General features: G+C 45.8%; 3 protein-coding genes and 1 long non-coding RNA gene across 11 annotated transcripts; 3 read left to right on the top strand and 1 right to left on the bottom strand.

Moving 5' to 3' along the window:
* Positions 1 to 46,955: 46,955 nt before the first annotated feature.
* LOC119252440 (uncharacterized) lies at positions 46,956 to 91,144 on the bottom strand. Of its 4 annotated transcripts, none has more exons than XR_005126814.2 (8): positions 91,046 to 91,144; positions 77,839 to 77,987; positions 73,529 to 73,602; positions 65,703 to 65,789; positions 64,571 to 64,730; positions 62,921 to 63,089; positions 62,237 to 62,341; positions 46,956 to 47,210 (listed from the first exon to the last, which is right to left on the bottom strand). It is a non-coding gene; the product is annotated as an uncharacterized LOC119252440 (long non-coding RNA). The 4 variants fall into 4 exon arrangements; XR_005126812.2 differs by lacking the exon at positions 46,956 to 47,210 and adding an exon at positions 61,826 to 62,125; XR_008553214.1 differs by lacking the exon at positions 62,921 to 63,089.
* TREM1 (triggering receptor expressed on myeloid cells 1) lies at positions 62,098 to 78,453 on the top strand. Of its 3 annotated transcripts, XM_054698772.1 has the most exons (6): positions 62,098 to 62,187; positions 63,289 to 63,639; positions 72,112 to 72,291; positions 73,075 to 73,452; positions 77,434 to 77,577; positions 77,895 to 78,453. In XM_054698772.1, exons 1-5 carry the CDS (start codon positions 62,133 to 62,135, stop codon positions 77,568 to 77,570), a joined length of 1,101 nt encoding a protein of 366 aa, XP_054554747.1. In that variant the 5' UTR covers positions 62,098 to 62,132; the 3' UTR covers positions 77,571 to 77,577; positions 77,895 to 78,453. The 3 variants fall into 3 exon arrangements, with proteins under 3 accessions (XP_054554747.1, XP_054554748.1, XP_037375574.1); XM_054698773.1 differs by lacking the exons at positions 77,434 to 77,577; positions 77,895 to 78,453 and adding an exon at positions 73,742 to 74,028; XM_037519677.2 differs by lacking the exons at positions 73,075 to 73,452; positions 77,434 to 77,577; positions 77,895 to 78,453 and adding exons at positions 65,304 to 65,490; positions 67,940 to 68,029 and having other exon boundaries at positions 72,112 to 72,192.
* Positions 91,145 to 106,271: 15,127 nt separating the features above from the next.
* LOC119253314 (trem-like transcript 4 protein) lies at positions 106,272 to 117,063 on the top strand. Of its 3 annotated transcripts, none has more exons than XM_054698206.1 (6): positions 106,272 to 106,431; positions 106,616 to 106,957; positions 107,388 to 107,438; positions 107,880 to 107,940; positions 115,895 to 115,978; positions 116,579 to 117,063. In XM_054698206.1, the coding sequence occupies exons 1-6, from the start codon at positions 106,371 to 106,373 to the stop codon at positions 116,643 to 116,645; spliced, it is 666 nt and encodes a 221-aa protein (XP_054554181.1). In that variant the 5' UTR covers positions 106,272 to 106,370; the 3' UTR covers positions 116,646 to 117,063. The 3 variants fall into 3 exon arrangements, with proteins under 3 accessions (XP_054554181.1, XP_037376789.1, XP_054554182.1); XM_037520892.2 differs by having other exon boundaries at positions 115,863 to 115,978; positions 116,579 to 116,635; XM_054698207.1 differs by lacking the exon at positions 106,616 to 106,957.
* Positions 117,064 to 130,211: 13,148 nt separating this feature from the next.
* On the top strand, positions 130,212 to 139,871 carry TREML2 (triggering receptor expressed on myeloid cells like 2). Its single transcript, XM_037518712.1, has 5 exons — positions 130,212 to 130,393; positions 132,668 to 132,988; positions 137,057 to 137,426; positions 138,407 to 138,513; positions 138,819 to 139,871. The coding sequence occupies exons 1-5, from the start codon at positions 130,339 to 130,341 to the stop codon at positions 138,911 to 138,913; spliced, it is 948 nt and encodes a 315-aa protein (XP_037374609.1). The 5' UTR covers positions 130,212 to 130,338; the 3' UTR covers positions 138,914 to 139,871.
* Positions 139,872 to 142,425: the final 2,554 nt, after the last annotated feature.

Below are 142,425 nucleotides of genomic sequence, written 5' to 3'. Positions count from 1 at the left end.
GAAGGTGATGGCTAGAACTAGACGCAAGATGAGGCCAGCCAGAATTATAAGTGAAGCATGAGAGTGTGTGTGTGTGTGTGTGTGTGTGTGTGTTGGGGAGGTGGGACTGGTGAGCTGTCTTGCTCCCTCTATTTTCCTTGAGTCTGGGCTGAAGCCAAGGAAAACACAAGCTTGGCTGCTCCTCCCACCAGGGGAAGTCAAAGTGAGGGGCTTTACAATTAGAGTCTGGAAAATCTTCCACCTCACATCCTCCCTCCAGTCAGGGGGCTGGGGGGTGGAGGCGGTGCTCTGCTGGCAGTAGGGACAGGGGTTCCAGGGTCTGGATGCAAGATGGGCTTCCCCCTCATGGGGCTCACAATCTTCAGTAAAACCAGACAGACCTTGGGCGTAGAGCAAACCCCCATTTATTACGTACTGAAATTCCATCCACCAGGAACCTGGCGGGAGCCTTGAGCAAACCTTCAGCGGAAACAGCTAAGTCCAAGCCACTGCCAGCTCCAGCCTCAATTCTTACCTGGTGCCCGAGACCCACCCCTATTCCTGCAGCCCTGAAACTTCCGCGGAAGGGCGGCTGGGGGCGAGGGATGGGGGGTAGGGGGAACATCGTCCACATCCGCCCAGTCTGACATTCTCCTTCCCTTTTGAGTAGTGGTTTAAGCCAAGGTCAGGAAGGCGGTGGAAGGCGCCCTCACCCTCCCAGCTCGCTCCGACGTCCCTTATCTCACACCCCTTTCTAGGCCTCCAGTTCTCCGCCCGGGTGCACGAGAACCAAAGGGCAGGATGAAAGAGGGTTTGCTCGCCTTTGCAAACTCTTCGGCACTCCATCTTCCCTCGCCAACCTTCTGCCTTCCCACCCCGGTTCCCGCGCCGGGCTGGGGCGCCAACTAAATCTGATCAAAATGCAATTGCCAAGTCGTTAAGGTATTTGAATTTAAAAAAAAAAAAAAAACTCCCGAGAAAGAAAGTATTTGATGGCTAATAATCTCATTTCAATATAATGGGACCTTCTTCTGCAGAGAGCAAGACAGGTTAAGAGATATAATTATGACTTTGCAAACTCTCTCCCAAGCGCGGGAGACGCGCTGACAGGTCTGCGCGCGGCTGCGCCCGACTCCGCTCGCTCCGAGGGGAGACGCTTTGTCTGCAGGGCGCGTTAAAGAGACACGGTCCCTTTTCCCCCCTCGGCCTACATTGCAATTTAACTGTCAGCCATGTCTTCGCCCCAGGCTCGGTGTCTGAGTCCCACGCGAGGGTCGGGGGTGGGGTGGAAGAGGGGACCGGCCTGGGGGAGGAGGCAAGGTGGGGAGCGCGGGCTAAGCTCTCCGGCGCTGCCCCGGGGGCCCCGAGCTGCCCCTGCAGCCTCTCTCCCTCGGAGGCTTTTTAAGGTCACATCCACCAGGCAGGGTCCGGGAGGGGCGATGGTGGGGGGACTCGAGGGGCAGATTCCGGCACATTTGTCGCCCCTCTCCAAAGTGGCCCTTTTTGGAGGACCAAAAAGGAATGGATTATTCTCTGGCAGAACTGTTCCGTCTTAGCTGGCAGAAAGGAACCCAATTAGGAAGTTGGGGACAGATGGCTGCGGGGCTGTTTGTCTACCTCCCCCGCCCCCACATACTCTAAGCACACCCCCATTTTACTACAATGGGAGAAACATGCCCATTTGAAGCCCAGAGAGGAAATCCTCGACGAAAGAGCAATTCTCTTCGTTTCTTCCCTTGAGGAAAGTGCGAGAAAGGGGCTCTCCTGTGCTGAGTGTATCTGTGCGCGGGCCGGAGTGGCGGCCCACCGCGCGTAATGAGTATTGATTGCTGTGGGGGGTCAACGCACCAGGGGAAAGTCAAGGCCGAACTTGGAGCCCCGGCAGCTGAAGAGCTGCGCGACGCAGCGCCGATGGACTTGGGGCGCCGACTTGGAAGTGTGGCGAGTGTCTTTGCGCGCGAGCGTGCACGAGTGTAGCGCTCCCGGGAAGAGCGCTCGGCACCCAGCCGTGCCAATAGTTGGAGCTGAAAGCAAGCGAAGGCAGGGACTCAGGGAGACAGAACTAAAAGCAGACCGACAGACAGACACAACTGCCGCTCGCAAAGAGCGCGGGCTGAAAACCCCGGGGGAAGGAGGAGGAAGACCCCTGTCTTCGCTTGCCGGCGAATGTCACGAAACCCACCATAGCTTTCACTCTCGGCATCTCCCACCGATTTCCGCGGCGTCGCCCAGCTTTGCAAGGAAGGGATTCGGAGGAAGCTGCCTCTCCCCAACACTCCAGGCCACGAAGCTCGAGGGCCCCTCGAAAGGAGACACCAAGGACGCCGGCCACGTGACCCGCAAGGGGCGACGCTCCAGCGAATACTTGAGCCGCTCCGACTGGCAGCACCTCCAGGCCGCCAGGCGCAGCGACACCTCCTCGTGTTGGAGAGGCCGCAGTGCCGGAGTTCCCGTGATCCCCGCGCCAGGCACCGGCCACCGGCCGCTGGGGACCGTTGCAGAACCTACCTGCATCTCCTACTCGCACGCAGTCACCCCCGACCCCTAGAATCATTCACGCAGTAGTAAAAAACGAGGCTGGCGCTGCAGTGTCCTGCGTGGAACGCACGCCAGGTTGTGAGTATTTTGCAAGTGGGGGTTGACAAGAGCGAGGTCATCTTGCGCGCGGGGCTGCTCCCTCTCGTGGCCTGGGGCGCAGGTTCCCGTCCAGGAGGGCCTGGGGCAAACGAGGACCCGGCGCCGCGAGGGATGCCCGCCTGGTTAGTTCCCGCAGAGCCCTCCGCCCCAGTTTACACTACCCTAGGCCGTCCAGCCCTCGGCGGCCTTACCGCGGCGCGGCGCCCCGGGCTTCCACGACCACGGACCTCAGGATGGGGTGGACACAAAGTGGAAGCGACTGCTCGCCTGTGATGCACTCCCTAGACAACGTTTGTCAGGCGGGTTTCTCACACCCTTTGCTCCTTTTTCTTGGAATTTAACGATCCCAGGACGGAGGCCAGGCGCACGGCCGCTGCAGGGATGCGTGGCTGACAGGAGCCATGTGGCCGTGCGCGCTCCGGACTCGGTGGGGGCTCCCCAGGTGTCGGGTGGGGATGGCTCCCACTCCTACCCCGAGTGCACTCTCGGGGAGGGAGCAGCTCCGGCGCGGGGGACCACGAATCCAGGTCTTGGCCCGGCGGGGGGCGCCGGGGAAGGCGGGCGCGGGCCTGGCGCGCCGCCGGCGGGGTCAGGGGCGAAGGGGCAGGCGGAGGGCAGCGCGCGGGGAGCCGGCGCGGCGGCTCGGGTTACCACGGCCCGGCCCTCCCACCCGCAGCTCGGGCGCGGGGGCCCGGGCGGGCTCGGGCCGCCCCCCGCTGTTTGCATTTCTCTGGCAGGCGGCAGGGCTTGGGTTGAAAGGAATCGCCTCCATTTGGAACGTTGTTTATTTTTCTTAACTAGCCAGAGCCGACAGACGGCCGCGAGAGCACGCCGGCCGGACCCGGCCGAGCCCTCGCCGGGAAGGGGTCAGGATGGGGGGCGGCCGGAGGTGCGCGGCGTGCGAGCCGCGGCCGGGGGGATGCGCCGCGGACGCTCCCGCGACGGGGTGGGGGAAGGTCGCGATGGGGCCGAGGACAACTTTCCTCCTCCTGGGAAAACAAGCTTTCTCTCGTCGCGGTCACTTCAGCTTTGACCTTGCGGGGTTTGGGGGTGGGGGGCTGCGGGGGGCCAAGAAGTGGTTCATCTTTCCGGCCTTGCTGTCAGACCACCTTGGACTCCAGTTTCGCGCCTCCATGTTCAGCCCCTTGCCCTTGAGCAAGCCGTGTTTGTGACTCAGTCGCCTCGATTCTCAAATGGGTAGAAGGCAGCGCTGGGCTCTCAGGGTGGGAAGCACGAAGCGCGAGCACATGAAGCCCTCGCGGGGGTCTGGACCTCGCCCAGCGCCCCGGAGACCTCCGCCCTCCGGCGCGGCCTGTGGGTGGCTACGGGGGCTTCGGCCGCGCGAGGGTGTGTGGGGCGCGGGCGGCCAGCAGGGTGGGTTCACGGGGTCTGCAGCCACGACTGGAGTCCCACGATTCTCAAGCTCAGGGGAGTGCGCGGGCTTGGGAGAGTTCTGAGCGTTTTGACTGGAAATGAATAAAATGCAAATGATATTCAAAGCCAGATGCTAATGAGGATCTATTCTTTGAGCGTCCGTAGCCTCGGCGGTGCCCAGAAATGTGGCGGAGCTGGAGTGAACGCGGGGATGGGCAGGGTCCGGCAGCCCAGGGCGCGCGCGCGCGCGTGTGTGTGTGTGTGTGTGAGTGTGTGTGTGAGTGTGTGGGTGAGTGTGTGCGTGTCCGCGCGCGCCTGCTCCGGAATGTGCGTAGCCGGCTCCGGGTGTGCTCGCGCCGTCATGAAAATGAGGTCAGGGAAGGTCGTTCCACTCTGCAGCATAAATCAAGGAGGAAAGGAGAATGGATGTGAGAGACAGTCCCCGGAGACCGCCCCGGGAGAGGCAGCGCGAGGGCGGAGGGAGGCGGAAAAAGTTCTGCGGAGAATAAGCGAGGAGCCGGTCCCTCAGCGGAGCTGCGGCGCCCCAGACCCAGAAGATCACGAGTCCTGAGCACCCCAATCTCCTCCCCCGGCCCCCCACACCTCTTCCTCTCCCGTTCTCCCCACCCCTGCTCTAAATGCTCCCCGTCTCAGCGCTCTTTGTGTGAATCGTGAAGCTGCTTGCATCCGGCCTCCTCCGGAGCATGCCAGTGCTCCCGCGCACACGCCAGTTGCACACGTAATTGCACACTTGTTACTCACCCGCGCGACTCCTGGGCTTACCGGCGGGAATCGGAATTCAGCGCTCGCTGGCTGGCGGTCGGGGCGATGCTGTCGCCCGGCGGCGTCCTTTCTCCACGCCGTAAGCGGCCCCGGTCCAGCCAGAGCCGAAGCCCGCCATCCTCCCGCCGCCCTAGCTCCTCGGCGTGCCCGGGCCGCGGCGGGAGCGCGGTGGCTCTGGCCGGGGCTGCCCTGCGCGTCGTGTGACACCAGCGTGGACTCTCTGGAGTCTTGGTCTCCCTTGGTCTGGAGCCGAGGCACAAGTCCCGGGCGGGCCCGGCTCTCAGGGGTCGAGGGAGGCGTCCGGACCCCTCCCCCCAATAGGGCAGAAAAGAGGCTCAGGAAGGAGCACAGCTCCCTCATCCCCTTGCACCTTCACCTTTTCCTGCACGCCTCAGGGCTTTGCTCACCGCAGGCGGGTGGCTGCCCACAGCTCCAAGAATGGGAAGAGAGCAGGGAATAGGAGGGTTAGAAGGGGAAGCAGAACGGTGACATCTGAGTGTTGGGCCCAGATCAGGTTTATTTCCCCATACGCTCTTTATGATAATGAATAACAATGATGAAGCCCAGAGTCTGCATAGCACGCACCAAATAAGCACACAATGATGTATTTACAAAGCGCCATCGTCACCACCACCCTTCCTGAGCCTCAACATTTTGATTAATTCATTAAGTCATGCATTCATTCAAGAGATATTTATTGAGATCCTATTAAGTGACAGAGAAATAGGACACCGAGAACCTGGCTGTCAGGGCATTTACATTCTCCTGGGACACTGAAAGACAGTTAACAGATAAAGCCAGAAGCACATAATCTGGAGTTAGGCGGGTAGCCTTTTGTGCTGCTGCAGAAAGATTAAGATTGGGAGGGCCTCCTGGGGGAGGAGGCTGAGCCTGGAGGAAGAAAGGGGCCAAGCCCACTTCTGGAGGGACAGGGTCCCAGATAGAGGGGGCTGCATATGCCGTGGTGGCCATATGCAGCCTGACAGGGAGGGCATGGGAGAGGAAAGAGGTGAAATGGAATATCCGTGGAAGGTCAGGCCTGACTTTGTAGGCCATGGTGGGGAGTATGGTCTTCCACACCAGGTATAACTGGAAGCCAATGGAGGATAAATCTCATTTTTAAAAAACGATAAAGACAGAAAATTTAACTAACTTGTCCATCGTTTCCAGATTTGGAAGTTTCTAAATCTAGATCTCCAAATGTGTCCTAGTCCAAATATGTCAAATACGAATGCTTAGGCAAGAATGACCCGCAAGGGGTCCAGGGGATGTCTTGAATGATACCGCATTCCACCCACCCATGCTTTTAGGAAGGTGTACAGAATGGGACAGTGGATGGGGTCTCTAAAGCTTCCAGTTGGGGAATCTGGGCGGTGGGAGGACCTCTGAATCCCCCAGACTGAGAATCTGGGGCGTTTCTACTCCCCACCCTACCTGTTGCCTATGCTCTGCCTGCCCTGTACCTTTTTTGGGCTGCGGAGACAATGATGGCCAGAAGATAGGATCTCTCCCGACGACGCTGCTCCAATTCCTGGCGTCTCCAGCTGCCGAATTCTTTCCTCCAGAGTCGGGGTGTGCGCACGTCCCGCATCGTGGTCCCGCACCGCCCCCCGGTGGCCAAGGGGGATCCTGCAACCGGAGTCGGTACAGGACAAATTGGACCAGGGACTGCTGGGAGCTTGTTAACAGCCGGGCCCGCGCCAGGTGCGGTGCAAGGCACTTCACTTGCTTCATTTCACCGATAGAGTAACTCCTGGAGAAAGAACTGTCATTTCCTTCACTATGCAGATGAGGAAATCGGGGCCCAGAGAAGCAATGTGCTTTGAGAACACAGATAGAGCTCGTAAATGGTAGATTTGCTCAGATTTGCTCACCCTCACCCTCTCTTGGTGCACGTAAAGCATGAGAAGAGGGAAATAATGGCCTTCATCCTAGGGCGCTTTCTTCCCCCCTTGGCCCTGAAGAATCATCTAGAAAATGTTTTTAACAGGTGCGTTGAACTTCCAAGACTGTCTCTGGGAATGTTTCAAGTCCTCGCCTCTCTCCTTTTCAGCCATTTCAAATGGGTCCTGGTCTGCACACCGAGAACAGTTCAGGAGCAGCTGTACATTTCTCTGAGAGGGGAGAACTCCTGAATCTCAGATGGCTGGAAAGAAGGGAAGTCTGGGAGGGAATGACTACTCAGTGCTCCTTCCCCATCGGGTACGGGCCAGAGGTGCTGGGTGGTGGTGAGAGGACTCACCGGAGACAGAGTGGGTAACAGAACAGCAGGATCTGGGAGAAGTCTGCTGTGCCATGTGGGTAGCTCCCTGGCACGCCAGGGATCGAACTCGTGTTGCAGAGGCTGCGGATTGCTTCATGTTGCGGTGCTTACCCCCTTGCCCCACCAGGGAGGCCCCTAGCTCCTTCATTATGCGGCATCGGGGAATGCTCAAGCTGGTTTGGCACCTACTGAGTCAGGGCGGGGAAAGGACTCCTGAGCTCCTCGGTGTGGAAGGTGCTGTCAGCGCCAGCGCAGAACTGGGACCCGTTCGCCATCCTCTGCTGCCCTCTAGTGGTCAAGGATGAGGCTGCCGCTACAGCACCTTACCGTCCTCACCTTGGCTTGTCCAAGGCTCCTGCCCAGAGGCCAAAACAGGTTTCCTGGGAGAAAAAGTTGAAACTTTTGGAGAGGCAGAGCATCCCAGACCTGTGTCCACAATACGTCAGGATCATCACCCTCAAGAAGCATTTAATAAGAACCTACCACGCTCCTTGGCCTTGTGAGGAGTCGGAGGAGGCCCCTCTCCCACTTTGCCCCTCCCAGCGGGAAGGGGCTAGGAGGGGGCTTGGCAAAGGGGGGGTCACAATTTAACATAAAAGACAGAAACAGGGCCTCCTTGGTGGCGCAAGGGTTAAGACGCAACCTAGGGGGCTATCCGCAGCCTCTGCAGCACTGGTTCGATTCCTGGCCAGCCAGGGAGCTACCCACATGATGCAGCAGACCTCTCCTGTCTCTCTGGTTTCTCCCCTCAGCAGTGTATTTCAGTCAGTCTGCCTGTTCTGCTTCCCACTCTGTCTCTGGTAAATTCTTTCACACACACACACACACACACACACACACACACCCCTCTGGCCTTTACCTCAGCTCTTGTATGCATAAATAAATAAATTAAAAAAAAAAAGACAGAAACCAAAATCTCCTAAGTCTTTATTTTTAAAGAAGCTTTTAAATTTTAATAACTACAGATTCAGAGAGGTCCTAGGTACTCCTCCTCCAGACATGTAGATTCTTGTAACCGTCACTGCAATCAAGATTCTGAACTATTTCAGTAACAGAGATCTCCCTCACAGTAGTTACCTCCTTACAGTCACACCCATCCCTCCCTCTCCCAGCATTCTTAACCGCTGACAACTTTAATGTGTTTTCCATCTATTGAATATGAATGCCATTTTGAGAATGTTATATAAATGTTATATAAATGGAATCATAGAGACCTTTTGAAGCAATCTTTTTTTCCACTCAGAAAAAATAACTGAGTTCCTCCGTTTATGATGAAAGCCCTTGAAAAATTGGGGATAAATGGAACATATTTTAACATAATAAAAGCCATATATATAAATCCACATTAAGTTTCATTCTCAGTGGCGAAAAACTGAAAGCCTTTCCACAAAGATCTGGTACAAGAAAAAAGTGACCACTCTCACCACTACTATTCAATATAGTATTAGAAATCAAATTAGGTAAGAGAAAGCAATGAAAGGAATCCATAGTGTCAAAGAGGATACAATAATACACATAGAGAACCCCAACAACTCCATCAAAAAACTAATGAAAAGGATAAACTAGCTCAGCAAAGTGGCAGGGTACAAAATCAACACACAAAAATCAGTTGCCTTCCTATATACAAGTAATAAGCCAAAAGAAGAAATTAAGAAATCTGTCCCATTTACAATCTCATAAAAAAATTAATACTGGGAAAAACCTAACAAAGGAGGCAAAATACCTATTCAAGGAAAACTATAAGACATTGTTAAAAGAAATAGAAGAAGACACAAAGAAATGGAAATGTATTTCCTCCTCATGGATAGAAAGAATCAACATGTTAAAATGGTCATTCTCTCCAAAACAATTTATAGATTCAATGCAATCCCAATAAAAATTCCAATGTCATTCTTCAAAGATATAGAATAAAGATAATTGAAATTCGTATAGAAGCACAAAAAACACCAAATAGCCAAAGTTCTTCTGATTAAAAAGGGAAAAAAAATGGAGGTATCACACTTTCAGACTTCAAACTATCCTAAAATGCCATAATAATTAAAACAGCACAGTACAGGAACAAAAACAGACACACAGACCAATGGAATAGAATTGAGAATCAGATATAAAACCATACATACATTACATACATACATTATGGACAACTATGCTACAATAAAGGAGCAGAGTATATATACTGCAAAAAGGAAAGTCTCTTTAATGAATGGTGTGGGAAAATTGGACTGCTATCAATACATGCAAAAGAATGAAACTAGACCACTATCTCACATCATACATGAAAATCAATCAAAATGGATAAAAGACTTGGATGTAAGACCAGAAACGATAAACTACATAGAAGAAAATATAGACCAAACACCCCATGGCATAAAGTTCAGAAACATCTTCCCTACTGCTGGTGCTTCCCAGCAGTAGGGAAAACAAAAAAGAAAATAAACAACTGAGACAACATCAAACTAAAAAGCTTCTGTACAATGATAGGGACAGTAACCAAAACAAAGAGTCACTCTCCTGAATGGGAGAAAATATTTGCACACCATACATCTGCTAAGGGACTGATATCAAAGATCTATAAAGAGCTCATATAATTGAATAAAAAGAAAACAAATAACCCAATCCAAAAACAGGCAGAAGAGCTTCTCCAAAGAAGACAGGTAAATGTCTTCACACATACAATGGAATACTACTCAGCAATCAAAAAAGATAAATCATGTCACTTGCAGCAACATGGCTGGAATTGGAAGGGATTATCCTAAGTGAAGTGAGCCAGAAAAGAAAGAGAAACACTGGATGGTTTCATTTATATGTGGAATATAGAGAAATCAAACAAAAGATCAGACAAAGACAAACTTTAAAACTGACCCTTGAAAACTGACCATAGATCTGAGGTATCCAGGAGGGGAGAGGGAGAGGAAGGTACGAACATGGGGGAGGGGAAGGGAGGAGACCACAGTGGACTACGGTAAAGCACTTCTGTGGTGGGAAAACTATGGTGAGGGGAGAAATCCCATGCTGTGAAAAAACAAACAAGGATGTAAAATAATGGCACATAATTAAAAAAAATCCTGAGTTCCATCCAAGCTGTTGCATGTATCAATCATTCATTCCTTTTTCATTGCAGAGTAGTACTCCATGGGTATACTGCAGTTTGTTCCTCTGTTGAGGGACATCTGAGCTGTTTTCAGTTGTTTTTTTGTTTGTTTTGTTTTTAACAATTTATGTATTTATACAAGAATCAGGGTACAGACCAGATGCACAGGAGGGTGAGAGGATTCACCAGAGACAGAGCAGGGAACAGAACAGGCAGAGCGACTGGAATACACTGCTGAGGGGAGCAGTGGGCATGACAAGAGAGGTCTGCTGTGCCATGTGGGCCCCTCGCCGGCCTGCTGAGATGGAACCTGCGCTGCAGAGGCTGTGGACAGCTTCACAGTGTTGCGCTCAACTGCCTGCACCACCAGGGGAGGCCCTGTTTTTAGTTTTTGACTATTATAAACAAGGCTGCTATGAACAATACATACTGATTTTTAAGTAAATGTAAATATTTGTTTCTCTGAGATAGATACCTAAGAATAAAACTGCTCATGGTTTCTTATGTTAATTAATTAATTTTTATAAGTGTGTGTGTGTATACATGTGTATATATTTAAAAAATTGCCATATTATTTTCCAGAGTAGCTTACCATTTACATTCTTTTTAAAGCTGACATCTGTGAAGGTTTCTTTTCTCTTTCTTTCTTTCTTTCTTTTTTTTTTTTTTAAGGCATAGTGAATGTATAGCCTTGGCTTTCTTTCCCTGGTGCTTCTTCTTTGGTGCATGAAGGTAATTTTCCTTCCAGACTTCTCTGGCCCCTTTACTATGGTTCTCGCCAGAAGGTTTCCTATGGTTCCCTTAGACTTGTGGCAGGCTTTTGGGCCTCAGTCACCCTGCTTTGGGCCAACTCTGTTTAGCTGTGCATTTACCCATGATGGGATGGGTAACTTTAGGTGCTTGATTTCTCTTGCTCTTCTCTCTGGTGCACACTAATTTTTATTAAAGTTCCTTTCCACTGAAGGTCTTATCCACTAGTGTATGTTTTCCCTTGATGTAGCAGATGGCAGAACCCATTTAGAGTGGGCAGGCCTGGGTGTCCCAGGGTGCCCTTCCTCCTGCCCCGGAACATTCTTAAATAACTTCAAGAGCTTTGGGGGTTATCAACGAATTTAACACTGAGTGTGTGTAAAAGCTGAACCAGGAGGCCACAAAAACAGTTGAATTTCCTGGGACTTTGAGTCTGGGGGCTCCCTTCGATCACATTCTTCTGGGAGTGGATATTAACCTGTAGCCAGCCAACTGGGTTCAGAGGACTGCCCACCAGCATCAGTGAACTCTGGGTCTGTCCATTCTTCAGTGAAATAGACCAGTGCTTGTCACAGTAGCTTGTGTGTCCTCCTGACCTTTACCTTCTCCAGGCTGACACCCCAACAGCATCACAACGAGCCTAAGGCCCAACAGCATCACAATGAGCCTAAGGCCATGGATCTTGCTTCCTGCCCTGAGCCGGGACTGCCCGGTTTCTATTTCTGTGGCCATTTTAAAACAGTCATTTCAGAAAAATTGCCTTGCCTGCTCTTTTGAACTGGGCCAAACACCTTTGGATTAGGCCCAAAGCAATTGTCTTAAGAAACCATCAAGCAAACAATTATTTGAGAAGTTATCTAGATTGCTAAAACCAATAACCATGGGCTTTTAGCTAGAGGATAGAATCCACCAGTTTGCTTTTCAACCATTCTAGAGAATGGTCATCAATAGTGCAAGCTTTGTTTATACTAATTAGCTTTATCTTTAACCACTTAACACAGTATCCTCTTTTTCTCCCATAAAGCCCCTAACTTTACCTCTCCCAGAGAGCATGTTGTTTTAGGTCTTCTACCTCATGCTGTGTACCCTGAATTGCAATTCTTTCACTCCATATAAATGCATTTTGCCTTTTTAATTGCCTCCTGAATTTTTATGTTGACAGTTCCCACCAGTAGTGTATGAGAGATCCAGTTTCTTTGCATCCTCACCAGCATTTGGTATTGTTACTATTTTAAGTGTCAGCTATTCTAATAGGAGTATAGTTAGTAACAGCTCATCATGGTCTTCATTTGCATCTTCCTCCTGGCTAGTGATGTGGAACATCTTCTGTGCTTCGTTGCCACTGGTGAAGTGTCTGCTTGTTGCTCGTGACTTTTTCCATTTTCTATGTGGGTTGTTTATTTATTTTTCTATTGTTGAGTTTTGGAGAGTTATTTATGTTAGAGATATGAGTCCTTTGTCAGATGTGTGGTTTGCAAATACCTCTTCTTAGCCTGTAGCTTTTCCTTCTTGTCCTAGCAGTCAACGTTCTCTTTAAAGGGTCTTTTTGCAGAGCATAGATTTCAAATTTTGGAGAATCCAATTTATTGATATTTTTTACTTTTACAGGCTAGATCATATTTTTGATGTTGTTACAGAGACATCTACATAAAAGGGGGAGTTACCACATTCCACATCCCCTCTTATCAATTTCTGCCACCTTGGACTAGCTGCTGGGAACCAGGGGCCAGAGCTGAGTGGCCAGGTGAAGACATAAAACACTGAAGGCCGGTGGGCTAGGGGGAGAAAGGGGCTTCCTCTTGCTTTGGTGACTGGACTTGCACCCTGGTACTGCTGGGAAGGGGGCATGGGAGGAGACATGTGGAGGAGAGACATGGAGAGATAAGTGGAGAGACATGTGGGGAGAGGCATGCAGGGAGGCTGACGGTGGCAGCTGTTACCTTGATTTGTACTTGGATTTTGCTCCTATTGCAACAGGGTGGTCCCCAGGAAAGGGGGAGGTTCCCTGCCCCACCCAAGGGAGGGTGGAGCTGAGCAGCAAGAGAAGAAGCTGCAGGAAGAGACGGAGGAAGGAAGCAGGATGGAGCAAGGAGACCTGGAGGAGGCGCATGGAGCCTAGAGACACGTGAAGAAACTGCGCTTGTCTTTTGGTCGTGGACGGGGTGACACAGATGTGGGTGAGACCCGTGGGGAGGTGACAATGGCAGCTTTTATCTTGATGTTGATTTTGCTCTTTTCCTTCCGGGCTTGTCTGGTTGTTTGTGACCCATTTCTGTGGGTCCCCACTGGAAGATGCTTTAGACTTGTGGCAGGCTTTGGGGCCTTGTTCTGGGCCAATCCCATATGGATGGACTTTTACCCACGAGGGGATGGGTAACTTTGGGTGCTTCATTTAGAAACTAGACTTTTTGCCTTACCTGTGTTGTTTCCTAGTTTAATTATAGTTCCTTCCCATTAAAGTCTCATATGTTTTGTGTTGATGCGGCGGATGGCAGAACCCATTTAGAATAGGCAGGTTTGCGGGGCTTGGGCTGCCCCTCTCCCTGTCCTATAACACTATCATCCCAGATTGCCTGGCCCCTTATACCCCTGCTAATATTCCCCACCAGAAGGTGCCTTTGACTTGTGGCAAGCTCTTAGGCCTCAGCAGCCCTGCTTTGGGGCACCTCAGTTTGGCAGGGCATTTGCCCAGGAGGGCATGGGTAGCTTTGAGTGTTTTATTCAGAATATGCTTTCTTCTCTTTTTATGTGTACCAATTCTATTAAAGTTCTTTCACCCTAAAAGTCTGCTTTGCCTTTGTACACACAGATGGATGGCTGGATCCCTTTCAAGCCTGCAAGTTTGGGGATCCCAGGGTGCCCCTCAGTCATGAGCTGACAGCATCATGTCTAAGAACTCTTCACTAAGCTCCAGGACTCCAAAATTTTCTCCTATGTTTGTTTGTCTTCTACACTTTCATAGTTTTATGTATTATATTTAAATCTAGCTTCCATTTTGAATTAAATTTTGTATTAATTGTGAGGTTTAGATCAAAGTTTTTTTTTTTTGTTTCTTTGTTTTTGCCTATGGATATCCAATAGCTCTAGCACCAAACACTTACTGGTGCTAGACTGAAAAGACTATACTTATTCCATTGAATTACTTTTGCACATTTGTCAAAAATCATATAAATCATGGTATATAAATATAATGCCCAGGAGTTTTAGTTTTACTTGGTGGAAATAATAGCAAAAAATACATTTTCATCTCCCCAGAAGCTATCTGCAGTCAGTGTAGCATGAGTTCAATCTCCGGCCAGGGAGGTGACCCACATGGCGCAGCAGGCCTGTCCTGTCTCATCAACTGCTCCCCTCAGCAGTGTATTTCAATAGATCTGCCTGTTCTGCTCCCCACTCTGTCTCTGGTAAATCCTCTATGCTGCCTCCCACTGCTCTTCTGGCCTACACCCCAGCTTTTGCATGCACAAATAAATAAATTAATCATTAAACAATAATGAAAAAATCCATTCCACACTGTCCTGTCACCCACCATCCACCCTGCAAATCTCGTCGACTACAAAAAACAATCCCTCCCACTGAATGAGTGGCCTTGACAACCTCTTTTGGATGAGATGTTCGGGAGAAGGACATAGAGGGCAGATTATTGGAAAGAACATATTTCCCCCCACTCCCCCACTCCACATCTGTTTCTTTTTTGTTACCCCATGATCAAACTGCAGTTTAAGAAGTTTCTAGAATGGTCAGGATAATCTGTTGGCCATTTTGGTCCCTTTTACTTACCCTGGAATGGTCTCTGAAAGTCACATTAATGGAAGGTTGGGAGCACAGAACATGGATGCTGTAGGAGCACCCCCTTTCCTCTTGGGGCCTCAGCTCTTCATCAGCAGAATGAAGACATGGAGACACACTTCTGTTGAGAGAGGACCTTCCCATTTTTCATGAAGAACAATACCACTCCCACTGGGTGCTTCCAGGATGTTCTCTGTTGCTAGAGAATGAGGAGGAGAGGGGAAGAAAAGGGATGAGTAAAGATGGAAGGAGCGAAGGAAGGAAAGCACTGACTTAGATGACCTCTAGGTCCAGCTCAACTGTGAGAATGGCGTGGGCAGAGCAGGCTGCAGCGAGCAGGCTCTCTGGCAGGAGACAGTGTCTCTGCTTTGTTTTTTAAGTTAAGGTCAGGTTTACATACAGTTTTGACAAACTTCTATCTCATAAACAACACACCCAGAGATAAAAGCATTATTGTCCCCCCAAATTCCCTCAATTAATGGTTTCTAACCAAAGTCTTGCCTATTACAGGATCGTGCTGTGTGCATTCTTGGAAATTTTTTTAAATTGAGGTATAATTAGCCTTTGAATCTGGCTACTTTCATAATGAATTTGAGCTTCATTGTTGTGTGTGTTGGTGGTTTGTTCTTTGCATTGCTGTTGGTATCCCTTGCATGGACAGAGCATGTTTGTTTATTTACTTTTTTAAAAGAGGTTTATTTAATTTTGCATACAAGAACTGGGGTACAGGCCAGAGGTTTGGGGAATGGGGTGAGAGGATTCACCAGAGACAGAGTGGGGAGCAGAACAGGCAGACGGACCGAAAACACTGCTGAGGGGAGCAGTGGGCGAGACAGGAGAGGTCTGCTGCGCGATCTGGGTAACTCCCTGGCCGGCCGGGGATCGAACTCGTGCCTGCCGCAGAGGCTGCAACAACTTCATAGTGCTGTTCTTAATCCCTCGCGCCACCAGGGAGGCCCTGTTTATTCACTCTTGAGTTGATGCAGCTTTGGGTTGCTTTGGTTTTTGGCAATTAGGGCATGACAAGCATTTGTGTCTGAGATTTTGTGTGAACCTAAACAATCCTACTTCCTGAGTTGTATGGTAAATGGGAGTCAGGGGTGGGACATGGAGCAGGGCTTCAGCTGGTTGGGTTAAGCTCTTGATGGTGGAGAGGACAGAACAAATGCATAATTAGAGACAGACCACAGGGAAGAAGAAGTTCCAGAGAGTTCATCAAGACTGTCCTGTCACCAGGAGATTTGATCAGGATGGATGAGACTCAGACATCTTGCTATTGCTGTGGGGGAGGGAGAGCAGCTAGCACAGTGAATCTGACTTGCTCATTGTCTACTCCCCAACACGCATGGAAAAACATACTTCTTTTAATCTAAGTGCATTTTATTGTAAAAACATTAAAACAAATGAGTGGAGTATAGTCAGATGTGAAAGTTTTGATCTCTCCCCTGTTTAAACTGGGCTGGGACGAGCACAGGGGTCTATGGTGATGGTGCACGGGTGAGTTAGTGGTAGGAATTTTATGGGGACTACACCTGAGAGGAGAAAGCAAACACTGTACAAAAATGAACAATGCTGTAAAATATATATAAATAAATAAATTATTTAAAAAAAGATGTGAAAGTTTTATAGACCCCAACCCAAAAGAGTGGATTCTTTGCGCTCTAGGGAAAGAATTCACCAGAGAGCACTAGGTATAGTTGAACCAGGCAAAGTTTTATTAGAAACTCATCCATGAGGGAACTGGGGCTGGAAAGAAGAATTAGCTTGGCCCTTGGAAGGGAGTTAGGAGGAAATATTTAAAAGGAGGGTCTGTGAGCAGAGGAGGAGAGCAGCATCATAGATCGTTCTGGGTTGGGCTACACCCGGGCACGTGCTGACAGGATACACTCCAACTGCTCTTGCGGGGTCTCTGCCTGCTCCCTCCAGGAGAATAATCATTAGCCAGGGGATAATCATTAGTCAGGATCGACCCCTATTGTCTATTATGGCGCCTCATGGTCAGTGTGGCGGCCAAATTATTTGGACAGGGCTCGCCAGTGCGTGATTTAGTCCACCTGTTCAAACAGGACTTGGGGCAATTCATTTTACTGAGCCTGCCTCAAAAGATTCCTTCACATCGCCTGCATTACCTCCATTACGCCCTGTCACACTTTGCCTCTCAGCATCCTGAGGTGCTCCTTGCACACTCTTCTTCCCTTCTTACACACATGGGCACACATACTGAATCTGTGCTTATAGCTTTATCGTCATTTTAACTTCCATTGGCTGAGATAGTATCTGTGTTACCCAACAGTTTGATTTATTTTAATCTCAGTATGTTTTGACCATTTGATCTATGCATGTCAGTACACACGGATCTGCCTCTTTCTTTCTGACTTGCTGCATCCTACCCTATCCTAGAAATGAAGCATCCATCATGTAGTTCCTTTCCTATTCATGGCCCTTTGATTCATTTCCAGATTTCACCATTACGTAACGATGTTGTGACAAATAACCTTTTATCTACTTCTTTGTGCATACGTGATTATATTCGCTCATGTAGATAACAGAAATGGAAATGTTTGCAGGAGGGGAAGCACATTTAATATTCTGATAAATCTGGACAAATTGGTTTCCTAAAAGGATGCACTGATTTATATTCTCATCCACAGCTGTTAAAACTGCCAATTTTCTCATAAGCTTATCAACTCTGCGAACGGCCAATCTTTTAACTTTTTAAAAATTGAATATTTATTAATTTATAATTTTAAAATTTTAAACAGTGTTTTAAGTGGAGTTTTCCCATTTAATTTGCATTTTCCTATTTACTGATAAAATCCATAGATGAATTTGCTATGGGTGTTTCTTAGGATTGCAGTTTCTAGCTTTTCTGTTTCTTCTATTGAGTTGTTGCCCTTTTCTTCTTGATTTTACAAGTTCTTTGTCTAGTAATCTTTGTATAACACATATTGTTTTTTCTTTTCTTTAAAGATTGATTTATTTATTTATGCATACAAGAGCTGGGGTACAGGCCAGAGATGTGGGAGGTGAGAGGACTCACCAGAGACAGAGTGGGGAACAGAACAGGCGACAACAGAAATACATTGCTGAGGGGAGCAGCAGGCGAGACAGAAGAGGTCTACTGAGCCATGTGGGTTGCTCTGTGGTCAGCCAGGGATCGAACTCATGCTGCAGAGGCTGCAGATTGCTTCACAGTGCGGTACTTAACCTCTTGCTCCACCAGGCACCCCTTAGAGTGGTGCTTAATCCCTTGTGTCACCACATTGTTTTTTTTTTCTATGCTGTCACTTGAAAAACAAACTTTTAGGGTATCTTTTATCATACATAAGAAATGATTTTTAAGTTCGAAGTCCAGCAGACTTTTCCTTCCTGGCTCTGTGGATCTGGAGGGCCAACCATTTGGGGAAAGGGTGCGGTTCATTTCTCCCAGAAGGTTGGAGTCTTTGGAGGCCCCTCTCTTCAGGGAAGGCTGGCACCTGGAGGCCCCTGTGAGGATGTGGAAATATTGTTGCCGGGAGCACTGTGTTTCCTACCAGAGGCCTGAGCTTGCCCCTTGGGCCCTGTTTGGGTATCAGTGAAGCTAAACTTAAATAGTTAAATTGATCTCAAACCCTAAAGTACAACTGAGGAAAAATGTATCTGACTTTGTCTTGGAGGCTTTTTTTTTTTTTTTTTAAAGAGAGCTGAGTTTTTACTTCTCTAAATTTTTTTTTTTTAAAGATTTATTTATTTATTTATACAAGCACTGGGTACAGTCAGAAGCGCGGGAGGGTGAGAGAATTCACCAGAGCTAGAGCAGGGAGCAGAACAAACAGACTGATGAAATACACTGCTGAGGGGAGCAGCGGGCGGCAGGAGAAGTCTGCGCGCCATGTGGGACCCTCACCCAGTGGCCAGGGATCGAACCCGCACTGCAGAGGCTGAGGGCAGCTTCGCAACCCAGCGCTTAACCACTGTGCCACCAGGGAGGCCCTTGGAGGCTTTTATTTATAGACTCAGTCTACCTGACACAGCCTAGGTAAGCAGAAGCAGACTACCTGGAGCTGAGCCCCAGTCTCCAGTTGACGACACAGGAGGAGCAGCCTGCCCAGAGGCAGGGACACACCAGCAGAAATTCAAATCTCATGTGTAGTCGGCTGACACACTCTCCCATGGTGACGTGTCCTGTTACTGGCCTGTGAACTTCAGCCAAGCCCATGTTTCTTTGCCTCTAATCTGCTCCACAGCCAATCAAATTTAACAAACCTCATTTTCTTTCTTCTACCTTCTGTCTTCTACTTCCTTACCAATGGATTCCCAAGTAAAACTGATTTCTCTTCTCAAATACCTGGTGTTGTTACCTGGTCGTGGCTCACTCGGTGGAACGCTCAGCCACAGACCCAGGGCTGTTGCGTCTGGGGAGACATCACTTGCTTTGCTCTGGGTCTGGTGATGGCGAGTCACAGATTTGCTGAGACTCACCCCTTACCTTTCCTCCTGGGCTCCTTTCCCATTCTCCTTTCCCCAGGAGCTTCAGTTCCAGGGGCCTTGCACACAGGGGGAGGGGTGTGGCTCTTGTGAGTCCATCCCCAGAACAGGCCTCCAAGTTGGTACTCCCCAACACTCCCCTGCCCCAGGCTCCCTTCTCCTGCCTTCTCTCCTGTCCCCCTCCCAGACGCCCCTCTGGAGACTGGCAGGGCAGGTAGAAGTGCTCTTAGCAGCATATAAGGTAAGGGGGAAAAAGGGGGATCCTCCAGAGCAAGACTCCCCTGTTCCTGGGCTCCTGGGTTGGGGTGGAGGATGAAGGAAATTATCTGACTCACCAGGGCTCCCCAGCACCTCTGAGAAGAACAGGAGCTTCCTCTGAGAAAATGGAAGGCCTGGGGAGACAGTGTCTAAGGGAGCATCAAGGGTCTCTGGACCTGTAGAGGCCTCAGTTCTGCTTTCCCTCACCTCCCATCGCAACCCCATGAAACTCTGAGGTGCCCTCAGCTTCTCTTTGCCCCCTGAACTCCTCTATCCTCAAACCTCCATTCGAGTGGGGCAGGGACCAGGTGGGCAGGAAGGGGAGGGGGGAGCTGAGAAGTCCTGGGAGGTCAACTCAACCACTGCCCCATCTTTCTCCCCACCTCACCACCCTGCCCCCCCACCATTTCCTGGGTCCTGGCTCTGTTCTCTGGGGAAGATGAGCTACAGGCAGTTGACAGGGTCAGAGATCACTGGGATCCTGACCATAGTCCTAAGTACCACTGGACCCCCTAAACCTCACCCCCGACCTAGCTGCCGTGTTTCTGCCCTGGGAGGTTTTGTAAGTGCTGGAGGGGAACAGTGAGAAGGGTGCGCAGGGAAGGGAGCAAAATTGAGCCAGGGTTTGGGGGGGGGGGTGTCTCCACACAGGGGGTGGGAGGGTAGGGGTGTCTGGGGCTAGCTCCCATTGCTGCCCTGCCCACCGAGACTGGGGAAAATGCAAGCAGATGAAAGATCTAACTTTAAGCAATGCCAGGCTCTTAGAATCAGGAAAATGTTGCCACTTACATATAACTTATAAATAAAAGAGAAAAGCCCTGATGTGGTGCATTCAATTCAAGGTGAGGCAGAAGTCTGATGGAAGCCAAGTGCAGGGCTTCTGGGCACATAGGCACCTGCTGGGACTGTGGCTTTGATGGTGGCTGCATTTACTGTCACTGGAGGACACTGGGTGGAACTCCCTGGCATTAGTCGTAGGGCCAGGCAGGCACCCAAATAGCACCGGTGCTGGGTGCTGACTGAGACACACACGGAAGGGGGTGCATTTTTCTCAGCAGGCCCAGAGGGGGGCCTTTTTGTAATTTCTTCCCAGGACAGTAGGGGTGTGTGTGTCTATTGACCGGATTCCATGTGCCCTTGGCAGGGGCTGTCATTGGAATCGGGGTCCAGGAGTTCCACAACACTTTTATATTTAACTCACTGAATTTTTTATCAAGAAGTATTTAAAAATAAATCGCAGATATCCTGACATGTCATCCTTAAATAATTCAGCGTGCATCTCTAAAAAAAGAGAATTTCTTGCTACCTAGTAGCAAATTAATATTATCACAGCCAATTCAATTAAAAACCATTTCTTACTAATCCAGACTTCCCAGTCCTTATTCAGGTCTCCCCCAGCAAAGTCAGCACTTTAACCATGACCAGAAACTCCGATGGGCCTGAGACCTTTGGCTTTCTCAGAATCCTCCCCCTCAGGCCTGGTGTGGGGCCTGCTCCTCAGAGGAGCCCAGGAAGAAGGCCCCAACTGGAAGAAGCAGAAGACTGCGGCTTCTGAGAAAAAGACCCTAAACCTGGAAGCTCTAATTGCCCCTAGATGCCAGGTGCTGCCAGACCGTTAGAGGTGAGGGGAGGGGGAGAGGTTTCGTGCCCTTCCCAGACTGGGTACCCTCTCCATGGAGCTCCCCAGTGAGGGCCTGGCCACTCTGATGTCACAGCAGAGTTCCTCATCCTTGCCCAGCTCCCTCCTCCACTGTCTGGTCCCTGCCTTGCCTGCTTCCCCATCCTTCCCAGTCCCTCCGCCTGGACTGACACTCCAGGCTCCCCACCTGCAGGCTTGAAACTGTATCCTAGGGTTTTGGCTCCTTGTGTTTCTGTCCCAGGGTGCTCTGTCCCTGGGAACCCTGAACTGGGAACAGGAGGCATCCATTTCATGCTCTTTGACACGGCCTTCTGTTTTGACCAATGAGGAGGCTGTGGGGAGAAGGTCAGTAGGTGAGATTTGTTTAGTCAGTAGGTGAGACAGAAACGGGATGCTTGATAGGTGGGTGAGCAACCGGCCGCCTGAGGGAAAGTGGAAAATAAAACATGTGCCCAATGAACTGGGTGGTGCAGCTGAGCTCTCCAGGCAAAATGTCGAGGGCCCTGCCTGGTTTCATCTTGTGGCCAATACAATAAAAAGTGAGAGGCAGGAGACAAAGCAGAGGCAGCACTATTGGACAGGAAGGAGCTGGGATTTGATGGCTTCGATGAAGCTGAGGCTCTCCAGACAGTAAATGGCTCAATAATCAAATCCAGAGCACTTTCAGGAAATACGGTCTAAAGATGAAACTAAGGGTGTGACTGTAAAATCCTTTGTTAAGACTCCAGACAGATCAAAGGTAGTACCTCAGACAGAAGGTTCCCTTATGAATTGAAGGGCGTGTGCCTCACAGGCCCTTTCAAAGTTAGGCCTTCTAAGGAGCTTAAAGACATTGTCCATCAGCAGCACAGCAGAACGTCAATCCAGATCCAGAAGAGATCTGATCTTGAAGTGATGTGTGGGTGTGGCCTTTGTCTAATTGAATGAATCCAAGTAAGATTCGCAGGAGACCCACCTGTTTTTATTTTTTCCAGAGAATGACATTCACTAAACATTACCAGTTGGGCTAAAAGGAACAGAGCAAGTATTAAACAAGAAAAGGCTTTTGTATCACCCGAATTTACAGGCAGGAAGCAGGGTGAGGAAAATATGAAGCTATAAACACTTGCCTTTCAAGGAAAGTGAAGGAGGATTCAGGGGGCAGAATCAAGAGCCCAGAGGGAGGAGCCATTAGCCCCATGAAATATTTTCTGGTAGAAGTAGGCCCTAGTCAAGGAATTTCCAACATGTGTCTAGCTGAAGTCCATATTTTCTTTGGATCAGGGCTCCCTTTGCCTCCTGTTTGCCCTCTTCTGAGCTGGGGTGTCTGTCGTGGTTCTCCCTGACTGTGCCACCACTGCTGTGTGTGCGCAGCGTGACCTGTCTCTCCAGCTCTGCATCTTCATGTTGAGCAGTAGGTGAGGAACCACACTGAAGTGCCCTGTTCTTACCCTGGCCTGGTTTTAATGATGACATCCTGGACCTTACTAGTGCCATAATGAGAGGGGGCTCTTGGAGACCCATGGAGGGTGAGCACATTTGCATGTGGGAGAATCTCATGCAAATCGCTTGTGTTTACACAGCACAGACTGTGTGCTGTGGGGGTTTTGAAATATACCTGTAAATTCTTAGATACACCTTCCTTCAGTAAATGGGGCTTTATTCCTCTCCATTTGAGTGTGGGCTGAACCCAGTGACCAGTATTTATTATTATTATTATTATTATTATTATTATTATTATTATAAGGCCCTAAGGCATTAACGATGGCAAGTGACTTGAGAGATCAGGTTACAAAGGGCGCTGCCACTTCCTCCTCACTGTCTCTGGGGTCTATCTCTCCTGGGACGTTAACTCCCCTGTCATGAAGAGAGGCCCTTCTGGCAGGAACTGTGTGGTTGGCTATCCTGGAAGTGGTCCATTGACTCTGAGAGAACTTCGGACTCCTTGCTGCTGTCCTAACTTCATGAGAGATTCTGAACCAGGAGCACCCAGTTATGACAGCCTCAAATTCCTGACCCCTCCAGAACAACCCATGAGTTAATAGACATGTCATTTGTTGTTTTGAAGGACTAAACTAAGCTTTGGGGGCAACTTGCTATGCAGTATCAAATGAATAAGGAGGAAAACCACCACCACCACCACCATCATCATCATCATCATCATCATCATCATCATCATCAGAAGCAAAGGGAAGAAAAACTTTTCGAGAAGGAAGGAGTAGAGGGTCCTCTCCAGTGCTGCCTCTCTCCAGCATGATGAGGTGCATCTAGGGGAGGTCTTGGGAGACAGTGACAAGATGTTCCAGGGAGTGGCACAGACTAACTAGAGGGGGTGCAAGTGAGAGCAGGAAGAGAAATGCTGGATGCTGAAAGTGCATCCCACCCTCTAGGAGTTTGGCCTGAAGGGTTATGAAATGTGGAGCAGTAGCTTTGGGTGCTGTGGGGTCAAAAGGGTTTTCATACATCATAGCCCATTTATATTCTGATTGTCCTGACACATAGGAGGGGGGGAAAGATGATGCAGGAGATAGGGGACCATTTCTAGAACAATTTTCTTATCTTTCTTTTACATTAAAAAAAAAAAACAGGAAAAAGAGAAAATGAGAGCAGGAAAGCTGTATCTTCTGGAGAAATTTTCTTGTGTAGACAGACAAGATGGGATTTGGGGCTGACTGGAGAACTCGGATGGGAGGGGGAGAGAGCAGGAGGACAGTGTATGCATGCTGGAGAAGCAGGGAGACAGACAGGCATTGTTGGCCCAGTGGTCGCTCTTTCCTCAGTGTGTCACTACTTCCAGTGAGCAGGGATGAAGGGCACCACCTGAGTGTGAGGCAAGGAGGGGGCTCAGAATTTGGGGGGGCAGAGGATGCTGTGAAATAGAGATTTAGAATGGAGGCCAGATGATTGTAGTGAGACATTTGAGCATGATAGGTTGTGTTTTTCCAGTCATATTTGACTTCCTTGGATGCAGGAAGGTGGAATTAGGAAGCTGGGCTCAACCAGACAGAGTCAGCATTTTGTGAGTTCAATGAAAGGGAAGAGAGACAAGGAAGCTGAGACTATGTGCTGGAGGAAAATGAGGATAAATCGATTATAAGGATGGGTCATGGAATCTCAGGGAAAGCTTGACTGAAGTGAGGAGAAGATGAGGTGGCAGGACTCCCAGGGAGTTGAAGGGGACAATCATCAGGTTAGTAAGACTGAGCTGGAGAGATTGGTGGTGGGTGAAATGTGGGATTCTCAGAGTTGAGATTAGGGAGAGGGGACCACTCTTCTTGCTGTCCCCCTGAATGGGTGGCTGAAGCAGGGAAGAGGGCAATAGCATCGAGAGAGGAGGCCAAGGAACTGAGAGGTCAGGGATTTGGAAGGACCATCTTGGGTCCCCATGGGCTCATGTTCACCAGGAACAGTGAGGGTGACCATAAAGTAGGGGTGAAGACAAAAGACAAATAAAGAGGAGGGCTGCTGATCATAGAGGGTCTGTGGCAATGGTGGGCTAGAGCAGAGTCTGATGGCAGGAAATCAAACTGTGAGGGAAGTTTAAGGAGAACTGAAAGAAGTGATGAAGAGCAAAGGGAACACCAACTCCACCGTTAGGCCTATCGCAGGAGGCAAAGGAGAGCAAAAAGCCAGCCCTTGAGAGAGCATAGAGAAAGCACTGTTCTCAGAGGAGAGGCAGATTTCCATGAGGGAAGAGGTGACAGAGGTTGAGACTCTAAGGATTTGTGGTAATGAAGCTGCATTTCTGAGGGCAGAGTGAAAAGATTTATGGGTTTGGGGGAAGAGCAGGAAATGGGGCTCATGTAGTGAATTTCTAAGGTGTTATTGAGATTCAATTCAAGGCGATGACACTACCGGGGACTACTGGGCATCTTGTAGAGACTGAAGTGAACAGGGATAAGTGAAGAGAGTGGTCTGGGGGTGTCAGCACTGGCCATGGGGGATGGGGAGGAGTCTTTGCAGGAGCAAGAGGAGATCTGGGATCCTGCTCACTCCTGCCCATGGCTGTGAGTGCTGGTGGGGGGTGATGGTTGGTGGATAATCTGGGGTCCCTCTCTTCCTTCTAAGGAGGTGTGTGAGGGAAGCTGTGTGAGGGAAGTGGTAGCAAGTGGGTAAAAGTTGTGTGAGTCCATCCTCAAGGACAGAGTGAGTTTTGCTGTTGGGTAGCAGTGGGGTGACTCGATGGACCAGAGAAAGCTGATGGGGTGGGAGAATTAAGAAGTAATTTTTACCTTAGAACCCAAGGATACCTTAGAAATTGGAGGCATGGGGAGACAGAGGAGATGTGGGGGGCGTGGGGGTGGGGTGGAAACTAGAGAACAGGGTGGAAGTCTGCGTGAAAAGCAGTTGTCTTCTAGGTTCTCTGCCTCCTGTGAGGGTAAGCGTGGGCCAGCTGTCCACATCCTTTCTCTTTCGTCTCACTCACCACACCCTGCAGAGAAGTTGATGTTGGTTTCTGATGAGGGTGACCACAGAGACGGCCCCCTCAGGGCACGAGGCACAACTGATAGGGAGAGAATGCTACGTAAATGGGGCTAAGTGAGAACAGTTGTTGAGCAGTGGCATCCTTCACTTTGCTGCCATTTGTACCTAGAATCCAGGCCTGAGGAGGCCTGGATTAATTTTGTTAAATTTAAAATTTTGAGTTCTTTTTGGAGAGACTTAGCTGTTGAAGAGACAAAATGAAATCATGCTCGTCTTAGTCAGTTCTGGCTGCTATAACAAAAATCCCCTAGGCAACACATATTTATTTCTCACCATCTGAAATCTGAAATCTGAAGTCCAAGACCAGAGTGGCAGCAGCAGATCTTGCATGTGGTGAGATCCCACTTGCCGGTTTAAAGAGGGCGACTTCTGGCTGTGTCCTCTCATGGTGCAGAGGGTTAGAATGTTTTGTGGGGTCTCTTTTAGAAGAGCACTAATCCCATTTATGAGGGCTTCACCCTCAGAACCTAATCACCTCCAAAAGCCCCACCTCCAAATATCATCATCTTGGGGGTTAGAATGTCAGTGCATTAATTTTGAGGGAGGACATAAACATTTAGACCATAATATTATTCTTGCTCAGTCTAGAAGACACAAGTGTGCAAGTCTTCCACATGGATGAGCTGCTGAGAAGCAACAGAGGTTTCCAGAAAGTTCTGAGGAAAGACAGAGACTAAGGAAAAGAGAAAGTAATAGAAAAAACACACAAGGCTTAAACACTTTTTTCAGAAGTTAAACCTTTAATATTGCCGGAGGAAATATAGCATCCCCAAATAAGACAGGCAGGCTAGAAAAAGGAACATTCAGAGAATATTTAGAAATTTTAAAATGTAATAGCTTAAATATAAACATTTGACTAGGAGAATTGGAATGTAAGCTCGGGAAACTTTTCCAGAAAGGAGGAATAAAGAAAATAGATGAAGAGCAGGACAGGAAAATGATAAAGTTAGAGATTTTGTTCTGAAGGTCCAACATCAGGATAAATGTCAGAAAGACAAAACAGCTGTAAGGAGGGCGATGCCTGCGGTAAAACCCAGGGTGATCTCGGTTGTGGCAGAGGAGCTTCTGTTCTGCTTGTGCACAAAAAGGGAGGGTTCACTTCTCTCCAGGACCTGCAGCCATCTTGGAGGCATAAGAAGGGCAGCATGGGGGATGCACAGTGACTTCATGACAGGGTAGCTGAACTTGGCAGAGCAGGGGGGCCTAATAATGCACTGGGCTTCAATTCCCATGCATTGAAAATGCAGCAGCATTGCTGAGAAGGGGTGTATGGGGGGAACAATCTAGGAGGTGGAGACCTGAGGGAGGACACATCAGGTGATTCACAGATTGTCCAGGTGCGGTGGGAATTTGGAGAGCAGGAGGAAGAGGCAGAGCAGAAGAGAGAAGCAGAACAGAGAGGGCCTGGTAGAATGCAGTTGAGCTAGCAGAGAGGAAGAGAGAGAGATGTCGGTGGAGCCCTGGGGTTTGGCTGAGCGGTGGGGCTACAGTTGGGAGAGGAAGGAAGTGGGGAAGGTACAGAACTGGTCATTGTTGTCAGCAGCAGTGGCTCTGGTTTGGCGGAAAGATGCTGTGCTGGACTTTAGCTCCCATAACTGGCTGGTGCTGGCCCGAATGCAGAGGGTGAGCAACTAGTGGACCTACATCTTGTAGGAGGCTGGGACTGGGAAGCCCTCCACTCTGGAGTTAGGGGTACAGCCAAGGGCGTAGTGTAAAGTGCTGGAGGTTTAACCTTTTCTTTGCAGGGAACACAGAGTTCAGAGGTCAGGGAGGACTCCCACAGGCTTGAGTGAGACTGGTAGCCCGTTTTGGGTTGTGGGGCTCAGCAGGAAGCACTCAGAGGCCGGGGGTCTGAGCTGAGTCAGGTACATCAGGGACCTTTTTCCATGTCGCACATGCTGGTTGCTTGAAAAGTGTTAAGGTAGGGGAGAAAAAACATGAAGCACTGGAATCCATTCTTCGCCCCTGTTCCCACATCCTACAGCCTGCTTGCCCTAGCAAGCTCGCTCCTTGCAAGCTGAGCCTGCTTCTGGACCCTCTCCACACTTGTACCTTACACCCTGCCCACAATGAGTTTCCCTATGTCCCAGCCTCCCCAGAATGTGCGACTCTTTCCCCCTGTGCCATTCTGTCTCCCTCAGACTCAGGGTGAGGCAGTGTCCTGGGGTGGTGACCTTGGGTAGGCATTCCTGGAGGGCAGGTGGTAGAGGGACATTTGGTTGGGCAAGTCAGTGTCGATGATGGAGGGATGAATCAGAGGGGGAGGGAAAGAGAGGGAGAGAACAGAACCATGAGCAAGACACCTGGGAATCTGCAGATGCAAGACAGAGATGGGCCTATAATGAGCATGCAAGATGGCTGGGTTCAGTGTGGCTTGAGTTGGGCAACCCTGTCCAGAATAATTTTTCCCTCCTCTGTGTTCTCTGGTGGATCTTCCCTCAGGCCTCTATGTAAGGACAGAAGATGCTTCCTCCTCCATTTTCCCCAAAGTGCAACCCAAACTCCACTCACCAGACAAGCAAGACTGACAGCACCAGGATCTTGGCCATGAAGAATCCACAGAGCATGGGGACCAGGGCCCTGGTAGTTGCAGGGCTGTAGTAGAGGGTAGAGTTTTGCTTCCTGGAAGATGGCGGAACAAAAAGGGACAAAAAGGCCAGGGTGGCAGCTTCATTTTTGGCCCCTGAGCCAGGACGATGTGGATGCTGCCCCCACCTGAACTCACTGTGAAGAGACCATGATGGTAGTGGAAGCCCCGGGGGCCTCTCTGGCTTTTTCAGTGGGAGACACACAGCTGTGGGTCTGTGATGTGACCAGGTCATCAGGAACCCAGGTGGTCTTCGTGGAGGCAGAGGCTGCCAGGGAAAGAGAAAGGCCTTTGGTTAGGGGGTGGGTGGGGCAGGCCAGTTGGAACAGGAACTGGGCTAGCCTGGGACCAGAAGCCCATCAGCCTGGGAGAAAACTGATTTTGGGGAAGTGGGGACTGGTGTGAAGTCCCCAGCTCAGGTCTATCCAGTGCCCGTGGAGGTGTTCTGGGGCCCAAGAGGAACAGTGGTTAGGAGTTAAGGGGCCTGCAGCTCCCTCTGAGTATGTCTACAACTTTGTAGAAATTTGCAAGGCTTTCTCTATCTCTCAGACGCCCCAAGTGTGAAAACAGTCAAGGTGCCTCACAGCGTTGACATCCATTCCCTTTCTCACACTTCTGGGGCTGTTAGAGAAAGGGGCTCCTCGTGGGGAATTTTCTGGGCTGCTTTCAGATCCCTAACCCTCCTGGTTCTGTGGCAGAACCCTGGGCCTCCCTGCAGTCCCCACTGCCTCAGTGGCTGGGACAGACACCTTCTATGGACACCCCCTCTTGATTTTGAGACATTGTGAGCTCCCTGCCCACATCTCTGCAGCTCTGTCTTCCAAGACCACGCACTTGCCTGTGCTCTGCGGGACAGAAGCCACCGGGGAAAGAGTGACGCGGGCTGATGAGGATAAAGAGAAGACAGAAGATGGTTTTACTCATCTGTGCACTATAAGTAACTAAGAAATGTACTGGCTTTATTTGAAAATTCAGTAATTTATTTGAAATTCCTCACTGTAAATATGGCAGAATATGATCCCCCCCAACCAGTATTCACATCCTCATCCTGGGAAGCTGAGTTTGTTGCCTTGATGGCAAAAGGGACTTTTCAGATATGATTACGACTAAAGGCCTGGAGGTAGAGAGATGACCTGTGGGCCGTCATGGATAGGGAGTGTGTGGACAGACCACATAGGTGAGTCCCCAGGACACATGTTCCCAACAGGTTTCCCAGGATGGTGGTGGGCAGCCTGGTCTCCGTGACTAGGAAACCAGGAAGCACCAAAATGTAAGCAAGGGGACCCCAAAGGGGCTTACCTGGAGACACCACCAGATAGACTCTTTTTTTTTTTTTTTTTTAATAGATGCATGTTTTTATTTATTTTTATTTATTTATTTGTTTGGTTTTTGTTTATACATGCACTGGGTACAGTCAGAAGCGCGGGAGGGTGAGAGAATTCACCAGAGCCAGAGCAGGGAGCAGAGCAGGCAGAAGGACCGAAGCACACTGCTGAGGGGAGCAGCGGGCGGCAGGAGAGGTCTGCGCGCCATGTGGGACCCTCCTCTGATGGCCGGGGAGCAGCCAGGGATCGAACCGGCGCCGCAGAGGCCGCGGGCAGCTTCGCAACCCAGCGCTCAACCGCTGCGCCACCGGGGAGGCCCCAGATAGACTCTTATAGACTTAACCACAGAGTTGCTGGAAGCGTGGTAGATTTTACACCAGTAGTGTCCAGAATCTTCCTCTCTCAGATCGATCATGAAGACAGTGAAGAAGCCAGCATGAGGCTCGTCTAAGATTGAGAATCTAGAGGCCTGGGCCAGAGTTCGGGGCCTGGAGCTGGTGACTAATCTGACACAACTGAAGGCCGACACCTCCTTACACCAGCCTTTCTTCTGGTAGGGCCCGCGGCTGGGCGGGTAGTGGCACCTCATCGAGAACATCTGCCCTGCCACCTTGTGAAGCTGATGAGTCTTGGACAGTGCCCATGAGCCTGCAGAACAGGTTTCCAGGTCAAGGCCATGCCAGGACTTGCCCCACCACCAACCCCCTGGTCACAGGACCACTTGCTTCAAGCCGTGCTGTCCCCACAGTCCCCATCAAAACCTGTCCATCTGTCTCCTGCTCATTCCTTCCTCCTTACCTGGGAACAGCAGCAGCAGCAGCAGCAGGCAGGGGATTGGGGCGCTCCAAAGATGGCCTCTTTCCTGTTTGCTGGTGGGTAGGGCCATGGGGAGAGGGAGAGGGAGCTAGGAGCTGAGAAAGGCCAAGGCCTGGCCTGGTGAGGGGGAGACCAGGAGCCTGCAGATCCTGCAGCTGCAGGTGTGAGTCTGGGGCAGGAAGTGCAGGCCTGCAGGGCACAGAGGCCCCCCTCCCCACCTCTGTGAAGAGGTTGCTCACTCTGCCTTGTGCTCAGCTGCCCCAGGGGAGGAGCTGAGAGGGTCAGGAAGAAACAGGTCAAGTAGTGAACTGCCCACTCTTCTTTCTCTCTCTCTGCTGATGGAAAGGAGAGGGAGTTTCCATTTACCCCTCTGGGTTCTTGTTGGGCTGATTGAGTAATCAAATAAATATCAGATGGATTAAGAGAAAACCCCCAAATTTAATTATATACTGTGGAGAATCCACATAGACATGGATTCCAAAGACAGCGAGGCAAAATGGGGGGTATATATCCTGAACTAAGGGAGAAAATAGGGGGTTGGGACTTCAGGGAGAGCGGAGGGGGACTCACACCATGGGGAGGGAGTGACTCATATGTCAAAGACCAGATGCCCAGTAATCAGATATTTTTCTCACCATATAGAAAGGTTTCTTCCATAAAAAGATTACTTCTGGCAAAAACCCTAATTCTGAGTAATAGCCCCAATTTTCACTTTTCTAGATATTTAAGCTTGTGGTAAGAGGTCTCATGAGCCTGCAGGACCTCAATTGGTCTCAGCTTGAAATAACCCACATGCCAAGTGGCATGCCTTGGGAAGGCCTACGCTGACCCTCTTGGGGAGGCCTGTCCTTCACTTCACTGTCTCATCTTTTCCAGAGTAACTTTGCCCCCATCTCTGAGAAGGTCAGGCTGAAGGTGGGGGACAAGTTCAGGGGCACACGGAGGTCTGAGTGAGAGCACTAAACCCCACTGGCCCCAGTGGTTGACAGAAACTTCATATCCAGGCTTGCCTGGTGGGTCAGTGATGTGTATTTTCACACCGAGGGGTTTTGTGGGTGCTGGAGAGGAAAGAGGAAGGAAGCAGAGATTCAAGTCCTGTAAAAAAGTGTGGGCAGGGTCCCCAGTAGAAGGAGAGTGGGAGGCTGGGAGCAAGAATAGCAGAGTCTTGGGCCCCCCTGATAGTGCAAGAGGTCAAGCACTGCACTGTGAAGCTACTCGCAGCCTCTGCAGAGTGAGTTTGATCCCCAGCTGGCCAGGGAGCTACCCACATGGTGCAGCAGACCTCTCCTGACTCGCCTACTGCTCCCCTCACCAGTGTGCTTCGGTCGGTCTGCCTGTTCTGCTCCCCACTCTGTCTCTGGTGAATCCTCTCACCCCCTACACCTCTGACCTGTACCCCAGTTCTTATATGCATAAATAAATAAATCTTTTTTTAAAAAAAGAGGAGCAGGGTCTTCAGAGGGGTGTAGGGGCCAGAAGTGGGGAGGCAGCCCAGGTGCATCAACTCCACACCCTCAGCAGACACTCTGTGAACACTGAAGAAAAATGTGGGCAATTAGTATAAAATAGATTAAAAAAAACCCCTTTAACATTCATTTCTCTGGTGAATGCTAGCATTTATGATTTAATTTTTTTAAAAGTTGAAATTTTCAAAAAGAAAAATATGAGGTGGGGAGGGGAGAAAGAGAGGGACAGAGGGGGAGAGAAGGAGGGAGGGAGGGAGAGAAAAGGTGGGAAGGGAGATCAGGCACAGTGGGGAGCCGCTATCAGCTGAGAAGGAGGGAGCTCTGGAAGTAGAAAACCTCAGGGACAGCGGATGCCCCCCCCACATTAGCTCACAAGTGTGTTCAAGTGCACACTCCTCTCATCCCCACTGTAGGCCCCAGGGAGGCACTTTGTCCCTTCACCCACCAGGGCACAGAGGCCCAGAGCTGCCAGTGGCCTGCTCAGATGCCCATGGGGGAGATTCCGGGTATAGCAGACCAGGCCTCTGACTCCAGGCAGGGCCTGTCGCCTGAAGTGTGGCCCACCCAGAACAGGAAGTCAACTCCCACATTCGTGCAGTGGCCACCGCTTAGTGGTTTCCTGGCTTTCTTTTGGGCTCCGCATCCTCTCCGAATTTGATTACATGCCAGATGAGGCGGGGGAGGAAGGTGAGACCGTGACCGGTGAGTCTCCACGGGGCCTTGGTTATTTGGGAAACAGTGAATAACCCTTCTAAACATTTATAGGTATTACGATGTGCCTCCTCAATTAATATCCCTTCTCATTAAGAATCTCCATCTGCTGCTATAAACATAGGGGTGCAGGTGTTCTTTGGAATTGATGTTTCTGTGTTCTTTGGGTAAATACCTAGGAGTGGAATTGCTGGATCCTGTGGAAGCTCTATGTTTAGTAGGTCCAGAAATCTCCACAAGCTTTGGAAACAGCCCAAATGCCCAAAAATAGATGACTGGATCAAGAAGATGTGGTACATATATACCATGGAATATTACTCAGCATTCAAAAAAGATAAACACATGCAATTTGCAGCAACATGGATGACGCTGGAAGGGATCATGCTCAGTGAAATAAGCCAAAAAGAAAAAGAAAAATACCGGATGGTCTCACTCATAGCAGGGATCTAGAAAACTTAAATAAGGGACCAGGAAAATGAATAACTATAAGAAAGTGAAAATCAAAATCAACAAAAACTATGAACCAGAGACACTTTTTGGGGGGTGGGGGGCGGGAGGGGAGGGATTGGGGTCAGAATGGGGGGATTGCAATTGTATGGGGAATATAAAAATAAAATTTATTAATTAAAAAAAAAAGAATCTCCATCTGCATTATCATGCTTTTTTGACTTTTAATTATAAACATGTAGACATGAAATAGCAGGAAAATTCTCAAAGAAAATAAAATTTCTGTGATTTTTTTTTTTTTTAGCAGAGCAGTATTTTCTAATCATGGTTTCAATGTCAGAAACTATAAGGTAGTTCATATCACATACAAATTCAAGCTTGAACATTATAAAAAGTCATAAACAATATTTAAAAGCAAGTCACAGTTGAGACTGAGCACCTCCTTCATACCTGGCAGATAAAGGGTTAATAGGCTTCATAGAAATATGTCTTTTAAATAATAAGAGAAAATGAATATTCCACTAGAATAAGGGGTAAGGCTAGGAGCAGGTTATTGTCTATAGAAGAAATCCAAATGAACAATTGTAATAAAGTAGATTCAAAATGGGTTTTATTAAAATAAATGCAAAACCACTCTTCTCATCAGATTGACATAAGGTAAAATAACGGATGATAACCTGGGTTGGGGAAATTTTAGGGAAAAGGCAATTGCATAATTGATGTTACCTTTCTGAAAGGCAGCGTGGTGAGATTAGTCAAATCTATTTTAAAAAAGAAATCTTTGATGCAGCAATTCTAAATCTAGGAGCTGAAAAGGGGTGCAATGGCTATTGGTGCAGCATTATTTGAATTTTTAAAATTTCATCAAAATAATGCATATACATACCTTTAAAATCTGTGGCTTCAAAAACTGTATGTTCTAAATGCAGATCATTAAAAATGCAGCAGTTTTATGTCCTAACACTCTGCACCCCAATTCCCTTTCCCCGTAGGGAATCAATTTTAAGTATCTTAAAGGATTACACTTATGTTGCCGTTTAGTTTTAGGTGTTATCTTTTAAATGTGTGCTATGAAAGATGAAGCTCCTCCTTCGCAGCACTCTCCTGCATGTCCCTTTACCCTTCATGCTCGAAATACAGCAACTATAGTTACCAGTAAAATGGATTTGTAGATTTTCTATCTCATGACCATGTATGTATTTTTTTTTATAGCCCAGTCATATAAATGATTATGGTTACATTTCCTTTTTGGTACAACTTTTTGTTTCCTGTGAAGTTGTGAACTGTCTTTTAGAAAAAGTTCCTTTTTCTGTGTACTATTGTTAACTCATCTCTATTTTTTTTTAAAGATTTATTTATTTATGGGGGCCTCCCTCGTGGCGCAAAGGGTTAAGACACAGCACTATGAAGCAATTGGCAGCTGCTACAGCACAAGTTCGATCCACGGCTGGCCAGGGAGCAACCCACAAGGCACAGCAGACTTCTCCTGACTCTCCTGCTGCTCCCCTCAGCAGTGTATTCAGTCACTCTGCCTGTTCTGCTCCCCACTCTGTCTCTGGTGAATCCTCTCATCCCCCATACCTCTAGCCTGTACCCCAGTTCTTGTATACATAAATAAATAAATCGGGCCTCCCCGGTGGTGCAGCTGTTGAGCGCTGGGTTGCGAAGCTGTCCGCACACGGCCTCTGCGGCCCTGGTTCGATCCCCGGCTGCTCCCCAGCCACAGGAGGAGGGTCCCACATGGCGCGCAGACCTCTCCTGCCGCCCACTGCTCCCCTCAGCAGTGTACTTTGGTCCTTCTGCCTGTTCTGCTCCCCGCTCTGGCTCTGGTGAATTCTCTCACCCTCCCGCGCTTCTGACTGTACCCAGTGCTTGTATAAACAAAACAAACAAACAAATAAATAAAAACATGCCTCTATAAAAAAAAATCTTTAAAAAAATTTCCATAAAAAAAGATTTATTTATTTATGCATACAAGGCCAGAGGTGTAGGGGGTATTTATTTATGCATACAAGTACTGAGGGGTAAGCCAGAGGTGCGGGGTGGGGGGTGAGAAGATTCACCAGAGAGAGTGGGGAGCAGAACAGGCAGACTGACTGAAATACACTGCTGAGGGGAGCAGTACATCCCCCATATCCTTCTCTGGTTTTACAACTGGGGAGAGTACTGGGAGGCTGAAGGGGCCTTAAAGGTTCTGCCTGAAGTAAAACACGTCACTACTGCTCACATCTCAGCAGCCAGTTAGAGCCTCAAGAAGCTGATCAATGATCCTGCCATTGGTTCAGAGGAAATGCTGAACCAGATACTGGTCAGTATTTGGGCAGTCTAAGCAGAGATAAACTTAATAATCACTGCGTTCTGATGATGAAGGTGACTGAATGGTGTCTATAAAGTCATATGATGTAAATATTTGTCTTGATCAGTCTCCATACTATTAGTTCTTTGTATATGGATCTTATTTATTTGACTAACGTCTCCAGTTTTGTTTTCTTTTGGACAATGCTTTGTGACTGATTACTATTTCCTTTGCCTACATAGGAACTACAAAAAGATTGTCTTTACCATAGAAAATGGTGACAAAAATTAAAAAGTGGAATTTTTTTAAATTTAAAGAATATTTATTTTAGTATCTTAATTTTGGGGTTACATTTTTACTCCTCCATAGGTACACATGTTCCACTCTCCTTCCACACCACTACTGGTGCCAATACCCCGTATACCTCTCTTCTCCTTCCCCTCCTCCTTCCCTCTTGTTCCCTCTGGCAACCAGTAAATTTTATCACTAAGTCCAAGATTTGTTTTTGCTGTATATTGCCAGTGTATTTTTTTTTGTTATAGTCTACAGTTGAATGAATCTAATCAACATCTGTATTTCACTTTCTGATTTATTTCACGTAAGATAATCACTTCCAGGTCTATCCATTTTGTCCCAAAAAGCATTATTTAATCTTTCTAAATGGCTGTGTAGTATTCCTCTGTATATATTTTACAATTTGTTTATCTATTTTTCTGTTGATGGGTACTTGGGTTGATTCCATTACTTGGTAATTATAGAAAGTGTTGCTATGAACATAGGCATGTATAAATGTTTGTGTATTAGAATTTTCATATTTTTTGGTAAATACCTAGCAGATGTATTTCTGGATCATATGGGATTTCCATTTTTACTTTCTTAAGAAATGTCCATGCTGTTTTCCATGGAGGAGGCACCAACATGCGTTCCCACCAACTGTGGATGAGAATTCCTTTTTCTCAACGCCCTCACCAACATGTTTCCGTTCATTTTGATGTGAGCCCTGCTCACAAGGGTGAGGTGTTATCTCATTGTGGTTTTCATTTTCATTTCTCTTATAATAAGTGATATTGAGCATTTTTTTATGTGCCTGTAGGTCATCTGAATGTTTTCATTAGAAAACTGTCTACTTAGGTCTTTTGCCCATTTTTGATTGGTTGTCTGTTTTTTTGTTGTTGGATTGTATGAGTACTTTGTTTATTGTGGAAATTGGCTCCTTGTCAGATGTGTATGGCAAATATTTTCTCCCTTCCTGTAGGTTTTTTGTTTTTATGATGGCTTTTTAAAAAAGGATTTATTTATTTATTTATCTATCTGTCTATCTGTCTATCTAACTATCTATCTATTTATTTATTTATCTATCTATCTATTTATTTATTTATTTATTTATTTATATAAGCACTGGGTACAATCAGAAGTGCGGGAGGGTGAGAGAATTCACCAGAGCCAGATCGGGGAGCAGAATAGGCAGACCATCGATACACACTGTTGAGGGGAGCAGCGGGAGGCAGGAGAGGACTGTCGTACCATGTGGGACCCTCACTGGCGGCCGGGGATCGAACTGGTGCTGCAGAGGCTGTGGGTAGCTTCGCAGCCTAGCGCTCAACTGCTGCGCCACCAGGGGAGGCCCTGATGGGTTTTTTTTTTTTGAGGTACAAAAGTTTTCCAGTTTGAGGTAGTCCCACTTGTTTATTTTTAATTTACGCAATGTTTTCCTTGCCATAGGAGTTGAGTCCCCAAATAAATATTTGTGGTAGATGTCCTGTAGTGTATCCCATTTATTTTCTTTCAATCGTTTTGTGGTTTTGGTTGTTGATTTGTTTGTTATCTGGTTCTCATACTAAGATCTCTTTTTTATATATATTTATTACATCATTCTTCATATTTGTACAATATATGATTTCCCCTTGAAATTCCCACCACCATTTCACGTGTGCACCATCACTATAGTCCCTTGTGCTCTTCCCACCCTGTCCCGGTCCTTCTTCTTCCTTCTCCCCTACAGAATGTCTCTGGTTTATAGTTGCCTGTTGATTTTGACTTTTACTTTATTATAGCTACTTTTTTCCCCTGATCCCTCATTTGGTTCCTCTACATTCCTCCTATAAGTGAAACCATCTGAAATTTTTCCTTTTCTTTCTGTCTTATTTCACTCAGCGTAATCCCTTCCAGCTCCATTTATGTTACTGCAAATGGCATAAGTTTATCCTTTTTGATCGCTGAGTAATATTCCATTGTGTATATGTGCCACATCTTCTTGATCCAGTCATCTATTTTTGGGCATTTGGGTTGTTTTCAAAGCTTAGCTATTGTAAATAGTGCTGCAATAAACATAGGGGTGCAGGCATCCTTTTGAATTAATGCTTTTGTGTCCTTTGGGTAGACACCTAGGAATAAAATTGCTGGATCATATGGAAGCTCCATTTTTAGTAGACTGAGAAACCGCCACAGAACTTTCCATAGTGGTTGGACCAGTTTGCCTTCCCACCAGCAGTGTAAGAGAGTTCCTTTTTCTCCACATGCTTGCCAACATTTGTTGTTGCTAATTTTTTTAATATGTGCCATTCTCACTGGTGTAAGATGGTACCTCATTGTGGTTTTGATTTGCATTTTAAAAGGGGGATTTTTTTTAATAGGAAGTGTCACTGCAAAAGGGGGAGGAGTGACACCATGGGTTTGGGAATGGGTGCCATTTTCTCTGTCTCACTTCTTCCATGTTGCTGACATCTGAGAAACCTTGGACTACAACTCCCAGCATGCCATGACCAGGACTTCCTGAATGGGGGGGGCAACTAGGAAGGAGGATGTCACAAGGCTGGTGTATATACTGAAGTGAAATGAAGGAAAAAGGAGAGACATGTGGAGGTGCTCCTTCTGGGAATTTAGTGCTTTGGCAGGGGGGCAGGATGATGGCAATAGCCATCTTGATCTCATGCTGGATTATATAGTATATTGTGAATTTTGGGTTTCTTCTTCTGACCCATCTCTCTGGGACCTGCCTAAACCCTTTTTGTGGTTCCCCACTGGGAGGTGCCTTAGAATCCTGGAAACTTTTGGACCTCAGTTGCCCTGTTCTGTGCACAGCCTCATTGGCTGGACATTTGCCCATGAGGGGATGGGTGAGTTTATGGAGTTTGATTGGGAGTCTGTTCTTTGAAATCCACCCCTCCCCACCCTGAACTGCTCATCAATTAAAGATCTTTCAGCACATGAAGAGTCTGATTTTTTTTTCCTTTTGTGCAAATGGCTGGACCATTAGAATGGGCAAAATTTTTTGCTGTCTCTTAACAGTTTGGGATCCCTGGGTGACCCTCAATTTTGCCCACTTTCAATTCTAACTAGAAACCCTCTGGGCCAGGAGGTCTCTGCTCTTCTTGGCAATATTAGGGATGTAAGGTCTAGTCAGGCCTCAGTTACTCCCCTGAGTCCCTACCTGCCCTCAGCCAGTCCTCTTTTGGGGTGTGGGAGGTAAGCAGAGACAGTCAGGGCTCTGGAAGGATGAGGCAACAGGGACAGAGATGATGAGAAGCAGGGCAGCTTCTTTCTTTCACCCAGTGAGTGCTGGGTGGAGGGTGGGGGTGGGCAGGGGAAATCATGTAGCAGCCATAGTTCCTGGGTCTAGGGCTGGGCAGGGCGAGGTATTTCTAACAATTGGAGGTTCCCCTGGTGGCCACTCTCTGCTACCCACAAAACCCACCCCATAGTCCTCACACTTACCCAATGCAGGCCTTTTCTTTCTCAATCTTGTACCTTGGTGTGTTGGGGCATCTGGGCAGAGTCAGGAGGAGCTCCCGGATCCTTCTGTCTCAGAACCACCCTATGCCCCTACTGCACACATATCAACACAACATGGCCTGGACGGCCTCACTCCTGATGCTGATCCTGCTACTCCTAGCCATAGGTGAGCCCAGGGGCAGACCCCAGTGACAAGGCAAGGGTGGAAGGAAAGTTGGAGGTGAAGGGAGGTTTGAGGTGGACTTGGGGTCAGTGGGACAGGGGGTGGTGGGCACTGGAGCGGGAGGGCCGTCTGGGGTTGGCCTGGGGGTGTGGCAGTGCCCCCTCTTTAGCCTGACTTCAGGGTTTCCCCCTAGGCTCCTGGGCAAAAAGCTACCCACATGAGGTGGTATGGGCAGTGCAGGGGCAGGCAATTTCTGTGAAATGTTCATCCCCTTTCCAGAATGGTGAGTACAAGAACAAAATCTGGTGCTGGCAAAAGAAAACAAATTTTTGTACCCCTTTAATCACCAGCTCTGAGCCCCTAATAATGGCCCAGAGTTCTCCATACTTTCTCTGGGACAACCCTGCCGGTGGCTTCTTCATTGTCACCATGTTGGCAGTCGGGAAGAATGATATAGGACACTACTGGTGTGGAGTAACTAGTGGAGGAATTATTTCTATCATCAAAAACATCAGCTTGATGATGTACCCAGGTGAGATTTTTGTTCTGGGAGGGGGCTTTCCTGGGGTGTCAGGGAAATAAAGCCACTCCCCCCTTCCCCAGCCTCATCCCCGCAGACCACCAACTCTCTGCTCCTCTCACACTGACTGCAGGCTCTTGGGTTCCCAACCCCCAGATTTAAGGTGCCACCTTCCATTTTTCGGTGTCCTGACCTGACAGGTAGAAGTGACACTCATGCCCACTGGGTGTAGAGCACAGTCCACGAGCTGGCTGGCTCAGGCACACCAGCCTTCTCCCGCTCTGGACCTGCCCCCACTCCCCAGCTGCACAGGGGTCCTTGATGCGCTGATTGTCCTGGGCCTGGGTCTGCGGCAGATCAGAAGGGGCTCCAGACTCAGATGCTGAAGTAACAGGCTTTCGGGACGGTGACCTGTAAGCCTCCACAGTAGCCCTCTTGAGCTCTCCCTACCCTCAGGGACTGGGTGTCAGGCTGGCTCTCTGCCCAGGCCCCCAGCCCTTGCCTCTGTCTCACCAGCTCTGGGAGAGGCTTCCCCCGCTGGGGCCCCATTGAGTCCTGGCCTGAGGAACCCTGAGGGACTGGCTCTGGCCCTTCCCCTCCTCCCCTCAGGGCTTTGGGGCTGACTCCCTGTCCCTCCTGGGGATGCTGGGCTGCCGCAGCCTTCTCTGTGTTGTCATCACTCACACTTGCTTTTCCAGTGCCGACATTCTCCACCAGAGTCTCTGAGTGCAGGTAGGTCTGGGGTGTCAGCAGAAAGGAGGGGTGTTGGCAGGGGTTGGACAAGTGAGTGGTGTGGCCTGTGCTTCAGGAAGGGGTCAGCAGGGTATCCAGATTCTGAAAGGGGTATCCGGGCCTCTGCTCATAGCTGGGCGAGGCTGGTCAGGGCAGGGCAGGGCTGGGCTGGGCTGGGCTGGGCTGGACTGGGCTGGTCAGGGCAGGGCTGGGCGGAGCTAGGCAGGGCAGAGAGCTAGGCTGGGCAGGGCAGGGCTGTGCTGGGCTGGGCAGGGGTGGGCTGGGTAGGACTGGGTTGTGTAGGGCTGGGAGGAGCTGGGCTGGGCTGGGCTGGGCTGGGCTGGGCTGAGTTGGGAAGGACTGGGGTGAAGAAGTCACTCTGAGCTCCCCCATGATGGAGCCCAGGAATAGCACCTGGCAGTGGTGAAGGGAAAGGTCTCTCAGTGCTGGTGTCATGAGTGAGGGTTAGAGGCCTGTCCAAAGACACCCAGCTACTACAGGCCCTAAGCCGGACTGGGACCCAAGTCTTGTGTCTCCTGGCCCAGTGCTGCTCCTGGACCAGCAGTTCCTCATGGACACCTCTGTGTCCTCTGTCCACCTCACCTCCAGGATGGCCTACTGCAGACCTGGCATCCCTTTCCCTCTGCTTTTCCTTGGGAATCAAAGACTTTCTGCTCCCCATCCACTGGCACTCTGTCTACTGCTCCCTTATTGCCACCCAGAGAAAAAACAACTCCCACTATTTTTTTATTCTTGTCCCACACCTCCTTCCACCCAGAGTCCTGGGGCCCCCAGATCTTGTTCCAGGAGGCCCATTTGGCTGATCCCAGTGAATATGGTTCCGGTGTAGCCACGGTTTTCCAACAGGGACTGCTCCTCCCAACCTGAACTCTCCCCTGCTGCTTCTTTCTCCCTCCCTGGGGTCATTGTTTTTATTCCCTCCAGTTTTCCTGACAACAGTTTCCTGGTGCCTCTGTTGTTTGGACTTCTCCTTGTGACCAAAGTCCTAGCGTTGACAGCCCTCCTCATGTTCTTGTCCTATCGAACCTGGGTGAGTAGGACCTGGGTGTGGCTTGGGGTCTCCGAGAGCAGGAAAAGCTTCTCTCATGGGGGACAGGGCCCAAGGACAGAATTAGTCAGGGATGGTCCCAAGTGCAACTTATGATGATTAAAAATTTCTTGTACTGATAATTTCTGCCCATTCATTTTGTTGTTTAAGCCACCATTTCCTTTGGCCTCCCACTGGGAGCCCTCCGCTCATGTCTGCCTGTGGCAGCTGCGTTGCCTAATTTTTTTTTAAATTAATATATTTATTTATACAAGGTACAGTCAGAAGCACGGGAGGGTGAGAGGGTGAGAGAATTCACTAGAGACAGAGCAGGGAACTGAACAGGCAGACTGAGGAAGTACACTGCTGAGGGGAGCAGCGGGCGCGACAGGAGAGGTCTGTCCTGCCATGTGGGACCCTCGCCAGGGGCGGGAGATTGAATTGGTGCTGTAGAGGCTGCAGGCAGCTTCGCAGCCCAGCGCTCAACTGCTGCTCCACCAGGGGAGGCCCAACGTTGCCTAGTTTTGAAACTGGCCTCAGGTAACTTCCAACTAACACTCAGGGATGCACAGATGCCTGAGACAGATATGCTCACAGCTCCATCCCTTTCATCAAAGGCCAGACCTGCACCCTAAAGTCTACCCCAGGGGTGACCCCAAGCCCCAGGGGGTAGCAGAGCTCCCTTCCCAGACTTGGTGTTATTCTATGTCCCCTCTTTGTGACAGAGTGTGGTGAGAAGATAGTAGCTGAAGTTAAGGACAAGGGCTGGAAGGTTAGGGAAAGAGCAGACTAGCATTGTCAGAGAACAGAGGGACTTCACATTCTGAACTCATCCTCCTCAATTCTCAGAACTACATCAATGCTATGGGAATAGAGGCAACAGCTGCTCCCAACCCTGTCAAGTCCCCAGGGCCCAAGTGCACTGCTTCCTGAACCTCTGCCTCCTCTGGATCCTCCGTGACCACTGAAGGAAACGGCCATCCCAGTGCCTCTGGAAGACACCTCCCAGCACCAGAACCCGCCCCTGTGATGGTGCCTCTCACCCCAGAGCCGAGGACCCCAGATTACCTTCTCCAACTCCATGTTCCCAAAGTGGGGATCCACCACTTATGGGACTCTCTTTGTGCATATGAGCCATCTTCTCCTGCCCAGCTCCCCTCAATAGTATCAAACCCAACTGCAGGTGCCTTCTCCCATACTCTCCTCCCCACCAGTGCACAGATCCCCTTGGGGCCCAGGCAGCTGGTGCTCATTGCAATCAGTTCTGGTTCCTCTTTCTCCTGTTAGAGGAATTATCCTTAGTTTATACTGACTGAAATTGTAACATTGGCTATTTCCAAAAAATGACACAAATTTATAAATATATGGCAATGAAGGAAAAACATTTCCATCATCTTTGGCAGATAAAAGGCTTAATAGATTTAATATATAAATGTCTTTTATTTTATAAACAGGAAGCAGGCAAAAATTTCAGGTTTTAAAAGGGCTAAAATTATGAACATTCATTATAGAATTAAGAAATTAATTAAGATGTATGAGTATGTATTCAAAGAAATGAGTATGTGTTCAAAGAAATGAGTATGTGATTAAAAAAATCTGAAATGAAATGAGACCTGTACTTCACTCATCAGTTCAAAAAAGATTAAAATAAATGATAATCATATTCTGAGCTGGAGAGATGTAGGGAAAAAGGAATTCTCATGAATTCTTGGAAGGATGTTATTGATAGCCTCTCCTGGAGAGCAGTGTGATGATGAATTAAAAGGCAGAATAAGTAATTTATTCATCCATTCTACCACTGATGGACATTTGGGTTGTTTCTAATTTTTGGCTGCTGTGAATAAGGCTGCTATGAACATTCAAAGAAAAAGGCAGAGAAAAGAAAATAAACCAAGATACACCTCGCTTGTGAGGCAGCTGTTCTAAAACACTCTGTAAGTGAATTTCTGAGTAATTTTCTAAGTAATTTCTAAGTAATTTGATGAGTGTATGATAATTGTTGTTTGAGAAAGTCAAGTAATTGTCCAAGACACAAAAGTCAATCCTGCTCCGCTATTCTGTGACCTGGTTCTCATTCCCACGAAGGAGGACATTTTGAATCTTTTCATTTATTTATTCTGGTGCTCTATATTACCTCTATATTTTTGGAAGAGAAAAAAAGTAAAGCTTGTATTGCGATTTGCTGATTTCCTGGTTTTAAATATTATCCATTAGTCTGTTAATGAAGGTAAAATCCTGTTATTTAACACATTACTTTCCCTACTTCCTCTGTTTCTATCCCTAAACCCACAATATAGTCAAATCAAAACTGCCCATTAGATGGATATTCATTCCTTTTATTTTCTGACCCTGTAAATACTTTTTTATAGGTAGCCATAGAATGAGTGTATCTCTCTCTTTTTTTTTAAATTATTTAGTTATTTATACAAGCACTGGGTACAATCAGAAGTGCGGGAGGGCGAGAGAATTCACCAGAGTCAGAGCAGGGAGCAGAGCAGGCAGACTGAGGAAGTACACTGCTGAGGGGAGCAGCAGGTGGCAGGAGAGGTCTGTGCGCCATGTGGGACCCTCGCCTAGTGACCGGGGACTGAACTGGCGCTGCAGAGGCTGCGGGCAGCTTCGCAACCCAGTGCTCAACCGCTGCGCCACCAGGGAGGCCCTAATGACTGTATCTTGATTATATTTTTTCAGTATAATTTTTATCGCTCAAATTGCTGTACTTTTCATTTACTTGATATGTACTTTATCTGAGTGCATATAATTCATTTCTAGCCTAGTTACCAACAGTGTAAGTTTCATTGCAGAAGGTTCAGACACCTTAGGATACTAGTTGGGACACTCCTGGGAGCCCCCGATGCACCCTGTGTCCCCGGCTGTGGCCTGCACTGGGTTCACTCCTCGCCACTTCCTTGGGTGCTCCCTGGGGCTCTGTCAAGTGCTGGATGTGCTCTCTCTTGAATCTCTTGTCTTTCTCTTTTTGGCTTTACCTTTCCTTTCATTGGAACATTCCGCCCAATGCCTTCCCTCACTTTTGGGAAGCCCAATACCATTGTTTATTTCCAGTCCACGGACCTTCTCTTTGCCCCCAGTGCTCTGCAATTCCATGGTGATGTGCATTAGTGGGGTCTTGTGCCATTTATTGTGCTGAGCCACCAGTGGGTCTCTTCAATTCGGAAAATCATCTCTCTAATTCTCAGGTATATATTCTTTATTTCTTTTAGCCTCCTCACCCTCCTCCCCATTTTCTGTCTTTCCCTCACCCTTACGGATTTCTGTTAAACATATTATACTTTATAGACCTAGCCTCCAAATCTTTCATTTTTCTCTTTTACTTTTCATCATTTTGCTTTCATTTTTTATTGAAGTATAATTTAAATACAGTGAAACACATAGGCTTTAAATGCATAATCTGATGATTTTTGATAGAGGCATGTAACTCTGCTGTAACACTGCTGTATCGAGATATAGAACATCTTCATCATTTTTTCGCCCTCAAAGGCAACCACCATGTGATTTCTTCTACATTGATTAGTTTTGTCTCTTCTTGAACTTTTTATAAACAATACCATAGAGTATTTATTCCTTTGTATCTGGCAGTTTTCATTTGCCATGTTTCTGAGTTCATCCATGTGGTTGTATGCATCAGTATTAGTTCTTTTTCTTCTAAATAATATTCCATTGTATGGAATGTGCCACAATCATTTATCCATTTGCCTGGTTCACGGGTTACTCCAAATGTGACCGTTCTTGAACAATCTTTTCCATGGACATACATTGGATTAGTTTGCTAGAGTTTCAATAACAACATGCCTCAGATTGCATGCTTAAATAACGAAAATCTATTTTCTCACAGTTCTGAAGGCTAGAAGCCTGGGATCAAGGTATCTGCAGGGTTGATTTCTTCTGAGGTTTTAAAACAGTGCCAGGTGGAACAAATGTTTTTGGTTTCTCACTCGTGTTCTCACAATTGCAAGACACTGTCGAGGTATAGGGTGCAACAAGAGCAAGGTTTATTAACCAAGGAGAGAGAGGGAAAAAAGGAAAGCATTTCTAAAACCGCAGTGGCTGGTTGTCCTACCCCAAGTAGTATCTGCAGTGTCCAGTACTCCAAAACACAGGTTGTTTGTATGAGATGGTGCTGTCCCTTCAACAAGAGCCTGGAGCTGTTGGCCCACCTGGCCTAGGATCCCACTCATAGCAGCTGGAAGTACTCACAGGTGGGGCTGCTGAGGTGACCACACAGCTGTTCTCAGCAACGTCTGAAGTCCGGACTGTCTGGTTCAGCATCTGACTCAACAGAACCAGGAGGTGGTGCTGGACAATCAGAAGTGGGTGGACAGCTCTCAGAGGTGGCCCAACACAGGTCAGCAGTACTGGCCAGCACTGGTTACTAGAACACAGTGCCAGAGACATCAGTTACAGCTCTTTGAGAGCTGCTGGAATAAACCATCAGCAAAAAGTTCTTTTAGAGACACTGGACCTAGTCCAACAGTGCTTTTGGCAGGCACTGTTAGAGGCAGGGTTAGGGGCAGGTGTGGTGGCCGGGTCTCTGTGTTCTACGGAGATCTTGAAGTCCTGACAAATCTGTGAGGCGTCTGATGAATGAGGCTGCAGCCTTTTGCTGAATGAATCAAGCAGGTTACTCCTCAGGGTCCCTGACTTTCAAGCCTGATTGGGCCATTTATATCCTAGCTGTTTGATTGGTGCTGGGTAAGCACCAATCGGATTGCTCCATTTTCAATATTCAATGGCCTCAAAATCCTTAACTGGCACTGGTGAGAGCGCAAATCTCATTGGTCCATTGAGAGCTTGAACCTGATTTGTCCATTTTCCAATCCCGGCATTGTACTCAAAAGTGAAACCCGGCAGCCTGTCCAGACCCAGCTGAGGTCAGGGCAGGTTTGTCCAACGTGGCCTCTGCCTCAGGGTTGTGGTGTGCTTCAGCAGGGTTGGGTGTGGCAGCGCAGAGGGCCCTGAAGCAGAGCTGGGACATAGTTAGGCTCTAGTGGAGTGCGGGCGACTGCTTGGAGCCTGCCATGTTAGCCTGGTGCACTGTGGTCCTCTCTCCTGCAGCTTGCACTGGGCTGTGCCAGGCCTCATCAGTGTAGCCCCAGTGCTAGCTTGTTCCAGGGTGGGGTGAGGAAACCATCACTGTAGCCCACTGGTGCAGCACTGGCCCGCAGGTGGCATGTCGAGGCAGCAGTGGGACCCTGTGAGAGCATCTCCCCTTGGCCATCTTCTTCCCCGGCGTCTTTGCACGGTCTTCCCTCTGTATGTGTGTGTCCTCATCTCTTCTTCTTATAAGGACATCAGTCATATTAGGTTAGGATCTGCCCTTATGGCCTCACTTGAATCTAATTGTCTCTAAAGCTTCTACCTCCAACACAGTTACACTCTGAGGTATGAGGGGTTAGAACTTAAACATGAATTTGGGGGAACTCAATCAGCCCATGACATGCATTTTCCTTTCTCTTAGTTAAATATCTAGACATGGGATTGCTGGGTCACAGGGTAAGAATATGTATAACTTTATGAGAAACTGCCTAATTTCTAAGTGATTGTATTATAGAGTCTGACCCAAATGAGTGGGTCACCAGAGAGTGCTAGGTGTAGTGGAACCAAGGAAGATTTTATTAGAGACTCATGAACGAGCAAACCAGTGTTGCAAAGAATTAGCTTGGTTCCTCCAAGGGAGTTAGGAGGAGATATTTAAGGGTGGGGGGAAGATCTGTGAGGTGAGGAGGAGAGCAGCGTCATAGATTGTTCTGGGCTGGGCACACCCAGGCACGTGCGGACGCGTTACACTTCACCTGCACATGTGGGTTCTCTGCCTGCTCCCTCCAGGAAACTCCGGTATAATCATTAGTCAGGATCTAAAAAAAAAAAAATCCAGTAATTGTACTCCTTGGCATGTATTAAAAGGTGTTGAAAACTTATATCTATATAAAAACCTGCACATGATTGTTTGTGGCAGCTTTATTCATGATTTTCAAGATGCCCTTGGGAACAACCAAGCTGTCCTTCAGCAGGTGAGTGGATAAGCACACAGTGGAACATCGGATAATGAAATATTCAGCACTGGGAAGAAATGAGCTATCAAGTCATGAAAAGACATGGCAGAAACGTCAGTGCACATTGCTAAGTGAAAGAAGTCTCAATGTGAAAGGCTGCCTACTGTCATTCCAGCTATATAACCTTCTCGAAAAGGCAAAATAGTGAGAAGGTTACTGGCTGCTGAGGGTGAGGTGGGGGGAGAGGGATGAATGGGCACAGGGAATTTTTAGGGGAGTGAAACTAGTCTCTAGGACGCTGTGATGGCAGACACCTATCCTTACACTTTTGTCCAAACTCATTGAACGTACACCAGGAGTGAACCCTAACATCAACTCTGGACTTTGGGTGATCATGTGTGTCATTGGTGGCTCATGGATTGTAACATACGTACCATACTGGTAGGGGATGTTGGTAGGGAGGCTGTGGTGTGTGGGGCAAGGAGCGGATGAGAACTCTCTGTGCCTTTACTCAATTTTGCTGTGAATCTAAAAAATAGTCTATTAAAATGCATGAAAAAATACATACAGATGGTAAATAAAACATTCCAAGCAGCTTAGAAGTATAACTTGAAAAGTAAAAATCGTACTTGTTCTTCCTTAACCCCCAGTGTCTTTCCTCAAAGATAACTATTAACTGATTTTTATATAAACTTGGAGAAAATTTTATCAGAAATATGTCAGCATATATTTTTTTTTTACATACAAAAGACACCAGGTAAGAGAGGCCTGTATCTTTTTCCATTGCAATTAACATTTACGCACAGAAATTCAACTTACTCTAATAGCAGCAGTGCACTTGATTGCAATCACTCAACCACTTCCCTAATGTTTGTGAAAGTTTTAAAAGGCTCTTGCCAATAGTGCCGCAATACACTTCCTTGCAGTGGCAACTTAGTGGCACATCTTTAGGAAATTCCTGGTCCTATGGATATTGCCAACACTGTGCTCTTCAGAGGTTGCACTAACTTGTGCTCTTAAGAACAAACAGGGCATGAGGGGACTCACACCCTTGCTAATGCTAAATGTCAATCAATCTTTTCAGTTACCGCCAATCTGATGGGTTCATGATTTACTTCATTATTATCAATTGTAAAGAAGGATGATCCTCTTTATGAACACAGGTGGTTTTTGTCTTGCTTTTCCCTCATGATCTGTTCGTTCATGTTGTTCTTTTAAAAAGATTTATTTATTTATGCATACAAGAACTGGGGTACAGGCCAGAGGTGCGGGTGGTGGTGGTGGTGAGAGGATTCACCAGAGACAGAGCAGGGAACAGAACAGGCAGATTGACTGAAATACACTGTAGTGGGCGAGACAGGAGAGGTCTGCTGTGCCATGTGGGTAGCTCCCTGGGCAGGGATTGAACTCGTGCTGCAGAGGCTGCAGATAGCTTCACAGTGTTGTGCTCAACCCCTTGCACCACCAGGGAGGCCCCATGTTAGGTTCTTGATCTTTTTATTATTGACTTCTTTGAACTTGGTTCAAAGAACTAAGTAATGCAAAGAGACGTGCTCCAGTATTAATGGACTGAGGACCATGCAGACTCAAGTCAAGAAGACAGAGGGTGTATTCAAGTCAGTTTCGGGATGCTCTAGTGGAGATCTGGGGAGAACTGATGAGGGAGTAGCTGGGGAGTGGGACCAGGAAAGTGACAGAAGCATTAGGTTGAGATGGAATTGACTGTACTTGGCAGAAACGGGATGTGGAAGATGATGGAGGAAACCAGAAACCATAGCTGACTCCAGCAGTAGCTGGGATAACTACAGATGTGGGGGTCCAGTGATGGGAGCAGGATATTCTGAATGGGGGGTCTGGGTTTAGGGGCAGGTCTGAGAATCCTCCGGGCAAGGGATTTATCACAGGTGCTAGCAGGTATTGTCTGGGCACAGTGTCAGTCTTTACTTTCAGGGAGCTGTGTGGCCCACTAATCAAGGGCCCCCTGCAGACCTGCATGGCAGGGGAGCAGGCATGAATCCTGGTGTCCAGGCTGGCTTGGAGATGCTCCTGGGCCTTGGGATCCAGACTGAACTGGAGGCAGTTCTTTTGAAGTTGTCTCATTTTTGCATGATCTGAGGAGAGAGGAGGAGGAGACAGCTCCCGCCCATGCTGTCCCCTGGGCTCCTTCCAACCAAGCCAGATCTTACCTCTTTTCTTGCCCCTATTGCTCCATCTCTTTCACTTGTTCTGTCTCCATCTCCTTATTTCAATGCAGGGGGCCAGGAGCAGAGACAGCGAAGGAAAATCTTTCTTTCAGTAACTAGCCTCCCCATCACCCCCACCCCTCAATACTGTCTTAAGTCTCTTTAGGGTGCCTGCCCACAGTCCAGAGTTCCCTCTAAGACCTGACCCTATCTCAGAATGGGTCTGGTGTGGGAGGCGCTGGGAAGTCCCAGGCAGTCAGCCCTTGGTACCGGGAGCAGCAGGAGTCCATGGGATTCCTGAGAATGACTCGCCCAGTTAGCTGCAAAATAAGGAGCAGCTCACTGGGAGTCTGCAGGGAGGAATGGTCTAGAAGTGTGAGTTCTAGAAGGATGGAAGCAGCCCAGGATGATGGCTGAAGTAGTCTCCAAGTCTGGGAAGACTAGCTCACAACAGCTGCTGATACTCTTCTGTCAAACTTCCACCGCCACCAGGATGTAAATCAAGCCTAGTTCATTGCTCTGGACTGAACCACAGCTTCCAGAGGTGTGCACTCCCCAGACCAATAGCATTTCATAAAATATGTTACATGCTGATAGATGGACTCACTTCACTCTTCTACAAATATTGTATTCTTTAAAATAGAAAGATGTTTGAAGATTACAAATATTGCTTGGGTCATGAAAACCACATCTGGCAACAGCAGCATATAGACCTGGAAGCCTGGGTCCTGAGAACTACTTGGAGAACAAGCCCCATTCGGCCCCTAGAGGGCATTCTTCTGGTCTAGATTCTGGACTGTACTTTCTTCTGGACTGTACATGAGAGGGACGTAAACTTTTAAGCTATGTGAAGTGCTGATACTGTTTTTTTTTTTTTTTAATAGCGGGATCTAATCCTGACTAATGCAACTCTCATTCCTGAGTTTGGTTAGGTGAACAAACTTCAGTTTAACAGCTATTTTTCCCAGGCATTTTGATGGTGTTATTCCACTGTCTCTGGCTTGCACTGCCACAGTTGAGAAGTTTATATTTAAAATTCTTTGTCAGTGGCTTCCTCTGTATTGTGTCCTGCAATTTCAGATGAACATTTCTTTTTGTTTATATTGCCTGCTTTATGATAGTCTGTTTCCATAGTTCTGGAGACTCCTCCACCATTACATCTTCACGTAATGTCCCTCAAGTTCAGTTTAGGTCTGGGATGTACAGAGTTCAAGACATAATATTTCAATAATAATGCATCCTATAACTTAATTGACTATTGATAAAAATCTAGTCATATTTTGTGACATTATTAATAAACTTTGAACTAGTACAGTAGTGGGGCATTGAATATTTCTATGTAAATATTTTTGAGAAACTAGTGTTCAAAGTTAAAATGAATTCCGGTTAAAGAAATTAATATTAGTATATACTAAGTACTGTATCTAAATTGAAGATCTAATATCTATCATACCTACTTGTATGTATTCTATATGTTTCATTACACATACATGCAAACACACATAATTTTGAGTGATGTAACGAAGAACTAAGATGATTTTAGATAGCTCAAAAAACCTGTCATTGTCTGTATTTTTCCTTTCATTTATTTATCATATGAATTCCTCTTAAAGTTACTAGTTATCAGATTCTTTCCCTAATCTCTCCCCGACGCTGGAACAGAAGCTTCTCTTTTCAGTTCACTGGTTTGTGTTAATACTAGCAAGAGTGTATTGTGGACAAATATTACGTAAAATTAGTGACCAAATATTTGGTCTAAGGATAAGGAAGTGTAAGTGTAGTTCCCATTCAATTCCCATGAGTTCTGTACCAATGTAGACTTGTCAAAATATAGAACTCGTATTCTTTCCTAAAACCCAAAATAAGAAAGCAAGGAAACAGCTCTACTGCAGACACATCAGGACTTTGAATATTAAATTATTGTACTAGTCACGGTGGGATTCCTCCTCCTAGTCGCCACATCTCAAAACCTAACAAAACGTCTCACTCCTACCTCCTTGTTGTTGCAAATCAGAATTCTAAATTGCTTAGAAACTCTGTTAATCCAAGCTTCTACACCAAGTTAGAGAAGGAAAGTGGTGAGTTCTGTGCTAGATCAGAAGCCTCACTCTTAGTGAAGTGTATTTCTGCTCAAAGCAAATCACATGGCCAGTGCAGTGAGCCCAATGCCAGGAAAGAAGAGACAGAAATTCTCGAGCAATCCTAACAGAAGTGCAATTCAAATGTGGATTGGCAAGACAACAGGAAATGTGTTTTAATATTATGAAGATTAACAAGCAAGAAAAAGTTTATAAAAGAGGGAAATCTAGTCAATATGCTTTCATATTAAGGTACAATGGAAAATGACAGAAATGTATAGTAGAATCGAAAGATCTGAAAGTATATTTGAAGATTGTATATTCTATTTTTTGCTTTGTTTTCTTTGGCCTTTGCCATAGGCCTGAATGCTCATTTGCTGTTGTGTCAAAGTTAATAACCCCAAATTTTGGAGGTCCACTTATCAATTTATCTTATGTTACTAGGATTTCTATTGCTACAGATAGTGAATGCAAAATGAGTTAGTGTAGAGGGGACTCCCAAATATTAATATGTACAGAACATCATGCATTGAGTAATCGATGGTGGACCTTCCACTGCATCACGAGTTCAGTCACCGGCCATGGAGCTACCCATATAGTGCAGCAGACCTCTCCTGTCTCGCCCGCTGCTCCCCTCAGCAGTGCATTTCAGTCAATCTGCCTGTTGTGCTCCCCATTCTGTCTCGGGTGAGTCCTCTTACCCCCTACACCTCTGGCCTATACCCCAGCTCTTGTATGCATAAATAATAAATCATAAAAAAAAGGTGATTTCTGGCAACAACCCAATTCTGTGTAAGACCCCCAGTTTTCATTCTTCTGTGTAATTAAATGAATATTAAAAGTTCTCCTGAGCCTGCCAGGCCTTGATTGACCTCAGCTGGAAATAATCACACTTCTTAGGGAGGCTTGTTCTGAATATCTGGGGAGGCCAATTTTTCGTATTCATGAGAAACAACTAATAGTCCTCACTTGGTCCCAGATTTTGGTTTCAAATACTGTTATCATCTTAAAAATTTCTAAGCTTCTTGGAGGTACTGGATTCCATGTTGCAACAAGAGAATGCAAGACGGATCTGAGTGTCTAGCTGCCATCAAGTAAGGATGCAGCTGAGAATTCTGAGTGGAAAGGACACAAAAGCCAACTTATAGGCCTTGCAATAGCCAGACTGTGAGTATGTGAACCTCAAAAATGAAATACCAGTTAGTCTATTGAGACAAACTGAATCATCAAAAGTTTTGAATTTATAATCATCTTTAAAAAAGGAAGAATGGAATGTCTTTTTCACTATAGATGATGAGTACTATATATATATATATATTTTTTTTTTTTTTTTTCCGCCTGATTAAAGAAAGTGTTATAGATGTTTAATTGTATGCACATTTCCATGGTGGGTAGAAGTGCTTCCATGTTCAAGGGCTTGAATGGTCACTGTCAGTCAGCACCCTGGGGGATGGGTGACTGGGTTGATCTTGTGTATTGATTGTTAGCTGACTATTTGGCTAGCCTCTCTCTGATGAGACAACTCTACCCTGAGATTCTGAAACTCCATTTCTCCTTTACCAACTGGTTCCTGGTTGTACTCTGCCAATGGGAGGGAAGCTAGGCCTGGTGGTGGGCCTCGTGGATGGGACATGATGTGCGCTTCCTGTTGCGTCTTGTTCCTGTGCATGTGACACCACAGTGAGTTTCACCATGGCAGAGGCAGTGTTTCCAGTTTGTGGCTTTTCCTACTCCCAGGCTCAGCTTCTCAGGTCTCCTCAGAGGCCCTGGGCCAGATCCAGACCCCAGAGACCTGGGCCCCAAGCCCAGGGGGCCCTTCTCTGAGCCTGAAAAGGCACACACAATCTTGTTGTTAACAAGTCACAGGTATAGTCTAGCTAGATCAGAACAATATGTGATTAATCAATCCATGTTAAGAAACTGCTACCTTACCCCACAGTAAAGAGCAGGGCCTGTTGACTTGAGCCAGTGACTTACTGAAGGCAAAAAACAATAGTAATATTTGTATAGGCTTTCCTTTGGAACTGAGACCCGGGGCATGAAATTAGGGGCATGGGTTCCCCACGACGGTGGGGCACAAGGCAGACACAGCACCCCAAAGTCGTTGAGGTGTACCCTACCATCCCCGCTCTGCTCCCTGTCCCACGGGGTGGAAAATCAGCTCCCCAAGGGCTCTAGGAGAGATCTCTGGCGCCACCTAGCGACTTGAAGCCAGCACAGGCTCCTGAAGGAGCTAGTGGCCAGCTGGGGAGTTAGCCCACGCCGGGCCCCTTCCGAACAAGTAGTCTGAGCCCACAGGGAGAGCGAGCACCCACAGCCGGGGCAGACCAGGCGCGCAGAAGAGTGTGCCTGAGACCGGACGCGCAGGGAGTGTGTCCCACATCACCATTATAGAATAGGGACATTTCTTCAGTAAAGACTACCTGCAGAAGGCTTCCTCAGGAGCCAGAGGTGAGCGGGGAAAGTTCGCTCACGCCAGACCCCCTCTGGCCTGCAGTCCAAGCCCAGAGGGGGAGCAGGAACCCACCGCCGGGGCGGACCAGGCGCACAGGGGAGTGTGTCCCCACATCGGCATTGTAGAACAGGGACCTTTCTCCAGTAAAGACTGCTTGAAACTGACAGATGACTCCTGGAGGAACCAGAGGGGAGCAGAGAAGCCCACCCAAGATGCCGGCCAGTCCCAACAACACAGTGTCCCAACGCATACGGCAAATTAGAAAACAGACAGTAGGGAGGAGGAGAACCACACACAACCTAGCAACTCTCCAGAGAAAAAGCACACCACAAAAAGAAAACCAGCCCCCAAATTGCAACGACAGTAACTTGGAAGAACTTCTGAGCCTTCCAGAAAGAGAATTTAAAATTGCCGTGATTAAAAAACTGACAGAAGTCATAAAGGAAAACAATGATAAGGGAAAAATAATCAACGATCAGAAGAATGAAATTGAGTCCCTAAAGAGGGAAGTAAAAGAAATGCAGGAGATCAAAGAATTAATGGAAGAACTAAAGAATTCTGGGAAAAGCAATGAAAGCAGAATTGATGAAATGGAAGAACGAATAAGTACTCTTGAAGACACAGAAATAAAAAGAACCAAAACAGAAAAGGAAAGAGAAGTACGAAGGAAAAAGAATGAAGAAAGACTTCGGGAACTATCTGACTCCATGAGGAAAGGAAATATAAGAGTTATAGGAATACCAGAAGGAGAGGAGAGAGAAGTAGGAACAGAGAAAATATTCAAAGAGATAATTGAAGAGAACTTCCCAAATGTGAAGGAGGAGCTGAAAATTGATATACAAGAAGCAAGAAGAACACCAAACTTCCACGATGAAAGGAAAAATACAGCAAGACACATAATAGTAAAGCTCCCAAGAATCCAGGACAAGGAAAAAATAATGAAGCTGGCAAGAGGGAAGAAACGGATAACATTCAAAGGAAAGCCAATCAGGCTGACATCAGACTTCTCCGAAGAAACACTACGGGCAAGGAGAGAGTGGAGGGACATAGTCAACAGACTCCAAGAAAACAGATGCCAACCAAGAATACTCTATCCCGCAAAGCTCTCCTTCCTCTTTGAAGAAAGAATATGGACTTTCCCAGACAAACAGAAACTCCGGAATTTCATTGCAACTAAACCCCACTCCAAAAAATACTACAAGGAGTCCTAAAGCCAGAACCTCAGAGGGACGAATAACAATGAAAGAAGGCCAAAAAAAAAAAAGTTATTAAAAGAATAAATAAATAAAATCAAAGGAAAGACAAACACAATGGCAAATACAGATGTTAACATATCAATATTAACTCTAAATGTAAATGGACTAAACTCTTCAATAAAAAGACACAGAGTTGCAGCCTGGATTAAGAAACAAAACCCAACCTTTTGCTGTCTCCAGGAAACACATTTAGCTACAAAAGATAAAAATAGGTTCAAAGTTAAAGGATGGAAAACAATCCTACAAGCAAATGGACCAAAAAAGAAAGCAGGAACAGCTATACTTATATCAGATAAAACAGATTTCAAACTCAAAAAGATAAAAAGAGACCCCAATGGTCACTACATTATGATCAAGGGGACAATACTTCAAGAAGAAATAACACTCATTAACATATACTCACCAAACGAAGGAGCACCAAAATATATCAGACAACTGTTGTCCTCTCTGAAAACAGACATCAGAGAAAACACATACGTAGTGGGAGACTTCAACACACCACTATCAACAATGGATAGATCAACAAGACAAAAAATAAGTAAAGAAACCAAAGCTCTAAATAAGGACCTAGAGCAATTGGGCTTAACAGACATCTATAGAACACTAAACCCCAAAAAAACGGAGTACACATTTTTCTCAAGCGCACACGGATCATTCTCCAGGATCGATCACATACTGGGGCACAAGACAAACATCAACAGATACACCAAGATTGAAATCATATCAACCATCTTTTCTGACCATGAAGGCATCAAACTAGAAATAAACCATAAAAAGAAGGCAAGGAACTTTCCTACCTCATGGAGATTAAAAACCACACTACTGGAAGACCACTGGACTAATGAGGAGATGAAAGAAGAAATTAAAAAATTTTTTGAATTGAACGACAAGGAGGACACCAATATCCTAAATGTATGGGATGCAGCAAAAGCAGTAATAAGAGGAAAATATATAGCAATAGAAGCTCACATCAAGAAACAAGAAAGAACTCAAAGAAACAACCTAATCTCGAAGCTCAAAGATCTAGAAAAAGAACAACAAAAAACCCCAAAACCAGTAGAAGAAAAGAAATAATAAAAACCAAAGCAGAAATAAATGAAATTGAAACTAAAAAAACAATCCAAAAGATCAATGAAACCAAGAGCTGGTTCTTTGAAAAAATCAATAAAATAGACAAACCCTAGCCAGGCTCACAAAGGAAAAAAGGGAGAAAGCACAAATAAACAGGATCATCAATGAAAGAGGAGAAATCACAACGGACACAGCAGAAATCAAAAGAATAATCAGTAACTACTATGAAGAGTTATATGGAAACAAGTTTAACAATCTAGAGGAGATGGACAAATTCCTACAACTCTACAATCACCCAAAGCTAGATAAAGAAGAAATAGAACACCTAAACAGACCAATTACAAGCAGCGAAATTGAAATGGTAATCAAAAACCTCCCCAAAAACAAAAGCCCAGGACCTGATGGATTTACAAATGAATTCTACCAAACATTCAGAGACGAATTAGTGCCTATCCTTCACAAACTCTTCCAAAAAATTGAGAAGGAAGGGACAATACCAAACACGTTCTATGAAGCCAACATTACACTAATACCAAAACCGAACAAGGACAACACAAAAAAGGAAAACTACAGGCCAATCTCCCTAATGAACACTGATGCAAAAATCCTCAATAAAATTTTAGCCATCAGAATCCAACAATGTATCCATAAGATAATTCACCACGACCAAGTAGGATTCATTCCAGGGACACAAGGATGGTTTAACATCCGAAAATCAATCAACGTTATCCAACACATCAACAAAAAGAAATATAAAAACCATATGATAATATCAATAGATGCTGAGAAAGCTTTCGACAAAGTGCAGCACCCATTCATGATAAAAGCCCTTGAAATTCTTGGGATACAAGGAACATACCTTAACATCATAAAGGCCATCTATGACAAGCCAACAGCCAGTATCATTCTCAATGGTGAAAAGCTGAAAGCAATTCCATTAAGATCTGGAACAAGACAAGGATGTCCACTCTCACCACTGCTTTTCAATATAATACTGGAAGTCCTAGCCAGGGCAATAAGACAAGATAAAGACATCCAAGGAATCCAAATAGGAAAAGAAGAAGTCAAACTATCACTATTTGCAGATGATATGATATTATACATAGAGAACCCCAAAAACTCCACAGAAAAGCTAATTCAACTCATCAATCAGTTCAGTAAAGTGGCAGGATACAAAATCAACACGCAAAAGTCAGTAGCCTTCCTATACACAAACAATAAATCTGAAGAAGAAGAAATCAAAAAAACCATCCCTTTCGTTATTGAAACAAAAAAAATCAAATATTTGGGAATAAACCTAACAAAAGAGGTAAAGGACCTATACAAAGAAAACTATAAAACACTGTTAAAAGAAATAGAAGAAGACACAAAGAAATGGAGAGATATCCCCTGCTCATGGATTGGAAGAATAAACATTATTAAAATGGCCATCCTTCCGAAAGCAATATACAGATTCAATGCTATTCCAATCAAAATTTCAATGTCATTCTTCAAAGAAATAGAACAATTATTGATGAAATTCATATGGAATCACAAAAAACCCCGAATAGCCAAAGCTCTCCTGAAAAAAAAAGAAGGGAATGGAGGCATCACACTCCCAGACTTCAAACTATACTACAAAGCCATAATCATCAAAACTGCATGGTATTGGAACAAGAACAGACATACAGACCAATGGAATTGAATAGAAAATCCAGAAATAAACCCACAGATTTATGGTCAACTAATCTTTGACAAAGGAGCAAAGACTATGCATTGGAGCAAAGAAAGTTTGTTCAATAAATGGTGCTGGGAAAACTGGGTCGCTACATGCAAAAGAATGAAGCTTGACCACTACCTCACACCATACACAAAAATCAACTCAAAATGGATTAAAGAATTAGACATAAGACCTGAAACCATAAAATATATAGAAGGAAATATAGGCGAAACACTACGTGATTTGCACATCAAAGACATCTTTACAGACACATCACCCAAAGCAGTGATAGTGAAGGCGAAGATAAACAGCTGGGACTACATCAAATTAAAGAGCTTCTGCACAGCAAAAGAGACAATAACAAAAACAAAGAGAAACCCCAGCAACTGGGAGAACATTTTTTCACCCAACACTAATGATAAAGGACTGATCACAAAAATATGCAAAGAGCTGATGAGACTCAACAACAACAAAGAAAATAATCCAGTCAAAAAATGGGCAGAAGAGCTAAAAAGAAACTTCTCTGAAGAGGAAATGCAAATGGCCAACAGGCATATGAAAAAATGTTCAACATCACTTGTCATCAGGGAAATGCAAATCAAAACTACCATGAGATACCATCTTACACCAGTGAGAATGGCACATATTAAAAAAACTAGCAACAACAAATGTTGGCGAGGGTGTGGAGAAAAAGGAACTCTTCTGCACTGTTGGTGGGAGTGCAAACTGGTCCAACCACTGTGGAAAGCTGTGTGGAGATTTCTGGACCTACTAAACATAGAGCTTCCATATGATCCAGCAATTCCACTCCTAGGTATTTACCCAAAGGACACAGAAACATCAATTCCAAAGAGCACCTGCACCCCTATGTTTATAGCAGCACTGTTTACAATAGCTAAGCTTTGGAAACAACCCAAATGCCCAAAAATAGATGACTGGATCAAGAAGATGTGGTACATATATACCATGGAATATTACTCAGCATTCAAAAAAGATAAACACATGCAATTTGCAGCAACATGGATGGCGCTGGAAGGGATCATGCTCAGTGAAATAAGCCAAAAAGAAAAAGAAAAATACTGGATGGTCTCACTCATAGCAGGAATCTAGAAAACTTAAATAAGGGACCAGGAAAATGAATAACTATAAGAAAGTGAAAATCAAAATCAACAAAAAACTATGAACCAGAGACACTTTTAGGGGGGCAGGGGCGGGAGGGGAGGGATTGGGGTCAGAATGGGGGGGCTGCAATTGTATGGGGAATATAACAATAAAATTTATTATCTAATAAAAAAAATATTTGTATAGGCTTTCATAACAGCACTGAAAATAATGTTTGCCAAACAAATGCAAGAAGGCAAGAAACCTTAAAAATAAATCTCTTAAGTTTGGTGCTAAGGCTACCAAAGGAGTGAATGTAGAGGGAAGGAGGTAGAACTTTTGGCTCAACCTTAATAAAATTAAGATACCCTGAGTTACAAGTCTCAAGACTGTTTAATGAGAAGCCATAAGAGATGAAAGCTTGTTGGGAGAAGTAGGTTGAGAATTTAAAGTACTGCAGGGGTCACTGAATTCCGGAAAATAAGGGATAAAGGAAGGACTGGGTATTTACATTCTTTTTATCTGGAGCACACAAAGTGATACAGCAGCAGAGAAAGATTTTATTCTCATTTCAATGTGCTCAAGTGCTGCCTCTAGAGAGGATGGTGAGAAGGGGCAGTTCCCTTCCTGGGGTACTCAGGTCTAATTAGAAATCCTTTTCAGGCTATTTAATTAAAAGTTCCCAAAAGAGAAACAAAAGAATGAGGATCAGGGGAAAGAAACAGAAAATCAGCAATGAGATGGTAGATTAAAGTGCTAATATATCAATAATTATCCTAAATGAAAATCATCTATACCGATCAAAAGGCAAAGATGGACAGAGTAGGTATAAAGAACACAACCCAATTATATACAGTTCACAAAAAAACGCAGTTCAAAGTCAACTATTAGGTAAGTTGAAAGAAAAAGGAGAGAAAAAGATATATCACACAAACATCAGTTTTTTTCAAAAAGCAGGGCAACGATGTAAAATGTCTGATTGAAACAGATTCTAGAGCAAAGGAAAGAAAGATTTAGAGACAAAGAAAGAGCCTCCATAACGAAGACAGCATCAACCCACCCAGGAGAGTCAATGATCCTAAACATAGTTGCACCAAACACCAGACCTCTAAGTATAGCAAAAACTTAGTTTTAAAGTACAGCTGAAAATTCCTTCTTAGTGTTTCAGAAATTTCATTCTCAATATAAAGCATGCCAAGAAACAGAATTAGAAAGTTTGTATTATTTACTTAAGAGTGGAAGATGTTTGTAGTAAGAAGAGGGATTTGTTGAATGAATTGTATTAATCATGCTTATCTGATTCATCCCTGTAAATCACGTAGGCTCCTCTGAGTCAGAAAATTTCAAAACCTCTAGTCTACTTTCCTTCCTTGTGGGCCAAATGCGTAAAACCAAGAACATGTCTGGCAGATGCCAATTCTGTACAGTTTGAAGACAGGCTTTGATTTCATTTATAGAACACAGAATAAGAGGAACTTGAATAAAATCTTAACTATAATGATCTCTACAAGTGTAATTATATGATTTAGCTTTCTTTATTATTGTCTATATTTTATAAATTGATGCATTCAACCATTGTAATTAAAGAATTTTAACCTTACAAGATTTTTTTATTTTTTAACTTGCAGATGCATTAATACATTTTAGTTGTTTTCATACTCAAATAGCAATCAATTTGGGTATAAAATTCTAGAGTTTATGGTATTCCTTACAGTCATCTTACTGTCTCTTGATACTTGTTACTCAGACAAGAAATTTGAGTCCTGTCATTTCAATTCCTTCATAAGAATCAAATCTTTCTTCTGTTTGCTTAGCAGTGGGAGTCTTTTTATTTAATTTTTTTTCCATCTGAAAGCATCCTAGTATTGGTCTCCATGATTTTTTTCTTGTTTATATTAAACTCTCTTAATTTCAACTTCTTTATCCAGTTTCAGATTCCTTTTCAGATAAGGAAAGAAGTTTAAAATATATACACTTTCATCCTTGTTTATGATCCACTTTATGGCCCCACTTTATGTTACATGTGAAGAATTTCTTGTATTTGTAGATTATTAATTGCATTTCTATGACTTGTCCTATAATATATTTCTGAACTCTTCAAAATATCTTTATATACATCACACCTGTGAATATTTTTGAATATAGAAAATATTCAAATAATGAAACTTCGTCATTGATTTCTCACCATGTCAAATCTGTCTTCCTTTGCTTCTAGTTGGAACCTGCTAGATTTTTTTTCTTCCATCACTGTCTTGTTCTATATCAACCTATTTCTTTTGTAAAATGTAAATATATTCTTATTTAATGGTGGAAATGTTTTCTCCAATCATTTCTGGGGTTTTCCACCCCTTTGGGAACTTTCCAGGCACATCTGTGACAGAACACCAAGGGTAAGTGCAGGGTGTAGCTGTCCTGGTAATAAAGATGAGGTGGCCTCAAGCCCAGGGGATTGGGGTCGCCTGGTATGCAGGGGTAGGATGTAAAAATAATGTGTGCATTAGGTACTATATTAATTTCCATAGGGATTTCATTCAGTGCCCAAAAAACCCCTAAAAATAAAGTATTATTACCCAATCTGGCCCACATTCTGGCCCACATTGAACTGGGTGGCAATTGAGTGGGGGCCCCAATAATATTAACACTTTATTTTGTTTCCCCCCAAATATTATTCCCACTAAAATGTGTAGTTGAAAGTTAACATTATTATTTATGCCCAGAGAGCAGGAAACTGGGGTTTGGAGGTGCTTCATGAGATTTGGGTCCATCTCTAGGTTCCTGCATGGTCTCTGAAATCTGAAGCAAGGCAACCAGTGATGAAACAGCATCAGACTCAGAAACTCCCAGTAGTGACCTCATATCCTGTTGTGCAACCTTCTGGAGCCTCTAGGTCAGAGTCACCTCATAATTGTCCCCAGAGTCACAGCAGCAATTGAACTAAAGGATGAAGAAGAACAGGGTCAGGGGGCTGCTCTGGGTCTTCTTCCTCCTCATATCAGGTAAGTTGAGGAAGGGGGGCAGAGCCAGGATCTTGGGGGGGTGCCTCACCTTTTTCTTTGAATCTCCAAGGGATATGGTCCCCCAAGATCCAAAGCCTTTGCCAGGCTGGCTTTCTCTTCTCAACCTTAGCAGACTCAGGAAAACATATGAGGCCTGAGGACAGGGATAGAAGGGGTGAGTTAGGGAAACAGGATGTCTGTGCGTTTTGGTGTCTAGGACATACAAAATGAGAGGGAAAAATGATAGAGCAAATCTAAACTTGACATCAACTAAAATAATTTTGAGTTGAAAGTAGTTTTCTCATATTCACTATGGTGTTTTGGATGTGGACTGTCAATGAAACCCAGAAGACCACTCATTTGACAAATATTCCCTGGTAGCCTACAATAGGCCAGAGACTATGCTGCAGCTCAGGATGCATGGGAAAGACCTGGCGCCCACTCTCACAGAGACTGCGCCCCATTCTCCACACCTCCGTTACCCATGAGGCTCAGGCTCAGCAGCACTGCCCCATCCCCACGCCCATACAGCTCTCCTCTTATTGCACGGCTCACACCGTCACCAAAAATGGAAGTTTCTGAAACTCCTATTGGTCCTCTTCCATATTCTTACAAGAGAACCAGAGAAAGGGAAGAATCTGCGAGTGAGTTGGAAGTACGGTTGCCTTGGGCAGACGTGAAAGATGATGGGGGGTTTTCAGGAGCCCACTACTTTGGGGGAGGTCACAGTCACCTTGTGGAGCCTGCACACAAATGCCATTTGGGGCCTCCTGGGAGCTGAGTGCCCGTCACTGTGATCTTAGCTTGTGTCCATGTTCTGTCTCCAATCAGGCAATTTCTTCCTCTCAAAAACAATCATTTACAAAAGTTGATTTGCACAAATCATGCAGTCTCTCTCGCTCCTATAGTAGAAGCAAAATGCGGTATTAAGATCTGGGTTCGAGTGCTGGCTGGTACGGAAAAGTGCTTTTTCTCTGGAGGCCTTGAAAAGCTTCTCTGAAAAATGAGTAGTTGAAAAAGAAAAAGAAGTGGTTCCTCTCTCATGTTTCCAAAGAGGAAAGTTATTCCTTACAGAGCTTCACTCTGATGCCCTGCTTATAGGACTCCGAGTTGCAGCCGAATCAGAAGCTGTATTTACCCTAGCAGAGGGGGAGACCTTCAGTGTGAAATGCCCCACCTCCACCTGGAAGTACTCCAATAGCAGGAAGGCTTGGCAGAGGCTGGACGGAGCGGAGCCCGTGAATCTGGTGATCACAGAGAGGCCTGCAGGGAAGTTCACGCAAGCCCGGGTGGGAAAGTACTTCCTAGAGGACAAGCCCACCGAGGGCTTACTGGAAGTCCAAGTGACCAACCTTCAAGAGGAGGACTCAGGACTATATCGGTGTGTGATCTACCACCCTCCCAAGGACCCTGAAGTGCTGTTCCAACCCATCCGCCTAGTGGTGACCAAGAGTGAGTGATCTGGGTGTAGGGGGTACAGCAAGGGGAGCCAGGCCAGGCGGGTATAGGGGCGGTGGGGGGAGCACCCCCAGAGCTGTGACTCAGAACTTCTAGCAGCCCTTCTTTCTCTCAGAAGCTACCAGTCTCTCATTTGAAGTTCTTGAGAGACATTTAGTCCAAAAGAAGTTGGGGACTCTATGCATGAATGCTGCTTGGGGAGCTGACACAGATTTGCTGTGCGGCTGTAAGAAGCTGGTTACAATGGGAGATGAATGGTAGACTGGACATGAGTTAGCCTCTTCTTAGTTTCTTTCCTTTTTTTTTTTAAATAGATTTATTTATTTATGCATACAAGCACTGGGGTACAGGCCAGAGGTATGGAGGCGAGAGGATTCACCACAGACAGAGTGGGGAGCAGAACAGGCAGATGTGCTGAAATACACTGCTGAGGGGAGCAGCAGGCAAGACAGGAGAAGTCTGATTGCCATGCGGGTAGCTCCCTGGCTGGGGATTGAACTCGTGCTGCAGAGGCTGCCTGTAGCTTCATAGGTTGCATCATAACCCTTTGTGCCACCAGGGAGGCCCATGTCTCTTCTTTGTATCTATGTAGAAGTCATTTCCTCAGGGAAGCCTCTGTGATCTGCTCTGACCTCCCAAGGTTATGTCTGCTGTCCCTCCCGTGGGCTTCCAAAGCAGTGCTTCTTAGACTTTACTGTGGATACCAGCCACTTGGGGCTCTTATTTCAAAGACACACTCTTCTTCACTGGATCTAGGGTGGGACCTAGATCCTGCATTTCTGATCAGTTCCCACATGATGCCTTATGCTGTCCATCCATGGCCTCCAACCTGGGAAATAAGACTCCAGACTCTCTCTGTGTCTTCTCATAGACAATACTGTTTTACTGGGTTGCAGTGGCTGGGTTACTTATCTATTCATCTTACCTATTCATCTCTGAGTACCTTGAGGGAAGGGCCTCATCACCAGCAACTGTCGTAGTGCCGGGCACACAGTAGGGTCTCCATAGATGTTGATTGGCTGAATTATGGAAGGCAGAGAAAAGGGAGACTGGTTCAAGTTTCTTGCACCTGGGAAATTTTAAGCCTAAGGAAGACAAAGTACATATGCAGTATATTAATAAAAAATAACTTATAAAGCAATATGTCACAGGTATAGGTGAGTGCAGACTAGAGTGAATGGTATAAAGTAATCAGGGAGTTATTCTTAAAGAAGGTGGGGCCACACAGATTGGTGGAAAATAGCAGGCAAGTGCATTTCCAATGACATGTGTAGCCTGAAAGTTCCTTTGTTCTTCACCCCTTCCTCCCCTATCCCCCTCCCTTCCCATTTCCCTTTCTCTCATTCAGGACGACCTCACACTATTTCTTTGATCTTAGCAAAAGAAAACTTCATTTCTTGAATGACCATATTCATTTCTCCCTTAGCTCCATATACCCTACCACCTACTGATCCATTCACTCATTCATCTCTTTATCTACTGAGTCATTCATCTATCTATCCTTCCACCACTGCCCCAAAATTCACCCATCCATCCATCCATCCTTCCATCCATCCATCCATCCATCCATCCATCCATCCATCCATCCATCCATCCATCCATCCATCCATCCTTTCATCCATTCATTCATCTAATGTGCCTTTCTGAATATATTTCAGGTATTCCTGGTGCAAATGGGTTTTCCACCCTCTCTCCCACAATCATCGAGACCCAGAGCAAACCCCAAACCATCTCCACAACAAACCACCTTCAGAGCAAAACCCAAACCACCTCCAGAACCACAACCCAAATCTCACTCATGTCAACTATCAGTGCCCCCGTCACCAATGTGACAGATGTCACCAGGTATGGTTTCCAGGTTGCCGCTGGGCTGCTTTTTGGACACCAAGTCCTTTGATTCTAGTCCATGTGCTGAAGGGATGTGGGAATTGAGGGGTGGAGGAGGGTGGAGAGGAGGCACAGACTTGAATCACCTCAGTCTGGTAGAAACTACCTAGGAGCAGAAGGGGGTGCATGAGCCAGGAGGAGGCTGTCAGAGAGGCTGCTTTCCAGCTCACCTGTGTTTCTTTACACTGCAGAGCAGTAACATGGGGAAGATGGCATCTTTTGCTGAAGTCCCATGAATCTTAGGCAGCCCCAGGGTCCTAAAGGTATGGAGGGAAAAGCTTACTGAGGGAGACACCATAGATTTGAATACTGGCTGTGTGATCTCAGAGAGTCAGGGACCCTCTCTGCCTTGTTCCTTGTTGGGGGACTGGGAAACCGGGCTGGAAGCAATAATCTAACTCAACAGTTCTCACAGCTACAGCAACTTAGGATCACCTGAAGTGTTTGCATTCCTTTGTTTTGTTTTTATTTTGTTTTCATTTTTGGAATTTTAATACTTATTTTTTTAATTTATGTTTTAAAATTATTATTTTATTTTTTATATTTTTTACATCATTTTTGTGCAATGTACGCATTTTCATCTTGGTTATAATCCCTGGGAAATTCTCGCCACCCATTCACCCGTGAACTCTCACCATGGTCCCTTATGCTCTTCCCACCCCTGTTTTGATCCAACTCCTTCCTCCCCTGCCTGCAGAACATCTTTGGTTTATAGTTACATGCTGATTTTGATTTTTACTTTGTTATAATTACTTTTTTTTCTCTGATCCCTTATTTGGATCCTCTACATTCCTCTTATAAGTGAGACCACACAGTATTTTTCTTTTTTTTTTTTTTCTGGCTTATTTCACTGAGCATGATCCCTTCCAGCTCCATCCATGTTGCCACGAATGCTTTGTTTGTTTTTAATATTGATGCACGTGCTGTAATGAAGACCAACAGAATCAGAACTCTGGATATGGAACCGTTCTCAGTACATTTATATAAAATCCTCAGAGATTTCTCCATGTTCAAGCGAAGATGAGAATCCCTAACTTTGTAGACAAAACCCTTTTTAGAGGTTACAACTAAACACTGATTTATCTTAGCATATGTTTATCATTAAATAGTCAATGAGAAGAGGAAGAAATATCCTTCCATATTTCCACTAATCTAACATGTCTTCTTTCTCTGTATTTTCTTCTAGTCTATATTTATGTTTATATATTTTTCAACACAGTAGTAGTCCTAATTATAAATATTTTCCCATGCTAAGACTATTGTTTGATGTTGATACCTAGTCTTCATATTTATAATTTTGGTGACTACGCTTTTCTACCAACAGATAAGCCATAACTTATGTAATAATTATTTGTCTGCTTTCAGACATGCAGATTGTTTTCATTTTATATAAACTTACTGCTGGTTTATTCTTTGTGTGTGCTGCTTGATTCTATTTTCTGGGAACTTTTCTATTTTTTTTTTTTTTCATTTAAAAAATGTTTAGTCTCTCTTGGGGAGGGAAGTCAATTTGTTGCATAGTTTAAGTTGTAAAAAGGTGACTTTCTCATCATTTTGCTGTCCAGGTGCCTAAGGCTCTTCACTGAGTAGCCCCAGGCACCCGTGGAGCTGCTGATGTCAGATGCTTAGATAACACTTGACCTGCCTCTAGCGCCCTCTGTGTCTCACTGTTCCCTGGCTCTCAATTTTATTTTATTTTATTTTTTTGACTTATGGTTAATTTATTTGACTTCAACTCTCTGCTAAACTTTATAAAACATGAATCCTTTTTCTTTTTTAATTTATATATATTTTACACCATTATTCATTTTTAAACATTTGCTTTTTTTCCCCCTGTCCTTCAATTTGATCTCTAGTCTTGTGTAGAGTAGTTGTAGAAATTGTCTATTTCTATAGCAGTTGAGTCTGGACAGACTAAGTTTTCCTCATTCATTTGTATCCATTCTTAGGACATCTACTGACATTAACCCATTTTGCTAAAATCTGGAAAACTTTGTGATAAGATTTTGATGAAGACTGTGTTCTTCTCAGTTTATGGATAAGGAAACTGAGGCCAAAGAGGTGAGATGACAATCCAGATGCCGAGAACAGAAACCCTGTTTGCTGGCTCTGGAACATAGAGAAGATGGCTTCTCTACTCATCTGAGTGCAGGAAGAGCCTCTGCACAAGGAGGAAGATCCTGCTTTTTCTCTGTGGTGCCCTCTGGACGTAGATTCATTTGCTCTACTAAATAAATTTCTAATCGGTAGTTTTAGGCAGTGGGACAAACTAAAATGCACAGGACCAGTTGGTATGGGGAAGGTTCTGCGCAGAAGAGATGGGGCACGAGGGACTTTTGGTGGAGTAAGTATCAAGTGCAGGGTCATGGACAGTGGTAACATGCACTTTCCTCCCCTAACTCCCCAGGACCTCTCTGATCAGCATCGTCGTTCTGGTGGCCTGTGGAATCCTGAGCAAGAGCCTGGTCTTCGCTGTCCTGCTAGCAGTCACACAGAGGTCATTTGGACACTAGGCCTATGAACCTGCACAAACTGATCTCTGACCTCATCCACATCAGTTCGATAGTTGTGCCAGAAGAAGATCTCGAGGGGGAAGGGTGGGCCAGCAGGTGGCCATAACAGGAACTGAATCTGTAATACAGGTTATTTCTAAGACTCAGGGTCTCACCTCCCTGGCCCTGCTCACTCCCCTCACTTCACTAATAAGCTTGGGTGTATGCTTTGCCACTGCAAAAGAGAAGAGACTGTTCCAAACCTACCCCAATCCTCCACCCCTCCAGTGCCTCAGAGTTGGCATTAATTACAGACAGAATGTCATGTTTTCATTGTCACTGTCTTGTGGGGGTGACGGAGTAAGAGGAAACAGCTGCTAATGTGCCCAGGCCTTGCCCTGGACTGTCACATTTTAGACTGACCTGGACAGAGTGTGTGCCCTGCAGTGTCCTGCTCTTCTGGCCATGGGGCTTTTTGTCTAGAATCAGATGCTTAGGTTTCTCCCTTCGTCTGTGGTCCTTTCAACACTCTGAGGAAGGGTGTTGAAAACCATGGAATGGGGAGAAGACAAGATGCCATGGGGAGAAATCCATATTTGGGAATAAGGGACTGAGTTAATCAGAATGTTGGATTCTGGAAAATACTGAGTGAGCTATTTTCCAAGGATAGGATTGACAGAGAATATCGCATCATCTACATTAATCACTGGATCCTTAGAACAAACCGGTGAAGGTAGAGAAGAATCTGACTAGAATGAGTAATCGTCACCATTTATTGGCCACCATTTTTTGGAACAAAAACTAAAGCGCCCCTTCACTGAAGACTAAGCACCCCAAAGCCACATGGTAGAAAAACCCAGAGCTGCTTGTATCTGAATGCCTCTTTTCCTGGTACCATGCAGGCGCAGGGATGGTGGGGTCTGCTGGAAGGTGGGATCCGCTGGGAGCCAGCCTCCACACACACTCCTAGTGCCCCTCTGCCTTCTTCCTTCTCTCCATTTACCCCTGTAACTCCCCTTTAGCTCCCAAGCTCTCCCATGAAATGGGCACCAGGCCCATCTGTGCCAACAGACTGAAATCAGGATTTTCCAATTTCCTACCTTTTTGACTCTGAAGGGGAATGGCCCCAATGGTGGGGGAAAGATGACGAGCCTTACATTCCACCTCAGGCATGGCCAAGGCCAGTCTCACCCTCAGTTCCCCAAGAGCAAACACACCCTACCATACACGGTCCGACTCGCGTTAGGAAAGCACATTCCCACCATCAGCCTGGCTTTCCCCGACTCCTGTGAGAAAAGCACCCAGTGCTGAGGAACATCCTCCCCGTCCTGCACCTTCTTCATCTGCCTGAGAACGCTCCGTGTGAACCCCCCAGAGGATGGCGCTGACCCAAATGTTCTGCTGGAGAACATTTAATCCAGAAGCTGTTCATCCTGCACATGGACATTCCTGCCTGAAAGAGCAGAGTGGTGGAGTCAGTCACTGCGCGGCAAGGTGTTTGCTTTCTGAGTTCCCTCATCTGGGACCTGCATTAGTAGATCAAGTGTTGCACCTCTTTGGGAAGTTGACAAAAAGCCCTGGACAAGGGAGGGAATCTAGTGAAATGCTGTCTCAGAGAGGCAGAACACTGTAGGGCGGTGCTTCTCAAACTGCAGCTCTGAAAGCACCCGCCTCAGAGTTTCCTGGAGCCTTTGTATAGGTTCCCAAGGTCCTCCAGACCCACTGCCTCACAGCCCCAGACCCTCTTAGTGGTTCACTAGCTAATTTGAGAGATAGGGCTCCCAGAAGCCGGCATGTTCCTCAGCAAACACCTTAACATGTTCCTATATTCACTCTGTGGCTTATCGTGCTTGATTTAGTGTGTGGTGTTGATTTAATTACACATCAAGTAGAAGTTAAGTCAAAGTAAAGTTGCTGAGAAATTATAAACACAGCATTGAAAGACACGTGTTGGCACCTGAAGACTCCCTTCCAGACTCTTCTCCCCTGCCTTGGGCCTGGAAGTCTGGTCTGTGTGGACTAAGTCAACGTGCTCCTTTGCCCACCAGCTTCTGGGTGGGTTTTGCCAACAGGCTGCGCGAGCGGAGAGCAGAGAGGATGGGAAGACAGTGAGCTCAGGATTCTATCCTGGCTGCGCCCTGGGGTGTGGCAGGAGTGGCTGTGTCCTCTACTGAAGGTTCCCTGAAGCCCCTCACCAAACAGCAGCAATCCCCAAGTTTGGGCAACTGCTCCCTCCCCTTGTCCCTCCGGCTTAGAGGTGGTAATGGCTGACTCACCACCACGGTCCCCAGCCTTGGGGAACTAGCCCCTTCTGGGGTTCCAAACCCTCCCCACACTTTTATTGAATTGCCTCTCAATTAGTCAGTTTCAGTGAGCCACCTGCTGCTTGCTGGGAACTTGCCGGATAAGAATAGCATCATGTGGTTAAGCACACAGGACTTGGAATTAAAAACACCCAACTCAGTTCATCTTTTGGGGCCTCAGCCTCAACAAGAGATTTCTCTCGTTGCCTCAAAGGGTGTAATAACCAAAACCAGTCATGATTTTTGAAATCAACTGAATCTCATTCTGGTTCTCTTAAACAGCAAGTGAATTTTAGAAGGAGCTCAGCTGCTCGTAGAGTAGGTGAGAATATTGGAGGATCTGGTTTGGAAAATGGTGGAGACCAAGAGATGATGGAGAGCAGGGGCCGAAACTGAGGCTAAAGGACAAGACAGTCTTGTGATATTGCCATTGAGGCCCCTGCTCCAGGACTCTTTTTTTTTTTTTTTTTAAAGATTTATTTATTCATGCATACAAGAACCGGGGTAGAGGCCAGATGCGCGGGAGGGTGAGAGGATTCACCAGAGACAGAGCCGGGAACAGAACAGGCAGACCGAGGAAATGTACTGCTGAGGGGAGCAGTGGGCGCGGCAGGAGAGGTCTGTGCGCCATGTGGGACCCTCGCTGGTGGTCAGGGATTGAATCGGCGCTGCAGAGGCTGTGGGCAGCTTCGCAGCCCAGTTCTCAACCGTTGAGCCACCGGGGGAGGCCCTGCTCCAGGACTCTTGAAGCTACCGGGCACTTGCCCCCACGCTTTCCTGGCTCAGTGCTTCCATTGCCCCTGTGTAAATCATTCCAACTGACCCTGCTGCTTGTCTCACACTCTCAGGATCCTAAATCCTGGGCAGAATCATGCATTTGACAAACTTAGGTCAAGTGTCATGCCTGTCCCACTGGTGCCAGGAAGAAGTGACAGGAGAAACATCTGCTTCTGTACTCAGTAGAAAGGGAAGTGGAGCTACACATCCTAGCAAGACCCACATGTTGGGGCTTGTCCCCCAGATGAAAAAAGCGCTGGCTACAGGAAAGCCAAAAAGTGACAGATACTGACTACACAACTCCCCAGAGCCAGTAGGATTAATGAGATAACCTGTGTAAAGCACCTGGCACACAGTAGGACATCAATTGGAGGCACTTACTCCTAGTCCTCCTATGCCCACGCTCAGGGAAGCAGACCCCTGTAAAGGTAGGTACCTGAGGCATATGTCAGGGCCCATCTCACCGCATACAGAGCTTTCGCAGACCTCATCTCTCTGGACCACTTGCTCACAATCACTTGCACTGCTCATTAAAATGAAGATTCTTGGTCCCTTCTCAGACTTACCAAATCAGAATCTCTGGGGTGAAGTCCAGGTCACTGTTTGCTAAGCTTCTTGAGTGACTCAGCTGTATCTCATGCTTGAGAGCCACGGTATGGAAAAAGTTTAAAGAACACAAGACATCAAGAAAGTTAACTGGGTCTTGAAGGGCAAGCCAAATTCAGATGCTTAGTATTATTCCAGACTGGGAGAGGACAGGAGGGATTGCAGGGTGTGATGGTCAGTGGCCAGTGATGAGAATGCCTTGGTGAGGAAGTGAGTGGAAAGGTGGGACATCAGGTGGGAGGTCTAGACTTGCGATGGTGGATAATAAGGAGCTATTGAGTGTTGCCCAATAGGGCTGTGATAATCATGGAAACAGGAAGGAAGCTGTCGCAAGAGAAATGATCTCTCTTTTCTTCTTCTGCATTTTTCTGAGCTGCTCCTGCACATCATATTTTTCTTAGGATTTCTCAACTGCAAAGTAACAACCAGTCCCAGTTGTTCGTGTGAGACCACATCCTTGCCCTCCAGGAAGAGTTCCGGGGCAGCCAGCCACAGCCCATCCAGGATGCAGGATAGAATGGAGGGAACAAGGCTCGGGGGGTGGACATGGCTACTGCTGCTGCTGCTGGTCTGGTTCTCAGGTAAGGAGAGATGGGGAGAGGGATGTGATGGCTGAAGGGAGGTACTGCTAGGAGGGGTTTGCCTCACTTCTTCAGGAGGGACTGGAATAGGATCAGACTATGCAGTCAGGCAGGAAAGGGAAAAGGAAGGTAATGAATGCAGACTGCTGTTCGACCCTCACCCAGCAGGGTTGGGTGGTGAGACAGAAACTGGAGGTTCCTCCGGCACATCTTGCAGTTGAGAAAATGATTTGAAGTCAAACAATCTCTCATCTTTGTGCTGGTATCTTGGGGCATGAAAAGAAATGGAAGCAAAGTTTCCCCTTAAATAAGGCAGGTGCTAAGCTAGAGGAAGCATTGGTAGAAGAAAAAGAAAATAACAATAAAAAAGAAAGAGCATTCAACTTGAGGACACCAGGAGCTAAGATAAAGTATTGGGTACCAAAAAGCCAGGGACATGTTTGTGGAACCCCAAGTAGAAGAGACTGTGGGTGGTAAAGCTAGTTCTTTTTAACCTTTTAAAAATGTTTTGTTATAAAAAAAATTCCAATCAACAAAATATAGAAAGATTAGGCACCATCATTTCCATCATCTAGATTTAATCATTCAACCATGATTTTGCCTTATTTGCTTCGCACACACACACCACACACACACACAATTGCTGAGCCATTTCAAAATAATTTTCAGAAATCCCAAATTACTCCTAAATGCTTGATTGGGCTACAGAGGCTATTGATTCACTCATGGAGAGGTGGTGGAAGGGATGTTTGTTCAATGAAGTACTTTGACCCCTCATTCTAGGATTCCAAGCTGAAGGCCAAGAGGTACAGCAAGAGTGCCTGCAAGAAGGAAAGAACCTAACTGTCACCTGTACTTACAACCGCCAGACGTATGCCACCAGCCTAAAGGCCTGGCAGCGGTTGGGGATGCAGGGCCCCCCAGATACACTGGTGCGCACCACCACGCGAGACCCGAGGCATAATCTGGCCCAGGCTGGGAGATACGTGCTGGATGATTACCCCACTGAAGCTGTGTTCAAGGTGACAGTGATAGAGCTGCAGAGGCAGGATGTGGGGCTGTACCAGTGTGTGATTGACCTCTCACCTAGGAACCTCATTATCCTGCCCCCTCGGATACGTCTGGTACAGTGCAAAGGTGATCAGCAGCCAGACCCAGCAGGTATGTGGGGCCTCATGTGCTATGAGGGTTGTTCCAAGCCTCAGACCCTCAGGGTCTCCCGCCCTGAGACCAGTACCTCTGGGATTCTTTGCTGTCTTTCTTGGTGACTTTGAGAAAAGCAAACTCTTCCCTGGGCCTCAGTCTTCTCACCTGTTGAGACAAGAAATTTGGACTAGGTCATCTAAAAAGCCTCTCTGTAGAGGGAGTGATAACTGAGCATGGGATGTGTGATAAGCATTTAACTTGTTCATCTCCTGGTGTGAAGCAACGCTGAGTCTCCATTGCACAGGGAGAGGCTCAAAGAGGCTACGGTGTCACTGCACCTTCGAGTCCACGTGAAGTGCTGCTGGGACCCTCCAGACCCCCATTTGATCTCATGGTCTTTAGTGAATCCAGGAAACATGCCCACTTTGACCAATAAAAAATTGTCCCTTGGGAGAAAGGAGTAGGATCAAAATGGGTGGGAAGAGCACAAGGGACTATGGTGATGGTTCACAGGTGAACGGGTGGTGGGAATTTCAGGGGATTATAACCAAGATGAAAATGCATACATTGTACAAAAATGAGAAATGATATAAAATATATAAAATAATAATAATAATAAAAGAAGGTGGGAGGAGTCCTATAGACTATGGCAGAAGACTATGGCGTGATTTGGTGGTGGGAGAGCAATGATAACCACACCAAAGGCGAGAAATCCTGGATTGTCAAAATAATAACAAAGTTGTAAAAAAATGGTGCTTTATTAATAAAAAATAAATTCATTAAAAAAAACTAGAAAGTTCCAATCAGCAAAAAAAATTTAAAAAAATTAAAAAATAAATGAAAAACTGTCCTTTGGGATCAAGGAACTGCTGAAGCAGCAGATGGGGAGTAGACAGTAGAGGGCAAAAATGAAGACCTCTGGCTGGCCCTTGGTCACTTTTCTTTGAGGGGGACACAGTGGTTCTCCCTTCTCCTTTCTTAGAAAGCCTATGCAGCCAGGAAGGCGGAGCCTAGTACTTGCACCTGCAGCTTCTCAATAAACCTAGTTTGGAGCCAGTGAGCGGGCGAGGCCTCCACTACAGAGGACACCCTCGCCTGTGTCCTGCTGACCTACATAGGCGAATATCAGGGTTGGGTTGAAGTCGAACTTCACAGAATCTAGAAACAAAGTGTTGACCAATCCCATGACAGTGCTATGGCAGGACTGACGGGAAACTACTGAACTCCCATCATAGAATGAAACTATTTCCAGTACTTTAGAAACATCGGATGATACCAGTAACAAGCAGGCCAGACACACCTGGTGCAGGTGGTAAGTATTTCCCCCCGCCCCCACCCAGGAACACTGTATTAATTTGGTCTCATGCCTAGGCCATGTATAATTCCAAACTCTTGCTCTTTACAAAGGTAAGTGGGGGGAGCCTCCCCGGTGGCGCAGTGAGTTGGGTGCAGCACTGTGAAGCTGTTCGCAGCCTCTGCAGCACCGGTTTGATTCCCGACTGGCTAGGGAGATACCCACATGGTGCGGCAGACCTCTCCTGTCTCACCCACTGATCCCCTCAGCAGTGTATTTCAGTCCTTCCGCCTGTTCTGCTCCCTGCTCTGTCTCTCGTGAATCCTCTCACCCTCTTGCGCCTCTGGCCTATACCCCAGTGCTTGTATAAATAAATAAATCTTAAAAAACAAATAAACAAACCACCACAAAGGTAAGTGGGGCAGAGTAATGGCAAAGAGCGCTGGCCTGGATGCCCCCTACCTCTCTACCCTGCACATACTCAGCCACCTAGATGAGCCCCTCACCCCCTTCTAGGCTTTCCTCCCTGTGACATCCAATGGCTCCACTTCTCTGGGTTCTTCTGTGTTTGTCAAATTCAGAAAAACAAAGTTTTTATATTTTACCCTGAACAAAGATTGTCTGTTCCAGGCGCCAGGAGATGGCTTGGCCCACCAGGTTGGGACTCATTATTTGATTGGTTTTTTGACTCATATCTTAACAAAGACAACAAAGAAAATAACTGAAGGTGACTGAGCCCATACTGTTGAATGAGAACCGTGCTGATTTTATTACAGGAGAGTGTAAATAATTATTTTTATCAAATCATGAGTAACTGCTGGCAGCCTTCTATTCCTCCTCTCCAGTAGCTGGAGGGAAGTCAGGCTAATGTGGCCAAGGAAGCGGAGTCTAGTCCAGATCGCTCCTGCCTGGAGGAGTTATTGATCCCCCAGGCGAAACAGGAACATAACCCTCTGAAAGGAAACAGCAGTAATTGCCGGGGTCTCCAGGAAAGAAAGGGCGCTGGGCACTGTTTTTGTTAGCTTAAAAGAAGTGGTTGGAGAAGTGGTGGTCCTGGGTCTGTCCAGGGACCAGCGGGCTTCCCCTCACTGGATGGGGGGATCCTGCTTTGTTTCTCTTCACTTTTCCAGGTGGGGGAAAACACCACTGAAAGAAAGGTAGATTCTAGGATAGTATTTGGAGGTGGTGGATGTTGTTCCCCCCAATCCTCTGTGTAGGAAGAAAGGCCTGAAGTGTGAGTTTTAGAGGAGAGAGGGCAGGCTGCAGGGGGCAGGAGTGTGAGCTCCATGGTAGGTGGGCCCAGGCAAGAGCAGAGGGTTGACTGGGTGTAGGGATGCGCGCAGTGGCCCAGCTCATTGGGCAAGACTCTGAATGTTGAGGCCAGAAAGATGTCACAGAAGTACACAGGGATGGAGGTGTGGTCTGTGGGTCCCCGGAGCTGACGCTGCTGCTTCTACTGGGTGACCAAGACAGTCACTGTTTATTATGTACCTTGGCTGTTAGCTTTAATGCAGTCATGTTGAGTACAGTCAGATGGCGAATGCTCCTTCCACGTTTGACCTAGAACCCTGCAAATCTTTCTTCCCTAGACAGGTATAGTCTTATGGCAGTGAAGTTGGGAGACAGTCACTCAGACTTAGGAGAAAAACAAAATTGATCCAAATACCTGGGAGTGTCCTCTCCAACTCAGAATGCGCCAACAGGCCCACCTAGTTGGCACACTCAGGACATGCTGGCCCATGTTCATTGGGTGTGTCTGGGCCCCCAGTAGGTATCAGTCGAGGTCCTGAAGAGCATTGTATCTCTTCTAGAATATGACACTTACCAAAGAGAACCAACCCTAAAAGGCAATCTGTGTGCAAAATAAGTTCCGTCTAAATGAGGGTTGCTGCACAGAGGGCCAGGAAAAGCAGAGTAAGATCTTGGGGTTAGCTGAGCCTGGGCTTAAGCCCCACATGTGGACTCTGGAGAGCCAGACTGGACTGCATGGAGGACTGTCTTTCACCCAGGCATGCCCAAGGGCTCCTGATCCCCAAGATGCAGAATACCCTTTGCTTCTATTCCTCTCCTGATGCCCTAGCACAAACCATGAATATTACTCTTCGTAGCCATCAAGGTTCCATTGATCAGCCTGAGGAGAGGAGCTGGGAGTTGGGCTGCTAAGATTATACAAGCATAGTATGTCCTTGCTAACAAAGTCTTGATGCAAATGGACTTGGGCCAGCAGTAGCCTCTGCCTTGGACTTAAGGGAACGGGGCTGACAGAGTCCTCCCCTCCCAGCAGGGGGTCACCCAGAATTGTTGAGGTTGGGGCTGCCACTGGGAAATCAGAGAATCCTGCCTGGAGGAGGAGAAGTGCTGATGGCTGCAGAAGTGCACTAAGTGTAGTAGAGAGGGTGGCAGTCCATGAGGAGCAGGTGTGGACACACACGGAGCCTTCAGGGCCATGAAGTCATGCACACTTCCTCCTGTGGGCAGTGGGGAGCATGATGGCACCCCTGCACCCTTGAGTCAGGAGTGAGGGCCCAGTGCAGAGTGACCCAGGAGCCGTGTGCAGGAATAGTGGAGAAGGGAGCTCTTAGAGGTAAGGATCACAGGAAAGGCAGCGGTCTCATCTCAATGGGTGTGAGCCCCTGCTTGGCTCTCATAGCCAAAAACAGGGAGCAGGCTGAGCCTCAAAGTGTAACATTCCCCCCTTTCAGATTCAGAAGGGCACGGATCTCCACTTGCCCTTGACCTCACAGGTCTGCCACAGCTGATTACCACTCTGACTCTCGGACTCATCCTGAGCAAGGGCCTGGTGTTCTCGGTCCTATTTGTCTTTCTCTGGAAAGCCTAGGTCTCAGGTGAGTAGGGGGTGGGGCCAAGCTTGGGGTAGGAATTAAAGAGTGGACAGAGGCAGTAGCTACAGATGTGGGGGTAGAAGGCATTCCCCAGGACCCATACCTTCACTTTCCGCACTTCAGCTCCCAGGATTTGTTGGATGGGAGGCCCTGAGAGCCATGTGGGTGGAACTGAGGTGGAGTCCCCAGGATGGGGACACCTGGCAGGGGGGCTCGGTGAGGACTTCTGCAATGCAGAATTTCCTTCAGAGGAGGGAGACTCACCTGGGCTGGCATGGATGGAGCATACTCAAAGACTGCCCATTTCTCTCACTCCTCAGGCAAGGCGGTCTCCTGAGGGGGCCACAGTGCAAGGCGAACCCTGAGAAGCAGCAGGCGCACCCTTCCAGAAGCCAACAGTCACTCTGTCCTACCTAACAAACATTACATTCAGTGATAAATAAAAATCCTTTCCATCAAATTCAAAGAACGTTCCGAGGAATTGTCACCATACCATAAGATCTGTACTTTAAGATCAAGATGTCGCATATATAAAAAATGGAATACTGTTTAGCCATAAAAAGATAAAACCTTGCCATTGGCAGCATGGATGGACCTTGAGAGGATTGTGCTAAGTGAAATAAGTCAAAAGGGGAAAGACAAATAATGTATCATGTTCTTCACTCATGGAATAAAAGAAAAGCAAAAACAATCAATAAATACAACACAAATGAACACAAACCTTTAGACTCTGACAACAAAATGGTAGTTATTAGAGGGAAAGGGGTGGAGGAACCAGGTTGGTGGTGGGTATGGTATGACATAGTTGCTGGGGTAAGAAACTGTACACCGAAATCTTTACTGTGTTGTAGAAGACTGTTACCTCAATAAAAAGTTAAAAAGCTTCCTAAACACCTTTTGTGACATCTCTATCCCTCTCCTACCTAGGGGGAAAAATAGAAATGTGTGAAAAAAATGTACATGCTGGCTGGATGGGAACTCTTGGGAAGTAATCATAAGTCAAGGGAAAGGCAACTGATTTTTGCATTTAGTGGAGCAATTGACAGTCAAAGTAAAATTCAAAAGAAGCTCATTTCTGCTCCTGTCCAGATTTGCTCTCTGGACTTCTCTGGCCCTGGGATGAGACCTCGGGAAGGCCTCATCACTTCTATGGTCATTGAAAATAATACTTTTTTTTCAAAGATTTATTTATATTTATTTATGCATACAAAAACTGGGGTACAGGCCAGAGGTGTGGTGGGTGAGAGGACTCACCAGAGACAGAGTGGGGAACAGAACAGGCAGACTGACTGAAATGCACTGCTGAGGGGAGCAGTGGGTGAGACAGGAGAGGTCTGCTGTGCCATGTGGGTAGCTCCCTGGCCAGGATCAAACTCATGCTGCAGTGGCTGCCATAGCTTGATAGCACTAAGACTTTAACCCCAGGGCCACCAGGGAGGCCCCTGCTAATAGACTTTTTTTTTAAAGAGCAGTTTTAGGCTCACAGCAAAATTGAGGAGAAAATGAAACAGCTCCTACATATTCCTGATCCAAGCCATGCACAGCCTCCTCCACTATCAACATCTTACCCCAAAGTGGCAGATTGTTACAACTGATGAACCTATCTTGTCACATCATTATTATCCAAAAGGATAGAGAGAAAATTACTTTTGAGCTAGACTAATAGCACATTTCATAAAATTTCACTCAGTATTGTGCTTCTGAGACTATCCTTGTTACTAAGTATAACAAGTAAATCTAAAGCTTTGATTTTTTTTTACTGCTATATAGGATTCCATATACTCTAAGTGTCTGATTGTACTTTTTCATTCTCCTAGTGATGGCCAACAAAATCGCTTCACACCAATAAGCAAAAAACCTGGAAAAACAAAAGACAGTATGATTACAAAACAGCTCCATTCATGTTCCTGAAGAACCCATATAAGAATTTTCTAGCGTACATACTTAGCTGGCATAGAACCAAACAGAGCAGGAACATACCTGCACATATACATGTCATTGATATCCGATGACATGATGAGAGTGGCATGTTCAGGAGGTTAGAGGGGAGATTTTCCCTTTGTGGCACATAACTTATAAGTTTTGTCTTGACATTTTGTTCAGATTCTCTATATTCTATGTATAAATGAAACCATCTGATATTTATCATTTTCCTTCTGACTTATTTTGCTAAGCATAATAAGTGAGTGCTAAATTTAAGACTTTTTGCAATTATTAGTGTCTGCATTTTATTGCTTAATGTGGTAATTATGTTTATAAATTATTTGCTTTTAAACTCCCGCATTGTTACTGCGGTAAATATATAAGTAACATATGCATCATACAGTTTTGATATAACTATTTTTTATTTTTTTTTTTTTATTTTTTTTTTATAGAGGCATGCTTTATTTATTTATTTGTTTGTTTGTTTATACAAGCACTGGGTACAGTCAGAAGCGCGGGAGGGTGAGAGAATTCACCAGAGCCAGAGCGGGGAGCAGAGCAGGCAGAAGGACCGAAGTACACTGCTGAGGGGAGCAGCGGGCGGCAGGAGAGGTCTGCGCGCCATGTGGGACCCTCCTCCAGTGGCCGGGGAGCAGCCGGGGATCGAACTGGTGCCGCAGAGGCTGCGGGCAGCTTCGCAACCCAGCGTTCAACCACTGTGCCACGGGGGAGGCCGTGATAACTACTTTTTAAACACCCTTGTTAACTTTTTCACAATATAGGATTTCTCCCCTCAGGTGTGGTCAACATAGTTTTCCCACCACCAAAGCACCCACCATCCTCCCCACACACCACCAAGTTCTCTTGCCCCCCCTTCTTTGCTAGGCCCCCTTCCTTCCTCTCTTCCTGCCCCCACTTCTATACTCTCACCCTTTCTTTCCCCTCCCCCTAACAGTCCTGAGAGTCTCAGACTCACAGCGCATTGTCAAGGGTCCATTTACAGTTTGTCTTTGTTTGATTCTGTGTTTGGTTTGTCTAGACTCCACACATAAGTGAGACCATCCGGTATTGTATTTATCTTTCTCCTTCTGGCTCACTTTGCTTAGAATAATCCCTTCCAGCTCCATCCACGTTGCTGCACTTGGCTTGAGTTTATCATTTTCGATTGCCGTGTAGTGTCCCATTGTGTATATAGAACCCATCCTGTTCCCCGTCTGATCTGGAGCATGTAGTTTGTTTTCCTTATCTTAGCTAGTGCTGCAGTGAGCATAGGAGCACAGGTTTCCTTTCAGTTTAGTGCATTTGTGCTCTTTTTTTTTTTTTTTTAACATTTATTTAAGCATACAGGAGCTAGGGTGCAGGCCAGAGGTGTGGAAGGCACAGGTGACAGTACAAACCAAGCGTGGGGAGCAGAACAGGTGAATCTACTCAAGTACAATGCTGAGGGGAGCAGTGGGGAGACAGGAGAGGTCTGCTGTGCAGACCACCTCCCTGGCAGGGTGAACTTGTGCTGCAGTGGCTGTGGATAGCTCCATAGTGCTGAGACTTAACCCCTTGAGTGGAATTGCTAGGTCATGTGGAAGATCCATTTTCAGTCTTTTAAGGAATCTCCACATTTCTTTCCATAGTGGCTGGGCTAGTTCACACTCCCACCAACAGTGTAAGAGGGTCTTTTTCTCCACATTGTCTGCAGCACTTGTTGTTTGTGTGGGTTTTTTTTTTTAAGGTTTTTTTTTTTTTAAATTTATGCATACAAGAGCTGGGATGCAGGCCAGAGATGCAGAGGGTGAGAGGATTCATCAGAGACAGTGGGGAGCAGAATTGGCAGATCTACTAAAATGCACTGCTGAGAGGAGCAGGGGGTGAGACAGGAGAGGTTTGCCGCACCATATGGGTGCCCTTCCTGGCTGGGGATCAAACTCATGCTGCAGTGGCTGCAGATAGCTTCATAGTGCTGTGTCTTAACCTCTTGTGCCACCAGGGAGGCCCTGTAGGGTAAATGGTTTTCAGGCTTTTCAGCCCTCCCTCCATTAGGATTGCCCTGCCTCACCGGGCACCTGCAGTTGTCACATTGTTGTAAGCTGTGTTGTTTACTTCTGTGGGCCATGACTAGAGTATTGAGACAGTCACCAAGAGAAGCAGAGCCAGGAAAAAGAAAGCCAGAGGAGAGAGAGAGAAGCCCAGAGTGAAGACTTGCCACAGGCTTGGAGGCCTATCAGCCTATTGGCCTCCTGGTCCACTGGCACCCATGTCTGCTGTGTGCCTGGTTGCTGCACTACATGTAAAAGCTCACAAAAAGCCTGAGAAAGCCACCGAGGGCTCCAGGACTTTCCTTTACCCAACTGGTCTGCTCGAATCCTAGATATCCTGCTCTTATGGCCTTCCTGCCTCTACGGGCCCCTTGTTTGTGTATTTTTTAAACTATGGGCCATTCTCACAGGTGTGAGGTGGTGTCTCATGATTGTTTAGTTCGCATTTCCCTGATGATAAATGAGAAAGATAATTTTTTCATGGGCCTTTTGGCCATCTGCATGTCTTCTTTGGAGAAGTGACTATTTAGATCCTTTTCCCATTTTTGATTTGGTTGTTTTCATTTTGTTGATTTGTATAAGTATTTTGTAGGTCTTTGATATCAATTCCTTATCAGATGTAGGATGTGCAGACATGTTCTCCCATTCAGAAGGGTGTCTCTTTGTTTTGCTCACTGTCTTTTTTGCCATACAGAAAACTTTTAGTTTGATACAGTATCTGTTGTTTACTTTCTCCTTCATATATTTCTTTCTTCTCTTTTCTTTCTTTTTTTTTTTTTTTACAGATTTATTTATAAAAGCACTGGGTACAGTCAGAAGCGTGGGAGGGTGAGAGAATTCACCAGAGCCAGAGCGGGGAGCAGAACAGAAAGACTGACGAAATACACTGCTGAGGGGAGCAGCGGGCAGCAGGAGAGGTCTGCGTGCTATTTGGGACCCTCACCCGGTGGCCGGGGATCGAACTGGCGCTGCAGAGGCTGCGGGCAGCTTTGCAACCCAGCGCTCAACCGCTGCGCCACCGGTGAGGCCCTCTCCTTCATATGTTTCTTATGTTAGGGAGTATTTTGCAAAGGTTTTTCTCTATATATTTGATGGTTTCAAGTCTTATATCCAAGTCTTTTATCCAGTTTGAGTTGATTTTCATGTGTGGTGTGAGATAATGGTCTAGTTTCATCATTTTACATGTGGCAGTCCAATTTCCCAGCACCCTTTATTGAGGAGGCTTGCTTTATTCCAGAGTATGTACTTTGTTCCTTTCTTGTATATTGTCTGTAAATGTGGTTTTATTTCTGGGCTCTCACTTCTATTCCATTAGTCTGTGTGTCTGTTTTAGGTTCCATTACCATGCTGCTTTCACTACTATGGCATTATAGTATAGTTGGAAATCAGAAGTGTGATACCTTCATTTCCACACTTTTATATAAGGAAAGCTTTGGCTATTTGGGGTCTTTTGTGTTTTCTTATGAACTTTAGTAATCTTTGTTCTATTTCTTCGAAGAATGCCATTGTGATTTTTATTGCAATTGCATTGAATCTCTAAATTGCTTTGGGCTGGATGGCCATTTTGACAATGTTGATTCTTCCAACCCATGAGCTGGGTATATCTTTCCATTTGTTTAATGGGAGGAGGATGGAGATCAGATGATCCACGGTCTGTGGGCTAGGCTAACTTTCAGTCTTTGTCCTTAGAGTAATGGATATCAACATAATCCTTGTTCTTAGCTTTCACAGCATTTACAAATGGCACTAAGAGTTTCTTGTGTTTTTTAAATAGCTAAGAATGTCTCACCCCTTGCCCCCCACCCACCAAAAAAAATCTTTCCCTCATATGAATTACCTCTGTATTCCGGCAGGAACTTTCACATTATGCATAGAATTATAATAAAAATGAACTTAAAATTCTGCATGATGAGCATAAAACAAAAGAAAATATTTGTGAATGTAATTTATTTACTAAATAAGATTAACTGCATGTTGATGGAAGAACAGTTAATCATTTGATGAAAAATGCATTATATATAAGGTCTATTTTTTTCCAAATAACACTTAAAGCATACTGATAAGGTCATATATAAACATAGTTTGGACATTTCAAGAAGATTCTGAGTGCAGTGTCATTCAAAATCACAGTTCTTGGGTTCACCAGGTCATATCTTTTTCAGTCCAGTAAGAAATATCATGAATTGTGTACATCATTTGGTAAGGTCTTAGAGAAATCACCACATAGGCATCATTGAACAATCCCGAATCTATTACAAACAGTATTTAGCAATGTGTTCTTATTTCTGAAATGCCACATTAGATATATGAAAATTATCAATATTTAAATACAAAGAAAAGTAACAGAATTTGAGATTAATAAATAGTTTAAGTCGTCAAACTCATCCAGATTCTTCTTTTTAGTCTGAGAAAAGTGCAGTGTTATGGGGCATCAGATAAAATCCAGCTGAACTTTAATCCCATTTCAATCTATCCTCACAGAAAACATTGACTATTTTTTTCCTGCAGACATGCAACTGTCAACTATCCAACTATGGGTCTAGATTTGCATTATAGTTTTATTTATTACCTACTCATTTTCATCTACAACACTTGTTCCATGAAACAGCTTTGAATAACCAAGGCAGGAAGTGCGGTCTCATCAAACCTGTCAGTGAATGTTCATGGGCACAGCAAATAATATTGGCTACATTTAAGGCGATGTATTTCTCCTTTTAAGAAATGGTAAATCACTACTTATCTACATGCTTTATTAATGTCATAGTTATCATTCCAGTAACAATTTCATTTTGTGCCAATATGTATGACCACCTGCTCCCTCCCCAAGTAAAGTCTATTACACATCGAAATACCCGCAAAGTATGTGTACTGGATTGAAAAGTAGGTGAAGTCACAGAAGCTCCTAAGGAGTTACATAGACTGAGATCTCTGGAAATCTTAAAGATTTGTAAGCAATAGCAGACAGTATATAAATCATAAAGATTAATGAAGACATACAAAACTGTGGTGATAATTACATCCAAATGCAATAGTTTGATAGTCTAAAACATTTCTTTCTTATAAAATGATTCTTTCTTAGAAACAATTCGGATTGAACCATTTTTTTCCTGCATGGTCTTGCAAGAATACTAGCTCCCTCTGGCTCACAGATCAACTATCCTAGAGAATATCATAGTATATCACATCAATTCTTTGGATGTGGACTAGGAGGAACATGAGAAGGAACTTGAGCTTCTTAACATCCAGAGGTAAGGTCACATCCGTTTACTTTCTATTGGGAAGAGCTAGTCACATGATCACTCAGAACTGCATGGGAACTGGCAAAGCTAATTTTGTCCAATTAATTACAGGCTATAATTATAGAGTTGAAAAACGATTTACAGGTAGCTCCTTGTCTTTGATAATAGAGAACTGTTCCTATTCAATTGTTCTGAACATTAGAGGGTTGTTTCTTTTTTTGGTCTGTTTATATTTTGTCTGCTCAATTTTCTGGCAAACTAGGTACATATAAAGCCCCCAAATACAAGGTAACTCATATCGGGAAAAACAGTATGAAATAAATCTACAAAAATGAAGTCAGTATATAGAGCTCATCTCACAAAACAGAGGAAAGAATTGAACTCAATATTCTATATCCATCTAGAAAATGCATGAATTTCTGTGAATAAGGTAAATGGATTTTAGACTTTGAGATTAATGTAACATTCACAGTGATGATATACTATTTATATTTTACTATATTATAAAAACCCACTAAATTTTGTGTATACTCAATACTATTCTATATTCTGAATATTATAGGAATTTCCAGGGAAATGAAATAATGCCCCAAGCATACATGCATGAAATGAATTATCTTCATAGAGTAAATGCCACGTTTGGCATTATAAGGTGGCAGCCATGTATGACTAACTAAAATGGCCTTAAAATTGGAATTGTTTGCTAGTGGCCCCTGACCTATTCTTTTAATCTTTTTCTACCAGAAGAAATACTCAGTGAGTACAAAGTAGATTATTTTACAGTAATGAACACTTTCATTTCACAAAGTAAAAGGAAAGTAAGAGGGCCCATTTGCATTTCTTTTTAGCAAATTTCTTCATAGCACTCCAACGATATGCATGCCTCTTGCCAGGTCCCCATACAAAAGCTTTCTCTATGGTCCTTGTGCCCCAGAAAATTGCTGATCTTGGCTATCTTTTCCTTATATGACATTTTTTTTTCTGTATTATTGTACTGCTTTCTATTTAAATTTTCATCTTTCTCAAATCCCTCTCTCTGGTCTATAGGTAGAGTGTACTAATGATGAGCCTGATGCTGGTTTTCATGGAAAGCCTTGTAGATTATATCTACGGCTCTTGTAGATTGTATCTATGGCTCTATTTCAGAACCCTCAGGTAACCACTCCAGGATGAGGTCCAGATCACAGCTCCTCTGAACATGTTCCTGTCATGGACCGTGCATATGTGGGGATGGACCCAACTTACATTCCTGGAGGACAGTCCAGCACATACTTCAGCTTCCGGTGGGGAACTTGTCTCTTGGCCCCATATATGGTACTTAGGAGATTCCCATTACACAGCTCAGGATCAAAGAACAATTTGATTAGTAATTTGAGCAGTTTATATTCATATATCTCTATACTTGCACTCCCCTAGAATAAACCTAAAATTTCACTAAGATTTTCATGTGAAAAATTGATTTCAGGGTATTAAGGCCTGCAAACATCTTCCAGGCAGATGGAAAGATAAGGGTTGTCTTTAGGAATAAATGCAAAATGTGTATATCAGAGTATTCTATGTACATTAATTATGGAATAATTATTTATTCATAAATTAAAATGATAATATTTCATCATTTTCTATAAATCAGAAGAGCTCATTGCTATCATTTCTTTTTTAATACCCAGCAGTTCTTAGTGATGAAAAATGTGGTCATCCTAATAGCTAAAGTTCAAATTTAAATTATTACTGGCTTACTTACTATAAAGTCTTGGGGAAATTTAAAAAAAATTTTCTTGTGTCCCTATCTGTGATATGCAGGTAATAATAGCAATAGCACATGATTCTTACATTAAATGAAGGGAAAATACATGTGTATATGTAAAAAATTCGTAACTACCCCAAACCATAAAAAAACTTTACCTATTGGTATTTTCATTTCTTGAACTGTTTAGTTAAATCCAGAAGCTACATCAACCTCCACCATATTGTTTAATTACCAAGAATAAAAACTAGTGAATATTTATAAAAATAGACATTAATAATATGTAGCAATGAAACTGCTCTCTCAATTATTGGAGATCAAGTCAACTTTAAAGAATGCATTGAAAGTAAAACATTAGTTATGGAAATATAACAGAAGCAGAGAAGTGGGGGATTGCATATAGGGAACATATTAATGGACAGAAATTTTTGTTTATAATACTGTATGGAGAAGCTGTGTGAGTCTACTGGACAGTGTAAAGAGTAGCAATAGGTCCATAGAGAAATAAACATAAATAAGAGAAACTGATTTAAGTGAAAATGGAAATGCTTTGGATGTAATCCCAGCTGTTTATCTTTGCCTTCACTATCACTGCTTTGGGTGATGAGTCTTTAAAGATGTTATTGCGATGTATGTCTTGTAGTGTTTTACCTATATTTTCTTCTATATATTTTATGGTTTCAGGTCTTATGTCCAGTTCTTTTATCCATTTTGAGTTGATTTTTGTGCACAGTGAGAGGTAGTGGTCTAGTTTCATGTTTTTGGATGTGGTGGTCCAGTTTTCCCAGCACCATTTATTGAACAAACTGCCCGTGTTCCCTTGCATATTCTTTGCCCCTTTGTCAAAGATTAGCTGTCCACAGAAGTGTGGCTTTATTTCTGGACTCTCTATTTGGTTCCATTGGTCTGTGTGTGTTTTTTTGGTCCAATACCAAGCTGTTTTAATTATTATGGCTTTGTAGTATAGTTTGAAGTTTGGAAGTGTGATACCTCCTTCTTCTTTTATTTTCATCTGTAGGGCTTTGGCTATTTATGTTTTTTTGTTGTTCCATATGAATTTCATCAGTATTTGCTCTATTTCTTTGAAGAATGTCATTGAGATTTTTATTTGAATAGAGTTGAATCTGTATATTCCTTTTGGTAGGATGATCATTTTAATAATGTTAATTCTTCCAATCCATGAGCAGGGGATGTCTTTTCATTCCTTTGTGTCTTTTTCTTTTTTTTTTTTTTTTTTTTAAAGATTTATTTATTTATTTATACAAGCACTGGGTACAGTTAGAAGCGTGGGAGAGTGAGAGAATTAACCAGAGTCAGAGTGGGGAGCAGAACAGACAGACTGACGAAATACACTGCTGAGGGGAGCAGCGGGTGGCAGGAGAGGTCTGCGTGCCATGTGGGACCCTCACCTGGTGGTCAGGGATTGAACTGGCGCTGCAGAGGCTACAGGCAGCTTCGCAACCCAGTGCTCAATCGCTGTGCTACCAGGGTGGTCCCTTTTTCTATTTCTTTTAACAGTGTATTTTTTTTTTTTAAAGATTTATTTATACAAGAGGTGGAGTACAGGCCAGAGGCACAGGAGGGTGAGAGGATTCACCAGAGACAGAGAGTGGGGAGCAGAACAGGCAGACGGACCAAAAGCACTGCTGAGGGGAGCAGTGGGCGAGACAGAAGAAGTCTGCCTAACCATGTGGGTTGCTCCCTGGCCGGCCAGGGATCAAACCTGAGCTGCAGAGGCTTCGGACAGCTTCACAGCACTGTGCTCAATCCGCTGTGCCACTGGGAAGACCCATCTCTTAACAGTGTTTTATAATTTTCTTTGTATAGGTCCTTCACCTCTTTTGTTAGGTTTATTCCCAAGTATTTGATTTTTTTGTTTCAATTATAAAAAGGATGGTTTTCTTGATTGCTTCTTCTTCAGATTGATTGTGTATAGGAAGGCTGCTAATTTTTGTGTGTTGATTTTGTATCCTGCTACTTTACTAAACTGGTTGATTATTTTGAGTAGTTTTTCTGTGGAGCTTGTAGGGTTCTCTATGTATATTATCATATAGTCTGCAAATAGTGATAGTTTTACTTCTTCTTTCCCTATTTGTATTCCTTGTATGTCTTTCTCTTGTCTTGTTGCTCTGGCTAGGACCTCCAGTATTTTATTGCAGTCAGTGGTGAGAGAGGACATTCTCTCTTGTTCCTGATCTGAAAGGAAAGGCCTTCAGCTTTTCACCATTGAGAATAATATTGGCTGTGGGTTTGTCATAGATGTTAAGGTATGTTCCTTCTATCCCGCGAATTTCAAGGGCCTTCATCATAAATGGATGTTGGACTTTGTTGAATGCTTTCTCAGCATCTATTGATATGATCATTTGGTTTTTATTTTTCCTTTTGTTGATGTGTTGGATTACACTTACTGATTTTCGTATGTTGAACCATCCCTGTGCCCCTGGGATGAATTCCACTCGATCATGGTGTAGTTATCCCTTTGATGCATTGTGGGATTCTGTTGCAAGGATTTTGTTGAGGATTTTTGCATCAGTTTTCATTAGGGAGATTGGCCTGTAATTTTCTTTTTTGTGCTGTCTCGTTTGGTTTTGGTATTAATGTAATGTTGGCTTCATAGAACATATTTGGTAGTATTCCTTCTTTTTCAATTTTTTCAAAGAGTTTATGTAGAATAGGCACTAATTCACCGCTGAATGTTTGGTAGAATTCATTTGTGAAGCGGTCTGGGCCTGGGCTTTTATTTTGGGGGAGTGCTTTGATTACTGCCTCAATTTCGCTGCTAGTTTGGTTGTTTAGGCGCTCTGTTTCTTCTTTATCCAGCTTTTGGGTGATCATATTGTTCTAGGAATTTGTCCATCTCTTCCAGATTGTTGCATTTGTTTGCATATAAGTGTTCATAGTCATCTATGATTATTCTTTTGACTTGTGCTGAGTCTGTTGTGATTTCTCCTCTTTCATTTATAATCCTATTTATATGTGTTGTCTCCCATTTTTTCTTTGTGAGCCTAGCTAGAGGTTTTTCTTTTTCTTTAAGATTTATTTATTTATACAAGAACTGGGGTACAGGCCAGATGCGCAGGAGGGTGAGAGGAGTCACCAGAGACAGCCGGTAACAGAACAGGCAGACTAACGAAATACACTGCCGAGGGGAGCAGCTGGCAAGACAGGAGAGGTCTGCAGCGCTATGTGGGACCCTCAGAGGCCCGCAAGGCTCCAACCAGCGCTGCAGAGGCTGCGGACAGCTTCACAGCTTAGCGCCCAACCGCCTGCACCACAAGGGGAGGCCCTGGCTAGAGATTTTTCTATTTTGTTTATTTTTTCGAAGAATCAATTTTTGGGTTCATTGATCTTTTGGATTTTTTTTTTAATTTCTCTTTCATTTATATCTGCTTTGATTTTTATTATTTCCTTTCTTCTACTGGCTTAGGGTTTTTTTGTTGTTCTTTTTCTAGCTCTTTGAGATGTGCGATTAGGTTGTTTGAGTTCTTTCTTGTTTCTTGATGTGAGCCTGTATGACTCTGTATTTTCCTCTTATTACTGCTTTTGCTGCATCCATACATTCTGGAAAGTGATGATGTCCTCCTTGTCCTTCAACTCGCCTGCTGCTTTATAGGTACAAATGTTTGGAAGTAATCTAAATGAAAACCCTCGGGAATGGGTGAATAACCACTGTTTGTCCATGTGATGAAATGCAGCAGTTAGAGAGTAGACCACGAATGGGGTGGGGGGGCGCAGAGGAACGCTGGAGGGTCCTGAGGGCACAAAGGCAGAGAAATGGGGGTGCGCCCTCTGGCGGTGAGGCCTGAAGAGAGTGTGACGGCGGCGCCAGGGCAGGACGGGCAGGGACGGGGCGCAGCGCGAGGAGCCGGGGAGGAGGAGCGGGGAGGGGGCTGAACGGCAGGACGAGGGCAGAGGGGCCTATCGTGAGCGACAGGCAGAAAAGTGACCGCGGGTTGGGGGACAGGGGGGCGCGAGGGACGGAGAGCGGAGAAGCCGGAGCTGCAGCTGGGCACCAGGAGGCGCAAACGGGCATAGCGCGCGGTGGGGGCGCTGCGGCCAGGACCCCGTGGCGTAGGAGGAACCTGCGGCCACGGGCGGGGGAGCAATGGGGGGGGGCGGGGTGGTCTGCCCTGTACCCCCCCCCCCGCCCCGCCCCGCCCGCCCCGCCCCGCCCCGCCCGCGCCTCTCCTCCGTCGCTGAGCCCGCCTCGCCAGCCCCCACTTGGGGAGCCGGGCCGGGGCGCGCTGGGGGTGGGGAGCGGAGGCTGCGCTCTGAGCGCCGCCGCCTGCGGTGAGGGGAGCCGGCCCGTTGCCTGCGGGCCGCTGCCTGCGGGACGGCGCCAACTTGGACTAGCGGCTTTTCGTGTGGGCGTGTGGGCACTCTCGGGCGAGATGACGCCCACTTGTGCCTCAGACACTCTCTGTGTCCCCGGGTTGGTAAATCACCCCAGTGTTGTCCCCTGAGCCCGAGTGGTCTCTCACGCCTGCACTCAGGGGAGCCCCACAGACGTGACCTGTCCCCTCCTGGGCACTGACCTGGACCCTGCGGGGTCGCGCTGGTCCGCCCTGGCTCCCTCGCGGACGGTCTCCGGGTCCCCAGAGGCAGCCGCTCCCCGGACCTCCAGCTCGAGGACCCCGCAGGCCCGCCGGGCCTAGTCCCTCCCCCCAGCGCCCCGACGCCCTCAGGCGGGAGTCCAGGCTCGCGATTCTCGCCCCCAGACACTGCTAGTCTCTGGGTAGGGGAGTCTCACCGTAAACACAGACGTAAACACCCACGCGCAGCACCTTTATTACACGAAACACAGTGAACAACAGTCTCTCACCTCGTCAGACATCCGGTCGGTGTCATGTCCCTTTCCTAATGTATGGGGGGGGGGGGTTCCAGGTTCCCTGCCCCACCCAAGGGAGGGTGGAGCTGAGCAGGGAGAGAAGAAGCTGCAGAGGAGACTGAGAAGGAAGGAAGCAGGATGGAGCCAGAAGGAGACCTGGAGGAGGCGCATGGAATGGAGAGACATGTGAAGAAACTGCGCTTGCCTGTTTGTCGTGGACTGGGTGACACAGATGTGGGTGAGACCTGTGGGGAGGTGACAAAGGTGGTTTTCGTCTTGATTTTGATTTTGCTCTCCCCCCCCACAGACTTGTCTGGTTGTTTCTGATCCTTTTGTGGGTCCGCACTGGAAGGTGCTTTAGACTTGTGGCAGGCTTTGGAGCCTTGCTCTGGGCCAATCCCATTTGGATGGAGTTTTACCCACGAGGGGACGGGTAACTTTGGGTGCTTGATTTAGAAACTATTTTTTGCCTTTCCTGTATTGGTTTCTAATTGTATTAAAGTTCCTTTTCATTAAAGTCTCATATGTTTTGTGTTGATGTGGCAGATGGCAGAACCTATTTAGAGCAGGCAGATTTGGGGGGTCTGGGGTGTCCCTCTCCCTGCCCTGTAACAGATTTGGTGCCCAACGTGGGGCTCGAACCCATGACCCTGAGATTAAGAGTCTCATGCTTTACCGACTGACTCCCTGCCCTGTAACAATAAGAGAAGCGTGATTGGCCCCCTCAGAGCCAGGCCGGCGCTCACGGCCAACATATGGCAAAGGTGGGGCTTTCTGCACCCCACGCCCTAACCCCTGAGCAGGGGCTGCCAGGCAGTGGGGGCAGAGTAGAGTCACCAGACCCTAAAAACCCAGACCACAGATGGGCCGCTGTGTCCTTGTTGGTTTCTGGTTACATCCACGTCTCCTCTTGGCTGATACTATGGCGGGGCGTGGGGGGGGGACAGACAGCACACTGATTACAAACGGGAGGTTCCAGGCTCCCTGCTGCACCCACTGAAGGTGGAGCTGAGCAAGGAGGGGAAGCTGAAAGGAACTTGGGACACGTGTCTGCATGTTGGGGACCTTGCCCTGGATTCTTCAGCACGTGGTGAGGACTCCTAATCTGGGTCAACCCTTTCCTTCAGGTTTGACCTGTGACACCTTCTGGCGCCCATTTGGTAAACTCCTCTGGGTATGCACCAGGATCCTGGGAGGAGGAAAAGTAATTTCCCCTCTATCCTGCAGGATTCTTGATGGAGGCCTTCCTGTAATAAAGGGCCAATTAGTGGGAGAAAAATACATTTGGGTAAACATGGATTCCTCCTTGCAAACCTGGGGAAGACCCAGGAAAACTAAGTAACTGAGTAAAACTCAGTCCCCTCTTCAATAACATCTTCAACTACAGACAAAGGGCAGAGGAGGGGGGGGTCAGCTCTGAGGGGCACTGGGAAGCCCAGCAACAAGGCCGTGGGTGTTGCTGATGCAAGGAGCTGCTGACGCAAGGAGCCACCGCCTCCTCTGATATATTCGTGGAAATGAGTCTTACAAAAGGGCAACCTCCACCCTCCTCTCAGAGCCCCCTACCCCATCTGATTCCAGAAACGACCAGTAAATATAATCCTTCTGTCAAAGAGGCGCCTTGTAGAGCCATGAATTTCCTCCCTGACGGGCCACACTGGCTCCACACCACTTAACACACTTGCTATGTCAGCTCAGCCTCTTGGTAATTAGCAGATTGAAATTTAACCTATAAGCTACCCCTGATTTGTTGTCTTCCATGAGACTTACCTGGTGAAGAGGAGAGGCCATTTGCCCCTCACCTTCCTGTGCTGGGCCAGGCTGCTCCAGCCTTGCTGTGTGGCTCAGCCTGCTGCCTAGTGAGTCTATTTTCCTGAAACCCTAACTCACCTTCAAGCTTGATTTTTTTTTAAAGATTTAGTTTTATTTATTAATGCATACAGAATTGGGGTTAGGCCAGAGTTGCAGGGGGTGAGAGGACTCCCCAGAGACAGAGTGGGAAGCAAAAAAGGGGATCTGTTGAAATACACTGCTGAGGGGAACAGCAAGAAGACAGGAGAGGTTGGCTGCACCATGAAATCAGCTTCTGGGCCAGGGACAGATCTCAGGCCATCGCAATGGGCGGTTGCAGTGGCAGCGCTGAGACATAACCTCTAGGCCACCAAGGAGGCCTCAAGTTTGATTTTCCTTTCTTGTTACTTGATGCTGACATTTGATCTTTTTTTTTTTAATTTAAGGTTATTTTATTAGTGATGCCAGAGAGGAGAAAGTAAATTATTTTAATAAAAGAAAGACCAAGTACTTGTCACCTCTTTGTGTTGAAGAAAATCTCTAGCCCAGGATAGAGCCAGCCTACCCAGGGTGTCAGGTCAGTCGTGGTGTTCCTGATCTCATGAATCAGCGCTTCACTGGAAGGGCAGCTCTTCCAAGCAGCCAGTCCCCTGGCACCACGCAGCCCTGGCCTGTGCTTATTTCCCTGTTCCTTGATCTTCAGGATAATGTCGGATGTTGGGGATCCTGGCCAGTCATACTCTATTTCAGTACTGCCAATTCCATCTCTCTGTATTCCTTGTTTTCGGCTAAAATTTCTCAGGAAGTGTGTCCCACTCTCCTCACCTCCAACCCACCGATGGTTTTCTCTGAGTAGAGGACACCAAGCCCATTTCTAAATTGTTTTCATACACGGGTGGGCCACCTCCCAGATGCCGGGCGCCAGTGTTTATTAGCGTAAGAATTTGTCGGTCTCATCCAAATGGTTGAACTTATCTGCATATAGAAGTGCACAGTGATCTCGGATTGCGTTTGTCTCGTGACCCAGGATGTGGTCTTTTTCCTGACAATAGTTCCTGTCTGCTGTTTCTGCTGATTTCTTCTTTTTAATTTTTGATCCTGTTTATTTGTTCTCCCTTTTTTTCTTTGTGAGTCTTGCTGGAGGGTAGTACATTTTACTTATTTTTTCAAAGAACCAGCTTTTGGTTTCATGTGTCTGTTGGACTGTCTTTATTTCTATTTCAGTTAGTTCTGCTTTAGTTTTTGTTATTTCCTTTCTCCTGCTGGCTTTTGAGCTTTTTTGTTCTTTTTCTGGTTCTTCGAGATGGGAGATCAGCTTGTTTTTTTGTTTTTTGTTTTCTTGTTTCTTGATGTGGGCCGATTCATTCTATATTTTCCTCTTAATACCACTTTTGCTGTTTCCCAGACCTCCTCATTTTCAGTCATTCAAGGTCCTTTTTAATTTTTTCTTTTATGTCTTCATGAATGCAGTGGTCGCTCAGCTGCATGTTGTTCTGTTTCTACGTGGAGTGGGGGTTTCATGCTCACATCATAGTTGATTTCTAGTTTGATGCCTTTATGGTCAGAGAACATCTTGGTATGATTTCAGTCTTCATGTACTTGTTGATGTTTGTCTGGTGACTCAATGCATGACTGATCCTGGAGAATGATCCATGTGCACTTTGAAAACTGTTTATTCGGTTTTGGAGGTACTGTGTGTTACAGATGTCTGTCAGGCCCCTGTGTTCTAGATCTTTATTTAGGGTTATTGTGTTCTTGTTTAGCTTTTGTCTTGTTGATCTGTCCAAGGGTCTTTATCAGGTTTTCACCCGTTAATCACCTACAGGTTTTGATGTTTCAAGGCAGGAATGGTAACTATGGATTAAGTAATAGGAGCAGGGGAGGAAGTATCCTGGGCTACGGTCTTGCTTTAGAGGTACCGGGGTCCTGGTTTTATGGGGCTGATTATCAGGACAGGATAGCAGGAAGCATGTTTCAGCCATGCCCAGAGAGGCACCTGCTTCCTCACAGATGTCATGTTTCATTAGCATTCTGAGGTCTCCACCCAGGGTGGGTGGAGGGTGAGTTTTAGCAGACTAATGAGAAGTAAGTCACTTCCAGGTGAGTCTTCTGTCCTGTGTGTGTGACCTGATGATCAGCTGCTTCTGGAACCATCGCCTGAAACAGGAATCCTCTGCAGGGTGAAGGTCTGTTTCCCACTGGTGATTGGCTGGCTGGGCCTATTAGCTTTGGGACAGGTAGGTCAGGAAAACAAGTCTAGGTTCAAGGGGTCCTGAAACATACAGACACCTGTTACCACACAGGTGCCTCTTGCCTCTGATTTAGTGGCATGGATGCCTTTCCATTAAATGGGGATGCTCAGTTTGGATACATGACAGAAAAAAAAATAGACTTTCACCCTCCTCTCACACCATACACAAAGTTAATCCAAAATGGACCCTAGACCTAATCATGTGCAGGAGAGTCCTATCTACGATGTGTTACTTTGGCATCTCTATTCTTTTGAGCTGAGACTAGTCAAAACCCTAAGAAACCCCTGAGAAATTTTGGCCACTCCCTTAACCAGTTAGAAGATTAAAAATCAGGGTCATTATCCAGAAGTAGGACTTTGAGCAGAAGTAATCTTTCTATCAAAGGACTCCCTCTACGTGGCAGGGCAAGCATCTCATTACACAGCATGTGTTACTGCTGCCCCAGGTTGTGGGTTCCTGGGCTCCTCACTCAAGAATGTAATGAGGACTCTCTGCTTTTTTTTTTTTTTAAGGACTCTCTGCTTTTGAAGCTGAGATTTGCTGCTGAAGTGATGGAAGAACAGAAAGGCCCAGAGAGACCTCAGTGTGAGTGTCTCCCTGAGGACAATAGCCTCTTTGTTTTATAGGCCACAAGGAGCCTGACACAATGGGTGTTTTTTTTTTTTTTTAAAGATTTCTTTCTTTATGTATACTAGAGTGAGGCCAGAGGTGTGGGGGGTGGGGGGTGGGGGGTGGGCAGTGAGAGGATTCACCAGAGACAGTGGGGAGCAGAACAGACAGATCTACTGAAATACACTGCTGAGGGGAGCAGTGGGCGTGGCAGGAGAGGTCTGCTGCACCATGTGGGTAGCTCCCTGGGTGGGGATCGAACTCATGCAGCTGTGGCTGCTGAAGCTTCATAGTGCTGAGACTTAACCCCTTGTGCTATGAGGGAGGCCCATGGGTGTTGTTAATCTATGCACGGGGGAAGAGAAAGGAGGTTCTGGAGCAGCCTAGTGCAGCTGCAGGAGAAGATGCTTCTTCATGTGTCATATATTCAGAAAATGTTGGCAGATCCCACCCAGAGATAGACATCTTAGTATGATAATGAGAGCAAGGTTGGAGCAAGTTCAGGGTTCTCAAGATGGATGTGCCACCCATGGGGTCCAACTGGTCTTTCTGAAGGGCCAGTGGGTTTTCTGCTTTGTAGTCACTGAACTGATAGCTGATAACAAATGTGTTACTAGGGGCAAAAAGTTAAGCTCTTTTTGTTATTAATCATTAAGCAATGGTTTACATGCACCATTGTTAGTGTTCTTGGTTCCCAAATGACATGCAGAGGGAAAGAAGCAAGAACATCTGGTCTTTGTGATGAGCTCTCTCCATTCCCATGGGACCCATTCTCTTCCAGTAATCTATGAATTTATCCCAACATCTCACCATCTGAATGGCTCACTCTAACTCTATAACAAGTTTGATGACAACTGGTGTGGGAAATCCAATTCCCTTGCTCCCTTTCAAAATGGTTTTGGCTGTTCTAGTTACTTTGCTTGCCATGTAATACTTAGAATCAGTCTGTCAATTTCTACTTCCTGCCCCAACCAAAGTAGCAACAAAATGGATGGGTTTTTGACGGATATTACAGTGAATACAAAGCTCGGTTAGGGGAGAACCATACATCTTAACACTATTAAGGCCTCGAATCAGTGGACACAATTTACCTTTTTATTTATCTGTTTTGTCTTATAGTTTTCAGAATACAAATCTCACACATATTGGGTTAAATATCTACTTAGGTACTTAATGATTTAAATGTATTTTATATATTTCTGGTTTTCTATATCTTAGGTAGAAGCAGAACTCAAAAGTCCCATGAATCTTTGTCTAACTCTTTGGCCCACTGATGCCCCCATCTGTCTCTGTCTTCCACTTCCTTCCTACCTAGAGAAAGTGTTAAATTTAACCTCTTAGCCTCAGAGCAAAGAACAGACACCAAGAAATCTTCACTGATTCCTCCCAATGTCTGAATATCAAATGTTCAGTTCCATTGTCTTGTGTTAATTTGGATTCAGCCCTTGGTCCACATGTCTGAGCACAGGAACATTTCAGCACCTCCCTTCCTTCCTGAGGGCCTTTCTTTTCCCTCTGCTATGTATGAGTTCAGACATACCAGCCACCTCACATTTGGCACAGAGATATCTTTCCCTCTATTGTTATATCTGAAGTCCAACTCTTACTGACATATGCATTACTTACCCAGAATCTAGCCATTCTGCTGCACTAGGAAATTCAGGTCTCTTGGAACCTGTGCCCCTGGATACAAGGCTGACCATATATGGAGAGGCCCTAGCCTCAGAAGCATGTCTGGGCACATGACATATGCCTGATGTTTAACTTCAACCAGAACTTTGCAGCTGCTGGGTAATCCTCAAATGCCTGGAGGTCCCTAGTAAACTCCCTATGACAGAAGCTCCAAATCCTCCTATGGCCAGAGCTCCTCACCCTCCTCAAACAACACTTAAATCCCTCCTCCTTCTTCCCTAAGAATATATCAAGACTGTCAGATGTGAGCACCCTACCCTCTTTCAGATGCCCCAGTATTCCCCCCATCCTCACTCCAGAGCAACCTGAGCAGCTAGAGAAGCAAGAGTCTGGTCAGGACCATGGCCAGCACCCAGGACAGCTCTGTGCTAGGGGAGGGCAGTAATAGCTGGTTTGGGAACAGGCCTCTCCAAGCTGGAACAGCCCAGACTCTGTCAGGACACACCACCAGCCCAACCCAGGAATGTCTCTCTGTTCAGTCCTGTCTGAGCAGTGGGCTGGAGCGAGTCATGGGTATATCCACTCCCCACCCTTGTCTGGGACCACCAACCACATACATCTGAGCCCACAATTATCATCTGTTGACAAGCAGACACTAAGATGTCCCTTTTCCAAGTTCCTCTTTGATCCAATCCTGCTTTGAGTTGATCTCACATTCCTGGTTCCAAACCTCTGCCTTCAAGCACCGTCCTCTCACCCCTGTCCCTATGCTGACCTGATTCTCTTCCCACCTCTGGGCATTACACCTTCACTCTCTGGCACTTCCAGGCCAGGTTCTCCCATCTGGTGTTTTCTAAGTTGAGAACCTCAGTCCCTGTCCAGGGCCAATAACGCCCCTCTTCAGAGCAGGACACATCCCAGAGTGTCCTGTGTGAGTGGTGTGTGTGTGTGTGTGTGTGTGTGTGTGTGTGTGTGTGTGTACATGCATGAACATGGACTGGGATTGGATTAGGTCTCAGACAAGCAGACAGCAGGAACTGCACTTGCCATGTGATTAGATGAGGACTGGCCAGTGTAGGCTGTCTGGGCTGCACATGGGACAAAATGTGGCGATTGGAAGGTAGATGTGACAGAACCTGGATCCCAGAATAGGGATGGAGGCACAGACTTCCCCTGCTTACAGATCTGTGATTTGACCCAGCTCTGTTGTTTACCAGCATGTGGTCTGACACATTTCTTAATTCTCTAGGCTGGCTTCACTATGTTATCTGCACATTGTTAGGTCCTAAAGAGAAAAAAAGTAGCTGGTAATATTTCCCTCCAGTTTCAATATATTTTTATATTAATTCTTCCTTTCTCTTCCTGTCTATCTTCATCCCAGAATTCTATTACACTTTTTTTCCCCAAAATGACTCTCTCTCTTTCTCTCTCCCTCCCTCCCTCCCTCCCCACCTCCTGTGTTGGATGGAAGCTAGGGAGAAATAATTTGTTGGTATTACTACCCTCTCCTCTCCCACGTGAGTGGAGTGGACAGGGGTGCTTGCCTCTGTAGCCACAGCTTCTGTCTGCAGCCTCGTGCCCAGGGCTCCAGGAACACCTCTCCTTCCTTCTCTGCAAGCCTGGGGTCGCTGACAGCTCCCATCATTGCCTGCATCACCATCCCTGGCTGGTTCCCCTGTCCCACCAACTCCTCTGCAGAAAACCCTGTTAAAATGATCTACAGTTGAGCCCTTTGGTTGGACCATGAGTTTCTAGATGGATCCTGACCTGCAACTTCTTCCTCTGGGCATTCCTTTCACTCTTAGGTAGAATTGGGAGAATATGGGGCACTCTTTCGAGGGGCACGTCCACTCATCCCACAAATGCTTCCCAAACACCTGCCCTGTGCCAGGTACCATACTGTGTACTGGGAAGCCACATTCAACAAGCAGCTTTGTTGTTGCTGCATGTGACAGGGATGCAGCTGTTGTAAATCTGTGGCTGGATTATGTTATAGAAGGTCAATACCTTGGGTGTGGGGAGTGAAGGGAGACCCTTAAATGAGTCATCAGAGAGAGTCAGGGAAATATCTGGCCATCTCAGCCAGAAAGGAAAATTTGGGCTTCAGGTCTGAGGGTAATTTGAGAGGTCGGGGGGCCCCACTTTGACCAGACATCTGCCAACCCAGTAATGATCTTGCTACGAGCAGAAGCGCAGTGTCTTAGAAATGAACGAGGATCACGAGAGAACCCCAGCCGTTCTGAAGATAAAGAAGGTTCCTCCAGGGCGGCCCGATCCGCCCCTAGGGTGAGCAGAGCCCACACGGTGTCGCTGTTTCCTCACTGTCCTTCCCAGCACACCGGAGCACGCTGGGCACTCTGGGACCAAATGAGGTAAAATACCAGGCTCAGTGTGTACCTAGCACAGCTCTTAGGAATGTTGTCTGAGTATGAAACCCTTTTAAAATGACTCTAAAAAATTAGGATGTCAGCAGAAGCCTGGAGTTATAATTTGTGCCTGGATTTGAATAGAAAAATTTTCATCAATTATCCAAAAAATTTTAAGCAGAATCTTGAAAATAATAGTTAGGAAAATGAGGTAATTTTTAAAGCTCTGGCGTTGAAATGGTACAACTCAGATATAAGTTTTTATTATGTAGATTGCATGCCTCTGTGATATCAATAGTTACTTGTAAAATAATGTGTGGAGTTGAAACATCACTCCTCCAAGTCACAGGGAAACTATGAACCAGTGTCTCAGGACCAGCCCCAGGGAAAGAGCTGTTCTTTCTTCTGATGGTGGTCTGAAGGCACCATCAGAACTGTGGGAAAAAAAATCTTTATTTAAATTCAGATTTGTAGTCTTTCTGTAAATTCTTTATGTAGTTTCGGGTCACCTGCTGCACTTAGGTGGGTCACAGCTTTAGAGGGAGAATGTGTATGACAAGAACAACTATAGAAAATGTGTTTAACATTAAAAAAATCTTTTAAGGTCTAGCTTCAATTAATTTCTATGTGAAAAATATGTAAAGATTCATTTTAAAATGGAAAATGATGTCCATAAGTTATTTAGTGAGCACTTACTATGCGCTAGGCACTGGTTTTAACATTTTACAGGGCCTACCCGGTGGTGTAGTGGGTTGAGCGGAGCACTGTGAAGCTGTCCGCAGATTCCGTGGCACCGGTTCGATTCCCGGCCAGCCAGGGAGAATCCCACATGGTGCAGCAGACCTCTCCTGTCTCACCTGCTGCTCCCCTCAGCAGTGTATTTCGTCAGTCTGCCTGTTCTGTTCCCCACTCTGTCTCTGTTGAATCCTCCCAACCTCCCGTGACTCTGGCCTTTTCCCCCAGCTCTTGTATAAATAAAAATAAATCTTAAAAAAACATTTTACATGTTACATGTACACTGTCATGACCTACAGATAGATAATAATTTGAGAGAAGCTATGTAATTGCCCAGGATCACACAGCTAGTGCAGGGCAGGGAGGTTTTGGCAGAGGAGAACTGGCTTCTTCAGTGCAGACACTGCGGACCCCTGGGGTTGGACAAAGGGGTGAAGAGCCAGGAAGATTGGACTGGAGATTTGTGTGAGAAGGGGACTGCCCACTAACGGCAAGACAAATGTGGATTCTGAATATGTGCTCATGTGTGTTTCCTTGAGCGACAGAGTAAAGCCTCAGATTCCTTTGATGACTTGTGTGGTGTCAGCCTGGGTGTCCTCGACACTCCTTGAATGACAGTTCCCTCATGAGACCCATGCATGTAGCTCACAGGTGTGACAGCTACAGAAGGTAGAAAAAGGGGCTTTTTTTTTTTTTTTTTACAGAAAGACAGTGAAGATTGAGAAAGCAGCTCACTCAGAAGAGGAAATACCAGTCATATAAGAGGAAAAGCTAAATTTCCTAAAAAAGCTAAAAAAGCAGAAAAGCTGTCCTAGGACTCTGAATTTATGTAAAGAATTACACAATGGAATGTTACTCAGCAATTAAAAAGATAAACTCATGTAATTTGCAGCAACATGGATGGAGCTGGAAGGGAGCATGTTCAGCAAAATAAGCCAGAAAGAAAAAGAAAAATACCGGATGGTCTCACTCATAGCAGGAATCTAGAAAACCTAAATAAGGGACCAGGAAAAAGACTAACTATAATAAAGAAAAAATCAAAATCAACAAGCAACTATAAACCAGAGACACACTACGGGGAGGAGTGGGGCAGGGAGAGGAAGGATAAGGGTCAAAATAAGGGGGGTGCAATTGTATGGGGAATATAACCAAAATGAAAATGCATACATTGTGCAAAAATGAAAAATGATGTAAGAATATAAAATGAAATATTTAAAATAAAATTTTTTTTAAAAAAGAATTTTTCCAGGTAGCACAAGGGGTTAAGTCTCATCACTATGAAGCTATCCGCAGCCTCTGTAGTATGAGTTTGATCCCCAGCCAGGGAGCTGACCCAGAAGCCATAGCAGACCTCTCCTGTCTTGCCCACTGTTCCCCTCAGTAGTGTGTTTCATTCAGTCTGCCTGTTCTGCTCCCCACTCTGTCTCTGGTGAATCCTCTCAACCCTCACCCACACCTCTGGCCTACACCCCAGTTCTTGGATGCATAAATAAATAAATCTTGAAAGAATTTTTCATAGTTCTGATGGTGCCTTCAGCACTTCAGGGTGCAGAAAGGACAACACTTTCCCTGGGGCTGGTACTGAGACACTGGTTAATAGGACTCTCACCTATTGAATCCCCAGTGGGCACAGCTCCCAGCCTGGGAATCTAGAGCTGGGAAGGCAAGGAGGAGCTGGGTGGTGGTGGGGGGATAGCGATTTCCACCCAAGGCAAGCTAAGGGAGGGTGCTCTCCCAGAGACGTAGAGATGGTACTCCTAGAGGAACTTGTGCAATCTTGGCATCTTATGACCTCTGTTCCAGAAGTAAGGGAAGGTCAGAGGGAGGGAAAATTGGGTTACTTGGAGGCACTGGTGTCACACTTAATCTCATTGAACCCTGTCCTCTATCATTCCTCACAGACCCAGGCAGGTGGAAAGGATGAAAGGATAGGAAGACAGAATTCCCCCCACTCATCCCCACACTCTCCATGGAAACCTCAGACTCAAAGCTTCTCCCTTTTGGTTGATAAGGACTTTTGTTTCCTTTGCTCCCCTGGCCCAACTCCTTTGCAGGAAGGGTTGACCCTTGCTGTGTTGGGATCTTTTTGTAACACACTGAAGTTACCCCATCACTGGTAGAACAGCTTGTGCCTCTATTCTGGAAAGTTATCAATTTTTAAAAAAAGATTTATTTATTTATTTACACAAGCACTGGGTACAGTCAGAAGCCAGGAGGGTGAGAGAATTCACCAGAGTCAGAGCAGAGAGCAGAACAGGCAGACTGACAAAGTACACTGCTAAGGAGAGCAGCGGGTGGCAGGAGAAGTCTGCGTGCCATGTGGGACCCTCACCCAGCAGCCAGGGATCCAACCAGCGCTGCAGAGGCTGTGGGCAGCTTCGCAACCCAGTGCTCAACCACTGCGCCACCGGGGAGGCCCTCTGGAAAGTTATTTAAGTATGAAGGTGAAATAAAGGTTTTCCCAGACAAACAGAAGCTACTGGAGTATACCACCACCAGAACTGCCCTTCAAAAAAAGAGTTGAAAGTTCTTCTACAAGAAAAGAAAAAAATGAAGCACAAATTCTTGAGCAAAATGACAGCAATCCAACACCAGAAGCATGATCAAAAATAATGAGTCAACAACAAAAGACTAAGGGAGAGGAAAAAATGGACAGACATGTTTTGTTAAAAGTGAGAGAGCAAACTCCAGTTCAAAAAAGGACTTCAGACACAGAATTTAAGTTATGTTGATAAGGCTGCGGTGATAAAGGAGCTCTCACCCACTATTGGTGGGAATGCAACTTGGTGCAATACCTGTGGAAAATGGTATGGGGATTTTTCAAGAAAATAAAAATGGAAATTATTGGATCATGTCAGTAAGACCTCTATCATGTATTTATCCAAAGGATATCAAAACTCTAATATGAAAAGATTTATCTGCACCTGTGTGAATAGCAGCATTGTCCACAATTGCCAGGTCATGGAACCAACCCAACAGGAGAATGGAGCATATACTCAATGGAGTACTACACAGCTATGAACTAAAGATGGAATAGTCGCATTTGGGGCAGGTGTTGGATGGTTTCACTCATCTGTGGAATATAAATAACCAAAACCACACACAAGCCATACATAGTAGGAATAAACCTTGAACTCAGTGAAAGAATATAACAGTTAGCAGAGGGAACAGAGGGGACGGAGGGCGGAGTGGGGAGGGAGGAAGATGTGGTTGGGCACGGGTGGTTTGGTGGAGGATGAGTGGAACATGTACAAAAATATAACCCCCAAATTAAAATAAAAATTTTTCTTTGTCAGTTATTAAGTATTTACAAACAGGTTCTATTGGTCTCTACACTTCTTTGTAAACCTTTTATTTTAGAATACTTACAGATTTCCAAAAAGTTGTGAAAACATTACAGAGTTCCCATTTACCCACACCTAGTTTTCCCTTTCAGTAATATCTTACAATTAATTTGGATTGTTCCTTAATAATAAATGAATAATATTATACACATTTAGTAATAATTAATCTGCAATCACAAATCTTCCTTAAATATAATGAGTGAAAATTATACTTCTAAACAATTTTCAATTTCTCTTTTTTTGCTAATTTTGTTTTTCTTTAATTAATTTATTTATAGTTATTTGAGGTAATATTTGGATCCCCCCATCAGGTATTACCCACATCAGGTATTGCATCCATTATCCAATTGCCCGGAGTCCACCACCATTGTCCATTTTGTTTTCTTCCCTCTTTGTTCTTAACCCCTCTGGATACTTCATTTCGATAGTTAGTTGTCAAAGGTTAGTTTTTAAGCTTATCTTTATCTGACTCTTAGTCCCTCTGTATTCCACATATTAGTGACATCATCCAGTATTTATCTTTTTCCTTCTAACTACTTTCATTTAGCATTATCCCTGTTAGCTCCATCCATGTTGCCACAAGTGGCATGAGCTTATCTTTTTTGATCACTGAGTAATACTCTATTGTGTATATATACCATATCTACTCGATCCACTCATCTATTTTGGGATACTTAGGTTGTTTCCATAATTTAGCTACAGTAAATTGTACTGCAATAAACATAGGAGTGCAAGTCTCCTTTTGAATTAGTGGTTTTGAGACTATGTCAAACTAAAAAGCTTCCACACAGCAATAGAAACCATAACTAAATGGTTTCTAACTAAACCATAACTAAAAAAGACACCCTACTGAATGGTGGAAAATATTTGTACACCATAGATCTGACAAGGACTGATATTGAAGATCTACAAAGAACTCAAACAACTGTACAAAAACAAAACAACCCAATCAAAAAATGGCAGAAGAACTAAACAGACACTTCTCCAAAGAAGACATACAGACCGTAAACAGGCACATGAAAAAACGTTCACTATCGCTTATCATTAGGGAAATGCAAGACCAAGATGGGATACCAGTGAGAATGGTCCAGATTGAGAAGACCGGAAACAAGTGCTGGCAAGGATGTGGAGAAAAGGGAATGCCCCTGTGCTGCTGGTGGAAATGCAGACTGGTCCAGACCTTATAGAAAGTGGTATGGAGGTGTCTCAAAACAGTCACAGTGTATCTGCCATACAAACCGGTAATTCCACTCCTAGGCATCTACCTCTAAAATTCAAGAACACTAATTCAAAAGGATACTTGCACTCATGTTTACTGCAGCACAATTTATTAGAGCTGAATCATGAAAACAACCTAAGTTCCCCAAACAGATGAGTAGATCAAGAAGATGTGGTCAATATAGACACCCCATTTTTTAAAAGATTTATTTATTTATTTATTTATTTATTTATTTATTTATTTATTTATTTATTTATTTATACAAGCACTGGGTACAGTCAGAGCGCGGGAGGGTGAGAGAATTCATCAGAATCAGAGGGGAGAGCAGAACAGGCAGACTGATGAAGTACACTGCTGAGGGGAGCAGCGGGCGGCAGGAGAGGTCTGCGCGCCATGTGGGATCCTCGCCCGGTAGCAGGGCATAGAACCGGCACTGCAGAGGCTGCTGCGGGCAGCTTTGCAAACCATCGCTCAAGCGTTACGCCACCAGGGAGGCCCTAGACACCCCAGTGTTATGGGAAGGGAAGTTATGTTTCCTGTCCTTGCAGGCAGAATAAATACATAAATTATTTGGAATTTAACTGGAGAATTTTTTAGTCTTCCCCACTTATTTATTCAATCTTTTATTTATGTCAGCATGGATTTGTGGATATTTTATTTGATACTTTGGATTATATTCCCATGTCCCATAATTTCATTGCTTAGGTTGTCCAGCTATGACTATTTTTTGCCTGCACATTTTTACACACACATTGTTAGCATGAAAGGAGTTTTCCTCATTCTATCCATGCTTGTGCTCCTTTGACCACTGATTGAGCATCATTAGGAAGTGAGAACTGAAGACATGGAGATGAATGGAACCCTCCCTTCTATAGCTCCCCCTACCAAGGAATCCAGTCCCTGCTGCCCTCCCCTTCTCACACCCCCCCACCCCCACATGCCTGCCACTTCCCCAATCCCCTCTTCAGTTCTTCAAGCTCTGATGCTGGGGAGCGGGAGCAGACTCAAGTCCTGCTGCTGGTGTCCACTCCTCAGAGACTACCTCTTTTCTCGTCTCCACCATCAGAAGCAGATTGTGGGTAACATGGCTTGGGGAACCCCACATCTGTTCCTGCCCCCTGTCCTACTGGTACTTTTGGCCTCAGGTGAGATGGGGAGGTGAAGGCTAAGGGTGCCACAGGGAGAAGGGTGGCTCTGTGACGAGAGGACTGGCTTTGGGGAACCATGTTCTCTGTGGGAGCATCAGAAGTTGTTCTCTGCCTCCTTTCCTAGTCCTGGGAGTGGATGGCTGGGTCCAGCCAGGCTCTGACCTGATGACCTTTTATCTAGGTTCCTGGGCAGAATCTGCGCCTGAAGTGTTTCATGGAGTGGTTGGGGATACATTTACTGTGCAATGTGTGTACACTCCTGACCAGGGGCCCTACAGGCCTAAATCCTGGTGTCTCCAGACAAAACCAGGTTGGTGTAATAGAGTGGTTACCAGCTCCAAGCCCCGGGCCTCCGCTCAGGACTCACGACACGTGATCTGGGATGCACCAGACATCGGCATCGTCACCATACTCACAATTCAGATGAAGGAAAATGACACAGGAATTTACTGGTGTGGAAGCTACAACGCTTCTTCAAACAAAATCACTATTTTCAAAAAATTCAATCTGATAGTATCTCCAGGTGAGCTTCTTTCTTGAGGAAATATCTCCCTTCCTCCCTGACTCTGGGGGGAAATGTCACTCAGCCATTTTCTGGTCCCCATTGCACCAGACCCCACCAGGTCGTCTGCTCTGCTCTGAGGCGAGTGAGGGCCCCTGTCCCCAGAAAAGGGCTCTCTACTCTGCTTCACTCTGCCAGTTCTGGCCCCTCTTGGTGGGGCAGGCTACCAGGGCTTGCGACACAGGCCCTGGAGTCTCTCTGTGACCTTGTGTCTCTTGCTTATTACATACCCCAGCAGCTCCAGTGTGCAGAACTTAGGAACAGTTCACCCTCTGCCCAAGGGGCCCAGAAGAACTGTCTCTATGTCCCCTGTTTCCTCTCGCAGCCTTGGGGCCAGACCTCATTTTCTCCCCTGGGCTTCTGGACACTCATCTGTTTCTTATCTCTTTAGCCACCACCACTTCTCCTGTGATGACCTCTACTTGGCTTCCATCAACTACAGGTAGGTCTGGGGTCTCATGAGGGCAGGAAGGAGGGTCGTCTGGCAACTTAGATAACCTCAGATTCAAGGAAGAGGGAACTAGGAAGCCTGCCTCTGGGGGATGAACCTCTGTGGCCTGGGCTGGTGGGGGAGTTACATCCTGGGCTCGCTTGGAAATATGTGTATAATGTGATATGATCAGCTTCCCAAGAGAAGTCCTGAAGGAACCTAACTTACACCTCAACCCTGCCCCTCATTTCCCAGCTCAAGGAGAAACTGCTCCCCTTTAGTTTCATGGCTGGCCTGAGTTGTAGTTGGTTATAAAGATCATAGGCCTTAATCTCCCCCACCTGAGAGACCCTATGAGATGACTCTGTCCCCTCTCTACATCCTCTCATGATTTGGAGGACAATTCTGTTCTTTATTTTCTGTTCCTCATTATCTTCACTGTTTCTTCCATAGTTCCGGTGACTTCTCCAGAGGGGACTTTCGGCCCACCTTCCACCCATGCCTCTGAGCCCAGGTAGGTCGGGGGTCACACTGGGTGGGAGGGCTCCCCGCAGGGAGGGCCAGCTTGCTTATGCAGCCTCTGAGTACACAAGGATTTTTTACAAGGCTGTGAGATTATTTCATTATCAACAATTCATGGAAGCAACTTTGCTGTATGATTAATTGACCTTAAGATAATTTTGCCACCAAAGAACAAAGAATGAACGCAGAAAGACATTCAAAAGGACATAATGAAATGTGACTTTGTTCATGTGTGTAGAGATTCATGGCAATTCCATGAGTAGTGAGCTTATTTTCTTTTGCAGTAAAAGAGAAGAGAATGAAAAACGGAAGGGGGACATTTAATAAGGACATGATAACAATGTTACCCCATGACTATTGGCTGTAAGGCAATTTTGAGTAGGGAGACATTTAAAGCACATACTGAAATACGAACAGTTAATAACAAAATTAAAGAGACAGAATATCCAAATGCATTTTATACTATTTAGATTAATGGCAGGCTGTGTAGAGAAGTAATTTTCTTTTGTGAATTGTATCTGACCCAATGTCTTCCTAGTCATTCAGTCGCTCACAGTATAGCACATTATTTTTGCATTTTTTTGGTAACCGAATTTGTTGGAAGTATGACATCAAAGCATAAAGTCAGTCTGCATATTTTTATTTTACTTTTTAAATGGCTATTAAATTACCATTGTATTACCTCTGTAGGGGCAGGATGGGCACCGTGCAGGTTTTCTATGATCCAAGCAGACTGGGTAAAGGAGAGTCCTGGAGCCCTCAGTGGCTTTCCCAGGCTTTTATTGCGCTTTACATTCATTGCAGCAACCAGGTACATGGCAGGCAGGGATGCCAGGAGGCCGTGAGGCCTCCAGGCCCTTGGCAAGTCTTCACTCTGGGTTTCTCTGGCTTCTTTCTTCTGCCTTTCTTTCACCCCTTCTCTCTCCTCCTGCTTCTTTACTGCTTCTGTTTCTCTTGGTGACTGTCTCAATACGCCTCCCATGGCCCACGGAAGTAAATAAGATAGTTTGCAACAATGTAACAACTGCAGGTGCCCCCACCATTAGGATGGTGGGAGGGGCAGAAAAGCCTGAAAACCATTTATCCTACAACCTCCTTGCCAGTGTTCTGACCCTATAGGATTTCCCGTCAGGTGCAGCCACTGCACACTCCCACCACCAAAGCACCCACAGTTCTCCACTATAGTCAGTTGTGCTCTCTCCGCACTCCCCCATTTCTCCCTCATTCCCCTACCCCTCTGAAAGCCAGAGATCTATGGGCAGCTTCCAAGAGTTGGTTTTAAAGTTTGTCTTTGAGACTAGCAGTCAAACTATAAATGGGAGACACTCAGCAGGGAAGGGGGAGGGAGAGGATCACAATGTGTATTATGGTATCACCTGCACATGATAACTTTACTTCTTCTTTCCCGATTTGGATTCCTTTTATACCTTTCTCTTTCCTAATTTCTCTAGCTATCACTTCCGATACTATGTTGAATAGTAGTGGAGAGAGTGGACATCCTTGTCTTACAGCAGATCTTAGTGGAAAGGCTATCAGGTTTCACCATTGAGAATGATGCTGAGTATGGGTTTGTCACATATGGTTTTTATTATGTTAAGATATGTTCCATTTATCCCAAGTTTTTTTGAGGGGTTTCATCTCAAACAGATGTTGAATTTTACTAAATTCTTTCTTGGTATCTTTTGATTTGATAGTGTGGCTTTTATCTTTATTTTGCTGATGTGGTGATTGATTTTCAGATTTTCCTTGTGTCCCTGGAATAAATCCCACCGGGTTGTGATGTTTAATCCTTTTAATGAATTGTTGGATTCAGTTTGCTAAGATTTGATTGAGGATTTTTGCATCTGTCATTAGGGAGGTTGGTCTGTAGTTTTCTTTTTTGAGTTGTCTTTGTTTGGTTTTGATAGTAGAATGGTGTTGGCCTCATAAAATGTGTTTGGAAGTATTCCTTCTCTCAGTTTTTTTAAAGTTTGAGCAGGGTAGGTATTAGCTAACCTTTGAAAGTTTGGTAGAAATTGCTTGTGAAGCTATCTGATCCTGGACTTTTGTTTTTTGGGAGAGTTTTGATTACTGTTTCAATTTCCTTGCTTGTGATTGTTGTTTTTCAATTTTTCTATTTCTTCCCTATTCAGCCCTGGATGATTGTATGATTCTAAAAATTTGTCCCTCTCATCTATGTTGTTGAACTTGTTTGCTTATACATGTTCATAGTGATCTCTAATTATCCTCTGGACTTCTGTAACATCTGTTGGAACTTCTCTTTCATCTTTGATCCTGCTTATTTGAGTTTTCTCCCTTTTTTTCTTGGTGAGCTTAGCTAAAGGATTGTCTATTTTGTTTATTTTTCAAAGAATCAACTTTTGGTTTCATTGATTTTTGGTTCTTTTTCTAATTCCTTAATATGAGAGACTAAATTGTTTTATCTTCTTGTTTATTTGGTCCCATGTTGCTATGTGCTTTCCCCTTAGCACGCTTTTGCCATATCCCATAAGTTTTGGAAGGTTGTGTCCTTATTGAGGACACAATGCTGAGACATTGTGGAACCTGCAATGCTGAGACAAGAGGTTCATTGAGGTCATGACTGGAATGCTGGTCATCATGGGCCAGAAAGCTGGCCTCTATACAGACCATGATGTCCTTCCTTGTTATCAGCAAATCTAAGACTGTGGGAGAAAGAAGCATGGGAACAGAACAACCTGATACTGCAGAGCCTTGGTGGTGAAGGTGTGCCAGAATAATGCTGAATCCTAAGAGAATGAATCATTGTCTTGTAACTAACCAAGGTGGCCGGGGGGCGCTTTGTCTCAATGAAAATGAGGTGCACCAGAGACTTGGGGCTCTTGTGCAGTGGAGCCTTGCATCTCCTGGTTCCACTTTTCTTAAACTCTATCGTGTTTCTCTCAATTCTTTTGGTTCCGTCTCTCAGCCTTGTTCTCCAGCTGGTTCCTGCATGTCCTCATTATAATTCATCTCAATTTCTTCTTTGATTTCCTTATTGATCCAGTAGTCTCTTAGTAGTGTGTTGTTCAATCTGTACATATTAGAGGATTTCCCTGTCTTCTTTCTATGGTTAATTTCTTTTTTTTATATATTGTAATCTTATTTTATTTTTTAACAGTCTTTTATTTTTTAAAATTTCTTTTTATTTATATATTTTTTGCATCATTGTTCATTTTTAAACAATGTTTGCTTCCCCCCCTCCCCAGGTGTAGTCCCCATAGAATTTCTTTCACCAAAGCACCTGTGCACCATCACCACAGTCCCCTGTGCTTCTCCCTGCCCCCCCCCCATCCCTCTCCCTCTGATTCCTCTCCTTCTTCCTCCCTTGAAGGATGTCTCTGGTTTATAATTGTCTGGTTTTGTTTTGTTGTGTTGTGTTTTGAATTGTTAATATTTTTTCCCCTGATGTGTTATTTGGATCTCCTATGTTCCTCCTATAAGTGAAACCATGCGATATTTTTCTTTTTCCTTCTGACATATTTCACTGGGCATAATTCCTTCTAGCTCCATCCATGTTGCTGCAAATGGCATGAGTTTATCTTTTTTGATTGCTGAATAATATTCCATTGTGTATAAATGCCACATCTTCTTGATCCAGTCATCTCTTTTTGGGCATTTGGGTTGCTTCCAGGTTTTACCTATTATACATAGTGTTGCAATAAACATAAGGGCACAGGTATTCTTTTGAATCAATGTTTTTGTGTCCTTCGGGTAGATCCTTCAGGAGTGGAATTGCCGCGTCATATGGTAGCTCCATTTTTAGTAAACTGAGGAAACTCCACAGAGCTTTGCACAGTGGTTGGACCAGTTTGCACTCCCACCAGCAATGTAGGAGAGTTCTTTTTTCACCACATCCTCACCAACATTTGTTGTTGCCTGTTTTTTTGATATGTGCTATTCTTACTGGTGTAAGGGGTTATCTCATTATGGTTTTGATTTGCATTTCCTTGATTATAAGGGATGTTGAACATTTTTTCATATGCCTCTTGGCAATTTGCATTTCCTCTTTGGAGAAGTGTCTTTTAAGTTCTTCTTCCCATTTCTTGACTGGATTTTTTAATTTGATTTTGTTGAGTCATGTAAGTTCTTTGTATATCTTTGTGATCAGTCCCTTATCAGTTGTATGGAGTCTCTTTGTTTTGGTTAATGTCTCTTTTGCTGTACAGAAGCTTTTAATTTTGATGTAATCACAGGTGTTTATCTTTTCCTTGACTTTCTTTGCTTTGGGTGATGAGTCCTTAAAGATGTAACTGAGATGTATGTCTTGTAGTATTTTACCTAGGTTTTTTTTCTATATATTTTATGGTTTCAGGTCTTATATCCAGATCTTTTATCCATTTTGAGTTGATTTTTGTGCATGGTGAGAGGTAGTGGTCTAGTTTCATTCTTTTGCATGTGGTGGTCTGTGGTTCAGTTCTTATTTGATATCTTTATGGTCAGAGAAGATGCTTGGTATGATTTCAATCTTCATGAATTTTTTTTTAAAGATTTATTTATTTATTTATACAAGCACTGGGTACAGTCAGAAGCGTGGGAGGGTGAGAGGATTCACCAGAGACAGAACGGGGAACAGAACAGGCAGACCGACGAAATACACTGCTGAGGGGAGCAGTGTGCGCAGCAGGAGAGGTCTGTCTTACCATGTGGGACCCTCGCCAGTGGCCGGGGATCAAACTGGTGTTGCAGAGGCTGCAGGCAGCTTTGCAGCCTGGCCCTCAATCGCAGCGTGACCAGGGCAGGCCCTTCATGAATTTTTTGATGCTTCTATTGTGACCCAATACATGGTCAGTCCTGAACAAAAACCCATGTGCACTTGAAGGATATGTTTTTGGCTTTTTTAGGGTGTAGTGCCCTATAATTGTCTATTAGAGCCACACAGCCTAATTCTTTCCTTAGGGCAACTGTGTCCCTACTTATTTTCTAACTAGTTGATCTGTCTATTGGTGAGAGTAGGCTGAAGTCTCCAGTCACATACCTATTTTCTTCAATGTTTGTTCAGAGTTGCTAGTAATTGCCTAATATATTTTGGTGGCCTGTCATTTGGTGTAAGTGTATATCTATGGGTGTTTGTCTTCCTGATATATTGTTCCCTTAATCATTATGTAGTGTTCATCCCTCTCTCTTGTTACCTTTTTTAGTCGGAAGTATATTTTATCTTATATAGGATAACTGTCCCTACCTTCCTTTGGGTCCCATTCACTTTAGAATTTTTTTTTTTCTAATCCTTTACTTGCAGACTATGCTTATCCTTGGAAGTCAGGAGCATTTTCTAGAGGCAGAAGAAGGTTGGATTCTATTTCCTTATCCAGCTAGATACCCTATGTTTTGATGAGTTCTGTACATTTACATTTAGAGTGAAAGTCTGTTACTATATTATTTTATACACAATTTTGTGGTTCTGTTTATTTCCTTGTTCAATTCTTTGTGTTCATTCTTCCAGACTGCATATGAAGTTTACCTTTGAAAAACACAGGTTAGAATTGTATGGTCCATTATGAGGATTTTTTTATATCTGTAAGTTCAAAATTCAAGAATTCAACCAACTTAGTGTGTTGTTGAATTTGTGGATGGTAAACCTGCTGATCAGGAAGGTCAACTATAAGCTGCACTCAGAGTTTTTACTGTGTGGGGGTTAGCGCCCCTAGGTACCCTAACCTTTGTGTTGTTCAAGGGCCACTGCACTGTATTAGAAAATAGTTATATATCAATTTGCAAGAGTTGGATTCTTATTTCATCAGTGGAGAAACAAAACCAAACTGACAGACTAAACACATTAAAGTGAGTGATCCATTAGTGAGTGGAGAAATGAAATCAAACTGTCAGTCAATTAGTTCTTTTTCTTTTAAGACAAAATTCATTGTCTTGCAGCTAATATTTAGTGTATGGTGAAACTGTTAAAGTGCAACTACCTGACATACTTTTAAAGAGGGTTGGGGCATGATACAATGCAGAGGACTCCCTCTAGGTGCAGATACAGAGGGAGAGAAGATGGGGAAGAAGATACAAGTTATTAACTTTGAAGAAATTACTTAAAAACTAATTTAAACATGGATTTCTGGGATGAGAACAAATGGAACTCAAACAATGTGGGAGTAAAGTTTATGTTGTCCCTTGAGCACTGAGTGGTGACTCTAGCCTTGGGTTGATGTTGGCGGGAGACCTCCTCAAGAAACAAGTGAGGGAAAACTTTATTTCTGCTCATGACTCTTGCCATTATGGGTCTTGAGACCATCAAATATCCTCTTCACTGAGGAAACAGACTGCACCAGTCTAGGTCATGGGTCTCTAGGAGGTCACAAGGCACACCAGAAGCTGTGAATGACTCATGGAGATGAATGCATGGACAGTAGATGTCTTGACACATGGTTATGAAGAATCCCTGTAAGAGAGAAAATGGAAAGGAAGATGTATTTGAAGAAAAAGTCAATACAAATCTCAGAATTATGGAAAAAGGAAAGATCACACATCTAAAAGACTTACCCATTGTCAAGAGGGGGAAAATAAGAAGTACACACTCATATACACACATAAATACAAACACACATGGACACACACACACACCCCTAAAACCACATGTAAAATGTACCTATCAAAGACAAAGAGAAATTCTTAAGCTTTTCAGATCACCTACAAAAGAATAAGAATTATATCTCCATAAAAGAACACAATTGCATAGTATTGTGTGTGTATGTGTGTGTGTGTGTGTGTGTGTGTGTGTGTGTGTACATGGGAATCTATTGATAAAGACACAAGGTCAAGCGTCCTCCAACCCTCACCCTTCCCAAGAACACAGATCTCAACAGAAAAAGAATGATAATCATTCTTAGGGCAACACTTACCCACCCCCTCCCCATTCCTCTCCAGAGTCCCATGCTTTACAGCAGAGACACAAGGAACAGGCTCAGGTGAAGAAAAACACTCAGGGCATCTCTGACCAGCAATAGTTCTGGAAAATGTAGCGAGATAAGCACTCAATTTAAGAATATGTGAAGTGAGCAGCACAAGTCCAAGGAAATATAAAGGAGGAAAATAATAATGGTGATTTTTAAAAAATGGAAATGATCTTTTTTTAAATATTTATTTATTTATACAAGAACCAGGGTACAGGCCAGATGTGTGGGAGGGTGAGAGGATTCACCGAGACAGAGTGGGGAATAGAACAGGCAGACTGATTGAAATACACTACTGAGGGGAGCAGCGGGCGAGACAAGAGAGGTCTGCCACACCATGTGGGTATCTCACCGGCCTGTTGGGATCAAACCTGCACTGCAGAGGCAGTGGACAGCTTCACAGAGCTGCACTCAACTGCCTGCGCCACCAGGGAGGCCCTGGTAATTTTTTAAAAGAAAATCAAGAAAATCCATAATTCATTCTTTGAAAAGTCTAATAAGGTAGACTTACTTTCAACAAGACTGGTCAATATAAAAGATAGAACTAAACAACAAATTGAAGGAAAAGAAAGCAATAACTATACCTTCACAAGAAAATGTTTTTAAATAAATAAATCCTGAATAAATATTTGTTTGAAAATGCCCATCCTCCCAGCAAATTTGCCATTCTTTTCTGTAGCCTCTTGCTGATGGCCCAGCCTGATGGCCCATCCTCTGTCACTTTGTGGGATTGTCCCTATTCCCCTGGCCCTGGCCCTCCCATCCTACTGAGCTCTGATCCCTCTCTCTTCCCTTAGCCAGGCTTTTCTTCATTCAAGACTCCTGCATTCTCAACTAGGGGCTTTCTTCAAGGCCCAGAGAGGTCCCCGGGGCCTCCATCCCTTATTCCTGTATCCATTGCCCCTGCATGGTCAGTTCAGGGTGGTCCTTAATCACATAAGCTCCAGCCAGAGGCCTGGCTCAGGGAGCCTGCAGGAGCAGACGACATCTCTGCCCAGGTCTACCCTCCCTTCTCTCTCTCCAGGAATTTCACTTTCCTTCTCTCCCGTGGTTCAGCTGCCAGCACGCCTTTGGTCACCATGTTGTGTGGACTCCTTGTGGCCAAGGTCCTGGCGCTGTGCTCCTGGGCTGGGGGTCCAGGTGAGTGGGAAGGTTTGATGGGAGTGGGATGAGGGGGACATGGAGTTGGAGACAGCTTCTGTCCCAGGAAAGATGGCCAGGAAGAGGGAGCTGGAGAGCACAGAGGTGGGGAAAATTGTAACAGTCTACTTTTAATATTCATTATTTCTTGCAATGTTTGCATTTTACTTCGATGTTCTCTGCCCCATTCAAAAGAAATATATTTTGGAGAAAAGACAGCGTCCCTATGCCAGGTTTAGCTTCACCCTCCATTCTGAGGGTAAGGAGGGTGGGAGGAGAAATCTGAGAGTCAGGGAGAAGGTTTGCAGGGGGAGAAGGGAAGGGTCAGGAAGGGACAGGACTGGAAGTAGATGACAGAGGAGCAGGGAAGGAAGGTCAGTAACAGGTATGGTGGGAACAAGGGGAGGCAAAGAAGGTAGGGAAAGGGTTCCTTTCAATTTATGAATTTCCTCCTCAGTCTCCCCCTCAGGGTCAAGAAGATGCTGTGGGGGCAGCAGTGACAGGTTCTGATGGCATCTGTCCAGCCCAGATCCCCGATCTTTCAGGTGCCTTTAGCCTCATCCTAGGACCTTGAATGACAAAATCTCCTTCCCTTTCCAGCTACTGGGAGCCACCTCTAGCCGTTGAGCACCACAGCCCTGTGCCCACGACAACTTCCAGCTCCTGACTACACCTGTGATAATCCTGCATCTGAGATCCACCATCTGGACTGGAGCTGACTGGCCCCCCATGGCCCCTTCCCCACTCACTCCAAAATAGCCACCCATGGAAGGTCTTGCTGCATCTGGTTAGGTCCTCACTCTGTAGGCAAAAGTCAAGCCTAGCACCTCCTCTAACTCTGCCTCCTTTCCTTCTCTCTGGACTCTCCCATTGCCTCACCACCTCCCCAAACTTGGCACTGTGATTTCTCACCTTTCCTCTGTTTCTTGCCTCTGCACTACTCGAGGGTCCTAGTAATGTATTTCCTCTTTTCCTAACATTCAAGCCTTTGAAATGAACTGTACTGGGGGAAACGGAGGGAGATGACAAGTGAATCCCATTGACTTTCCTCTCCTTCCACCCTAGGTGTCTTAAAATGAAATAAAAATGACCTTTCTTTAAGTTTAAAATTAACGAAGGCTGTAATCTGCTGAAATTTATTTCTAGAAGATTAAAAAACGAGCAGATGCAATTAAAACAGCAAGAGCAAAGGGTTCAGCAGCCCAAAACATGAGCAGAAGACAATTAGTCCAAAATGCTTCCTTTGCAAATAAGTGTGTCACGAACCTGGAGACTCTGCCATCTGGTGATTGCTAGTGAAATAACACAACCACCAAGTTTGGTAAAGCAGAGCAACAATTTTATTGCTTGACATGCAATGGAGAAGGGGGGGCTTGTGTCCTGTAGCCCCTTGCCCTTGGGTGGGGAGAAGGAGTTACTTTCAATGCAAATGCCCAGGCTGGCAACTGACCAACCAGCTACAGACTGAAAGTCTCCATGATGATGCCCTCCAGCTTCTGACCAACCAGCTACAGACTGGAAGTCCCCATGATGATCCCCTCCAGACATTAGGGGCCCATCGAAAGGTGGGTGATAAACAATATCAAAAAAAGAAAAACAAAAATGGAGCTATCTAGAATCTGAGTAAATTAAATAGAGTCAGGGGGCTGTTGAGTGTTGTACCCTAGGCATGTCCAGACAAGTGCTTGGGCACGCAGACATGTCCACCATAGAAGGAAAAAGAGATCACACAGGTGTGCCAGATGCCACCCAGGATGGAAATTTGACCAATCACGACTTGACAAACTTTCCACCCATCAGAATTGCACTCACCAGAAACCTCATTTGCACAGAGCAAGCCTGAGTGTGACCTAACCTGCCCCTCTGTGTGCAGAAGCTCCCCTTCCAGGTGGCTGGAACACACAGCTCCAGTGTGTCCAGGCTGTAGTCCTAAAACCGTGAAACTCACAGGTTTCAGTTTCTTGGTGTACACCTTGCTTGGGAGACTGTTTACTCACTTGATCACTGATCTATTTCCAAGGATACTAAAGGATACAAATCTATTAACAGCCAGATGGAAGAGATGCATTGGGTTAGGTATGGGGAAAAGGCACGCAGCCTTCATGCCCTTCAGACATAGATCATCACATATTCACCAACTGGAAAGTTCTCTGAAGCCCCTCCTTTTTGTTTTTTTAAAGGGAAGCTTCATTACATAGCCATAATTGGCTAAATCTTTTGCCGCTGGCAATTGAGTCAACCTCTGGCCTGCCTCCCTTCCCAGGACGTCTTGGGGGAGTCGGGGTGGGGGAACTGCAATTTCTAACCCTCTATCACAAAGCCGGTGATTCTGACATCCAGAGCCCACCCTTTGGTGCTTCCTAAGTCACCCCATGAACATAAAAAGAGATTTTTATTACTCTCAACTAGGAAATTCCAGGGCTTCTGGGAGTTTGAGCCAGGATATGTGGAAAAGAGATCAAATAAGTATGAGAGAGATGCTGTGTGCTGTGTGAAGAAAATGGCAGGCTTGCCACGGTGAAAGAAGTCAGCAGAAACAGCATAGAAAGTAGAAAAGGCAGATTTATTGAATTTCCCTGCAAAGTGATGCAAGGGGTGGGTGAGAATTTTCGCCTACATTCAGGGAGAAAGTTTGAAGTACTTTTTATACTCTGAACTTGGCTGGTTTTCTAAGATTTAGGAGTCAGATCTGTGCTGCCTGCTGACTACTAGCTGTGAGGCCTGATTATCTCCGCATCCTTTAGAATTTTCCCCTGCTTTTAATGGCCACAGGTCGGCTTTCAATGGCCACCGCCCTGTTTCAATGACAACCACTTGGTCCCCTTATCTGCACAGGTAACTCTTCAGTTCCCCTTACCTGTTTAAAACTTCCCATCCCTGTTTGCAAGGCAAGGGAAAGACTAAGTTTTTAAACCATATAAACTCCAGCAAAATACATATTTTGGTCATTTGAATGACCAAGTACATATCATAAATCACAATATCACAGGCAGGCAGTGAGTAGTTTTTTTGTTGTCATTTTGTTTTAAACTCAAAAGGCCAGTAAGATGAAGTCTCGGGCACAAGATGGAGTCAGTTCAGTCATCTTGAACATCCCTTTTCACAGTCCTAATCCCGCATTCTCACATGTCTCCCCATCCAAAGCGACCACTCTAAGGTGTTAAATATGTAGTCTTGAATCTGATGTACCTTTATGAAACACACAGTACTGTTTTCTGTGACTGTATTTTTTTTTTACATTATAAATTTTATTTTATTTTTTTATTTAAATTTTATTTTTATATTCCCCATACAATTACAACCCCCTTATTTTTTTTTTTTCTCTTTTTTTTTTTTTTTTTTTTAGAGGCATGCTTTATTTATTTGTTTGCTGGTTTGTTTGTTTTGTTTATACATGCACTGGGTACAGTCAGAAGCGCGGGAGGGTGAGAGAATTCACCAGAGCCAGAGCGGGGAGCAGAGCAGGCAGAAGGACCGAAGTACACTGCTGAGGGGAGCAGCGGGCGGCAGGAGAAGTCTGCACGCCATGTGGGACCCTCCTCCGGTGGCCGGGGAGCAGCCGGGGATCGAACCGGCGCCGCAGAGGCCGCGGGCAGCTTCGCAACCCAGCGCTCAACCGCTGCGCCACCGGGGAGGCCCTACAACCCCCTTATTTTAACCCCAATCCCTCCTTTCCCCGCCCCCCACCCCCCATAGAGTGTCTCTGGTTCATAGTTGTTTGTTGATTTTGATTTTTTCTTTCTTATAGTTATTCTTTTTCCTGGTCCCGTATTTAAGTTTTCTAGATTCCTGCTATGAGTGAGACCATCCGGTATTTTTCTTTTTCTTTCTGGCTTATTTCGATGAGCATGATCCCTTCCAGCACCATCCATGTTGCTGCAAATTGCATGTGTTTATCTTTTTTGAATGCTGAGTAATATTCCATGGTGTATATGTACCACATCTTCTTGATCCAGTCATCTATTTTTGGGCATTTGGGTTGTTTCCAAAGCTTAGCTATTGTAAACAGTGCTGCTATAAACCTAGGGGTGCAGGCGCTCTTTGGAATTGATGTTTCTGTGTCCTTTGGGTAAATACCTAGGAGTGGAATTGCTGGATCATATGGAAGCTCTATGTTTAGTAGGTCCAGAAATCTCCACACAGCTCTCCATAGTGGTTGGACCAGTTTGCACTCCCACCAACAGTGCAGAAGAGTTCCTTTTTCTCCACACCCTCACCAACATTTGTTGTTGCTAGTTTTTTTAATATGTGCCATTCTCACTGGTGTAAGATGGTATCTCATGGTAGTTTTGATTTGCATTTCCCTGATGACAAGTGATGTTGAACATTTTTTCATATGCCTGTTGGCCATTTGCATTTCCTCTTCAGAGAAGTTTCTTTTTAGCTCTTCTGCCCATTTTTTGACTGGATTATTTTCTTTGTTGTTGCTGAGTCTCATCAGCTCTTTGCAGATTTTTGTGATCAGTCCTTTATCATTAGTGTTGGGTGCAAAAATGTTCTCCCAGTTGGTGGGGTTTCTCTTTGTTTTTGTTATTGTCTCTTTTGCTGTGCAGAAGCTCTTTAATTTGATGTAGTCCCAGCTGTTGATCTTTGCCTTCACTATCACTGCGTTGGGTGATATGTCTGTAAAGATGTCTTTGATGTGCAAATCACGTAGTGTTTCGCCTATATTTCCTTCTATATATTTTATGGTTTCAGGTCTTCTGTCTAGTTCTTTAATCCATTTTTTTTAAATAATAAATTTTATTTTTATATTCCCCATACAATTGCAGCCCCCCCCATTCTGACCCCAATCCCTCCCCTCCCGCCCCCCCCTAAAAGTGTCTCTGGTTCATAGTTTTTTGTTGATTTTGATTTTCACTTTCTTATAGTTATTCATTTTCCTGGTCTCTTATTTAAGTTTTCTAGATTCCTGCTATGAGTGAGACCATCCGGTATTTTTCTTTTTCTTTTTGGCTTATTTCGCTGAGCATGATCCCTTCCAGTGCCATCCATGTTGCTGCAAATTGCATGTGTTTATCTTTTTTGAATGCTGAGTAATATTCCATTGTGTATATGCACCACATCTTCTTGATCCAGTCATCTATTTTTGGGCATTTGGGTTGTTTCCAAAGCTTAGCTATTGTAAACAGTGCTGCTATAAACATAGGGGTGCAGGTGTTCTTTGGAATTGATGTTTCTGTGTCCTTTGGGTAAATACCTAGGAGTGGAATTGCTGGATCATATGGAAGCTCTATGTTTAGTAGGTCCAGAAATCTCCACATAGCTCTCCACAGTGGTTGGACCAGTTTGCACTCCCACCAACAGTGCAGAAGAGTTCCTTTTTCTCCACACCCTCTCCAACATTTGTTGTTGCTAGTTTTTTTTTTTTTTTAATATGTGCCATTCTCACTGGTGTAAGATGGTATCTCATGGTAGTTTTGATTTGCATTTCCCTGATGACAAGTGATGTTGAACATTTTTTCATATGCCTGTTGGCCATTTGCATTTCCTCTTCAGAGAAGTTTCTTTTTAGCTCTTCTGCCCATTTTTTGACTGGATCTTTAATCCATTTTGAGTTGGTTTTTGTGTATGGTGTTAGGTAGTAGTCAGCTTCATTCTTTTGCATGTAGCGACCCAGTTTTCCCAGCACCATTTATTGAACAAACTTTCTTTGCTCCAAAGCATATTCTTTGCTCCTTTGTCAAAGATTAGTTGACCATAAATTTGTGGGTTTATTTCTGGATGTTCTATTCTATTCCATTGGTCTGTGTGTCTGTTCTTGTTCCAATACCATGCAGTTTTGATGATTATGGCTTTGTAGTAGTTTGAAGACTGGAAGTGTGATGCCTCCATTCCCTTCTTTTTTTTTCAAGAGAGCTTTGGCTATTCGGGTTTTTTTGTGATTCCATATGAATTTCATCAATAATTGTTCTATTTCTTTGAAGAATGACATTGAAATTTTGATTGGAATAGCATTGAATCTGTATATTGCTTTTGGTAGGATGGCCATTTTAATAATGTTTATTCTTCCAGTCCATGAGCAGGGGATGTCTTTCCATTTCTTTGTGTCTTCTTCTATTTCTTTTAACAGTGTTTTATAGTTTTCTTTGTATAGGTTCTTTACCTCTTTTGTTAGATTTATTCCCAAATATTTGATTTTTTTTTGTTTCGATAATAAAAGGGATGGTTTTTTTTTTTATTTCTTCTTCTTCAGATTTATTGTTTGTGTATAGGAAGGCTACTGACTTTTGCATGTTGATTTTGTATCCTGCCACTTTGCTGAACTGATTGATGAGTTGAATTAGTTTTTCTGTGGAGTTTTTGGGGTTCTCTATGTATATTATCATGTCATCTGCAAATAGTGATAGTTTGACTTCTTCTTTTCCTATTTGGATTCCTTGTATGTCTTTCTCTTGTCTTATTGCTCTGGCTAGGACTTCCAGTATTATATTGAAAAGCAGTGGTGAGAGTGGACATCCTTGTCTTGTTCCAGATCTTAATGGAATTGCTTTCAGCTTTTTACTATTGAGAATGATACTGGCTGTTGGCTTGTCATATAGGGCCTTTATAATGTTGAGGTATGTTCCTTGTATCCCAAGAATTTCAAGGGTTTTTATCATGAATGGGTGTTGCACTTTGTGTGACTGTATTTTTAACTTTTATAAAAGAAATTGTGATATACTTTTTTAACATGCTGGGTGTACATCCCCATTCCCTTGAGTTTCAGGACTGCTGCATGTGTTATATTTCCATTCCCCAGTGCCTCCTTCAGAACCCAGGGCAGACATGTTCTTTTGCCTGGTCACCCCTCCCACCCCCACCCATTACAGGCAGTACTGTGTGAATCTCTTCCACCACAGTCTCTTGTGAGACTTCCTTTAGGATTTGTACCCAGACGGGCTTTGCTGGGTGCTAGAATGGCAGACATCTAATTAATGCAGTCACCTTGTGCCACCTGAACCATGAATGTAGATAACTAGCAATTATGTGCTTCCTGTTTTGTTTCTAAACAAAGCATACAGCGCCATCTATGGGAATGGTTTTGAAAAAAATAAAAGAGGGAGTTGATAAATGAAGCTGGTGATGGACCATGGTTGTTCTACATATTATTTTCTAAAGTTTTGATTATGCTTGGATTTTCATAACAAAATAATGCACACGCTCATGTAATTCATTTAAAACTAATGCAGACACTCGTGTGTGTTGAAGCCACAGATATTTATTTTTCATTTGCAAGTGGCTAAACCCAATCTTTCCTTGATTTATTGAATTTATACAACTGTAATGGGTAGTATAATCCATTACATTCATAATGGATTTTATGAGTGAACCCATTTGAGTGAAATGGGTTCACTCATAAAATACAGAAATATTGAGGTTCATTTAAAGAATTTAGTAGTAGGATAAAAGACTGACAGAAATAAATCTTCATTAATTCAGACACTAAGAATTAACTTTTCTGGCTTTATTGAGAAATAATGGACATAGGCTACTACAAGTTTAAGGTGTACACTGTGTTAATTTTTTTTAAATAGTTTTTTTTTTATTAGAGGCATGTTTTTATTTATTTATATATTTATTTGTTTTGTTTGTTTTTGCTTATACATGCACTGGGTACAGTCAGAAGTGCGGGAGGATGAGAGAATTCACCAGAGCCAGAGCGGGGAGCAGAGCAGGCAGAAGGACCAAAGTACACTGCTGAGGGGAGCAGCGGGCGGCAGGAGAGGTCTGCGCACCATGTGGGACCCTCCTCCGGTGGCCGGGGAGCAGCTGGGGATCGAACCGGCGCCTCAGAGGCCGCGGGCAGCTTTGCAACCCAGCGTTCAACCGCTGTGCCACCGGGGAGGCCCTACACTGTGTTAATTTGATAACTATTTATATATAGTATATATATTTTATATATAGTGTTTGCTAACAACTCTATCATGTCACATAGCTTTTTAATATTTTACCTTATCAGTTTTGGTCTCAAAATTATTTAATTCCCTTCACTATGTTTTTCAAATGTGTGATTAATTCATCCTTTAATATCCAAAAGAATTATTTTTCTTCAAAAAAGTTGTTATTATTACAGCATCTTCTTCTATCCAGTGTTGCAATGGAAAATCTGATACCAGTTTCGTTTTGGTCATTTTAACCTCTCTGTAGTGTTCCAGAATTGTGTCTTTAAAATTTTTATTACAACATGTCTTAATATAAGGTCTTTAATTACCCATTCTATTTGAATTACTTAAACACATTCACTCATGTGTCTTACATGTTTCTTTAAATTCTCAGTATCATTTTTTCAAATAGTTTCTCCCCTCTATTTATTTTTTTCTCCTTTTGGAATTTCTAGATGTTGAATTTTTATTTCTGCCCTTCATACCTCTTATATTTGCATCAGATAATGTAAGCAATTCAATTTTGTTTTTCTTCTTTTCTTTTTTCCCCACAAACTCTTCCAAAAGAATGCAAAAGGAGAGGACACATCCTAATTCATTCCATGAGTCCACTATTACCCTGATACCAAAGACATCACAAAAATAAAAGTACAGGCTAATGTAACTAATGAATGTATGTGCAATAATCCTCAGCACAATAATAGCAAACTAAGTCCAAAAACTATAAAAAGGGGTTACACCCCATAACCAAGTGGGATCTGTATCAGGAATGCAAGATTGCCTTCATAGATGAAAGCAATCAATGTAACATACCCTATAAGGAGAATAAAGGAGAGAAATCATATGATCACATGATGCCAAAAAATAAAACAAAATATAACATCCTATCATGATAAAAAATCATTTAATAGCTGAGGACTAGAAGGGAACTTCTTCAACTTTATAAGAGATATCTATGGAAATTCCATAGCTAAAATGCTTCGTGATAAAAGACTGAAGCCTTTCCCCCTGCAGTCAGGAACAAGACAACTCAACTCTAAAGGGTTAAAGCACTGATAAAACTTGTTGCAACAGATACTCCTACAGATGGTTGAACCTTGAAAACATGAAAGAAGCCAGTCACAATGAATGGCATATTGTATGACTGTTTTCCTCAAATGTCCAGAATAAGCAAATCTATAAGGAATAGAATATAGATTATTGGTTGCCTGGGGCTGCAGTGGGAGAAAAGGCAAGAATGGAGAAAAACGATAAACTGAAAAATAGCCTCTGAAAAAAATACCATGTCCTGATCCATGGAGCCTATGAATATTACCTTATATGGCAAAAAGGAACTTTGCCTATGTGATCAATTCAGAATTTTGAGATGGGGCGATTATCCTGGATGGTATGGCTGGGCACTAAATGCATGCAAATATATGCATCCTTATGTAACAGCGTGGCCCCTGGGAAAAAGGGAAGTTTCAGGTTTCCGGGTGCCCCACCCAAGGGAGGGTAGAGCTGAGCAAGGAGAGAAGAAGCTGTAGAAGGGATGGAGAAAGGAAGGAAGCAGGATGAAGCCAGAAGGAGACCTGGAGGAGACACATGGAGCCGAGAGACACGTGAAGAAACTGTGCTTGCCTTTTGGTAGTGGACTGGGTGACACAGATGTGGGTGAGAAACCTGTAGAGAGGTTAACAATGGCAGCTTTTATCTTGATTTTGATTTTGCTCTTTTCCTCCCAGACTTGTCAGACTGTTTCTGATCCTTTTCTGTGGGTCCCCACTGGAAGGTACTTTGGACTTGTGGCAGGCTTTCGGGACTTGCTCTGGGCCAATCCCGTTTGGGTGGACTTTTACCCACAAAGGGATGGGTGACTTTGGGTGCTTGATTTAGAAACTTTGCCTTTCCTGTTGTTTACTAATTGTATTAAAGTTCCTTTTCGTTAAAGTATCATGTTTTGTGTTGATGTGGCGGATGGCAGAACCTATTTAGAGCAGGCAGATTGTGGGGTCTGGGGTGCCCCTCACCCTGCCTAGTAACACCTAGAGGGAGGCAGAAGGAGAACTGGACAAATATACAGGGAAGGTCACGTAAGGTGGAGTGTACAGGGACTTGAAGAAGCTGACCTTGAAGGCTGGAATGATAGTCACAGACTAAAGAACGTTGGCCCCGTTGGAAGTGGGGAGACAAGGATGACTTCTTTTCCCTACAGTGTCTGGTGGGACCACTGTTTGCCCAGTTCCATGACGTTTGTCCAGTGCTACTTATATCAGATTTGTGGCTCCCTGAACTGTGTGAGTGCACATTTGTGTTGTTTTAAGTCACCAAGTTTGCAGTAATAGGAAATTAATACATTAATATTGGTTGTGGGGTAATGAAAATGTTCTGAAATTGGATTGTGTTGAAGGTCTTACAACTCAGTAAATATACTAAACTCACTGAACTAAATCAATGGATTGATTTTATTTAAAAATATTTTTATTGAGTTAATATTGGCTCACATCATTGTTTATTAGATGAATCAATTTTATATTGTGTGAATTAGACCTGAGTAAGGTTTTTTAAAAACATTGTGACCTTGGGTTAAGCAAAAATTTCTTAGATATGACATAAAAAACATGATCCATTACATATTGGATTCCAAAATTTAAAACTTATGCGCTTGAAAGATACTGTCAAGAAAAGAAAAAGGCAAACCACACACTGGGAAAATTATTTTTAAAGCACATATTTGATAGAGGACTTATCATTATATCTGACTATATGAAGTGTTCCCAAACTTCAATAATAAGAAAACAAAGAATGAGGAAAAAAATCATTGATTAAGATATATAGACTTTGGGGCCTCCCTGGTGGTGCAGGTGGTTGAACGCAGCACTGTGAAGCTGTCTGCAGCCTCGGCAGTGCCAGTTCGATCCCCGCAGGCCTCGGAGCAACCCACAGGCGAGCAGACCTTTCCTGTCTCACCTGCTGCTCCCCTCAGCAGTGTATTTCATCAGCCTACCTGTTCTGTTCCCCGCTCTGTCTCTGGTGAAACCTCTCACCTCCCCGCACATCTGGCCTATACCCTGGTTCTTGTATAAATAAAATAAATCTTAAAAAAAGTATTGATTTTAAAGAAGATATATTGATGGGAAATAAGCACAATAAAATAAGCTTGGTATCTCTGTAGTCATTAGAGAAACACAGAATAAAACCACAATGAAAACCCACCCCTGACAATATTGAAAGGCCAGCAAGGAGAGGCAGCAGCTGCAGCATTACCGGTAGAAATGCAAAATGGGTCAAGTTGGTCACCTCCCTGGCTGGGGATTGAACTTGTGCTGCAGTAGATGCAGATTGCTTCATAGTGCTGATGCTTAACCAGACCTCTCCTGTCATGCCCGCTGCTCCCCTCAGCAGTGTATTTCAGTCAATCTGCCTGTTCTGTTTCCCACTCTGTCTCTGGTGAATCCTCTCATCCCCCGGCCCTTCTGTCCTGTACCCTAGTTCTTGTATGCATAAATAAATAAATCTTAAAAAAATATTTACTTTATTAAAAGCAAAAAAAAAAAAAATGCAAAATGGTGCAGCACTTTGGAATACAACTTGCCAGTGTCTTTAAAATGAAAGATAGGGTCTCGCCTGGTGGCTCAGGCGATTGAGTGCAGTGCTGTGAAGCTGTCCGCAGCCTCTGCAGTGTGGATTCGATCCCGGCTGGCCAACGAGAATCCCACATGGTGCAGCAGACCTCTCCTGTCTCGCCAGCTGCTCCCCTCAGCAATGTTTTCCGTCAATCTGCCTGTTCTGTTCCCCACTCTGTCTCTGGTGAATCCTCTCACCTTCCCGTGCATCTGGCCTGTACCCCAGTTCTTGTATAAATAAATAAATCTTTAAAATAAAATAAAATGAAAGATAATTTTACCATAGAACCCAGAAATTCTACCCCAGGTTATTTGTCCAACAAGCCTATGGTCACACAAAAACCTGTATACAAATACTTGCAGTACCTTTTATTTGGAATAACCCCAAACTGGAAACTGACCTGAATGTCCCTCAGTTGGGGTAAGGATAAGGAAATTGTGTTACAGCCACACAGTGGGATCCAATTGAGAGACAACAAGGAACTCCTTATACACCCAGCTGACAACATCTCAGATGCACTGAGCTAAATGAACAAAGTCAACTTAATATGCTACATGGACCATTCTATTTTTATTATATTCTGGTAGAGGCCAAACTCTAAAGGGGAAAAAAAATCAGATCAGTGTTGCTAGTACTTGGGGGTGGGCAATGGGTGACTACTAAGGGACCTGGGGAAACTTCTAGGGGGAATGGCACGCTTCTATGTCTTGATCATGATGGTGCTTAAAAGTCTATATGGGTTTGTCAAACTCCCAGAACTTGTTATTGCAAGGGTGAATCTCATTCTATGTCAATTAGACCTTAGTTTTCTGAATGGATAAATGGGTACAAAGAAATCAAAAATATAATGTTGTGTTGAAGTATTTCATACATAAAAATTAAGAGTGTACAAGTATCGAATCATTATGTTAGACACAGGAAGCCCTCAATTACGTCTCAGCAAAATGTCTAATGCATACACATTTTTAGAGATTTTAATAAACCCTTCCAAATTTCCCTCCAGAAACACTGAATCTAGTCTCTACTTCCTCTCCCAGTGGAAAGAGGGTGTGTGTATTCTTACACCCTCTTTGGCACAGCTGTCAACAGTGATCACAATTTTCAAAATGCTTTACTTGGTGAGGGACACACAGTTGGGGGGTTCATAGAAGCATTGATTGCAAGCACACAAAGCCCCCACAGCAAATAAATGAGCCCCCTCCCCCAATCTTGAAGCCATTTACTGTTCTGATGGAGGAAAGGAAAGAGGAAAGACACCATGTTGTTGAGAGGGAAGATAGTTTTTGATCTCGAGGACCTGAATGAAGACAGGGGACAAGCATTGAACAGGGGTGAATAAAGAAAACCTAGTATGCCTTCAGGGAACTGAGAGGGCTGAACTGATGATGGCATTTCATGCCCCCAGTCGCAGTGCTTAGCACCATGTACAGCGTGTAGGACTATAAGAATGAACAAGCAAGTGAATGAACAAACGAGCATGTTGAGACTAAAAGTTCGGAGTCAGCAAAGATAAAATATTCTTGAATTGGGATTTGGGCGTTTCTCCTCAGTTTTAGACTGTGCCCATGCAAACTTGAGGAACTTGTATTCATCTACATCCCATCTAAGGAGAAGAAATTGACCCAGGTGAGTAAGAAAAGCACACACAGTTATGGGGGTCCACCTGGGTCCCCATACCCGAAAAGAGTGGATGACACAGCTCCCGGCCATCAGAAGTCTATCCTCTGACTCTTATTTCTGGGGCCTAAGTGAAGGGTGGGGTGTAAGGCCAAGTGCTGGGTCATTTCAGCTGGAACGGGGCGGCTGTATAGGAGAGATAGGGTTGAGGGAGAGGAAGTGGAGTGGGCTTGCCTATGTGCTGGCTGGGGGCCAGAACTAGGAGTAGAAGGGGCTGGGGGTGTGGTTTCTGGAAGAGGTGGGGGAAGGGAAGCATTGCAGTCTCAGGAAGCCTGTAACAGGGACTCTGAGTCCGAACAGGCTGGTGGGTGAGTAGAAGCCACAGTGGGAAAGGCAGAGAGTGATGAGAACCACACGGACCAGCAAGTAGCAAAAGGGAGAGGCAGTGTGTGTGTGTGTGTGTGTGTGTACACGCACCCCCACAAGTAATGGCCCAGGAGCTCCTTCCGGAACTAAACATTACGCTTGGAGTCTTATAATTTGCATCTTTTCTCCCCCTATGTCACTCCAACCGTGACAAAAATAAGACTGCATGTGAGCACATAAGGGGTCATTTGTAAGTGTGAACATAGTGACCAGGCAGGAGTTGGTCAGAGGGAGCTACAGGGCACCAGAACAAATGCATCCTGTGAGGAGTACATGAATGAGTAGGTGAATGAGTTAACAAGAACCTCCTTGGGAATGTATGTGAAAAACAAAGATTTCCGCATTGCCTCATAGCCTCTCGTGGCCTGATAGCCTCCATTCCCAAGTTTCTGAGCCCAGAAGATTCCAGGGAAGTCTGTACCTGAGGTTCTAGAAACCTCACAAGTGTTTGCCAGATGGATCCTGTGCCACAGACCAGGAGGTACCCCTTTAGAACCACCTTCCAGAAGGGAGTCAGAGAAGCTGAGGAGTCTTCTGACCTTGCCATCCCTCCCTGGGCTGGGGGCCCCCGACTGGGTGGAGCAGCCACACCTGCCTGAAGTTTCGAGGAAGAGGGCGGAAACAGCCACCAGCACCGCCCTCTCCTTGCTCTGAGGCCCCTGCGGTCTGTTGGTCACAGTGGGTCCCACAACTTCCTCACTTCCCTAAATGGGCAGCTGCACTTTTAGAACCCTGGGTCTGTCCCCAAGTGGCACATAGGTGCTGTAAAGATCTGGGGCCCTTGCCGTGGCTCCCCGGGGTGTCCTGGCCCCCTGCTGGCCTGAGACTGTCCAGCTGGATGATGCCATGGCCCCCACGTTGCCCCTGCTTCTGCTGCTATGGTTCCAGGGCCGTGTATCAGGTGAGAGGGCTGCTGGGTTGGTGCAGGGGGGAGGAGAGGGCCTTTTCCTTGTCAAGTGAGTTTGTTTAATGCTTACCAGGATGGAGGAGGAGATGGTTGGGGCTGACGGAGTATCTCCTTACCGGAGACCGGAGAAGCCTCCATCCTGATATCTGGCCTCTGACAAAGCTAACCCAGGCCTCAAAAACTGAGATAAAACTTGGGATCCTCTCTGCATGGGCCACTTTATCTGCCAGTCTCTCTCAGGACCAGGGACACTCAATTTCCTCACACAAACTGTCTTCCCTTGGCCTCTGCCAGGAAAGCCCTTTGTGGTTCTTACAGAAATCATTGCATCATTTGTGAGCCCTTTGAACTCGCTTTTCTTTGGAATTCTGGGGCCATCACCCCCATTTTGTACCGCCTGTCTGAGGGAAGCAATCCCTGAAGGCCTCTCCCACCTCAGTCGCCAATGCTCCTTGAAGGGCCTCCACAATTCTCCCTCCCTCGCTGCCATGGCAGCCAAATTACCACTTCCTGTTCAGTTCTGGTCTTGGTGGGGTTAGCATAACCCACTCCCCTGTGCCTGTGAGAGGGTGGAAGGTGGGCACGAGTGACCACAGCCCAGAAACCCTTTGCAAGGTCACACCACCCATGTTCCCGCCCATGAGGCCCTTCCTCCTCTGAGGACAGAAGAGTGTCTCTGTCCTCAGTGAGCAATCCCAGGGAACTCCAAGCCTCCTACCCAACAAATAATGGAGTTGGATCATTATATTTAGTTAGCATGGGACAGAGTACTGCTTTGAGAGAGTGTTACCTTTCTCTGAGCCTCAACGACAGCGAGCTGCGCTGGAAACTAAGGCAGAGTCTTGGCCACGAAGCACCACTGGAGAAGTCTGGGCAACCTGCATTGGAGTAAAGGAAGCAGGCGCTGAGCACCTGCTTCATTCAGGCACTGTCCCGAGGCATGGTTCTCACAGCCAACCTGGCTCACCTTAGGTGAGCTACTCACATGTTTAGGCAATGGCACAGCGTGCTGGCCCTTATTTAGACTCCAAAATGCAAGCTTTCCACTCTCCAATGGGGAGAAACGTTTTTTGTGCACTTGTTTATAAAGGGCTCTGGGGGTTTAGAGGATTAAGAGTTGATGTTATGGCAGACAAAGGGAGGGACCGCGTGGCAGCTCCCTCCCCCAGCCCCCCTCCCTCCCTCCAACTGCTCTGCAACATATTCCCCATTCTCTCTATTGTCTCCTCATCAGGTTAGAATAGGAAGTACACCAACCACACCATATTCCTGGGCATAAAAAGTAACAATTTAAAAAATAAATAAATTACTTTTTTTTTTTTTAAACAAGCAACAACGTATTGTAGAAGAATAGTACAGTTTGTACAATTCTTTGGTTGGCAGCTCTAGGAGTTTGTATGCACATTTCATCTATGGGTTTAATGTGACTAGAATATTTTCAAATTCAATTTACTTTTTTTTTTACATTTTAAAAGAACAGGTTTATTAGAAAAAGGAGAAAATAAAAGAGAGTTACCTGCATAGTCTGTGGTGGGCAGAAGAGCTGCCTCAATTTGCTTTTTAAAAGATTTTAAAAGTGAACCTATTTGTGAAATAAATAACTTCTCAGAATGTTTTCAAATATTGAATTTTCTTATCTACCTGTTGTTTTTGTTCTGCACTTTCATAACTTTATGACTTGTGTTTGCGTCTACACTTCCGTCTCATTGAAGGCAAGACCTGGGTTTTCCCCAAAACGCCCTGAAGCTGGGCCTCATCACTCCCCACCCCTCAAACCAGAAAACACGGTGATGAAAGGAGCAAGGGCCTGCGTCTGATGGGGATCTCTGTGTCTAAGAGCTGAGTCTCCTCGGTTAGATTGGGGGGGATCCTTGAGGGCTTTGCCTGTGACTCTGCCATCAAATAGCGATTTCCTAGGGGCTACCCCTGTATCTTCCCAATCATTCTCAGACTCCTCAGGGGCACAGGACGATTGGCTTGCCCAGGTAGGAACTCCCAGAGGGCAGGGCTAGCGCTTCTCCAACAGCCCGAGGGCTCCCTGAAGGAAGGGCCTGTCTCCTCAGACCAGGAGCTAGCAGTGAGGCCTGGGTAACTCTCCTGCCACACTGAGGAGTGCTCCCTCAGTCTAGGCTGCATTTCTCCCTCAAACTGTGAGTGAGTATGGCAACAAGGCAGTATCCACCTCCTCTCCCTTCACCACAAGTTTTGAGATTCAAGATACCTCCTCCCCCCACCCTTTCACCTTCTCAGCAAGTCCTATTTCCCCAGGTGCGCCTGCTGAAAGCGTGTACTCCAGAGTGAAGCTCTTTGAAGGGGAGAGCCTATCTGTGCAATGCTCCTACAAAAGTCGCAAAAACCATGTGGATGGAAAGGTTTGGTGCAAAATCAGGAAGAAGAAATGTGAGCCTGGGTTCACCCGGGTCTGGGCGCAAGGGCCGCGCTACCTGCTGCAGGATGACATCAAGGCCAAGGTGGTCTATGTCACCATGGCGGCCCTTAGGCGTCAGGACTCTGGCCGGTACTGGTGCATGCGCAACAGCTCCGGGACCCTCTACCCTTTAATGGGCTTCCAGCTGGAAGTGTCTCCAGGTGAGCAGGCCAACCCAGGGCTGGGATGTGTAGGGGGAGAACTGGGGAGGGAGGGGGGAGGTGAACACAGGTCCCCTTCACCTCAGCTACCAAGAGCTATAAGATTAATAATCCATCAATGGATAAGGTGTCCTGTGGTGTTTTCATAGACCTCTTCATTGGCGTTATTATTACCATTTTACAGATGAAGAAAATGACATCTAGACAACATTATGTGATTCTGACCTTGTCCAAGATCACACAGCTAGAGAGTGGCAGATAGAAGTTTCCAGCTCAGGGCTCTGTTTTAGTCACTCATCTGTCAGTATATATCCTCTGACTCCCTGGGACACACCAGGCACTATTTGAGGCTGTGAGCATAATGTGGTGAGTGCCTGGGAGATGGCAGGCAACAGCACATCATCAGATAATTTCAGTTAACAAGAAATAGTCTTAAGAAAACAAAGCACACGTAAGGAATAGAAAGTAACTCAGTGGTCGGGGGAACGGCTGAAGTTCTGGGAGTCAGAGACAACCTCCTGAGCAGATGAATCAAACAGAGCCCTATGTGAAGCAATCTCTCTAGACCTGTTGAAATGTGAACTCCAGGTGTGAGCAACGGTATATTCAAAGGCCCTGAGGAGGAGCTGGGCCTGTACCAGGCAGGCCTGTGTGACAGGTCCATGTTGAGTAAGGGGCACAGTGATAGGAGATGAGGTGGGAGAGCCCAACAGCAGCCTTGAAGTCCATGAGAGGGAGTTCGAGTTTTATTCTAAGCACAAGGAAGCTATTAGAGCACTTAAGAGAAATATTGTGGCTTGTCTTTAAGGTTTTAGTGGTTGCTGTGTGGAGGATGGATTGTGGAAGGATAAGACCCTGGGAAGAAAGCTTTGTGCACTTCCTGGCTGGCAGTGACAGGGTTTTGGAGTAGGGTATGGGCCCTGGAGAGGGAGAAAAGTGGAGGCTCAAATCTATGCTGCCGAGACTTCCCGCTCACCCTGTATGTTTGGGAGGTAAGAAGGTTTGCTCATGTGGAAGTGAGTTATCAAGGATGACTCCATGTTTTTTTATTTCATCAACAAGGTGAATGGTAGCGCCATTTATTGGGTAGGATAAATCTGAGAGAGGAGCTGGTTTGGAGCAGAACCATTAAGAGCTGTATTTTGTCATGTTAAGGTGAAAAGTATTTTCTAGAACCCAAGGTAGAATGAAGCAGGCAGTTGGTATATGATCCTGGAACTCAGGTGACAGGGTGGAGTGGGGGACATATATGAAAGTGTCTCTGAAAAGACAGTTTAAAATCAATGGGGTTAGGGAAATCTATAGAGGGAGAAGGTAGATGAGTGGTTGCTTAGGGTTAGGGGGAAGGAAAAGAAGATACAAGGGCTGCAGCTGGAGGGTGAAGGTTTCTTTCTGAGAGAGGAAAATATTCTAAAACTGACTGTGACGATGTGTGCACATCTCTGAATAGTCCAATAACTATTGAATTTGATGCTCTAAATGGACGTGTTGTAAGGAATGTGAATTACATCTCCATGAAGCTGTTTAAAAAGCCAAGAGGGCATAAAAGCTCTCTCTTGGGTATAGAAAAAGAAGAGTGGAGAGCCAAGAACCAAGTCCCAAGGTTCTGTGAAGTTTTAAGTTTTAAGACAGGAAAGGTGAGGAGCCAGTTAGAGAGCTGGGAAAGCAGTCAATGATGCTGAAATCCATCATCCCCCTTTCCTTGTGGCTCTAGCCCAACTGTGCCCCCCTCTACTGAATATGACACCTGCTAAGGCTCAGATGTAGGATCAAATCTCATTCGTCCTCTCTGGTTCTGATTCAGGACCCAGGAAGTAGTTGAAACCAGTTTACTCAAGCCTTAACCTGTAGGAATACAAACAGGAAATGGCCTATTTTTCTTTTAGAGTCCCCTGTTGTGCTACATCATATATTACTTTCCCTCTCTGAGCAAGAATTTGGGGGTGATCCCCACTTTAAAGACCTTTTTAGTTATTAGGAAATAAAAAATTGTCAGTCCTGTAAAACCCTAATCTCCACTCCCACTTGAAGACTGGATTTTATGGTTCAAGACACTTGAAGTGGGGAAGGGGAGGTAGCCCGCTGCCTAAGCCCCTTCCTTCAATTCAGTAGGTGGGGAAGAAGGGTTCTTAGCAGTCACCTCATCTTTCTTCTCTCCTTCTCCTACCATCTTGGTGTATGAGGCAGGAATGAAGGAAAGCGAAATGATTCTGTGACCTCACTGGCCCTTGTAGAAGTTCTTTGTGTTGGATGTCACTCCTTTTCTGTTCAGCCCTATGAGATCTCCGATGAGGTGGGTTTCCAAATGCTGGCTCTCCCAAGGCACCTCTCCATGAGTTCTTTGGAGAGGCCTTTGAGGGCATCTCTGCTGTTGAATAGGACGATGTAGAAGACTTGGTTCCAGCTCAGCCTCTTTCCCTATCCCCATCACCAATGTTCTGGGTTCTCTTACTCAGGAAGGTAGGCACCTTCCCTGGTGACCATTTGGCACTCAGGAAAGCTTCCTTGCAGTGCCCAGCTGTGTAATACCATAGCTCCCACTATCCCCTACCATCTCTCTCCAATTTTCTTGTTCTCAGCCAAGATAGACTAAACACTGCCCCCAAATTGAGACCCCACAGCTCCTACAACTCCTTCCTCTTGCACCATTCAAACATTAATGTTCTTCTGCCAAATGGCATGGCAAAGGGCTGGGTTGGTGGATGAGGTTAACAGAACCAGCTTGGATTCTCTGTATGTGTCCCCAAAGAAGGCATCTGACCTGCCACTTGTGGTGTTCTTTGGAATTGGGATCTTTGATGGCTTCGTTGTCCTCATTTCTGGATCCCAGTCACTAATTATGAGCAACTAGAAAAGTCCCTATTCAACACCTTTTCAATGTTTTGATGCACAGAAATCTTTTTTGACCCACAGGAATGAGGCAGGTCTGGAAGTGAGGAGAGGTGAGGTGGGGAGGGGAGTGTCCCCTGAGCCCAAGTGGGGACAGCGAAGGCTCAAAAAACATGAAAGTCTCTTCTTTCTTTACTGTGCCTATTTCTTCTTCCCTGATATCACCCTCTGAACACACACACACTGGATCGTGATACTGAACAATGGGGTGCTTATAGCCATGCAACACCTGAACAAACCCAGGAAAGACATGTGAGTCAAGATTCAAGCACCCAAGAGTTTACTCACTAGCCAAGGATAGGGAGGGAGCCCATGCTTTAAAGATCTTTTCGCCAAACTGGGGAGAAGCAGGAACTTATATGGGGGTGAGTAATGACAAGGGGGAGAAGTTAAAGGGTCTGCATTAGCAGACCTTAGGAGAAATAGGACAGGGGTGGGGAGTGCAGGGTGTTACCGGAAACTGCACTCACCCCCTTTCACATCTCGGTAGAGCTCTTACCGACTGGACCTGTCATGGAACTTGTTTTTTACTATGTTAAAGAGGGTGACTTAACCCTTGTTTTAGTTTTTTTTTTTTAAAGATTTGTTTATTTATACAAGAACTGGGGTACAGGTCAGAGGTGCGGGAGGGCGAAAGAATTCACCAGAGAGAGCGGGGAGCAGAACAGGCAGACAGACCGAAGACACTTCTAAGGGGAGTAGCGGGCGAGACAGGAAAAGTCTGCTGCGCCATGTGTTTCTCCCTGGCCGGCCAGGAATTGAACCCATGCTGCAAAGTCTGCGGAGAGCTTCACAGCGCTGCATTCAACCCACTGTGACACTGGGGAGGCCCAACCCTTGTTTTAGTTTTACCTCCATCTGGGTCTCAGCAGATTTTGCCTGGTTTTCTATAGTTTTTTTCTTCAGGAATAGAGCAAGAATAGGGCGCTTCTGCTTAAAAAAAAAAAAAAAAGACAAACAAGGAAACAAGGATAGAGCAAGGATGAGCAGAGTAAGGATGAGGAACTTAGGGTTGTTTGGCCTGGGCCTAGAGACAGTCACTCAGCAGAATCCCAGGTCCAAAGTCCAGGGGGAAAGACAAAGACAGGCCCCCGCCAGCCTCCAGACAAGTGTGGGACACCAGGATCTGCTCCCAGCAGGCCGCCCAGTTCTAATGCTCCTCCCTCTCTGGACCCTCAGGCCCCACGACCAAGAAAAACACGCCTCTCACACACCCGGCCAACATCCTCAAGAGTGACATTGTCGTCACAACAGACCAAACCCCCACCAGCGTGCCAGTGTTCACACCTGGGCTCCTCACCTTGGCCAGACTCTGGCCTTCCACAGCCTCGGGGACCATCAGACTGAGCACCATGACAGGCTACAGCTTCACTGGCACCAGCACTTCCCCAACAGGGCCCAGGGAAACTACGGAGTCCCAGACAGCATCTCCCAGCCCTGCTGGCCTGATGTCTACCTCTACTGAGGCCGGGCACCTGCGCACCCGATCGCCCACTGCAGGAATGTGCCACACCAGCAGATCTCACCTCAACAAAGTACCCCCCATCAGGTACCGGGGTCCTGGTTTGAATACACTTTACCAGATAGCAGTTGTTGGTGTCTGTGCAGATCTCAGTGTGCAAATGTCATGTCACACCTACCCCTGTCACTCCCTACGACCTCAGTCTGGCCTGTTGCTGAATGGGAGTTGGGACTGGCAGCTGGAATGATGTGACATGAAGGATGGCAGTGGGCAGTGAATGGCAGGATGGGCAGCATAAGGGTCTGTGTGTGGGAAGGGGTAGGGAGGAACAGGACAAGAATGACAGCTTAAGGAACAGGAAGTGGGAAGTGAGGGATGCTTTAATTTTGGGTTTCCCCAGAAGCAGACTCTGAGACAAGGATTTGAGTCTTATTTGGAACACTGGCAAGAGCTTTGGGAAGGGGGGCAGGAGGGGATGGTGACCAGTGGGTTACTTCATCAAGTTGGCTGAAAGAAAGAATTCAGTTCAATCTGTGGGCAGAAAGAATTCAGTTCCTTTGAGGGAACTCTGTGGTCCGGAGTGAAACAGCCCCCTGAAGGGCAGAGAAGCTGGGCTGTTCATACACCCACACTGCCTGCCACGTGTGGCATAGAGGGTGCCAGTGACGAGAGAGTCCAGGACAGAGGATTACGATAGAGGGGATGTTTGAGAGCCATCCAAGACCACACAGGTGGCACCTACGGCATCTATGACAGAGGACGAAGGTGGGAAGAGCCAGCCTCGGGAATCTTGGTCTGTGCTGTTACAAATGGGGTTCTCTCTAGCATCCTCAGCCATGAGCAGACATGAGGGAAAAGGGAAGAGAGGTGCTGTCATGGGGAGACGCTCTCATCCACAAGGGGATTCCCTCCCCTCCCCTCTGAGCATCTCCCACAGCTGGGTCCCCACAGAAGAGAGCCCTCACTCCCCAGGGAGCTGTCAGCATTTTCACTGGTCCAGCTCCTCTCCCAGTGGCATGCAGGGGTGCAGGAGTCTGCACTCACTGCCCCCCATCCTGGCTCCTCAGGCCCCAGGATCCTTATCCTGTAGTGCTGGTCGGGGTGCTGACGTTCCTGCCATTGCCCGTGATGCTGATCGTGGTCTATGGGTTCTGGAAGAAGAGACACATGGGAAGTGAGTAGAACCCACCCTCCCTGCCTCCTGAGGGTGGAGCATGGGGGAGGGGTAGACGCACTGTCCAAAGGGCCTGACAGTATGTGGTCCCCAGGCACGGAGTCCTCACCTGCGTCCAGTTGGGTGGATCGAGATACACCCAGATGAGGGATGCAGGTGGGCAGGCAGGGACAGCGCAGCTGGACACTTGGGGGATGATCTGGTTCAAGTGGGGTGAGAGGTGGAAGAGGGGCTGGGGCTGGCCAGGAGCTCAGGAGCAGTGCCCAGAGACCGGCACATCCTCATCTCTGCCCTGGTTCTCACAGGCTACAGCATATGCAGCGACCCGGCAAGACCCTGGAAGGACCTACCCAGAAGACCAGAGCCTCTGTGGAAGCTCACTTGGTCCAAGGCCACTTAGCTATGGAGTGGGGCTCTTCTCCCAGAGGGGCCCAGGATGCTGGAGGAAGAGTGAAGATGGGCCTGTCTGGACCGGGGCCAGGCTAGGGGTGAGGACTTGTGCAATGTTGGACTCGGCCTTCCCAGAACCAGGGCTGCTCTTCACTTGCTCAGTTCCCCCAGGCTGCCAGGAACTTGGGGAGGGATGCAGGGCAAGGGGCACCCAGCAGGAAGTCTCAGGGGAAGAGACTAAAGAAGGGGTTCCACTCAGAGCCACAGACCCTGGGGCCCTTGGATGGCAGAGAACCCCGATGATGCTGTTTACAGAGACCCTCCACTCTGGGGAGCCTGTGGCAGTGACTGTGGCCCTGTCACTACTGAGCTGGGGGAAGGGGAAGGTGGACAGCTAGGGCTGCCCTCTCTCCACCCAGGACCCCGCATCCTCAGCCTCCTGCTGCTCCACTCAAGTTTCCCATGTGCTTGGGGAAGGAGTTCCTGGGTCCCAAGGCCTCCTGGAAGAGAGAAACAGTGACTAAGAGCTTGGGGTCTGAGAAGGCTTGGCAGCAGAGGACCCTAGAAATGTCCAATTCCCCCTTCCAAGTCATATGTCCTCGCTGGGTCTCTGGGTGTGCTCTGCCCTGATCGCAGCTGCTTGTCCTTCAGTCCTGGGAGCCAGCACAGCCCACACTCCCACCAGGACACCTGTGGTCGGACCATCTAGGAAAAGCCGTGACCTAGTGCTGAGAGCCCCTCAGCTGCAGGACCAGCCTGTGCCCAGACTGGGGAGCAGAGGCTGACATCAGGGATATCTCCCCCAGTTCCCATACTTAGGTCCCAGGTCTGAGCTCACACAGGTGACTGCGGCCTCTAGAGTCCCCTGGAGGGGAGGCTGTAGCTCAGAGAAAGGGTGGCTCTCTCCATCCCCCACTGCAGGGGGCTCATTTTCTCCTGGGGGAAAAGACCCACTTGTGACACAGCAAACAGCCTGGAGGAGTGCTGGGTGGGGGAGGGGAGGGTGCTGCCAGGAAGCCTGAGCAGGTGCCTCTCCCACATCCGCCTGCCTCACCAGCTGGTGGCTCAGATTTGGCCTCTCTGCAGTGAGGGCTGGAGAATAGGGACAGGATTCCTCCTCTGGAGAGGGGCACCCCCAGCCTGGAGGGGTTGGACCAAGCATCTGGGGATAGATGTGGAGATGCCACTCTCTGCCTGGGTCCGAGACCTCTCAGGTAGGAGAGCAAATGCCATAGCAGGAGAGTGACATGACCCTGTGGGCAGCGGTGGGCACCACTCCAGGATGGGCAGGGAGAGAGGAAGGGGCAGGGGCTAATCCTGGAGGACAGCAGAGAGGAGACTGCTCTTCCCTATGTCTGGGGAAGATTCTCACTGAGGAACGGACAGGGACAGGCCTGATGCCTGTCTTTCTTCCTCTTCCTCCCCCTCTCTGCCCTCCCTCTCTGTCTCTCTCTCTCGCACACACACACACAGTGACATCTGCCCTCCCCATCTGGAGGGTGTCACCACCACTTTCATGTCTAACTAGAGGGCCTCTAAACCTTCCTGGGTAGCAAGAGCTCCCAAGAGCTCCCCGCCATTTGTGATCCCACAATAGTCTGCCGGTCAGAGACCCGGGGATGTCCCCTGTCACCGAGTGACCCTCTGCAAGTCACTAACCTTGCCGGGCCTCCTTTCCCTCTCCCGTGAAGGAGAACACTAATTCCTACCTCTTAAGACTTTTCAGGATAAAATGAAGTAACGTGAATCTCACGCAACACAGTAAGTGCTAGTGACGGGCAGTCCCCGATGTGTTGTCTGGCTCTCATGGTGGTGGTGGCGTTCTACAGTTAAGGACTTCACACCCGATTTCCCTGCCTTTTCCCTCAAATGGAAGGGTGGAGGCCCCAGGTGACGGGTTCTGGACCCTGCAGAGGCCTTCGCCATGTCTGGTGTCAGGCAGGACAGCTGTTACAGTGGCCAGTGGGCCCTGTTTGCCCAGGATCCACGGAGCCTGCTTCCTCGTGAGCTCCATGGTGCTGGCATAGGAGGTACAGTCCCCGGGCCAGCTCCTGGGACCTGGGTGGCCTCTTTGGATATCCAGGTCCGTGGGGTCTTTCCCTCTCAAGCCCCTGGCCTTGTCCTCCCTGTTCTTTCTTCTCAAAGCTCTAGCAGGGGCAGGGCAAGCAGGAGCATCAGGCAGGCCAGGGCTGCTGTAGCTGGCACTGGTGAACCATTAGAGCTTCCCGAGTGACAGAGGATGATAGTGAGCACACGTGCGAAGGGCTTCCTGTCATGACCCTGGGACAGCTCAAATAAAGATAACCTGAAACCCATGACCTGCTCAGTTGTGCTGTGGAGGATGACACCGTGGGACACACTCTCCCGCCACGAGGCCCACATATGAGCCAGAGGCGCCCAGAGCTCCCGAATGACTGCAGAGGATTACACCCGGGTGGTGGCCACCATGTCCTGCTACCTGGCCCCTTCAGGGCTCCCGGGCCTGTGCCCGGTGCTGGGAGCAGTGAGGTGGCCCAGGGCAGACCTTCTCTTGGGGTAGCCCTTGGCCAATTCACCTGGGTTCTGAAGCCCTGGTGTCCCCTGGTCCCCCAAGCAAGTCCTGAAGGTCACCAGGTGCCCTGAGCTTCCTGTGGCCACGGGCAGCCGGGCCTCTCCTACAGTGTTGGGGTCCTCAGCATTTGAAACCTCCTGTGCTAATCACACCAGAGTCTGAATCCCACACACCCCACCTGCCACATGGATGTTTACAGGTTTGCCCTTTCCTTGTTTGACTATTAACTAGAAGCAGCCATGCCAATAATTGTTTTTCTCTAGCTCATGTAATGACAATTATTTTTTTAAATGCGCTCAGTTAGGGTGGTCATTCAAGAAGTGCTCATGGCAGGCAGGGATCTGGGAATGCAGGGGTGACAGGGGATGGAGACACCCCTTTTTATTTCCCCACTTCTGCCCCTGTCTGATCCTCCACCCCTCTGATGACACACTCCCTCTCTCCCTCTCCAAGGGCCTTTCCTCTGCCACCATTTCTAGAAGTGGCTCTTCATCTTCATCTCCTCTTCCCCCAGGCCTCTTGGGATGGCCATGTTCCTCGGCAGGCCTGGGCAGGATGTCTCTGACCACTGAGGACCCTCCAAAAGGTCTCCTAACTCTCCCTCACCTTCAGCCCGTGCTTTAGTTGGGTGGGGAGGAGAAGTTGAGGCCTGAGAGGAAGTGGTAGAATAGAAGGGAGAAAGAGGAAGGAAAAATAGGTCCTAATTTCACCAGAGTTTCTTCCTGGGCTGTCATAGTTTCCCCATCACAGTGAGGGGGACACGGCCTGGCAGGGGAAGGCAGCTGGGCACAAGAGAGCCAGGAGTAGCTACAGGATTCCCCTGGACTTGGTGCAGTCCCAGCACTAAGGCTGTTCCAGGTCCAGATGTAACATCTGCATCTGGAGGGTCCCTGGTATAGCCCATGGCCTCCCCCTCCTTCCAAAGGTCCCCACATCTCCAGCAGAAGCTTTTGCCTTCCTCAGCTTCTTTC

Source organism: Talpa occidentalis, unplaced genomic scaffold (assembly GCF_014898055.3).
Source record: "Talpa occidentalis isolate TD23 unplaced genomic scaffold, MPIMG_talOcc4v2.1 talOcc4.2, whole genome shotgun sequence".
Lineage (NCBI taxonomy): Eukaryota > Metazoa > Chordata > Mammalia > Eulipotyphla > Talpidae > Talpa > Talpa occidentalis.
Note: the sequence above shows the minus strand (reverse complement) of the source record. Positions and strands in the feature narration are given on the sequence as shown.

What these genes read in the sequence shown, in the direction of transcription:
- TREM1 (XM_054698772.1), top strand. Translation starts at nt 62,133, where the DNA reads ATGAAGAAGAACAGGGTCAGGGGGCTGCTCTGGGTCTTCTTCCTCCTC. An exon ending in GCTGCTGGTCTGGTTCTCAG is followed by an intron (nt 72,292 to 73,074) that starts GTAAGGAGAGAT and finishes CCCTCATTCTAG; the next exon opens with GATTCCAAGCTGAAGGCCAA. An exon ending in TCAGCAGCCAGACCCAGCAG is followed by an intron (nt 73,453 to 77,433) that starts GTATGTGGGGCC and finishes CCCCCCTTTCAG; the next exon opens with ATTCAGAAGGGCACGGATCT.
- LOC119253314 (XM_054698206.1), top strand. Translation starts at nt 106,371, where the DNA reads ATGGCTTGGGGAACCCCACATCTGTTCCTGCCCCCTGTCCTACTGGTA. An exon ending in CAATCTGATAGTATCTCCAG is followed by an intron (nt 106,958 to 107,387) that starts GTGAGCTTCTTT and finishes TTATCTCTTTAG; the next exon opens with CCACCACCACTTCTCCTGTG. An exon ending in CTCCTGGGCTGGGGGTCCAG is followed by an intron (nt 115,979 to 116,578) that starts GTGAGTGGGAAG and finishes TTCCCTTTCCAG; the next exon opens with CTACTGGGAGCCACCTCTAG.
- TREML2 (XM_037518712.1), top strand. Translation starts at nt 130,339, where the DNA reads ATGGCCCCCACGTTGCCCCTGCTTCTGCTGCTATGGTTCCAGGGCCGT. An exon ending in GTTCCAGGGCCGTGTATCAG is followed by an intron (nt 130,394 to 132,667) that starts GTGAGAGGGCTG and finishes CTATTTCCCCAG; the next exon opens with GTGCGCCTGCTGAAAGCGTG. An exon ending in CCAGCTGGAAGTGTCTCCAG is followed by an intron (nt 132,989 to 137,056) that starts GTGAGCAGGCCA and finishes CTGGACCCTCAG; the next exon opens with GCCCCACGACCAAGAAAAAC.